The following is a 129,297-nucleotide window of genomic DNA, read 5'->3' as shown; positions in this document are numbered from 1 at the left end:
TTATGTGCATCTTTCTGTTAAAATTAACATACTTGAGTTTTCTCTCAGAAAACTTGTCAAAATAAGTACATACTGTATTTTGAGATGAAGTACGTTGACAAAGTATTGTTCCTTTCTCCCTCTCCATAACTAGAGATGGCATTAATACAATTTGAATTTGTAGTGTAAAACACACACTAGATTTTGGACACTTTGTACGAACGCCTTAACAAAGCATTGGGTTATTACCTGATGAGTGGTGGAAAATCAGATTTTAAAATAACCATAGGATACATTTTCTAATGCTTCCTGGCATTCCAAATGATAGACTTGGGGGTTATAAATCCTTCCCTTTTGTATCTATGTGGATTCTGCATTTGAATATGTTTCTATATTTTGTAAGATTACAGTTCACTCATGAGTGTGGTTGAATGTTGCTCTCTGGTATGAACTTCTGATGTTGTAGGTGGTAGATCGCTACAACCTTGTCAGTCAAATGTGATGAGAGTGTGAAAAAAAAATAGCTGCCATGCTAAAGGGCACTGTTAACCTCACAAAATCTGTTATGCATGTCGCTCACTGTTATATATAAATGGGATACATTGGGAACATTCTAAAGTAGGGGATGAAAAATTACAATTATTTTTCTGATAGGTGATAATGTCATAATGCTAAACACACTCATGATCTCTCTCTCTCTCTCTCTTTCATACACACACATATTCTCTTTCTCTCATGTGGTGGTACATTGGATCCAAGTGCATTCCTCTCTCTCTCTCTCTCTCTCTCTCTACCAATAACAAATGCTCACACGTGCATATTTACTAGTATATATATATGTATGATTGGGAAGTCCAAATTTGTCAATGTATCATCCAAAAATAGCATGCAACTATCGTAATCAAAACAACCAAGAGTCTTGCAATTCAGATATAGTACCATTGAGCGTGTTTGCACTCCATTGAGATATACTGCTTTTAAAATACAAAATTTGCGTCAATGGAAGCACTTCCTATTGAAATAGGAAGCAAGGGCTTCTGTACATTGAATTCCAAAAGAAGAAGAATTGCTTTGTATGGTAATACCCTAAATCGAAGCCCAAATTGCCTGATCCCCGAAGTAATTTAAAAAGAAAAGAAAAAAATATCTACAAATGAAATCTGGAAAGCAGTAAGGCAACAACCAATCTTCGTCAAGGATGAAGCAATCCTAGGCTTTGTTTTTCTGAGCTCTATTCTCCTCAATGAGCGGTTGGATTACGTGATGGATGAAACTGTAAAAATAGAGTAGGAGAGAGATTAGTGAGAGGCGATTGATTTTAACGGAGAAAGGGGGTTGTGGGCATATAGATAGCTAGGGCTTCGATGATGTGAGCAGTGTTTTGTCTAGAGTCAGTTTTATTTACCCCTCAATGGGAGAGAGAAACCAGGGCTTTGATCGATTGATTTCGATAGAAGCTTAACCCTAAATCAAAGCCCAAGCTATCTAATCCTTGAAGTAATATAGGAATAATAGAAGAAAAAAAAACCTGCAAACGAAATCAAGAAAGCACAAAATAGCAAGTTCTAGGCGACTTTCAACACAACAGAGATGGAGCTTCACAAATCTCGAGCTGTAGAGTCCATTCACTCCTGCTATGAGTAAGGATGTTAACAGATCAAATTCAATTGGATAGTGACATTATCATATTCATATCCAATTATATTCGGACGGATTCGGATAATATCTTATCCATTGACATCTTTACCGTTTTGTTGATGAGAGTTAGGGTTGATATTTGAGAGTTCAACAATTACCCTTTCTTCTACTCTTCGTTGATTTTCTTATGTTTTCCACATTTGATTTTATCTTGCCTTTATTTTAATAAATATGTGATTCCATGTATCACAATGAATAAAGCAATACATATAAACGAATAGAAATCTAGAAAAAGAGTCACATTATCTTAACTTATAAAATTATAAAAATAAAAACTCTTAATCGGATTGAGGAATACAAAGATATATTTCAAACATTTTATTACCATCGAATTGTTAAGGTTATGTCATTATTCAAGGGGAGGTCCTTGCAATTCGCTATGCTATGTTGGCTGCTCTAGAGTGGGGTTTTGAAAGCATCCTCATTGAGTCTGATAGTAGGGATGCTGTTATGTTTGTGGACGGCAGTTTACCCCCGATGGGGGAAGTAGAGGACCTGGTAGCTGATATTGTAAGGCTGATTCCCTCGTTCTCCTATGTTGTTTTTTCTTTTGTTCCAAGGGCTATGAATGTTGTCTCAGATGCCCTGGCTAGGAAGGCTCTGTCTCTTGGGTGTGTGACAGATTGGCTGGATTCCATTCGATGGCTTCATGACCTTTGTGTGAATGATGCCACTGGTTGTACACCTCCCCCCCTTCAGTAATATTCTCATTTACCAAAAAAAAAAGAAAAAAGAATTGTTAAGGTTACGTTTGATAAATGTCTAAACGGCGTTCAGAACCATTTTTCCGTTCTTTAAGAACATGAATTTATGTTTGGCTTGACGGTTCATTTTTCTTGTCTTTTAGAACGGACCGGAGGAAACTTTCATGTAAAGAATGTTCTTTACAGACCAGACAGGACGGCCTGTAAAGAACAAGAACGAAAAGTTATCGCGATCAATCGTCAAAACCCGTGAGCAAGCTTGCGATAGATCTTGGGAAGAGAAGTAGCAAGCGACGAAGGTAAACCAGGTCGATCTCATCTCTCTCACTCTCTATCCCTGTCTCTCGCGCTTCCTCTCTCTGTCTCTCTACCTCTCACTCTCTCTCTCTCTCTCTCTCTCTCTCTCTCTCTCTCTCTCTCTCTCAATCGTTGTTGGGATAAAGATCTGACTAGATCTGAATTTTTTTTCTCCCATGTGTCTTAGGAATTGGAGCAACATCCCTGAAATTTGAAGGTTTCTGCCAAGCTCCGTACAACCCTCTGCTCCATCAGCTTTCCTCTCTAGCACGACCCCCTCTGCAACTGAACTTGACTACAACGAAGGTGACTCTCTCTCTCTCAAGTAGAATCTCTAAACCCTGAGATTTCAGGGAGTTTAGGGTTTCTTCCACGGAAAAGAAAAAGAAATCCAAAACGTGCGATCTTTCTTTATTTCTCTCTGGAAAAGAAAAGAAATCCCTAAAAGAAATAGCCCGTCCCCTACGTTCTTTCTTTATTTCTGCCTGAAAACCCTTGCCTGAAATTTCCAAAAAAAAACTCTGTTGAAACTGGAAAATCCAAAACCCAAGAAAAGAAACGAAGAAGAAAACCTAGCCAAACTTTCTGATTCTATCTCTCTTTCTCTGTGCATAAAAAATAGAAGATCGCAGGGTTGCAGGGGAACCCTAAAAACCCAAAAAATACCATATGACTCCTTGCAATGTCATACGATTTCTTGCAATTGTTTTTCTAACTTGAACTTATGGGATTTGATTTTGCAGGAAAAACTAGAGAGAAAGTTGGATCAGCAATGAACCAAGGTTAGTTCATACCTGCAATCTCCGAAAGTGAGTCAATTTTGGTGTTTGCCTTTGTGCACTTTTTTCTTATCTTCTTTCATGTTGCTTGGTTTCCATTCAAACTTCATAGTTAAAATAATATCTATTGATTTCTGGTCTTAAGCCTGAGGTTAATCTTTCATATATTACAAGTTCAAACAACTGCTCTGTTACTTGAAATATTCAGTTGCAGGCCTATTGGACCAACTAGAGTTATAGGAAACATAATATTTTTAGGTTTGAAAAAGTCACCAGGGTGGGACTATACTGTTGTTGAAGTCTCTGTCCAGTTTACTTAATCTTTGAGAAGTTACAGCTCTTGTTTCAGCCTTCTAGTTCACCATCAGTTATCCTTTTTAATTTCTGAAAGTGTTTACTCATAAATACAACCTCGGGTTTGTGTTTGGTAAATTCAGAATAATCCAATTTCTGGAAACTACATTAAATTTATGGATTCTGTTAAACTTCTCAGTCTTCCTCATTCCACCCAATTGATCCAGGTTACTACTGTGGTTTCAGAACTTCATTGTGATTCTAGATTCCATCAATAGTTAGATTCAATGATCTTTGTTCAGTGTTGTGATGGAGTCATGCAGTTGTATAATCCCTTATTTTGACATAACTGTGGTGCATCTCTGTCATTTGTTACATGCATATAAGAGCTTCATTGAACTGGATTTAGTTTTGTGTTTATTGTCTTCTGTATATCATCTTTGTGTTTATAAGTCGCTAACTGTAGTGTTGAGCTGTTGCATGTGAAAACCTCCGATGCCCGGTTCGCCCACGGATGAGCCTGCAAAAACCAAGCGATGAGCACAAGAGAGCCGGTGTGGCTCCGGCCTAGGACTCTCTGATGCTCAAGTCAGGTCTCCAATGCAACAGCGTAACAGCTAGTAAAAAGCCAGATGATCAATGGTGCTCCATACCTGGGTATTTATAGAGTGAGGAGGAGATGAGGCGGTTGTGAGAATCCTAGTATGGTAGGAGTCCTTCTTTCGGAAGGTTCTCTCGCGTAGAGCGGAGTGGTGAGCTATTTTCTGGATCGGACTCTTATTAAGGTAAGAGTCCATGTAGAGTGCGATTCCATGTTGCGCTGGGATCGTGGCTCGATCCCTATCCCATGATTCTCGGGATGCGCTGACGTGGCCCGGAGATCCCCGGTGGGGTGCTATGGCAGCTTCGGTGGAGGAGGGCTTAGCCTTCGAGGTCGGCCCAGGGGGTTGGCAGAGGAGGTCGGAAAGGGAGGTCAGCCCTAGAGGTTGGTCTCGGCCGCAAGCTCGGCCAGGAGTCTATGGCTGACCTGTATGAGCTCGGCCTCAGCCACCGGCTAGCTCACTCGAGTCTGGCTCTGTCAGGTGAATTATCGAAGATGGGGTTGGCCCGGTCTCCTGCTTGGCCCAACTCGGTTCTCGGACTGAGGTCGGGTCGGCCATGTGGCAGCCTCTGATAGGAGGGGTGTTTTATGCCTCATCAACTATCAATAGCAAACAAGAAGTACAAACACCAAAATACATTACAACATCATAAAGCCAAGCGGATAAATATTGAGTACAAGCTTCTAAAGTATCTCCTTCTTTCTTACTCTATAGGCAACAAAAGTTTCGACAAGCTTCAAATAAATTCCCCACCAATTTCCCTTAACAGAAACATCTTAAAACAAACACCTAAGCTCAAAATCAAAATAATCCACACTGAAACATTACTCTGTTTTCCACTCTAATCATTCCCTCTCCGGCTCCACCAAAAAAAACCAACCAATGTAGGAACTAAAACCAAGAAACGATATATAAGCCTGATCGGGACCAATAACAAACTAGAATCTACAGAAATTCTCCAGATCCGACTGGACTGGAGGCGAAAACTTACTCGAAAAGATTATTGTGTAGATATTTACCAGAGTTTTCGAGAGCTCAAAGTTGGGGTGAAGGATTAGATCTGTGCCAAGATTGTAAATTTGTAGGATCCGTATGATCCTTTCGATCGGTCTGTACAGAAAGAAAAACAGAGTTTAGGGCTTCCACTCCCTTCATTGCGAATGCGGAGACAGAGAGAGAATTTGCATAAGGGCAAAAGATTGTTATCTGGTTGCGTAGCTCCTACACAAGCGCAGGAACCAATGATAGCACGGGCAGGGGCATCAACTGCATAAGTGAAAAATCTATAACCACTTGGTTCTCCAATGTGCTGAGAGAGGTTCCAATTTCATTTGGTCGGTTCATTTCAATTTTATCTTGTCACCACCGAACTGAGATAATATCGAACCGTAATGGGGGTGTTTGGCAACCATTCGGGAGAATGGATGTTTTGTTCTTCCGTGCTGCAGGAACATAAGAACAGGTATTAACCGTTTGGCAAAACCGCTCAGTTATTTTGTTCTCGTAACTTAGAAAAATGCAAATGAGCTTAAAAGAACAGGTTTGGAGAAACACATATATATGGAGGTGTTTTGTTGTTCTCAGACCAAGTTTTAAAAAACTTGGGCCCTATAAAAACATAAAAAAAAAGGGTTTCTCTTTTCTCGCCTAAGAATCTTTCATAGCTAAGGATGTCAACGGATATTCAAATTCGTATTCGATCCGCGTTCTTATCCGTTTAGGAGAATCCAAATTCGTCCGAAAAGTAATCGGATATGAATATAATAATCCTCTTATCCGATCGATTCTACCTGAAGCATTTAATCCCCTCATGTTCCAAGTGCTCTACCAATTTGAGCTAAAGACCCATCAAGTAGTATTCAATCAGTGGAGACAAAAAGGTATTTCTCCCTATTGAAGGAATACAATCAAGGAAAAACAACAGCAAGTAAACTCATTTCCACCTTTAACACACTTTCCCCACCCGCCAAACATCACACAACAGGTCTGTAATTCATGACTGAACTTTGTACTACCTCAATCTCAATGAAGACCAATGGAAATGGGGAAGATAAATAGGAGGAAGGGAACCTCATGTTGTTCTGTCATTATACCCACAGTGGTACACCAACCCTTCCCCTCCTAAATTCAGGCATCCTTGCAGCCATGGCTTGAGAGTGGTACACCAGTGGTACACCAAACCTCATCCATTCTGGGCAGTTTATTAACTCAGTGAAAAAAACACACACTAGACCAGAGGTTTACTGACATCCCTTACAAGCAAAACCACATACCTAACCTCCCAATCACCAAAAAAATTGCATAGCAATGCCACAAATAAACGTCGGACTATTATTAGATTATACAGTCCTGGGATACTAATAACATTACTCATCTAGTGGCAAGCATTAAAATGGTATTGCAATTATGTTAGCTCATGATGAGGCATAAACACCCCTCCTATCAGAGGCTGCCACATGGCCGACCCGACCTCAGTCCGAGAATCGAGTTGGGCCGAGCAGGAGACCGGGCCGACCCCATCTCCGATAATTCACCTGACAGAGCCAGACTCGAGCGAGCTAGCCGGTGGCTGAGGCCGAGCTCATACAGGTCAGCCATAGACTCCTGGCCGAGCTTGCGGCCGAGACCAACCTCTCGAGCCGACCTCCCATGCCTACCTCCTCTGCCGACCCCCTGGGCCGACCTCCGAGGTCGAGCCCTCCTCCACCGAAGCTGCCATAGCACCCCACCGGGGATCTCCGGGCCACATCAGTGCATCCCGAGAATCACGGGATAGGGATCGAGCCACGATCCCAGCGCAACACGGAATCGCACTCTACATGGACTCTTACCTTAATAAGAGTTCGACCCTGAAAATAGCTCACCACTCCGCTCTACGTGAGAGAACCTTCCGAAAGAAGGACTCCTACCATACTAGGATTCTCACAACCGCCTCATCTCCTCCTCACTCTATAAATACCCAGGTATGGAGCACCATTGATCATCTGGCTTTTTACTAGCTGTTACGCTGTTGCATTGCAGACCTAACTTGAGCATCGGAGAGTCCTAGGCCGGAGCCACACCGGCTCTCTTGTGCTCATCGCTTGGTTTTTGCAGGCTCATCCGTGGGCGAACCGGGCATCAGAGGTTTTCACACACAACAGATTTGGTACCGTCTATGGGAACGACATCAGCAAGCATCGTCGTTTCTACCAACTTCAAGAGCAATAATAATGGTGTACACGAGATCAGGGCAGCATGGCTCAACTTCTCGCACGGATGAGCCACAACCCATTGGGCAGACGAGGCGATCACCTCCCCCCGAAGCCTCTCAGTAGGGGATAAACAGAAGACCCCCTCGGGCATGGGGTGCGCAGCCCATCACGGGCACCATTCCCCCACCAGAGGGTGGGAATGGGGGAGGTGTGCTAACCACGGCCGCGGTTGGCCGGGTACAGGCCGAGCCAAGCTTGGACGGGATGGGCCTACCAGCGCTGCCACCCTTGCCGGAGAGTTTGGACCCCAAAGCCCCGACAAATAATCGATAGGATATGGACTTGCAGTTGCAGATGCTCCACACCAACAAGATGCTGTGCACCTTCATGAACCAGATGGCCTGAGGTGGGCTGATGGGCTAACCACTGGCCGCGCCCCCTCCAGCTCCGGTCCGCGTAGAGAGGAACTTACAGTAAAATGGTGGCCGGCATAGGGCCAAGCCTAGCCGTGCCGCGTCCTCACACCCGTCTCGTCAGAAGACTCCACCTCCGTGCCCTAGTAGAGGTGCTCGGCGGGATGAGCAAGAGCATTGCCAAAGCCCACGAACAGGGTAGGAAATTGAACCAGCCGGCTCGGTAGCGAGGAGGTCGGTATTTTCTGGATGGCTTGGAGAGGACGAACAGCCTAGAAGATTTCGAGAACAAGGGAAAGAACAGAATGAATGATGCGTTGCGAAACAAGGAGAAGGATCTCGTCATAACCCCCGGCGTCAAAGCTCGCCTGCCCGAGAAGAACAGCAGGGGAGCCCCCGTGAGTTCAACTTCCAGGAGGAAAGAAGAACAAGAAAGGATGGTGAGGACCGAGCTGACCAGAATGGCTGACCACAACGGAACGGCCGACCCTACCGACCAAGGGCCGAGGAGCCGGTTGGCCAAACACCTGAAACCGAGCTGAAGAGGCGGCTACGAGACTTGGGCGGAGCAAGTGGAGGGGTTGAAGAAACAAGCGACCCCGGACGCCTACTCGTTGGTCGGGCGTCACCCATATCCTCCTGAGATCATGAATGCATCGCTACCAAATGGGTTCAAACCTCCCCCGTTCAACCGATATGACGGGACGATCGACCCAACAGATCACATCAACTACTTCAATGCGATGATGACCATGTATGGGGGAACCGAGATTGTTTCTTGTCGAGCCTTCCCCGCATCCCTCAAGGGCGCGACGACCTCATGGTTGTCCTGGTTGCCGCCGAACTCCATAAAGAGCTTCGCTCAACTTTGTCGAGCATTCGTCATGCGCTTCCAGAGTAGTATGAAACACAAGAAGACAACGGTCAACCTCCTCAGCATGAAGCAAAGGCCTGACGAGTCGATCCGAGCATTCGTCTCCCGCTTCAATAAGGAATCCTTAGATATCAAGGATTTGGATGAGGCCACGGCCCATACGGCTATGAGAAATGGATTGGCCAACATGGACCTCATCAAGGACTTGGCCCGGAAGCCGACCAGAAACCTGGCCGAGCTCTTAGAGAGATGCAATGAATTTGCAAATATGGCCGAGGTCCTTCAGGCCCGGAAGGGAAACGAAGGCCGGCCCGATAAGAAAAGGCCGACAACAGAAGATCGTAGGGAAGACAAACGGCCTAGGACTGATCACCGAGCTAACAGGTCAGACCGAGCTCGGAGCCCCGACTATACTCCACTGAATACCTCGCGCAAGGAGATCTTGATGCAAATACAGGACGGGGGGTACATCCGTCGACCCCGACAGATGCAAGCGGGGTCATCTCGGAATCCCAACAAATATTGTCAGTTCCACAAAGACATTAGTCACGACACCGAGGATTGCTACCAGCTGAAAAGAGAAATCGAAGAGCTGATAAAAGCGGGCCATTTGAAGCGATATGTCAAAGGAGGCTGAGAAGATCGTGGCGGTCGGCGGCCCGAAGAGCGGGATCAAAGAAGAGCCGAGCCTAGGCCTGACAATAGGTGAGTCAAACGAGAGGAAGATAAAGTCCGAACTGAGAAGAAAGAGGACGGGTCCCGGCCGAGCAGTGATAAGAGAGCCCCCATATACACTATCCTCGGAGGGCCCGAACAAGAGACTACTCGAAAGGCTAAGGCAAACGCACTGTTCATTGGAGTTGCCGAGATGCCCACCAAGAAACTCAAGCCAGCGTCGACGATCTCCTTCACCGAGGCCGACCTCGAAGGTATAAGTTTACCTCATGATGATGCTTTAGTGGTGCAGGTAGAAATTGCGAACAGACCCGTCCACCGTGTATTGGTCGATACCGGCGCATTCGTGGACCTTATGTCACTAGAAGCATACCGACAATTTGGCTTCGGCGACGAAGTGCTCAAGCCAGAAGGCACCTCACTTCACGGGTTCTCGGGAGCTGCCGCGACCATCAAAGGCTCAATCGACCTGCTGGTCACGATTGGGCAAGCTCCATGCCAGGCGACGATTCAAGTTAAATTCATGGTGGTACGGTTGGTAGTGGCTTTCAACGCCATACTCGACCGTCCTTCATTAACCGCTCTCCAAGCCATCATCTCCCCAATACACTTGAAGATGAAGTTCCCCACCGAGAACGATGTCGACGAGGTCCGCGGCGACCAAAAGAAGGCGCGGGAGTGTTATGCTACTTTTGTCAAGCAAAACAAAGGTAATGTCCGAGGACTGACAATGTGCGTCGAGCACCTCCCCGAGGATCAGCGGGATGAGCTTATCGAGAGGAGAGGACGACCCGTGGAAGACCTGATCCCATTTCATCTCAGCAAAGATGACCCAGCAAAGGTGGTCCAGCTCGGATCATTACTGAATGAAGATCAAAGGAATCAGCTCGGAGCCTTCTTAAAGGCAAACACCGATGTCTTTGCCTGGTCGGCCGCCTACATGACGGGCATACCCAGGCATATAGCCGAACACCGGCTCCACGTGGACCCGGGTCAAAAACCAATTTGGCAGAAGAGAAGGAACTACGCACTTGATCAACAAACCGCGATCAAAGAAGAGGTAGAGAAGCTTTGTCGCTCAGTGTTCATCCGAGAAAAAAAATTCCCGACTTGGTTGGCTAACGTCGTCATGGTCCCTAAACCGAACGGGAAGTGGAGAATGTGTGTCGATTACACTGACCTCAACAAGGCTTGTCCAAAAGATGAGTACCCGCTACCTTGAATCGACCTCTTGATCGACGCCACGGCAGTTTCATGGACGCGTATTCCGGCTACAATCAAATCATGATGCATGAGGAGAACGAGTTATACACGGCATTCTGAACTGACCAAGAAAATTTTGTTACAAGGTCATGTTGTTTGGATTGAAAAACGCCGGAGCGACATACCAGCACCTCGTGAACTATATATTCTGAGGGCAGATCGGAAGAAACATGGAAGTCTAGGTGGATGACATGTTGGTGAAAAGTTTGAAGGCCGAACACCACTTGGCCGACCTGGAAGAAGCCTTTGGCGTATTGAGTAAGAACCAAATGAAGCTGAACCCTGCCAAGTGTGCATTCGGCGTGACCTCGGGAAAGTTCCTCGGCTTCATGGTCTCTGTCAGAGGCATCAAAGCCAATCCGACAAAAATCAGGGACATCCAAGAGATGAGCCCTCCAAGGATGATCCGAGAAGTACAGAGGCTAAACGGACGAGTGGCGGCGTTGGCACGATTCATGTCGAGATTGAGCGACAAGTGCCTACCGTTCTTTAAGGCCGTTAAGAATATCCGGAACCCAAAGGACTTTATATGGTCGGACGAATGCCAGGAAGCTTTTGAAGAGCTGAAGAAATATTTGGAGAACCCGCCTCTTCTCAGTCGACCCGAGCCAAAAGAGGACCTTCAAGTTTATTTGGCCGCTACCCCTGTAGCGGTCAGCGCGGTGTTGATTAGGGAAGAAAGTCAAACTCAAAGACCCATATATTACATCAGCCACGTTCTTGTCGATGCCGAGACAAGATATTCCGGGTTTGAGAAAGTAGCATTCGCTCTTGTTATGGCCGCAAGGAAACTAAGGCCGTACTTCCAAGCTCATCCGATCGCAGTACTGACCGACCAGCCACTCAAGAAGATATTGCACAAATCCGACGTCTCGGGACGGCTGATCACCTGGGCGGTGGAGCTGAGTGAATACGATATAAGCTATCGTCCGAGGACGGCGATAAAAGGACAAGCCCTTGCCGACTTCATCGCCGAATGCACAGGGCCCGACCTTGAGGTCGGAGAAGAAAAGACAGTAGAAGAGGTCGGGGCTACGGCCGACCCGACTTGGACCATGAATGTCGACGGCTCAAGCAACTCCGGAGGAAGCGGGGCCGGCCTAATACTGATCAGCCCTGAAGGGTTTATGATCCAATATGCCTTGAGGTTCAAGTTTCCCGCCTCGAATAACGAGGCTGAATATGAAGCCCTCCTAGCTGGACTTCAAGTCAGCAAAGCAATGGGCATAAAACGGTTGAAGGTGCGAGGAGACTCCCAACTCGTGGTCAACCAGGTCAATGGAGACTATGAGGCAAAAGACGAAAGGATGATAGCTTACCTGAGCCGAGCCCGAGATCTAATCGCCGAACTCGAGCACTTTGAGATGACTCGAATACCAAGAAAAGAGAATGCCGCGGCTGACTCCTTGTCCAGGTTGGCCGAGGCCGATCTCCAATATCTGAACCGATCAGTATACATAGAAACCTTGGAGAAGCCCTCCTTACAAGAAGAAAGCGTAAAGCACATTGAAGAGGACGGGCCGACCTGGTTGGACCCCATTGTCAACTACTTAGAGAATAATCTGCTCCCGGAGAACCGAGACGAAGCAAGAAAGGTCAAGATCCGAGTGGCCAAGTACACCATGATCGACGGAGTGCTCTACAAAAGAGCGATCTCGGCCCCTCTTCTCCGATGCCTTGGACCGAAAGGAGCCGAGTATGCCTTGGCCGAGGTGCATGAGGGAATATGCGGGAGTCACATGGGTGGCCGAGCTCTTGCATACAAGATACTTCGGCAAGGATTCTATTGGCCAAGAATGCAAGAAAAGGCCATGAGGTATGTGAAGACGTGCGAGAAGTGTCAACTGTTCGCACCAATCCCAAGCCGACCAGCAACAAAGTTGACCTCAATGCTGAGCCCAATCCCATTCGCTATGTGGGGAATGGACATTCTCGGAGACTTCACCCCGGCATCGGGAAACAGAAAGTACGTGGTAGTGGCGATCGATTACTTCACCAAATGGGTCGAGGCTGAGCCCCTTGCAACCATCACCGAGAAGAACATGGAGAAATTCTTCCGAGATAAGGTCATCTACCGATTCGGGGTACCGAAAGTGCTCATCACAGATAATGGCACGCAATTCAATAACCCGGCCTTCCGAGAGTTCTATGAACACTTCTACATTGACTTCCGACCCGTCTTAGTAGCTCATCCGCAAGCAAATGGACAAGTAGAAGTGTCCAACCGAACATTACTCGCCGGCATTAAGAGAACGTTAGATGAGGCCAAAGGGAGATGGGTGGAAGAACTCCCAAGTGTCCTATGGGCATATCGGACGACAGTAAGAACTCCAACTGGGGAGAGTCCTTTTCGCCTCGCTTATGGGACCGAAGCCCTCGCCCCGGTTGAAATTATGGCCTCATCGTACAGAGTGCTCAACTTCGATGAGAGGACCTATGAAGATGGACTGAGAGCTAACCTTGACTTCCTCGATGAAGTTCGAGAAAATGCCCTACTCCGAAACGCGGTATACCAACAGAGGACGGCAAAGTACTATGACTGAAGAGTAAAAGAGCGGCACTTCCGTCAAGGGGATCTTGTTCTCAGAAAACTCAGCACATCCCAGCCGAGGCAACAAGGAAAGTTAGCACCAAATTGGGAAGGCCCGTACATAGTCTCGAAGCAAATTTACCCTGGCACATATCGCTTGCAGACTCCGGGGGGCAAGAAGGTACCGAGACCTTGGAACTCGGAAAATTTGAAGAAGTTTTTTCAATAACAGAGCATGCTTGTATTCGGCTTCAGCTCTGACATTTGATTCAATAAAGTCTTTCTCCGCCCACTTAACGTATTTGCAAGCTCCTAAATCAAGGTCGTAAGACCGGTCCTCATAGACCTGGCCAACCTCAAAGACCGACCCTCATAGGTCGACAGCCAAGTCGTAAGACCGGTCCTCATAGACCTAGCCGACCTTGAAGACCGACACTCATAGGTCGGCAGCCGAGTCATAAGATCGGTCCTCATAGACCTGGCCGACCTCAAAGACCGACCCTCATAGGTCGGCAGCCAAGTCGTAAGACCGGTCCTCATAGACCTGGCCGACCTCGAAGACCGACACTCATAGGTCGGCAGTCGAGTCGTAAGATCGGTCCTCATAGACCTGGCCGACCTCAAAGACCGACCCTCATAGGTCGGCAGCCAAGTCGTAAGACCGGTCCTCATAGACCTAGCCGACCTCGAAGACCGACCCTCATAGGTCGGCAATCAAGTCGTAAGACCAATCCTCATAGACCTGGCCGACCTCGAAGACCGACCATCATAGGTCGACAGCAAGGTCATAAGACCGGTTCTCATAGACCTGGCCGACCTCTCAAGAGAAAACTCCCCCTTTGGCAGAGCCTAACAAAGTTCAAAACTAAGCTAAGGCATTACGCTCGGCCAGGAAGGCTGCTCGGCCACGCGTCCGCTTATAAGATAGCATGTCCAATCAGATCGAAGGGAACGGCGAATTAACCAACCAAAGCGAGGATCACATTGACCTCATGCATGGCATGGCCGAGCCGCCGACCACGTGAAGCATGGGTAAAAAAGAGACAAGTTCCTAAGCTCGGCTAGTGGAACGACTCGGCAGTTCGGCCACAAATATAACAGTGCACACAAGGAAAAGAAGGTTAAGAGCGCTGAGCTAAAACACTTGGACAAATTCTGGCAAAAATAGATTTTTTTCATTCATTATAAGCCGACTGATCGGCATGGTTACAAGATGGGCAGTTCGGCCCCCAAAAAAAAAAAAAAAAAAATTACATCTCGATCTCCTCGGCGTTGGACTTGGAGGCGACCTCGGTGGTGTCCACGACAGTAGGCTCAGCAGGAGGGTCTTTTGGTCCAGCGTCAAGAGGGGAGACGTCAGCCTGAGTAGGTTCCTCAAGGGGCAGAGCCTGGGTGACCTCGGCTCCCTCCTCATCTCCCAACTCCCCAGCAAAGGTAGTTGCGTCATCATCAAAACGGGAGAGATCGAGATCAGGGTACGCCGCCTTGATCTCGGCCAAAAGCTAAGCTTGGCCTGCCACGAAACCTTCGGCGTAGGGAGGCTTCTTGATCTCATGGCACACATCAGCGTACTCCTCCGATTGGAGATAGTCGCTGACCATCTCGTCCCGAGCCGTGGCCAGATCTTCCTTGGCCTTCTCCCTCACCTCGGCAAGCTGAGCCTATAGAGCCCGGACCTTCTCTCTCTGCCTGATCACCTCGGCCTGAGAGCTCTCCGCTTCGGCCTCGGTGGCAGTGAGCTTCTCTTGGGTCTCTCGACGCCTCTGAACGGCATCCTGGGCGTCCTGATAGGCCTTCTTGCACTGGACGCCCAAGGAATGGTTCTCGGTCAGTAGCCGCTCAAAGCGAAGCATGGTCTCCACTACCTTGGCGAAGCCCTACAAAAAAGCATGAGAACAAAAGTCAAGACAGACTACATAGATCATATCTAATCATAAGAGCCGACCAGGAAACTTACCATGTTGAAATCCTGAAACAGAGTGGAGAGGAGCTCGGGGTCAGACAGCGCCTCAAGCTTCTCCTTATCGGTTGGAAGCCGACCTGCATCCAGCCATTCTTTGGCATGTGCGGCCGATGTCAATGCCGAGTCCCCTAGGAAGAGGCGTCAGGTCGGCCTCACAGGAACGTTGCTGGCCGAGGCCCTCCCTAAGACGTATCGAGAGATGTTGGTGGGTGAAGCCACGGGCGGAAGACCACCACTCGTCAGATTGACCGAGAGCTTCTGACGCTTGATGTCTTTCGGCGGGCTCCTCTCGCCTTTTTGGCCTTTCCCCTTCCTCGGAGACCCCGCTAGGCCCGTACTCTTCTCGGCCTCAAGGCCGACCACAGCGTCTGACTGGCCCGGCATCACGGCCTTGCCCTTGGGGGCCTTGGAGGACTCGCCCTGGGACTTCTTCTCTGCATTCTTCTTCCTTCGATCCGCGAGGGTCTCGACCCTTAGCCGAGCTGTATCCATAGGGGGAATGTGGCCAACCACTACAAGAGAAACCGAGAACGTCAAAAATAAGTCGAAAAAGAAAAGAAGACTAAGTAAAGGGGTCAGCTCGGACAACAGAGACGGGCTCGGCTCAGGCTCCTACCAGGGGTCATATGCCACCTCTAAAGAAACCCCTCGTCCTGAAGCTGGAGGACATCGAAGGGCGGACGCTGGGCGATCAGATCGAGCGAGGTCATCTCGTTCTCGGTCAGGGTAGTACCCTATTGACATAGTTCAAGTTCATCTCCTTCCACTCGGTTCGGAGAGGGCTGTTGGGAATGGAAGCGAAGAAAAAATGAGGCTTCCAATACTTATTGAAGGTCGACGTGCCGACCAAAAATTTGTGGCTGACCAGAGCCGCACTCTTCCCAGATCAGCAGTAGAAATAGTACCACCCCTTCTCGGGAGACTTCTTCAAGAAGAAGAGCTGAGAGAAAAGCGCCACGCTTGCACCTCGGCCCATCTTGCAGAATAAGGCGTAGAAGCCGTACACGGCCAACCAAGAGTTTGGCACCAGCTGACCAGGAGACAGGTGGAAGTGGTCCAAGATCTGGTCCACCAGGCAGAGGACGGGGAGCCTGAACGCGTACTTGAAGGGCGTCTAGTACAAAGCCACCTCGCCGGGCCTGATGAAGCAGGCCATCTCCCCGGGGTTAGGAGCTCGGAGCTGAATGTCCTTGGGGATGGCATAGGTCGTCCTCAGATAGTCAAGGTCGACATCCGTGATCGTGCTCGGAACGGTGCCGACACTACCTTCCTCGAGCTCGGGGGCGTCAGCGGACGAGCTGACCGAGCCAACCCCCACCTCGGATGAATCTCCCTCACTTGATTCCTCATTGGATGAGGATGACCCAGAGTTCTCAGCTCGGTCTGCGGCGATTGGGTGGGCCGCGTGGTCAAACTCCATGAGTAACGGAGGCTTGGCCACCTCGGCCTAACGAAGCTCCACTACATCGGGCTCATCCGAGGTTGAGCCCAACAAGTCTATAGTGGGAGAACGAGCGGGGAGCTCTCGGCTCGGACTCGCGCCCTCTGCCGCCCCGGTGAACAGCTTGCCCATAGGAATACTACCAACTGACATACTGGGCGGAGAAGACTTACTGGTTGAAGAAGAGCTAAGGATGAGCTGAGCGCAAACGAACAAAGGCCGAGCTGATCACGAACCAGTAAACACCGAGTACTACAGAGCTAAAGAATCCAAGCTTGTCGAGAAGTCAATAACTTAAAGCAGTAAGGAATGAATAGTTAGGAGTCGCCTATTTATAATCCTTGGGTTTTACTGATCCAACGGCCGACCAGAGCTCAGCATAGTTCAACGGCCCAGATCAAAGGACGTTTCAAATTCCCAAGCCTGCCATAATGACTCTACTGACGTGGCACTGACATCCAACCGTCAGACCGTGCAACGTCAAATCCGTAGCAAAAATAAGCTCGGCTCGACCGCAATAATCTTCCAGACAAGCGGACCAGGAAACTTCACTCATCAGTGCCGAGTCGACCCCTGATGAGTGGGGGGGCCTGTGATGAGGCATAAAACACCCCTCCTATCAGAGGCTGCCACATGGCCGACCTGACCTCAGTCCGAGAACCGAGTTGGGCCGAGCAGGAGACCAGGCCGACCCCATCTCTGATAATTCACCTGACAGAGCCAGACTCGAGCGAGCTAGCCGGTGGCTGAGGTCGAGCTCATACAAGTCAGCCATAGACTCCTGGCCGAGCTTACGGCCGAGACCAACCTCTTGGGCCGACCTCCCTTGCCGACCTCCTCTGCCGACCCCCTGGGCCGACCTCCGAGGCCGAGCCCTCCTCCACCGAAGCTGCCATAGCACCCCACCGGGGATCTCCGGGCCATGTCAGCGCATCCCGAGAATCACGGGTTAGGGATCGAGCCACGATCCCAGCGCAACACGGAATCGCACTCTACATGGACTCTTACCTTAATAAGAGTCCGACCCCAAAAATAGCTCACCACTCTGCTCTACGCAAGAGAACCTTCCAAAAGAAGGACTCCTACCATACTAGGATTCTCCCAACTGCCTCATCTCCTCCTCACTCTATAAATACCCAGGTATGGAGCACCATTGATCATCTGGCTTTTTACTAGCTGTTACGTTGTTGCATTGGAGACCTGACTTAAGCATCGGAGAGTCCTAGGCCAGAGCCACACCGGCTCTCTTGTGCTCATCGCTTGGTTTTTGCAGGTTCATCCATGGGCGAACCGGGCATCGGAGGTTTTCACACGCAATAATAGTTATAATATATTTTTTTCATGAAGCAATGGGACATGCTATCAACATACCTGTTAGTCTAACTAGTTGCCATCTCCATGGCTTAAAAAGAAAAGGAACTTCAGAATGACTTTAGAACAATAGGCCAAACAATTCAAACCAAGTTTTGGATATCAGTGACACTACTCTGAAACTCATAAACACATATAATTACCACTAAGAAGCCCCTAGTTTTTCCAATAGCAGAGGTTTATGATTTTCTGAAGTGGAGTGCAAAATCATTCTTGAGAGTCATACAGATTTTCACGGCCTAGTCAAATTATTGCTTCAACCTATAAGGTTAAGCAATTAAAGGTAACCTGTAGACCTTATATTCATGGCAAAAAGCATAGAAGTTTAATATACCAATATTTTCTCCATTGGTCAATAGCCAATTCAATATCCATTTAGTCAAGTAACCCCAGATCTTTTTACCAAAAAGCCTTTCATCAGATCTTAAATTGAATTGCAATTGATGTTGTGACTTCCTTAGCATAATTTCCTGGTGAAATTGATCCAATATTATTATTATTTGCATTCTAGGGTAATCTAGGTTGAATTATTATTTGACTAGCTGTCTAGATAGCAGTTAACGATGTTTAGCATTCTTATAACACAATGAGTATTATTTTACGGTGAACATCTAAACTATGTTTTGTCTCACATGTCTAGCAAATACCCATTAGGAGTGATAACGAGATTAGCAACTTGGAGCTGGATAAGGATAGAACACATGATCATTATTTTCTGTGAATTCCATATCCAAATAGAATAAAGTGTAACTATCAACTAGGGAGATAGAAGAGAATTGTACAACAGAGCAACACCAGGTGTAGGGTTTATTTGGACACCTACAGTCTGAGGCTAATTGATTTTCTCAGCAATATACACTTAGCAAAAAGCAGCGGGGTACACCCCTATCAGTACAAAATCCCACTAGCGTTCCCCTCTCAACATACTCCACCAAAACCAAAGTAAACTAATACCAGTTCGTTTCCTCCAACAATAAGAAGAAATAGCACCGCAATTCTATTGAATTAGGGGGCAAAAGAACAACACTGAACCTCATGAAATGGTCAAATACGACGTATTGAATCTTTAAATTCAAAAGAATGAACAATTTCTATTTATCGATTTGTCTCAAGCTTTAAAATCGTTGTTAATATCCAATAGGAGAACTGCAACGCTTTTCCACATCATTTTCAGGAAAAAAAAAATATTATAATTATTAATAGCAAGCAAGAAGTACAAACACCAAAATACATTACAACATCATAAAACCAAGCGGATAAACATTGAGTATAAGCTTCTAAAGTATCTCATTCTTTCTTACTCTACAGGCAACAAAAGTTTCGACAAGCTTCAAACAAATTCCCCAGCAATCTCCCTTAATAGATACATCTTAAAACAAGCACCTAAGTTCAAAATCAAAATAATCCACACCGAAACATTACTCTGTTTTCCACTCTAATAATTCCCTCTCCGGCTCCACAAAAAAAAACCAACCAATATAGGAACTAAAATGAAGTCACGATATATAAGCCTGATCGGGACCAATAACAAACTAGAATCTGCAGAAATTCTCCAGATCTAACTAGACTGGAGGCAAAAACTTACTCGAAAGGATTATTGTGTAGATATTTACTAGAGTTTTCAAAAGCTCAGGGGTGAATGATTAGATCTGTGCTAAGATTGTCAATTCATAGGATCTGTATGATCCTTTCGATCGGTCTGGACATAAACAAAAACAGAGTTTAGGGCTTCCACTCCCTTCATTGTGAATGCAGAGACACAAAGAGAATTTGCATAAGGGCAAAAGATTGCTATCTGGTTGCGTAGCTCATACACAAGCATAGGAACCAATGATAGCACGGGTAGGGGCATCAACTATATAATTGAAAAATCGGTAACCACTTGGTTCTCCCATGTGCTGAGAGGTTCAAATTTCTTTTAGTCGGTTCATTTCGATTTTATCATGTCACTGCCGAACTGGGATAATATCGGACCGTAATGGGGGTGTTTGGCAACCATTCGAGAGAACGGATGTTTTGTTCTTCCGTGTTGTAGGAACATACGAATGGGTATAACCGTTTGGCAAAACCGCTCCGTTATTTTGTTCTCGTAACTCAGAAAAATGCAAATGAGCTAAAAGAACAGGTTTGGAGAAACACATATATATGGAGGTGTTTTGTTGTTCTCAGACCAAGTTTTAAAAAACTTTGGCCAGATAAAAACATAATAAAAAAGGGTTTCTCTTTTCTTGCCTGAGAATCTTTCATAGCTAAGGATGTCAACGGATATTCAAATTCGTATTCGGTCCGCGTTCGTATCCGTTTAGGAGAATCCAAATCCGTCCGAAAAGTAATCGGATACGAATATAATAATCCCCTTATCCGATCTATCTTCAAGTAATCATTTTTTTTTGCCCCCTAATTCAATAAAATTGTGGTGCTATTTCTTCTTATTGTTGGAGGAAACGAACTGGTATTAGTTTACTTTGGTTCTGGTGGAGTATGTTGAGAGGGGAACGCTAGTGAGATTTTGTACTGATAGGGGTGTACCCCGCTGCTTTTTGCTAATTATATATTGCTGAGAAAATCAGTTAGCCTTAGACTGTAGGTGTCCAAAGAAACCCTACACCTGGTGTTGCTCTGCTGTACAATTCTCTTCTGTCTCCCTGGTTAACAGTTACGCTTTATTCTATTTGGATATGGAATTCACAGGAAATAATGATCATGTGTTCTGTCCTTATCTAGCTCCAAGTTGCTAATCTCGTTATCACTAATGGGTATTTGCTAGACATGTGAGTCAAAACATAGTTTAGATGCTCACCGTAAAATAATACTCATTGTGTTATAGGAATGCTAAGCATCGTTAACTGCTGTCTAGAGAGCTAGTCAAATAATAATTCGACCTAGATTACCCTAGAATGCAAATAATAATAGTGTTGAATCAATTTCACCAGGAAATTATGTTGAGGAACTAACATCAATTGCAATTCAATTTAAGATCTGATAAAAGGCTTTTTGGTAAATAGATCTAGGGTTACTTGAATAAATGGATATTGAATTGGCTATTAACCAGTGGAGAAAATATTGGTATGTTAAACTTCTATGCTTTTTGCCATGAATATAAGGTCTACAGGTTACCTTTAAATGCTTAACCTTATATGTTGAAGCAATGATTTGACTAGGCCGTGAAAATCTGTATGACTCTCAAGAATGATTTTGTACTCCACTTTAGAAAATCATAAACCTCTGCTATTAGAAAAACTAGAGGCTTCTTAGTGGTCATTATGTGTGTTTGTGCATGAGTTTAAGAGCAGTGTCTCTGATATCCAAAACTTGGTTTGAATTGTTTGGCCTGTTGTTCCACTAAAGTCATTCTGAAGTTCCTTTTCTTTTTAAGCCATGGAGATGGCAACTAGTTAGACTAACAGGTATGTTGATAGCATGTCCCATTGCTTCAGGATCTGCGCTCCATTGAAGAGCATTTTTATTTTCTCTTTGGTCATAACTGAACATACCATAATGCAAAGGAGAGAAGAAGTTGTTCTGTGTCATCTGAGAGGTCTAGGGTATCTCCTTTCTCTTGCAGTTCCGATCGTATTAGATGGTCTTCATCCAAAAGCCCTTTGGAACCTGTGGACAATGCAAGAGAATGGGAAGAAGTAAGTCATTCAGCATTGGAAAAATATATGAACTATGTAGAGGATGTAAAAGAATGGGAAGAAGCTGATGTCCTGTATGTATGGAACATCCTCACAATGTGGTACTTCTGTTATGTTCCTCCCATTACAAAAGTTGTCACCCATATGTGTGTGATACAAGCTACTGCCACTCAAATTTCCTTGACCAGTTCTGCAAAGCATTTTCGAAGGCCCCATCAACAACAACACAAGACCTAAGCCCTGTTCTGATGAGTTCGGAAGCAATACCCATTAGAAGAAGAATGAGAGGAAACAAAAAACATCTACAACCACTACCCCATACCTATATTGCATATGAAATGTTGGGAACTAGTTCATTCCATCTATAGAAAGAGTGAAGATGAAAAACAAAACCCATATAAGAACAACTAATTAACTACAAGTCAAAATATTCAAGGAAAAACATATTGAAGACCGACTCTAAACTTCTAAATATCCAAATAGATTATAGCTTAGAAATATTGAAACAAATACTATTCCACGTTCATATCAATACAAAGTCAGTGAAAAACGGCTTAACAATGTATGCAGAAGGAATTAAATGATGAAAAATGCCCACTTACCCACCCAACTAGGTGGTAATAACCACTCAAAATATGGAGAAAGCCAGACAGGGATATGCTGATGACCTCGCCCGTGTGGTCTTGAAGGGAGTTGGTCCGTTAAGATGTGGTTGAGGGCCTGTTTGGTATAATTTCATGTAGTGATATGAGGGTTTTTTATTATTTAGAATGATTTGACATTGAAAAAGGATCTTAGAGTGTCTGGGGTTTAGCCGGGAGGGTCTCTTAGTGCCTTCTTTTTCCTTCTCATTTGGAGTTATTTCACAAGGGCTTTCCTTGGCAAGGAAGAATGGGAGATTTTGTCCCATCGGATCTAGATAATCTAATTTTTTAAGCAATAGAAAGAAAGTAACTACTGGAGTGGGAGAGTCAGAGTCGAAAAGAGGATTCCTTGCTTCTTTCTCTCATTTAAAACGATTCATGAGACTTTCATCTCTGTTGGATCATATAGGCTACCTAAGAGGGGGTGAATTTGATAATGCGGAATCGTATCCCGATTTCCAATTTTTTTTTTTTTGTCCATCTCAAAACTCCAATCAAATGTTAGTAAACAAACCTTAGTCAAATGGAGGAGATAGAGAAAAAGATAAAGTGCACACACCAACTCTATAGTGGTTCGACACGACCTCAATACCATCTTATGTCCACTCTTGAAGCCCCCGACTTGTAATTTACTAAACTACTTCCTTTATCAAAGTAGAAGAAACACCCTTAGCAATGATCATCCTGTGACCAACCCAATCTTGAAGCCCCCGGCTCGTAATTTACTAAACCACTTTCTTTATCAAGGTAGGAGAAACACCCTTAACAATGATCATTCTGTGACCAACCAATGATAATTTTCCAGGATCTATGAACCTTCACAATGACCACCTTTTGATCAAACCATACTCTCCTTGCCAGGTAGGAGAAACACCTCATAATGATCACTACTGTGATCAAACCACACTCACTAAAAAGTGATAAACAAATTGCTTACCAGCCAAAAACAAATTACCTATTTCATAGGCAGATATACAAGATGAAGCTCAATCGATCCCCTTGCTCAAAGGTTTCTTTCACAAGCTCATATGATTTGTAGTTTAAGCTTAGATTGTTTGTGGTTCAAGTTTTAGATCAGCAGAGTTTCCCCACAATTTTGCCCAAAAAGTTTCTATTAAAACTCAGCTTTACCCTATTTATAGAGGAGGATTCCAACTGTCAAAATACGAGCCATTATGCTCTCTAACAGACTAATTTTTCAAACACCGATCAACCACTGAACAGAGCTAGTCAGCCGTTATCATGTAGACTAAATTTGAACACCTCTCGGACTCCATCGGTTGATGTCAATTTCAGTCATTTTCTAGGAGACTTGGCAAGTAAACATGAGGTTTTTGCATTTTATTTACATGTTTATAAGATTTCTTTTGGTATCTAGATTGTTGTGTGAGGAAGTTCAAGAATTTGCTTCTTTTATGCATGGTCGACTTCTGTGGGATTCTTCTGAGGGTCTTCTAATTTGTCCACTGTAGACTAAATTATTTATCATGAAAGGAAGTGTCAAGCTGTCTATTAAATGTCTATGGAACATTGGAAATCTCTTATCACCTTGCAAATTGACAAAGATGTAAGGATTGTAAGGTTATACGCGGAGAGAGCTTAACTACCTAATATAAACTGGTGGTCTTGGATATGTACCTTGGTACGAGGAAACGTAAGAAGACGAAATAGGTTTATCTTAAGATAAGATGGGGCCGACTACAAGGAGCTCTCCTAGATTCATTTATCGATAAAGTGGTCCTACAAGGAAGGTGGGATTTTGAGGAAGATACCAATGAGATGTGGATTGATATGACCACTTATATCAAGAAGGTTGCTAAGGAAGTCCTAAGGATTTCAAAGGGGATGCATCTGGGCCCTAGAGAGACATGGTGGTGGGATGACAAGGCTAAGTAGCCATTAAGACTAAGAAAGATTGTTTTAAGACCTGGCAAAGGACTAACAAGGCAGAGGATAAAGTGAGATATTATGCAGCCAGAAAAGAAGCTCAGAAGATTGTGGGGAAAGCAAGAGCGAAGAAATATGATGACCTTTATGAAAATCTTAATACAAAGGAAGGGGAAAATGCGATCTATCAGATAGTGAAAATAAGAGAAAGAAAAAGCAGAGATTTTGACCATGTTAGATGCATGAAGAGCAAGGATGATAGAGTACTAGTACGGGATACAGACATTTTGGAGAGATGGGGTGAATATTTTTACAATCTTTTAAATGGAGCTACCTTGGCCTACGAGAGATGAAGGTAGGCAAAAGACTGGGATTGGATGAGATCCAATTGAAGTGTGGGAGAGCTTAGGAGTATGGGGGGTATCTTGGCTAACCAAGCTGTTTAATAGGATTTTGAGCACAAAGAAAATGCTGAATGAGTTGAGGAGAAACACTGTAATTCCAATTTATAAGAACAAAGGTGATATCCAGAATTGTAATTACTATAGAGGCATTAAACTAATGAGTCATACCATGAAACTTTGGGAGAAAATCATTGAAGCCCACTTAAGAAGAGAAACTAATATATCGAAGAACCAATTTGATTTTATGCTAGGGTGATCCACGATAGATGCTATTTATCTTCTAAGGAGACTTGTGGCAAAATTTTAGAGCTTTCAAAAGGAATCTTTATATGGTCTTTATCGACCTAGAAAAGGCCTATGATAGAGTTCCTAAAGAGTTCATTTGGCATGTCCTAGAGAAGAGAAGGAGCTCAAGTAACTATATGGATATAATTAAGGACATGTATGAGGGTATGGTGATAAATGTCAAAGCTGCAAAGGGACAAAGTAGTGAATTCCCAATTACAATTGGGTTACACCAAGGATCAGCTCTAAGCCCCTACTTGTTTGCACTCATCATGGATGATTTAACTAGACACATTCAAGATGAGGTCCCTTGGTGTATGTTATTCGCTGATGATATTCGTTTTGATAGATGAGACAGTAGAAGGGATTAACGCGAAGCTGGAGTTATGGAGATCATGTTTGGAATCAAGAGGTTTTAAGTTAAGCAGAACAAAGACAGAATATATGATGTGTAACTTCAGTCAAACTAGGAGAAGTGATGAAGTGGTGAAACTTGAGAAGCGAGAGATACCACAAAGTGAATGCTTTAGATACCTAGGGTCGACTATTAACAAAGAGAGTGATATAGAGAATGATATTTCCCATAGAATTAAAGTAGGATGGATGAAGTAGAGAGGTGCTTCTGGAGTATTATGTGACAAACGCATGCCTATTAAGCTTAAGGGGAAATTTACAAGACAGTAATAAGACCAACAATGACATATGGGGCAGAATGTTGGGTAGTTTAGAAGAGTAATATAGATAAGATGAGTGTAGCGGAGATAAGGATGTTGAGGAGGATGTGCGTCAAGATCAGGAGAGATAGTGTAAGGAATGCTTGTATTAGAACCGAATTGGGAGTTGCACCAATCCAGGACAAGCTCTGTGAGAGCCGCTTGAGGTGGTTTGGTCATGTCCAACGGAGACCCATGGAGGCACCAGTAAGAAAGAGTGATCAGATTCAGCTTGGACGAACTAAAAGAGGTAGGGGCAGATCTAAAATGATTATTGGAGAAGTGGTAAGAAAGGATATGCATATGATAGGGCTTGATCCTAGTATGACCGCATATAGAGTTGTTTGGAGGACAAGGACCCGTGTAAACGACCCCTTGTAAGGGGATGTTCCTGGGATGCTGCTTTGACTACTGGTTAGATTTTTTCCTTCAGTAATTTTTTTTCCCCTTTTACTCCTTTTTACCTTTTACTTTTTTCTATTTCTCTTATTTCCTTTTCTGTTATGGCCTCTTTGGATCCATGTAGCCGATCCCATTTAGTTGGGATAAGGTTATGGTTGTTGTTGCTTGTTTGGATTCTTTCAAATTGAATGCCCTACCAAATATTTATGACTTTGTGGAATTTTTGGGCAGGAAATGAAGCTTGGAATGAATGCAATACACCATCTATAACCTGGGGTGTAGTTGCCCTTGCTCACAACACGGGGATATTTCCTGATGCTCTTCTTCTTCACATAATTGCCATATCACAGTCCATAGATCTTCAAGATGGCCAGCACAATGTTTGTAAAGTTTTCCTCCACACAAAGGACTTAGTGTGATCTAGGATATGAAGGAATTCGAAGGGTGGGGAGAGAATCAGGGGAGGTTAGATGGAATGAGTATGCTTACCTATTGTTGGGGAAGAAGTAGATGAACCTATGGTTGGGGAAGATGTGGGTACTTTGTTCTGTGGTAAGGAATATGCCATTGGGGATGGTATTTCATAATTTCATGTTGAAATGAAGGGGTGGTGAAGTTAAGTAAAGTAGAGGAGTTTGAGCTTTTCCTGGCTTTGGAGAGATGTACAAAGCAGTGTGCAGAGATGGGAAGAGGCCACAAGAAGACAATGGCAGACTAATTACCATGATGGCTAATAGAAGATATGATTCTCATCGAACCCTAGGCATTACAAGGGATGGGTAAAAGTTTAACAGGAGAGAGGATGTAAGATGCCCGAAGGTGTTTGACGGAGTTGGCAGAGAAGGGAGGGATAGAGGTTAGAATCTTATAAAGTTTACCTATTGTTTAACGGAGTTGACATAGTTCAAAATCTTGCTGAAATTTCTTCGGCCAGACCGAGACAAGATGCTATGTCGAAATGAAAAAATGCAATATTTTGGAAATTTCGGTCTAAAAAAATGCACCGTTTCGTTGAAATTTCGGTTATTTTAGTCATTTTGTTTCAGTATTTTGGTCATTTCAGCATTTTACACCCCGAAATGGCGAAGCAAAACTCATAGAAAATATACAATATTTCGACGAAATTTTGGAAACACGGAAATTTTGGTCTGGCCGAAATGGTCTTCTGAGACGAGATTTAATGTGTGGAAGGCATTGTAGATGTTACTTGAATGGATCATTGACTGGAGGTTTAACTTACACTTCGATTGCATGAAAACTTTCAATTGCTTGAACTATTGATTTCTAGGAGGAAATTCTTTGGATTCTCAACTATCCCTCTAGTGATTCTAGAATTTGGTTGGTCTTTGTGTTTTCTCACCACACTTCGTGCTACTTGGTTTCATAGTTGTCAAGGCGGATCTCTAGGGGCCTAGGAGACTTGTCCCCTTAGTGCAGGGTGCCTTGCACTGGTTTAACTGGTATAGGACTAGGGTCCGACTCTTATTTATGCAAAATATCATTTAAGTAATACTTAAGCTATTATTCATAAATCAGCCAATACCCCCTATTTGAATCCAATAAAAATAGTTAAAAAATAAAATTTCAAAAGAGTAAAAAGTCAACCTCTAAGTTCAAGAACAAAAGCTGGATTTTTGGCGGTAGATGAAATTTTGAATTTTCTAATGTTGGGATTTTTCTCAACTCTAAAAATTCCATAAATCTTAATGTGGTAAAGCTTTGCTAAAAACCCAAAGTGCGGTAAAATATTCATATGTTTTGTGTTCTACCTAATACAAAGAGTCTCATTTTAAAATAAAATCATTTGATCAGTCAAACTTCTTAGAGAACAAGAACATTTCTCTAAATTCAGAGCAGTTTAATTACTTATTGATAAGATCATATTTCTAAGAACAACATAAACCAAATTTATGTTTTGATTGTTTCAAACTTCCAATAGCTTGCTTCTTCAATTCTACTCTCTTCTGTTCTATTTTGATTTTTGATGACTTTACGTGGCTTAATATTGATTTTTGATTACCTGATGTGACTTAGAGTTGATTTTTTATGACTGGATGTTGCTTAATGTTGATTTTTTATAACTTGATGTGGCTTAATGTTGTTTCTTTATGATATAAGGTATATATTGTAGCATACTAAATAATGTTAGAAAATAGGAGAAATAAAAAATAACACTTGGGCGCCTTGGTCGCCTAGGCGGACGCCTTATCATCTAAGCGTTTAGGCACCTCTCTACCGCTTTTGGTCGCCTTGCCTCCCTGACAACTATGCTTGGATTACTAATCTGTCATCTGGGTTAGAATGATCTAATTTCCTGCTAAGAAAGAAATTTCTTATTTTATGTTTGAAATGTAGATTTATTATCTGGGTTACCTATACTTAACTAGTTTATAATATTGTTAGAGTTGATGTCTCGCTTGTCATCTTGATTAAATTCAATGCTGACTTTATGTTTTCTTTTAGTTCTTTAAAGTTTTAATGTACTATAAGATATTAGTTTTCACAATTTTTGGTTGTGGTGGCTTGCATTTATGTAATTATTTGGGTCAATATGATGGTAATGGCATTTCTGTAATTATTGGTAACAGTTTTAAGAACTAGTTCTAGAATAGGTTTTGCCAAATGCCATTTTTTTTTACTTTGTTGAAACTAGTTCTGGAACAGGTCAGGTTTACTAAGTGCTAATCTAGAGCTAAAGAATACAGTTCAAGAACATAAACGGAAAAAGATAATTCTGCCAAAAGAACACAGTTCCAGAACAGAAACATTACCAAATGGGTCCTTAGAATATCTTCAAGATGTCTTCCAGTTTTGGCTCACGTTGCTTGAATATTATGGATGGCTTAACTTGATCTGTAAGTTGTGATCCACCACTCCATGACAGAAGTCTTTTGAGCAGCTTGATATGTGATGCTCTTGGGTCAATATGATGGTAATGGCATTTTTGTAATTATTGGTAACAGTTTTAAGAATTAGTTATGGAATAGGTCTTGCCCAATGCCATTTTTTTTCGCTTTGTTGAAACTAGTTCTGGAACAAGTCAGGTTTACTAAGCGCTAATCTAGAGCTAAAGAATACAGTTCAAGAACATAAACGGAAAAAGATAATTCTACCAAAAGAACACAGTTCCAAAACAGAAACATTACCAAACGGGTCCTTAGAATATCTTCAAGATGTCTTCAAGTTTTGGCTCAAGTTGCTTGAATATTATGGATGGCTTAACTTGATCTGTAAGTTGTGATCCACCTCTCCATGACAAAAGTCTTTTGAGCAACTTGATATGTCCAATTTGATGCTCTTGGCTCAAGAACATATTTCTTCAATGCTTCCAACCTGGTTACACATTATATCCTTTGGAAGAACAAATCGTTTTTTCACACACAAATAGATTGTAAGTACCAAAACATATAAACCATTAAATTCATGGATTGTTCACTCAACAACCCCTTTCCTCAACAATCTCTATGGTTGTCACGGCATCTAGGAGACCTAAGGTGTTTGGGGATGCCTGGATGCAAGGAGACCAAGTGCCTGGACACTAAGGTGTCACTTTGACGACTCTGTTAATATTGCACGGCTCCTAAGTGATAAAAAAAGAAGACGAGTTCTTTTTTTTTTTAGGGAAAATTATTTGTACACTCCATGTACTATTGCCCAATTGCTTAATACACCAACATTTTCAAAGAATTACTTGACACCCCCTGAAACAGTGAAACCTGATGGTGTTATCTGCTATTAGTGGTTGAATTGAAAAGTCCATTTTACCCTTATGAGTTATTCAACTGAAACTTATGAAGTTAAATGACCAACATACCCTCCTCCTCCTCCAACCACACTTCCTGCTGCAACCCATCCCTACCCCCTGAACTTCACACCACCTCCACTGCCATCCTCCTCTCCACCCCCTACCCCTACCATCCCTGCCGCCCTCCTCTCCACCCCTGCTCCTGACTGATAAGTATCTGCAATAAAGAGGACGAAGAAGAATCACAGATTCACATGGCTACGTCTCTGAATACTGAATTAAATAAACCTGAATTGTTAAATTTGTTAGGCGGCTCTTCAGTATTTCTAAATCTTTTTTTTTGGTTGGGTAATGGGTAATTCTCAGTATTTCTAAATCAATCTGTAAGAAAAAAGGGAAGATTAGAATGGAAGTAGGTAGAGCTCCCAAACAAAATATCAAGATAAAAGCAAAGAAACGACTGAATAGTACTAAATCCCCACCCACCCATAATTTCAAGATGAGAATCCAAGAAGGAAGGAAGGATGAAACAAGGAGTAATGGATGAAAGAATCGAAGATAATGATCTTGCCCCCACAGTACCATAACTAGACCAGACCAGAGATAATGAATAGAAAACAAGATCCGATTAAACCGGTTAAATGCCTGCCCCAGATCCCAATGGTTCTGTAAATGCTGAGATATTACGGAAACCTTACATCCACCACACCAATCAGATCCCTGCTCTTATATCTATTCTGCTCACCAATCTCTGGCTCTTTGATTGACCAAGGTTTTCTGCACATTCGCATTTGGGTTTTTTGAATTTGGTTCTAAAGTCAACTCAAAGTACTCAACCACTGTTCAAATACCATCGGAATCGGGCTAAAGCTGAAAAATAAGAACTTTTTGGTAGGGTTTCCCAAACTTTAGAATGAAATGCATAAAAGGATCGAAGTATGAGATAACTAAATTTTTGGGGTAGGAGTTGGTTGCAACAAGAAGTTGGTCATTTAACTTTATAATACTAGAAGAGGTAAGTTGGTCAATTAACTTTATAATATTCAATTGAATAACTCTAAAGGGTATTTTGGATATTTATGATTTTTTTAACCCCACTAAATGATGACTGAGTAATGAACAGGGGCCAGTTGTAAGAAATCTTAAAATGCAAGGAGTGTTCAAATAATTGTTTGAAAAGTTGTGGTGATCAAGCAATCGGGCCATAATACATGGGCAGTATAACTAATTTTCCCTGTTTTTTTAATTACCTTCCTCGAGTATAAGTCCGAATCCATTTGATCGTAGGAAGCACAATTCTTAGCCCAGAGGATGTCCCAGATTATTGTTCATTCGTGATTTACAATCTTTGGCTCTGGAACTAAATAATTTCCTTGTATCCGTGAAGAACTTCTAGATTATTAAGGGAGGAAGCTTGATTGAAATGAGTTAGACAAATCACTTTGAATAATCCACCATCCAATCAGGTTAGTATTTTAATTTTTATTCTGTTCTTGTGCATACCTTTCTTGCTGAAATTTCAATGTTTCCATTGTTTCGATCTGTGATTTCAAATTTGATTTCATATTTGGTACGTAAAAAGTATTCAAAACAACACCCCTAGGGTTTCAAAATTTGATTTTTGTGTTGATTTCTAGAGTCCTACTTCCAGTTGGATTTCTAGTTCGCTATTTTTTATATCCTGTTTCAGATTAGTATCTGTTGTGTGCATCTCGAATTCTTGTACCCGTTTCTAAGTATGTCCCGCACTGGCATTTTTTTTGGTGGCGACCTGAATGGGAATTTTTATGAGGTCTGTGATGGTATGACCCGACTTGGAGAAGTATTTATATGTTCTATCTTTTTGTTGTGTAAGCAAGCCAAAGAAGTGAAATTTGGGGATTTTTGTGAGTTAGGGTTTTCTGGGTAGTGTTCTTGCGTGAGTTTTGGTGTTCTTGAGAGATTGCCATTGTACTTCTCTTCCATTACATAGTGAATCATCTTCAGCTTCGCCTGTGGATGTAGCACATCATATTGGTGTGTTAACCACGTTAAATCTCTGTCATCTTAGCTCTGTTTTTGTTTTTTTCATGTGTCTTGGTGTGTGCGTTAATAGTATCCTTATCTTATTGCTGAAATATGTTGCTGTTTTAATACAGTTTTGATTGCTGTTTGAGCTCATAAGATATGCTATCAATTGTCAATTCTGGAATTCTGTTTTAAAGAATCCTATCCCTAATATAATTATAACTCCAGATCTATAACTCCAGATCAGATTATTGGATTACCCGTATTTTGAGGACTTATTCTTGGCCATACTTTTAACCTTTGACAAGAATTCTAAGTCCATTAGAGTTTCCGATTCTTAGTTATATTTCTCTTGAAATCTGGTTTCTAAATCTGTCACTGCGATTCTGGTTTCGTTGGATTTTTGAATCTAGTAACCTTAGGCTTCTAGAAACCCATTAGAGATCTGTGGTGCTCTTTGGCCTCTTCTCTTGATAAACACTTCTCATGGGTCTCTCTCATATTTCTTTTAACAGATTAGAATTTTTTTTTAACACTTCTTAAAATATCCTTTGGATAATATTGGTTGGTGAGTTGGAGTAACTTCAGATTTTGAATGATGGTGTTCCTACATTTTCCCATTAACCAGTAGATTCATTAAGAGAGCGGCAAACCTATTGTATGATGTAGCTGCAGAAGGTAGTGACCTACTCAATAAAAAACAGAAGCAACATGAACAAGGATTCTTGGTCTCTTGAAGCTTCAATTTCCTTGACCAAGTAGTACTCTTTGTGGCTCTAAGAGGTATTGAAGTTTTGAAGGAATCACCTACCTAGAAATAATTGAAAGATTGGAAGAAGTTGCAACTCCTAGATACTGATTTGTCATTATTAGACATTTAAGAAACCTAATTGGCAATTGGAAGGAGTTGCAATTCCTAGATACTGATTTGTCATTATTAGACATTTAAGCCCCACCTAATTGACTAGGAATATTATGGGGATTTAACAGTAGCAATACAATTTTTGTAATTTACTTTTATGTATTAACCTGGAAATTAAATTTGTCAAACATCCGTCGAGATATGGCTTTGCGGATATAGCATATTGAAAAATTAACTATATTGTTGGTGCTGATTTGGTGAAAGTGCAAGGATACATAGGATTTCAGAGATTTGTAGACGTGAATTGCATTTCTTGTTCTAGGATATATTGTTTAGTCTTCAGGTATCTAAACTATGATTTTGTTTCTGCTCTAGGAGATATTTATCTCTTATGACTTATCACAATCATCTAGAATGCTGTTTTGGATCTCAATTTTGGTGCTTCCTGCCTGATATTATGGACTTTTTTGAAGAGTTGAATGATATACATGATGGTTTAGTTTCATATCTGCTTCAGAGTTCAGACATTCTGTTATTCATTTTGTTTCCCCTTGAACCCAGAATCTTTGTAAACCCCTTGTGGATTTTACCTGTCAAACTAATAGCTTGTTTGTTCTTTTGTTTAGGTACATTTCATACTTTCAGTTACATATTGGTTTGTGCCTATTGTAAATACAAGGTCTGAAGCATTGGAATCTCCATAAATAAGATAATAATGGCTAGATCATTATCTAGTTTACTCCTGAAGGGTGTTGCGGGCCTTCCAGCTGCCCATTCCTTGAGGACAACGGTAAGATAGGCACTTTTCAGTGCTTGTACCTTTTGCTTCCTGAGTCTATAAGATTTGTTTAAAGATGCTGAATATGACCTTGTTGAAACAATCTACCAAGAATCAGGTTCCAAAATCCAGACACAAAAATCTGTCTTCTTTCTCCTGTCTTCTGTAGCACCGAAAGTTCAGGAAAAACTGTATGATGAAAAAGAAAAAAAAATCAATAAAGCTTACTGCATGAACAAGAGGCTCAACTTATAATCGGAACAGAGTAATGTGAAACATGTCAAAATGCTAAACCCTCTTTGCAAACTTTCAGTTTGGGGTTCCAAACATAGAGTAAAAGGCTTGCTTATCTGAAGACACGAAGAACTACCTCTGAATCCAAATGGATAGCAATCTCAAGGAAGTAGCTGATGAGCTAAACTTTGTGCATATAATTCTTATGATTGATTTTGATCCTTTATAGGAACCCCTAGAGTATTCTGGTGATGGGCTTATGCTTGTTAGTTCTGATTGCTGGGAGGAGATAGTCACTGTCATTTGATAGAAATAGATGATGAAGTAAGATGCAATCCTAAGAAAATGTGGAGATATCAATTCAAGGAACTTCAAATGGAGAGAGGATTTATGTAAGTTGGAACTTTTAATAGAAAGCTAGAAAACAATTGGGGAGGATATGAGAGGTTGCGTACTTACGGTATGAGCTTTATATGGAGAATGAATACATACTCTTGGAGGGTAATTGATACAGATTCATCATCGAAATGAGCTTGTTTTATTAGGAATAAGTCTAGGGTTGGGTTATATTGATGCAGATTTATCACCAAACTAGGTTTCTTTGCTTAGGAATAAGTCTAGGGTTGGGTTATATACATGTTGGGCCTTTGATCCCATAGGTTTTCAATGTAATAGGTCACTTTTATGGACCTAAAATATGGGTAATTAGGTTGAATACGGGATTAGCTTTTATATTTAGTTTATTTTCATGTTTTAGTGTTTTAAATTGAACCTGTCCAAAACTGGTTTGAACCAGTGGTTCAGTTTAAGTGACTTGAGTCACCTTTCTTTTAATTAGTTTTAAAGTATATTACACCTCTCCACAATTTTGAGAGAGGTTGTGATTTGTAATTAGAATTGGCTAGGAGCTTTTTAGACTCCTAGGCTGATTAGGATAGCAGGCCTTTTGGCCGTTATAAATAATAAAATTGTGGGGACTCTCTTCAAACCTCACTTTTGAAAAATTATTTTAAGCTGCTGTTGCAACTTGTCTTCTCTATTGGAGTTTTGTCTTGTGTTTGATCAAGGCTGGTGCATGGTTCGAGAACTCGACTCAACTCGGCAAGATCTCGGCGAGATCTTGGTTTTTTTGAGAAACCGAGTCAAGTTCCAATACGATATTAAAAAAGTACACTATTTTGGCGAGATCTCGAATCTTGGGTCGACCCAGAACTCGACCCATCTACTTCTTGTTTTACTTACCTAACTCGACAGAACTCGACATATCTCGGTCGAGTTCTGTCCAAAGCTCCCAACACTACTCTCTTCTTCCCCATTTGAAGCTCCGTCTTCATTTTACCTGTGGATTCAAGACTTTACCTTCAGGAGCGGTGATTCAGCTGCACGTTTGAAGGATTCAATTACACATCTTCAAGATTCATCACAAATTTGAAGCATTTTTCAAAGATAAACTATTTTTCCCCAAATTTATTTTTTTCAACACATAAGTTTGACAACCAAAGCACTGGGTCTGGTTTTGGGCCCATATTCCCAGTCCCAAACCAGCCATTCATGCCTCAATATGACAGTAGCAGTGGATCTCACGCCTCATGGCAATCGTCTCTTCCATACCCTAGGATAGGGGACTTGGCATATGTTGATGACAACACTTATATGAGTGCTGTGGCAAACTATGTGCAAAACTACAACAATACTATGACATGGGAATTCTTTGTGGATCGTGTTGGGACTGAATACATTAACATATCACATTTTATGTGATATTTGTTTAAAGATTGATGTATTATACACTTTAAGTCTCTAACATTTCTAATGCTTATTTAAGTTGTTTTACATTAATTGAATGTTTTGATTGCTTTCTATTACTAAATTATGTGTAGAGTAGGTTATTTTAGTACGTCGTCGTCTACCAACCTATGGTCCGAAGTGAAACTCATATTTGGACTTTGTTTTTGCAAAATCTGATAGTGCCATTGTGTTTAATTGCCTAAAATAGGTTGAATACCAAGTTTCAGATCCAAACTAGGTCTAAAACCCATCGAGTTGAGGCTTCGAGTTGAAAAAAAAAAATAATGCACCAACTTGGCAAGATCTCGACTTGACTCGGTTTTCCCAAATGTTGAGTTGGTATCGTTTTAGTACCTTGGGCTGGTGGGATTGGTGGTTGATCCAATTGACACCTTGCTGTGTGAAGCCCGAGAGGTTCCTTTGAAGGTCTCCTTTAAGTTCGGATTTTTTTAATTCAAGTTTTCATCTTCAAACAAGCTGCTGCCAAGGGAACTCTGCAACAACAGTGAGTTGAATCATCCCCACCCCAACCTTTCTTCTTCTAATCCTCTAATCCACCAAACCCTAGCATCCCTTCCATCTCTAAACCGTTTTCCTATAACCCAAATTCTGTCCAAATCTATTCAACCATCAGAACCCCTCTAAATTTGGATCGAATTCTCCCCCTCACCCTAAGGGAAACTCGATTCAAGCCCCAACCCTAGTTGACCACTTTAAACCTTAGATTCCCTCATCTTCTTCTTTTCAAAAACCCAAAACCCAAAACCTAAGCTGTTGCCAATTCATTCCGGCACACTTCCAACCATTAAAACTTAACGTAACCTTCACTGATAGACTCTCCTACACCCACTTGACCTAACCCTACCATCAAACCCAAGGTCCCATCAAACCCTTACCCTAATTTCACAATCTTCATCTATTTTGACCTAGCCGAATTACCTAGTTCATAGCAGATCCTGGTTATTGGCTTCTAGTTGGTCTCCTACCAATCTAGAACTATATTATATATACATGTTGGGCCTTTGATTCCATGGTTTTCAATGTAATAGGTCATTTTTGTGGACCTAAAGTATGGGTAATAGGGTTGCATACGGGATTAGCTATTTTAGTTCCATACATAATTTTATTTTCATGTTTTTGTGCTTTAAATTGAACCGGTCCAAAGCTGGTTTGAACCAGTGGTTCAATTTAAGTGAATTAAATAGATTCCTTTTTAAATTGTTTTAGTAGTCATGTGACAACTTAAGTTGTCACATAGTATCTCCCTCTCTACGGTTTTGAAAGAGGAGGTAGTCTTGTAAATAGAATCGGCGAGGGGGTTTCTACTCGACTACTCCTAGGCTGAATAGGATTTTGGGCTTTTTGACCCTTATAAATAAAGGAAAATCTTGGGGGCTCTTTAACCTCACAATCATAGTTGTCAAGGCGTCGCCTAGGCGTCCAAGCGCCTTGGTCGACTTGGACGCCTTGGTCGCCTATTTGGTGTCTCCTTGATTTTTTACCCTCTCCAAACGCCTTGGGTTGTCTAGACCCTTGACAACTATCTTCACAATTTTGAAAATCTTTCTCCAAGGCTGCTGCTGCTGTGTTACGTATTATTTAATTATTTTATTTGTAATATGTTACATTACATTACTATAGTTATTTAGGGAGGTTATTGGAGTTTTACGTGAGGAGTGGGAGATGTGGGAGAAGTTTTAGGGGTTAGTAACTACTTGTTTGGCTTTGCCTATTTAATCAACTAATATGAAATGGAAGATAGAAAATTGAATTCCCTAATTTATCTCTTAGAGATGAGGTAGGCTTCCTCACCCAAGCCAAACGCCCTTGCTTTGTCCGTAAAGCACACACTCTCTCTCTCTCTTTTTGAATTTAATTTTTAGATTATCTTTGCACGTGACAAATGACATCAGAGCCAGGTTTGAGAAAAAGGGTCGAGAAATTGGAAGATGCTGTGCATTCACTTCACGTTGGGCAACAACAAAGGGAAGCTTACCCAAATCATGGAAAAGCTCACTGAGTTGTTTGCCAGAATTGGATTGAGTACGTCAACCAACGACCTTGCAATAGAAGCATCTTCAAGCAAGGTAAGGAGACTGAAGGAAGAAAAGATAGCAAATGGTGTACCCGGCACAGCCAACAAAGAAGATGAAGAAGAAGAAAATGAAGATGACGAAGAAGATGAAGAAAAAGAAGAAGATATCCTTCAAGGAGATTCCATTCTCTACAACAAGATTGGATCACCATGAGATTATCATTCTAACTTTAGTAATTGGGATATTCCATATTAAGATATGGATCCAGGTGGAATTATTATTTCCTTAATTTCTTTGTCCTTGAGGACAAGAACACTTTTTTTTTTTTGGTAACAGGACAAGAACACTGTCAAGGGAGAAGGAATGTTAGGAATTATTTAATTATTTTATTTGTAATATGTTACTTATATTACTATAGTTATTTAGGGAGGTTATTGGAGTTGTACATGAGGAGTGGGAGATGTGGGTGAAGTTTTAGGAGTTAGTAACTACTTGTTTGGCTTTGCCTGTTAATAGGCTAATATGAAATGGAAGATATAAAATTGAGTTCCCTAATTTATCTCTTAGAGATGAGGTAGGCTTCCTCACCCAAGCCAGATACCCTTGCTTCGTCTGTAAAGCATATTCTCTCTCTCTCTCTCTCTCTTCCTCTTTCTCTCCTTTTTTGTAATTTAATTTTTAGATAAAAAATTAAATAACATGCTGCAACTTGTCTTTCTCTTGTGTTTGATCAAGGCTGACAGAATCAGTGTTTGATCCAATTGACACCTTACGGTAGGAAGCCCGGGTGGTTAGATTTGGTTACTTGTTTTTCTCCATTGCTGTTACATTCAGGTTCTGGTTTCTAGGAGTATTCTACATCAACGTGGAAATTCTGTTCAAGTTTGTTCTTCAATAACCAAGTAAGTTGAACCTGAACCAAATCCTGACCACTCTCTTCTTCTCCTCTACACCACCCATAACCTGCCCAGCATAACCTAACCATCAGAACACTGCCAAACCTTGACCGAGTGTCCTTCCTGCCCTTTGGATGGCTCGATCCAACTCTGGTCCTAATCTGTCCACTCTAATCCTAGAATCCCCACTCATCTCTCTTTCAAAACCTAACCCTAACTCAACCAACCTTGCTGCCGATTTTTTCAGCAGCCTTAGACTGGTTATTTGTTAACGAGACCTTCACTAGAAGACTCCCCTACATCAACTTAGGTTAACCCTTACTCTAAATTTGACCTTTTCCGTTAGTTTAACCCTAACTGAATTACCCTTTGAAGAACAGATCCTGGTTATGGCTTCGAGGTTGATTATTTTCAATTTAGGACTACATTAGTAATCCAAGGTTTCCATAAAGGAATAAGATCACTGGTATTCAGTGATTATTGCAAATACTTCTGGAATGTTGCTTGATGTATAGTCTGGTTAAAAATATACGCAGATTGACTGCATGACACAGGTGGAAGTGTGGTGTGCTAGATTTCGTTCTAGTGTTGACGAAGCCTTGTATCCACAAGGTAAATGAAACCCTAGTTCTAGTGAGGAAGAAGAGAAAAATACGAAGCTTTTGATTGAAAATGAAAGTTAACCTTACAAAAGTCCCAAAGCGACCTTATATAGGTACTAGGTAGGTCAGCTTATAAGGGCGGGTAAAAACAAGAAACTTGGAAAAAACGCTAAATTGTGCACTAAACTTTGCGGGCCCCGAAAACCCCTAAAACGGATGAGTTGGGTGAATCCACCAATGGATCCTCAACGATAGTTTTTGTGTCAAAAAACGCTTGTATAGCAGTGGCTGCCATTTCTGAATTGGGGTTACGGCTCTTGTAAATCCACATGAATCAAAAGTTATAGTCCCGGCCATGACATTGGAAAATTAGTATTTTTGGCCGGACCATGTGGTGGAGGGCCGGTTAGGGAAGGGAGGGAAACTGGCCGGACCGCGTGGTGGAGGGCCAGTTAGGGAAGGGAGGGAAACTTGAGAGGGATCTTAGAGTTGCAGGGGCGGGGTAGGGAGAGAAATCTCTTCAACACACATTGGGCAACCTAATTCAATTTTCTATTTCATTCATTGCTCATCTTGTTGGGTATGCGCAAGTATTTACAGAGAAAGTCAAACACTCCTAGTCAGATTCAAACTGAAATAACTTGATCTCCTACATATCCTACCCAAATCAACATAATAAATTAAAAGACAAGAAATAGATAAACTAACTACTTCCACCCCGGGTTGAACCGGTTCTTGGTTTGGGCCTCCAAAGTGGGTCTTGTTTGTCTAATCAGGCTAGAGCAACTGCATCAATTCTCCTTCTTTAAAAAGAACTCGACTTTGTCTAATTTGGAAAAGGACCAAGGAGGCCGTTTGAGGCAACACGCTGGAGTAGGAAAGAATCCTGCTACTTTCTTGAGTTTAATGTCTGGGAGATCTTTAGCGGGAAGAAACTTCATGGTTTTGTTGCTGTGCTTGAAAGAGTAGGTATTCGCATACCATAATGTTGTGCCTTCATATTGAACAACCATGCTGACATGACAAGAACATAACAAGGGTGTTGATGGGGATAGGCCCCAGGGTGGTTTGAACTCATGACCTCTTATTAGTGTCACTTACGTTGACTTTACCTTGTTCACACTCTGCCTCTAAATCAGCTTTCTCAAAACTGAGGTGCTCTTCTGTGACACAAGTTATAAAAGAATCCTTATCAATATAAGCCACCAAACGGTTGGGACACTGAGCACTGATATGTCTGTATCCTTTGCACGTAAATTATTGAATGGCAGTCTTTGGCATCACAGGAGGTTTGTCAGATCCATGCTGAGGTGGAGAACATGGTCGGCTAGGTCATGAAGATGCCTTTTCGGAATCTCACCGATGTTGAGATTATGACCGGTTAGGCCGTGAAGATGCCATAGATGAACCAGTAGCCTGTGGTTTGCTGAATGACTTCTCTTGGGGATAAAATTGCTGCTGACTGGAACCCCTAGGAAAAGTATCTGTAAAAGTCCTTTGAGTGCATGGCCGCTTCAGACTTTCTTCTACCTAATATGCACCTGTACAACATCCTCCATTGTAGGCAGTCGACTAGATGCGAGTGTACTACTGATCTGAGCGTGCAAACCATTGCAGAACTGTAGCTGATATTGCTCTTTTGGAGGGTTATTGAGAGACCTGCTATTCTAGATCTTTGTAGGCTGTTGGTTCCCAGATTTGGTTTAGATAGCAATTATACACTGACCATATGCTGAAGTGAAACCTCTGTGTTTCACCATCAAAATATTCTAAACACTAACCTGTTGCTTGTTTTCTATGCCCCATATTTGTAGACACGATAAAACAGATTAGGAAATAGAAAAATGAAAGGATAAGACCCTAAAAATGCCTGGATATGTTATTCACCAGGAATGGGCTACTTTGACACTTGTCTTATTTATGTCCAAAACACACCTGAACTGACCCTACTACTAACCTACATGACCAGACATCTTTAAAATTAAAGTAAAATTACAAATAAATCCCCATTAATCAAAAGGCAGTTTTATGATTCCTCATCCAGTAATAAGATGGTTACATGAAAAATCATGCTCAATTGGGATTGAAAGATGAAGATGCTCCCAAATCAATGGCTCATAATAATAATAAAAAAAAATAGCATTGGACTATTCAGATTATTTTAAGCAATGCGTATATTAGTTTGTATATATATCAAGGATTGATGGGTAAGTCTTAAGTGTATTATACTACTAAAAGTATTAGATGTCTTTAGTAGGCGTGGCCAACATTTAAAGTATCGGTATCACGTATCGTATATCGGTGGGGTGATTTTAAGAGATGTATCATATAGTATTCTATCGGAGATATGTATCGCACGCTATAGATACGCATAGAATTACACTTTTGGAGCAAAAAACAATATAAATAAGCAATCTTGCAGTTTGTTTTCTTGATTCAACCGAAAGTGGAGTTTGTTTCCTTGATTTGATTCATTTTTCAGCAAGGATTCAAAGCTCCAAGCATAAAATTTGAAAGTAGAGGTCATATCAATTTTGTGGTGAAAACTTGTCCGTCCAAGTGTTGTTGGTGCTTTCTGGGTTCTAGAATCATGATTTTGAAGTCATATGTGGCTTTTAATGTGCGTATCACAATGTATTGCATTGTATCATGCCATATTGGCCGATACGATGCTATATGTACTGATGCTTTAATTTTTTTCAACCCCTAAATTAGTCATATCGAGAGTATCAGTACGTATCGAGCGTATCGTATTGTATCGGTCGATACAATGCGATACTGATCGACATAGTTGTCACGGCGGCATGGCGCTCCAAGGCGGTTGAGGCCTGTCTAAGCGCTTAGGCGGTAAAGCGGCCGCCTAAGCGGAGCTTAAGCGGTAAAGGCGGTCTAGTCACTCTAGTGTTAGTTTTCCCCCTCCCCCCCGCCAAAACACTCAATACATATCATATCTTATATCAATAAAAATAAAATTTAAGCCACTACAAACTACAGAGTACAGAGAAGAAGAAGAAGGTAAGAACTAAGAACTAAGAAGCAGAATTGATTAATTGAAGCATCAAAGAGAGAGAAGCAGCAGGCTGTAGCAGACTAGCAGGCGTTAAAATAGAAAAAAAATAACAGAGAAGCAGGTTGTAACAATGTAGTTAACATTAAAAAAAAAAAACAGAGAGAGAGAAGCAACAGGCTGTAGCAGACTGGCAGGCTTCAAAATAAAATAAAAAAACAGAGAAGCAGGGCCTGTAACATGCGTTAACATAAAAAGTAAAAAAAAAAAACAAGAGAGAAGCAGCAGGCATTTTAAAAAAAAAGAACAGCAGGCAAAACACTCAAACAGAGAAGAAGAGTAGGGAACTAGGGGCTTACCTTGCCAGAAGAGTCACGTTTCAGTTGGCGGAAGTGGAACCGGAAGAGTAGAGATGCTGTGTTGGGGGAAGCAGTAGCAGCCAGCGGTCGTTAAAATTGAAAAAAAAAACAAAAAAGGAAAAACAGAGTTACAGAGATTAGAGAAGTAGAAGAAGAAGAAGATTAGGGGAGTAGAGACTAGAGACTTACTGGAACTAGAAGAGAAGATGAGTCGAGTCTTTGTTGCTGCTTGCCGGAACTGGAGGTCCGGAGGAGATGAAGACTCGAGTTGATGTTGCCGCTTGCCGGAACTGGAGGAGATGAAGACTCGAAGAGTTACAGGAAATGAAGACTCGAAGAGTTGCAGGAGACGAAGAGTTGAAGGAGACGAAGGCTTTAGAGTAAATTTAGGTTTTCACTTTTTCGTTTATACTTTTAGATAGATTTTTAACTTTTAAGTATTTAACATTTAAAAACTAAATAAGCCCATGTAGCAGCGTACATTAGACTCTTTATACACAAACCAATAAAAAGCAAGCAAAAAGAATAAAAAAACAGAACATGAAAAAATAAAAATAAAATAACCAGAGTCATGGATGGCGGTCGCTCAGCCCATATGGTGCACCAAGGCGTCGCTTTGACCGCCTTGGCGACACCTATATGGTCAGAGCGACCGCCATCCTTGACTCATGGAAAGCGTAGCACTGCCTAGCCCATAAAATACCGCCAGGACGCCTAAGCGCCGCCTAGGCGACGCCTTGACAACTATGTTTCATTCAGCTGTATAAAGTTGGGCATGCAAGATATCTATGCACCAACTTGAGGGGGAGTGTTAATGGATGACCCAGTAACCTATGACCCAGACCCAGACCCAGATACATTAGATAGTCTAGGCTCATTATGCACATGTTGATTATGTTAGGATTTATTTCTAGATTGTAATGATCTATGATTATAAGTAAAGAGGTGGCCTCTGTCTATTTGATTAGCCAAAATCATTTTTTTTTCTCGTCTCTCTCAACTTTTACATGGATGAAATATTCCCTTAATGGATTCTCTAGTGAAAAATGTAAAGATTCCCCCCTTTTTTCTCAAGGATTTGAGACTCGGGACGAGGGACGAAGGAAAAAAATTATGGGTTTTAAAACCCTTCTGCAAGTCAAGTGTATCGGATCCGATTGCCCGATTCGAATGGGTCATCCGACCCAGTTACCGATTCATAAAACCAGGACAGGATCGGTCTAATCTCGGGATCAGCCTCGGCCGATACCGATCCGATCCAATCCGTCCGATATCGGCTGATCCAATCTGAGATAACGAACCATGATTGGAAGTGAGAATGAGGGGATGTAGGAAGGAATCTCATGATTCAGAGACGGGCGGAAATGTGTAGTGTCCTGGAGGTGTCTTCTGTATTCAGAAAGTGGCTTTTCAAATAGCAGGAGAAGCAGTCGAGAATAATTTGATTGAACTTATACATAAGAAGTTGAGCATAATCTGATTGAACTTATACATAAGGAGTCGAGATTTTGTGATTGAACTATAGATTCAATCTTTAATTTTTATTAAATCTAATAAGGTCTGAATAAGTTGAGAGTTCATACGAGTACTCTCGCTGGACACTCAGACTGGAGCTAAGGGTGTTAGTTTTAAATAATATTCACACTTTCCACTTGTTTCAATTTTTTTAGTTAATGCTTAATGTTCTATCTGTGGAGGTGAATTTTTATCCTTGGACTGATTGTAGTTTGTACAAATAGGTTGCAGGATCTTTCTACCATCATGTCATGACCTATTCTACTAATGTGACTGATGATCCTGATACCCATGAGGATTTCAGACCCACCAGCAAGCTTGTTGGATCTGACCTTTCTAAAGAGGCCATTGTTGAGCAGGTATATGTTTGCTATCTGCTAGAGCAGTTTCTTTATGATATATCTCAATTGACCATGGTTAACTTTATATTGCTCCTCTAGGGTAGCTTCTTTAATCCTATGTTCCTCATTTATAGATTGTGGTTACTTTTTGGTGTGTAGGATGTCAAGGAAAATCCTGTGATGATTTATATGAAAGGTGTTCCTGATATGCCTCAATGTGGATTTAGTTCACTAGCAGTTAGAGTACTGAAAGCATACAGTAAGTATTACAATTGTGTCCATCATTTTAGTTTTGACCATTAGGCTCATTAATTGAAATTCATATTCTTTGGGTCCCATATGTAATAATGCTTTTTTAATGTACCTTATAGTGAGTATTGAAAAGTTTTACATTTTCCTAATTTCCCAATTTTTGTTCTCATTATTTCAAAAGTAGCTGCATTAAAATTTTCTAAAATGTCCATAATACTCTAGTGGCAATTACCAAAAATATTAAAAAATTTGGCATAGATTTACCAATCTTTCTCAGCACATTTTTCTCCTAACTAATTCCATTAAAAAGTACCCATTATGTCTCTTTATATGATTTTGATATTGGATCTCGTGAAGAGATGGTGTGTAACTTTAGTAACAATAGGACTGAAAGGGAGGTGGTGAAAATTGACGATAAGGAGATATAGAAAAGTGAAAGTTTTAGGTGCCTAGGTTCAATTATAAATGAGAAGGAGAAATAGAGAATGATGTTTGCATATAAATAGAAGGACAAAGTTTTCCTCCACCCATAGAGGACAATTCACCCACCATCCTAGGGTTCACAAACCCCTCCTAAGATTTTAGCATGTTCCAAAATACCCTCCCGATACTCATTCCCGCTCTCTCCTGCCCCTCGGTGAATGGGATCGGTTGGAGGGAAACTTGGTCCTAATTAGAATAGGGTGGATAAAGTAGAGGGGTGCATCTGGAGTATTGTGTGATCAGTAAAAAAAACAACGTCCCAGTGCATAAGGCTCCCGCTATTGCAGGGTCTGGAGGGGCAAATGTACGCAGCCTTACCCTATGCTTCGCAAGAGAGGATTTTTCTAAGTTTTGAACCTGCAAGGCTGCAACCATCAGGTTGCGAAGGAAAATTTTATAGGATAATTATACAACCAGAAATGATGTACGAAGTTGAATGTTGCGAAACGATGGAACAACATATAAACATGCTATTTTGCAGCTGAAATAGCATGTTCTTCGCCGATGATATCGTTTTGGTAGATGAGACAAAAGCAGGGAACACTAAGTTAGAGTTGTGGAGATCGACCTTGGAAATAAGAGGCTTTAAGATTAGTAGATCAAAGACAGAGTATATGATGTGTATTAGTCACACTATGTGGGATGATGACATGGTGAAAATTGAGGAGAGAGAGATACCGCCAAGTGACTATTTCAGATATCTGGGGTCTATCATACACAAAGAAGGTGAGATAGATGATGTTGTTTTTCAAAGAATTAAAATGGGAAGGATGAAACAGAGAGGTGCGACTGGAGAACTGTGTGACCGACACATTCCCCTAAAGCTTAAAGGAAAGTTCTGCAGGACTGTTGTCCGACCTGCTATGATGTATGGGGTGGAATGGTAGGTAGTTAAGAAATGCTATATAACAAAGCTTTGTGTTGTAGAGATGAGGATGTTAAGATGGATGCGGCAAAACTAGGAAGGATAAAGTGAGGAACAAACATATTAGAGCTGATGTGGGAGTTGCCCAGATCAGCGACAAGCTCCGAGAATGTCATTGGAGGTGATTTGGCCATGTGCAATGGAGGCCTGGGGACGCTCCAGTAAGGAGAAGTGATCTGGTTCCAATTGAAGGAGCTAAAAGAGCTAGGGGCAGGCCTAAAATGACAATAAGTGAGGTTGTGAAGAATGACATGCATAGTTTGGGTCTTGTGCCAAGTATGACCTCAGATAGAGACTATTGGAGGGCAAGGATCCACGTTGTCAACGCCATGTAGCTGAGATTCTCCTGATTTCCTGGGCTATACTCTCTCCTCTTACTTTCATCGGTCCTTTTTCGTTTTTTATTTCTCACTTTTCTTATCTCATTTCTTATTTCTCACTTTTCTTATCTCATTTCTTCATTTTAATTCTTCATTCCTCTTACTTTCCTTAACCTTTGTGTGGATCTCTGTTTTACTTAATTTGTTCTGAATGGATCCATGTAGCCCGACCCCATTTAGTTGGGTGGGATAAGGCTGAGTTTGTTGTTGTTGTGTTGTGTTTTGCAGCTGAAATGAGGATGTTGAGAATTGAGATGGATGAGTGGTAAAACTAGAAAGAATAAAATAAGGAATAAACAAAATAGAGCTAATTTAGGTGTAGCTAGGTGGCATGGAATTGTGCAACTGAGGCCTTTGAATGCTCCAGTACGGAGGGGTGATTTGATTCATATTGAAGGAGCTAAAAGAGCTAGGGGTTGGTAATGTAAGGCTAGGTATAGATTCCCAATCCCAATAAGGAACTGCGACAACTCCAACCCCAGGTCTGATATCAGTGTAACAATAACCCCCAAATCATAACTTAAACCCAAAAGGTAGCCAATTGGCTGGGACAGAATTGGGTTTAACTGCAGCAAATAAGTGATAAACAAAACACCAGTAACCAGACAATAACTAGGGCATAAACATCAACCCAAACCAAGCCCAAATAGCCAGTACTCAATCACCGCTATCAGACTGAAACATGGACAGAATAGCAGTTATCTGAGACCTGGAAAGTTAGGTTAAAAGTGGAGAATTCTAATAACTCACAAACCAAAATTTGGAATGGCCTCAAAATTTGGTCGCAGGGAACACCTGGGGTGCTGGTTGTGTTCAAAATTTGGCTCAATTCTGATGGCTTGTTGCTTAGATCTGAGGTGGTCTCGAAAATAGAAACTAGTTTTCAAAATAGAAACTTAATGGAGAAATCCCAACCCAGCCAGCAGATGGTTCTCTGCACAGGATCGAGTGGTCCTCCTTGGAGGGGAATGATAACCCCAAAGTTGCAGCAACAGAGCCCTCTTGGTTGCCGAGTGAGATATGGCAAGAACAAATTCTGAGAAGAAACGCTCAGATTTGGAACTACAGGCTTGAGTCTGGTTCTCTGATCAGCAGCAATATCAGCACAGGTAGGGGGCTTAAGGAGACAAGGAATCAATTAAAACCTCACGGATAGGTCTCAGTCAGCCTTGGTGAGTTGCAGAAATAAACAGAGAAACAAAATAGAAAGTAGGAGGAAAAAGAAAGGTCGAGTGGAAGAGGGTGGAGGATAGGGATATGTGGCTACTCAGCCTGAGCATCTCACCCTCTTTGACTCTCTCAGTCACAGCCTCTCTCAGGACAATAGGGATGCAAAAGAAAACTTTCATTCATCATAAAATCATGGGGAGACCCCTTGGGTCTATTACAATATATAAGACTTACCTTCTCAAAATAAAACAAACTTGTTCCCTAATTAACTGCTTAGTTGTTGCTAGACAACCATTACATGAGAATATTGACTTACTAAAAATAAAGAAATAACTTGCTTCCTAAGTAAATCTAACTTGTTGCTAAGCAACTAATACAATAGGTAAAGTACTGATTTAGAAGGAACCAAAAATAGAAACAAAACTTGCTGCTGAAGACAAAAAATAGAAACTATATTGACTACCTAAATCCTCCCTTCAATTTCTTGCTTTGATCTGCATCAGTAGGCCTAAAATGACTAGGAGAAGTGGTGAGGAAAGACATGTATAGCTTAGGGCTAGTAAAAAGTAAGGCTTTGAATAGAGCTGATAGGAGAAAAAGGATCCATGTAGCGGACCCCCTGTAGTTGTATGGCTGAGTTTAGTTGAGTTATTTTTTCAAGAAATGAAATGTTCAGGTTAACAATATTGAGTTAGTGATGCAGATAAATCACAGTGGCCCCATTTTTTTTGGAAATAAGCTTTGGGTTGGGGTACAAATATGGTAAGCCTTTGTTCCAATGCGTTTTCTTTGTAATAGGCAACTTTAATGGGCTTCAAATATGGGTAGGAGGTAGGAATACAGGATTTATTTTATCAGTTAGTCTTGATAGAATCCTATTCTTTTTTTTTTAATTATTATTGAAGTGTTTAGTTAGGCTGGAATAGGTCTCTGCTAGTCCAGACTTGTTTAAGTTGTTTCTTTCTTATTTTATGTAGAGTTTTAGTGACTACCTGCATAGCGAGCTATTGGCTGGAGGAGTTTTAGGCCTAGTTTGACTTTTGTCTTGAACTTTTTATTTAAGCATATGCAAGGGCTTAGTAACGAAGATGAAGCTTTGGCTCAGTTGTCTGTGGCTTTCAAATTTTCTTTTATGGATTTAAGTGTGAATGCTATGGATTCAGAAGGGGTGTTGGTGGATTCCTAACCCAAAGGTCAGGTGGATTCCTGATCGTTTCTTTCCCCTTTTATTCTTTCTATTATCTGCATCAGATTCAGGTCAGTTCTAAACTCTATTACTTGCAATTTTCTATTTCAGTTAGAATATTTCTGGTTTCAGTTTTATGTTTATTTCTAGTTTTGTTTCAGCATATGTTCTTCATCTAATCCTGCTTTGTTTGCTGATCTGAATCCCTGTTTCAGTTCTAATTACAATTCTTCTTTAAAATCTGATCTTTCAATCAAAGTTTGAAATCATTCTTCAAGTAGGATTTTTCAAATTCTCACTTTTGGGCTTATCCAAATTCTGTTTCTATTTACTGTTAGGGTCTCAGTCTGCTATCTAATTATTAGATCAGGTCTACAATACTGCAATTCTGAGTGCCTGAAATTGCTGCATATCGAATTCTGGCTTCCTGTCAGAATTTCAATTTCTTATTTCAGCAAGGATTCGTCCATACTTTGTAATTTGACCGTTGGATTATTCTACAATTTACTGAGATATTCTCATTTATAAACAGTCCACTTGACCAGAAAGTTGGCCAGGTCAGACTTGCTGATCATCTCATATTAACAGCCTCTGATTGTTGGTCGTCCGTTTTAAAGTCTTAAAGTATTGCCTCTTCGTTGTCGATGCTGGTTATTGCGACTTCTTCAATTTTATCCTCAAATTCAGGCTTTGCTTCTTTGATTGGTTTTTTCTCATCTTCATATGGGGTGCAAATTCGAGCTCAGCCTGTACTTTAGAAGGGAAGTCAGTTTTCTTATTAAGCCTCCAATAGGAGGTTTTTTTTTTTTTTTCTTATATGCCCCCTTTTGAACTAGAGCATCAAGTCTATTAACTGGTTGCCTAAACCATGTTTACTGGATAATAAGTTCGGGTACGACAAAAAAAGGGGTATGGATACGTACTGGTATTAAACGGACTAGACGGTAAAGTTTTAAAAATTCGGCTCAAGAAAGCGTGTATAGCAATGATACGATACATGTTTAATACGTGTACGGATTTTCTCTATAAAAACCCTGGAGCAAAAATACATGAATATATTCTCTATGAAACAGACATGTACACCACCTGATAAACAAAATAATAGTATGTAGACGATGATTTTTTAAAAAAGAAGCCTCACAATTGAAATAAACACAATATAATAAATGAGTACTTAATCCCCTATTACATCCCATAAGATTATCATTTTACACATTAAAGTATCAATGACATCGTCTCATCAAGCATAAAAAGTAACATATGTTGTGTAATAGAACCATAAAATCCCACAAAATATTATTTATAACAAGAAAATGAATATATCATCCATCATATAACCCATGAAATCCACAAAATATATTAAACATCATATCCGGTGGTGCTTGTCTTTGAACCATATGTGAAAGGAGTATTGATGATATTTTGCAGTTTACTTAGAGTGCCACTATAGACTATAGTGTTAATTATCAGAGTCAATAGCAGATCCAATCCCAAGTTCGCTATCAGACCATCCCGCATCGTCTTCCATTCTTGCACCCTCCTTATTTTCAACTCAAAGTCCACAATCATCTTCATTGACTGGAATCTCAACAAGTTTATCTAACTTAATTGATTCCTTATCAAACGTCTCAAATTCTTGTGATTTGGTTTCCATTAGGGAATTTATCCTTACAGAAACCAAATCTCTAACATGTCAAGAGAGTGTTTGTTTCTTTTCTTGGTCTGCTTTGCTTCAAAAACATTTCAATTTCTCTCAAATGAATTAGGAACTACAAGGCTGACAAAAAATTCAAAAAACAAAAATTTTGAATTAAGATAATAGAACTTTCATGCATAAACCACCATATATCTACAAATATAAACGAATAAAAAAATAATAGAGAATAAATTCATTATCAAGTTTCTAAAAATTAAAGAAAAACGAAATAAGAATGTAACATAGAATAACAATAAATTTATCAAACTTTTGTACTTAACGTGAATGACAATCAATTGTTGCCAATTTGAGTTCATGAAATAGCTTGTCATCCTTCTCATAATAATCTTTGAATTCCCTACCAAATTGTTTCTTGTCATTTGGAGGAACTGTGGTCTTTATGATAGATCATTTTGCTTTTTGCACACCACTCTGGTTGTATGAAATCTTTCCCTCATACATAAAAGAAGGATTAAGAAAAGCAACACCCACATGCATATGATATAATATGTTTGCCTCTTTTCTACCATCAAGCAAGTACAATAACCTCCTGTAATTGTTGAGTATTGGTTGCACCGATCTATGATAGTATTCTTTGCCCTTTCCATTACCTCATACAAAAATGGATTTGTAGTTCCTTCACCATCTACTAAGTGAAGGATTATGACAAGAGGCTCTAAAATTGACAATATATCCCTCCCATTCAACCAAAACATCGTACTCTGAATTATTTGAGTGACCATAACATATTTGTCACGGCGTCATGGTGATCCAAGTCGGTGGAGGGGTGTCTAATCGATATATCGACACGTCGCCTGCCATGGCGATCATGTCGACCATGACAGAATTGTAATTAAATCCAAAGTTGAATGGCAAACTAGTAGATAAATCAAGATTTATAAGAGCAATGTCAGAATTGTAATTAATCTGAAGTTGTAAAGGAGTGGCAGAACTGTAATTTAATGGAGTTAAAGAGAAAACTCAATGGGTTAAACAGAATAGCAATAGAGAATATAAGGGGTTTTATATAAATAATAGAAATTGTCCTTACTTGCAATTTTAAAGACTTAATGTCTTTTTCAACCTTGCAATAACACGATAGAAAGAGAGGCAGAGAGGCGGTGAACTGGAGTAGTTCCAGCAGAGGAAACTCCTTATGAAAACGATTCTCCCTGCAATTTCTGGAACAAAATCGTAGCACCAAGGTCTGCCGATCCCAACGAGAAATAGCCCCAAAATTCTACTGGCAACCGAATGGTGAGATCTAAAATAAGATCTGGCGGATGTCTTAGTTGCAGGTTATTAAACCAAGGCTAAAATAGGAGATTTAGGGAAGCAGGGAGTGGGTCTAAGGTTGGGGAAGAAACAAAAAATTAAAGAAGAAGAAATCGAAGAGGGAAAGAGAGGCAGGAAGAAGAAATCGAAGAGGGAAAGAGAGACAGGACGCCATGGCGGGGCCATGGCGACGTCATGACAACTATGGACCATAACACCCAATTCAGACCTGCAATGCTTGTTGCTCTTCCACGTTGATGATGTCACCATCATTCTGAGCATATCCTCAACATCAAGAATAGACTAAAGCATAAAAAATTAGAAGCAAATCTAGTCTTGCAAGCAGGGTTTTAAGTATCCTTCCGTATCCGTCAATACTAACTAATATGTTTCTTATTTTTAGGGTACTGCTACGATATCTAAAAAAGTTGGTATTAGTACATGTAATTGAATGCATTTGTCTCGTCGTACTTTGTTGTCCTTTTTATACATGATATATTTTACATATTATTTATTTATAGTGTTTTATGCTTCAAAACTTTATTTTGCATATAGCCTAAGCATTTCCATATGTTTCTTGACCATTTCCACATGTATCTAGCATATCTTGCATCTCTCCTATACGATACGATACGATAAAAATCTCCCTTCCAATGCAATACCTAATACCGATACTTTAAACCTTGCTTGCAAGTTTTCTCAACTCTTTGTTCTCTGTGCTTTCCCTCATTAAAGCTAAAACTATACAATGCGGTCCATGCTTATACATAAAGTTAACAATAAACTTTGCATATTTTAATACCTCTCTTATCCATGAGATTTGTGCATCAATATCTTTCAAAAGTAATTGCACTCCATGGGAAGATCCTATGGATATGAGGATATATCTTCATAATCAAAGAAATTGCAACCCCATAATTGGAAACATTGTCTGAAATAAGTTGAACAACCATCTCTAGCCTAATTTCCTTTATCACAGGCTCAAGTATATCCTTAAGAAATAATTCTGTCTTAGAGACATCAAAACACTTGAGGAATTGAGAAAAATATCCCCCATGAGTGAGTAAGAAACAACATTAATAAATGCACGATCTTTTATATCGTCCACATATCGAACATTATAGTGCATCCTAAAACAGAGCATGACTCCATAATTGAAGAAATATATGCTTCAACATTCTTCCTTGCCCTTTGCACCAATTTGGTCCTCAATGTAGAATAATTAGGGATAGAATAACTTGGACCATAACAAATAGTAGACCACATCATTTGAATGAAACTAGGAATCTGAATAACATTTAAGACAATGTTATTCAAGATAAAAAATTCAGCCAAGTCATCAACTCCATCTTTATTTATCTGTTTAAACATTTCATCTGCAGATGGTTGTTGGAGACTTGAAGAATGACCCACAGGTCTTCCATTGCCTTAGGGGCTAAGTAAAGAACCAACATGGCATGCAGTTGAACTTTCCCTCGTCCCTCGTCATAACTTTCTTATTATCTTTATTTAGTGCACGAAGTGCCTTGGCTTGCACATCATCAGGCACATTGGAACACATTCTAACATCATTTCCTTTCTTACAAGCCAAATGATATTTCACTCTTGAAATACTGGCAACATATTCCTTATTATAAAAATTGCATTTAAAATGCTCCTTTAAATCATCGACATTCTTCCTTAGTTAATCTCTTTGTCCAACCACTTTTGCCTAGTGCCCTAATAAATAAACAAATATATAAGAAAATGAAAATTCAATAATACCAAACAACCATAAATTAAAGGACCAAAACAATAGAATACAGAATAGAAACACCATATGGAAGTAGTGTGAATTGGTGGAGTTTAATTCAGTCCACATATCAGAATTAGTTGCAACTTTGAATAGTTTATAACCAAAGCACTCTTTCTTACGAAAAACATTACAGGACTTAATTCATTTCTGATAACACATATTTTACACTTTTAAGACCATTGCAAACAGAATCCTACTCTGGAACTAGCAACAAGTATTCAAATAGATGTTCTCTTTCCCCCATCCCCTCTCCCCCCTTTTTTTTGTCAGCACAAAACTGGTTCTGAATTCTGGTTCACAAGCAGCAGAGTTGAAAATGAAGAAAGATGCTGAATTAATAGCTTGTGAACCAAAAATCCAGCACCTTTGGGTTATCAAGCTATTCTGTTATGAAGAAAGTTTGTTTCAATACTCCAAAATGCTGAAGTAAAAAAAAGTTACAGTAAGGTTCCCAATTAAAAACATCTATCATTTAAAGGTTTCTCTATAAGACACAAGAGGCCTTCCATTATCTTCTTATTCCCTTCACTTTTATATTCGCACCATCTCTCTCTCTCTCTCTCTCCCTCTGATTGGGTGATAATCCAAACATGGGAGGGCTACATCAGGGTAATTGACTAACTTCTCATTATAATTTGTATTGATTAAAAGAATTACTCAATTAAAGTTTGTATGTAATGGACAGTATAAGACGCTTCATCGCTTCTTTTCTGTTTTGTCTTCCCTAAGGGGTTTACAACTTTGACTATTACTAAGGTAACTATTTTAACTGTATTTCAATCTTACAAATCAGATACATTTATGTTAATTCCAATAATCTGTACGAGGGCCATGTACGGGTCCAAGGCTGACCAGTTATTACAGCAAAAACTCCATAGCTAAGCCCATGGAAGGCATTAATGCACTATTCAGCATGCCATGTTGTATATACCATGTGGGTTATCAGGCTATACTTAGGTAGATACAGAGTCACCAGGGAAGGGGGAGAGAGAAGAGGAAGGGGGCTCGCCGCTGCAGTCCTTCTTGAGAGACTTGGAAAGAATTCGGGCATTGGACGGAGACTCGCTGCTGCAAATCTTTGCTTTAGATGCTGCAACTCGAGCTTGGACCTTGGACAAAGATTTGACACTGAAACTCTTCGTAATATGAGTGATTAGTGGTTAGTATTAGTGTTGAGTGATATAGGGTTCCAAAATAAAAAAACTGAGGAAGAAGAAAATGAAGGGTGTGAAGGTAGGGCTAAAATCTCAATCAAGAATGTTAGGGGTTTTCTTTGTTTTTTGGGTTTTATTCCTTACAGAAATCCCAATTTACGGTGTATAATATGTTTGTATGCGTATCATATGCGTTTAATACTTGTACATATAAAAGTCATGTTATTTACCATATGTACTTTTGTTTGTAAAAATATGTATTTTAGATCTATACGTACACATGCGTATAATTCACATACTTACTATGTCTTAAACATCCTAGTTTTTTTATACTAGCCATGTCAAGGTTCCTTGAATCATTGCTGGCCATAACTCTGATACCATAGGTTCTAGAAACCTAAAGGATTAGGTTCAGAAACTCAGTTGAAAACCAGAATCTCAGTGAAGAGAAAAGACCAGATTTAGGAGATATCTAATATGTGGCAATCAACGACTCAAATGGGAATAAAATTCTAGTTGAAGGTCATTTTAATGGTCCAGAATAACTCATCAAAAGATGAGTCTGATCCAATGTATGATCTGGAGTTATAGCGGCATCCTATGAGGAAATGAGGAATAGATGTCCCTTATAACTTAAACTCTATCTTAATAAGTTAGAATAAGTGTCTCACATAATTAAAGCCCTATCCAAAGTAGGAGGAGTTCTATTCAAGAAAGACCCTATCCTATCTTTGACAACCAAGGAAATAATATATACTTTATGAAATAAAATAATTTAAACTAACCTAATATAGTAAAACCCATATTCCTACTTCCTACACAGTTGTCACGACGTCTGGTGACCTAAGGCGTTGGGGGAGCCTGGACGTAAGGCAACTGGACGCCAAGGCTTCGGTGACTCCAAGGCATCACAAACGCCATGACAACTATTCTCCTACCCATAATTTAGGCCTATAAAGTAGCCAATTACAAAGAAAACCCATTGCACTAAAGGCCCAACACACATATATATAAAACCCAACCAAAGCTTATTTTTACTAAAATAAGCTAACGTCTGTGATTTATCTGCATCATCCAGCAGATCCTCCGATGATCTGCATCACTTGCTTTGCAAGAATGTTGGCTATGTCATTTTCCAACCTCAACTTCCATTGGAAAGTGATACTCTCTCAAGAAGCAACTTGAGTGACGAAGTGAATCTGATGGGATAACCGCCAAGGCCAACAAGCCTTTTCCTCCATCCAATGACTGTAGCAGAGTCATCTGTGTCATTCCTCCTCTCACTAAGACTACAGATGTTAATTATACTCTAGCAAAGGCAATCCTTTCTTTCATCCTAAAATGCTTTACACATGATGCAACTAGACAAGTCCTTGAAACTACCCAACTGTGGGTTTTTGCGTTAGTAAAGATAGGTCTAACTTATCATGAGAAAGAGGTGTTGTTGCCTTCTTTAAGATTGCTAACTTATCACGAGAGATTTTATTAAAAAAATGCAAATATCATTAAGTTGTAAACTTCCTACAAGGACATGATAGCAGAAGTTATAATGTGGATAATTCTGTCAAAGCTTTTGTATGCAATGCAATTATCCTACTCCGTAGCATTTATTGGCTTCTACGTGTTACGTCAGCAATCTTATATACAATCTTCAACTATATAAGGTCTGGTCATCATATTCCAATGTCTCCCCTACTCCATTGAGTTAATATCTTCCCCCTCCCCCCCCAAATTTTACTTGGAGTCTATATTGACGGAAATTTACTTGTGACGGATGTTGCCTGCAGATGTTCCTTTCAGTTCTAGAAACATTATGGAAGACCCTGAACTGAAGACTGCTGTAAAAGCCTTCAGGTAAGTGCTTATTTTTCTGCTTAAAGCCATGAACATCATTTTTACCGTTTAGTCATTTTTACCGTTTAGAGCAATCTTATGTTCTGACTTAGGTCTTTCAAGACCACCTACTCTGTGAAAACTAGTTGTAGTCTTACTTCTAGCATTGTTATCAAGTTACATAAGATCTCCAAAAAGCTTAATGGATCTGTGATACAAAATGCCTGTGAGCTTATTCTTCAACATGAATGTTCTTAGAGAAGCTGGTTAGACCTTAATTTTGTCTCCCTGAATCCAGTTACTATGTTTCAAGAACACTTCCTAAGTTCTGTTATAATGAGTATGTGGTTAGCATTTAGGGTTTACTTAGCACTGACAGATTGACATTGTTTGTTTATGTTTGGTTTGTTACCGAAAATTATATTGGAATCAATAATATATTTGTTTGTGGTTTGTATCATTATCAAGCACAAGTACCTACATTCCATTAGATGATTCTAATCTTCCTACCAACAGATTTTCTTTTTGGCCTGAATGTAGTTGTTTTTTATTTTTAGAGAATAGCAATCTCCTAAGATTGTTCTTTGATTGGAGAGTCCTGAGTCATGATCAAACTGTCAATGATGTAAATTATAGATCCTGGGGTTGATCGTGAAATTATGTCAAGCATAGCTGTGGGCAGATTCTGACTGATGAGTGGGAAAAAAAAAAGGGAGGGGGGGGGGGGTTAGGTACACTGTTTTAACTGGTAGTTGCTAGAAAGGGGCTGGGTTTTGTGATGTATAGAGTACCTTAGGACTGAAAACCATAGTTATCAAGGCGTCGCCTAGGCGGGCGCCCTGCCACCTTGTTGGTGTTTCCTTGATTTTGGACACTCTCCAATCCCAGTGTCGCCTTTCCACCTTGATAATTATGCTGAAAACTCTTTTTATAGATAACATCCTGTGCTGATTGTTAGCAAAACTTTACCTTTACACACCAAATACTATCCCAAAATGCAACCAAACATCTGTGTCATGGCTTGACCAAATTTTTTTTGCACTCTGAATCATATGTTCCCCTAACCCTGCAATTTCTGGATCTTTTGTGCAGCAACTGGCCCACATTCCCACAGATATTCATTAAAGGAGAATTTGTTGGAGGATCTGATATTATTCTCAATATGCATCAGGTGAATGCTAGTTATGGTTTTGGTAGGCTGTTTACACCTTTAAGGGTTGTGTGTTAACTCCAATTTCTGCCATGTGTAGACTGGGGAACTGAAGGAAAAGATCAAGGATATTGCTGCCAACCAGGAAAGCAAGGAATAGATGCTGCTTTTGCATCTAAGATAAAGAATGGTAGATACCTATACTGGGTGAGTTTTTTGGGAGGGCAATAGCTCTGCGCCACGCATATAGAAGCTTCTTCAATTATGGGAAAGTTTCAGCAATAAATTCAATGTGGTAGAAGGATATAGAGTACTTCCCATTGATTGTGTTGTTTCTCAACTTGCAACTATGTGATAAAAGGATAGATAATATATATTTTTTTTTGGTGTGCATCTTTGTCAATCAGACCTCACCATCCAACTCTCAAAGCTGAAACCAATGCAAATGAGCAAGGCTTTGATATTCTTTGGAATTTTCTTCAGTCAGTGACCGTATTAGTGGTTATTGGCATCATGGTTTCTCTAACCACTTTTTTTTTTTTGGTTTTGTTGGGGGGTTGGGGGTGGGGTTTGGTTTGTGTTGGGCCTGGGGCTGGGGGACTAGAAGAATCAAGAATATAAGGCTATGTTTGGTTGTCAAGAAATGAAAAGAAATTAAATCTATAATATCCTCTTTGCAAGTGTAGAAATGAATCGATTCAATGCAAAATTAATCACAAAATGAAAATGAAAACAATTGTTTTGCTTTGGCTACCGTATGAACACGATGACACGCTGGTTGGTTAAGGCTACCTATCTTGGTTAATTGGAATGTAATAAAGAGAAACGAGAGTAAATGGGTAAGGTTCAGAAAGGTAGAGAGAATTATGGAGGAAGAGAGAAAATAGGATTCTCTGGTTAATTGAGGAAGCTAACCTCGTTACTCTTCTTAGTTTGTAAGAATACTTGTGAACAACTGCTTTCCCAGTTGGTCGTTGTCTTGCCAGTTGAGTGCATGTCCCCCAAGATTGACTCTCTTATTTCACATTTGTGCCATTAGGGATTCCCTCCTAGTGGTTAGAAATCTCTTATAGTTGGTAGTTAAAAGTTCCATTGGGCAGCTAGATAGGATAGACCCCCCAAAAAAATAAAAAATCTTATGCTTACAAATAATTACAAGTAGAAAGCCATATAAGTTGCCATAACCTCAACCAATGTTCATCACTAGTAGTACAATTGCCAATACAAATTCTAATATAACTCTCAATCATACATGTGAAATAACTTCTAAATAACTACATCAAATACCACTTAAATATGGGATTGATATGTGATTTGTGTGATTACACTTTCATAAAAAAAATTACCACTTAAATAACTACACTAGTTAACCACTCAAATAACTACACAAATGGTTACTTGAGGTACCTTACAACTTGCAAACCCAACCCTCATACAAATACAACACCTGTACACGTAACATTCCTACACCCTTAAAAGGGGGTCTTCTCCTCAAGACCCAAATCAGGAATTGTTTCATGATAATTTCAGAATTGTCAACATCCTCTTCATCTGTATAATCTCCTTTAATTAAAAATAATTTCTTACAACAGTGGCCATACACAAACCATTCATTGCAATTATAGCGCAACTCTTTCGTATGTCTCTCTTGTATCTCCGTTAAAGTGAGTCGACAAACTAGGGAATTGAATTTGATTAATTGGTTCTATGTTAGGTGAAATGCTCGTTCTCTTAAGTGAGTTATTGCAGGACTCGTACAATCGAATCAATCCAATAGCTGTTGAAAGTGTAGTGAGTTGGCCAACTAGAACATCGGCTATGATATTATCATTAAATCCATTGACAAAGCAACTGACTTGGCAATTAGGGAAAATATACCCCATTTTAGATTATTATTATTATTTTTTTTGTTTCAAATCTTGCTTGATAGTTGCGGATAGTGCTGGTTTGTTGAAGTTTCACCAACTCGTCAAAGAAATCTTGGTATTGAATTGGACCGAACTTGTTGCGTAAACCCTCGCAAAAATTCTACCGAGTTTTGTTCCCAACATCCTACTTGTAGATGTGGTATCAAAGTTGGGCATCACCTTCTCTATGGAATGACACTAATGCCACTCTCTCTTCCTCAACCATTTGATGGAACTCGAAGAGTCACTCCACTCAACACATCTATATAATCTTTATTTCGTGAGCTTGGATTTCGTCTTCCTGGTCCACTTATTCTGTGATGTGACAACATTGGTGCTACATAATTGTCTGTGAATCTGACATTCCATGCACGTACCGAACATGTGAAAATTGATTTTCAATTAGTTTGTGATCGTGTTGCCAAGCGCCAGTTATCAGCGCAATTTATTTCCACATCTGACCGGTTCGTTGATATCCTTACAAAGGCTTTATCTACAACTCAGTTCTAGTTCTTACATGACAATTTGTAGATTTGATGCCTCGATTTTTCTACTTGAGGGGTATATATATTGACCGTATATAGAGTTCCATATCTATGGAAACTCTATATGCGGTATCCTTCTTAACATTACTTTGTACTCATCTCTTTATATTCTCTCTCCTTCTATTCTTGAATGTAAGCCGACTAGGGCAAGCTCTTGTATATATTCATTTATTCTCAACATTAATACAATCAAGGAATTTCAAGAGAACTTGTGTTCTATCATACCCTAATTTAGCACTCGGAGGCCTTATTTTCAACATAATACCTGATCACTTTATACTGTAACAATATCATGCTTACTTAGTAAAATGATTCTCATTTCATATACATCTATTATTTAGAGGAACCGTATAAGTACTGAATTCCCATAATATCGTCGCTATGGAGATCTCTTTTTGTAACCCCAGGTGATATGCTAGGGTACATGATAGCTTCTTGAACTGAGGAGTGCCCAAGCCCTAGAAGGTGTCCAATTTCATGCACAGCAACTGATTCTAAGTCCATCATATTTTGTCCTGGATTAGTACTCCAATTCTCATCAGCATCATAATGGAACCTTCCATCAGTTGGTGCAAAGGCATGCGCTAGGGTCGACCCTTGTCCATCAAATGCATAGCCATCTCCATGGTCTCCGCGATGGAATCCAATTTCTATGTCAGCAGTGGTACCTTCTGCTACTTCTTTGAATGTAAAATGGCTTACTTGTGCCCATCTTGCGAAAGCTTTTGAGCAGACAGACTGCAAGTCCTGAACTGCACTTATTTGGGCACTAGAATGGAATCGGTAGGTGAGATTGCGCTTGGAATCTGGCCATTTTTCCATATTTGAAAAGAAGGAAAAATGGGTGACTATGTGGAGAGTATTGGAGCCATCATGGTGTCTCTTCTTCCCTGATCGCATTGAACTCGTTCCATTGATGATGTCTGGAACACCACATCTTGGCACCATCAGTTGCTTCACTGTCTGTGAATCTAAGGTCCCTGTGACCTTCAGATTGTAATTGAGCTGATAGGTCTTTACCGCGGCCTCTAATTGGTCATCGAACTCGTCGTCATTGGCATGGGTGAGGCTGTTGTTTAATTGAGGATAACTCAGGTAACCAAATTTCTTGAGATACTGTTTGAGCTCATAAATTCCTTTCACCATCTGCCCCTTATGACATCCTTCCAAAGGCTGGAGGGACTTGAAAGGTTGCTTAACTAGTCTGGATAGAACCATTTGAGGCAAAATGAAGAGAAAAAAGAGGATAAAAAAGCCCAAAAAGAGAGAAAATTTGGGGAAAATATTCATCTTTCTAAGCTAAGGTTTTCAAGAAAAAACAAGTGTTGGTATTTTAAGGTGACAATGAAGCTCTTATTGGTGTTGTGGTGGCATGCATTCTCCTCCCACAAGTATTTATAAGCATCCTACCTAGGTTAAATTGCCCGTTTGAGGGAGCACGCATCAAGAAAGTTTCAATATATCGTGTCTTGCATGTTGAAGAGGTTCTTACGAAATTGAGACTTTGAATGTGAAATTAAGACTTCTACCAACAAAAAAAATAAAAAGAATGTGAAATTAAGACCTTTGGTAATATTAATATCAAATGTCTATAAATTGTAAACTTAGCTAGTAGTATGAAATGAAAATATTCTTTACCAAAAAAAATGAAATGAAAATATTCTTGTAACTTTATAAACTTAAATTTATTTTTTTATAGGAGAAAAGTTCTTTGTGAGGGTGTATCGCCCAAAGAGGGGCGAAATGATCAGCCCACACCTTCATGAAAAATAGAAATCCCATCTCCCATGATGCCAATGTGTTTGCTCTCATTAGCCCCTAAACGTGCAAAAGCCACACTCCCTACAAAGAAGGTTCACACTTTTTTATATTAATCACTTCCCTTTATTTTTGTACTGCATCCTTATTCCTTTATCACATGGACCCATCCATCATTATCGTCTACGGTTCCCTGATTGGTGCGGTTTCCTAGTTCCTCTCATAAGAGGGGGGTGGGACCCACCCAGGGGCACCTGACCGAACACTCTACTCGGATGGGGTCCCCCCTCCTCTTGTGAGAGGCACTAGGGAACCGCACCGGTCAGGGAACCACATAGGAAAAAACATTCATGGACCCACTTGTTTAGACTTTTGGTCTAAACGTACTATTTGGTAAGTCTCTCTCTCTCTCTCATATTTTCTACCGTACTATTTGGTAAGAGCCTACGTCAAATCCTCTTGACCACTGGGTCATTTGTTGACCCCGGCTAGCCATCATGGTCGTCCATGATACAAGAAGCACAAAGTGGTCATTGGGCCTTACTCTATTGCATTTCAAGTCTTCGTCTTATCACTCATGTAGGCAAAACTAAGTTCCAGGGATAAAACCATGGCTCCCTAAGGAAACCAATTATAAACCAATTAGGGTATTGCACGCCCTGGGTTATCCCATGGTGTCCCATGGGTGCCCCATTTTAATTTTAGGGTTTTCCATGGTTGCCTATGGGAACCCTGGTGCATCCTGTTAGGGTATCTCCTTCCCTATTGTGTCCCATGCAATTTTTGAACACAATAGGGATAGAGAAAATCATCTCTAATCCATCACATGCCAAGAGGGATCCATCCCATACTCGAATGCGCAACAGAAATAAATCGATTCGAGTTTCTTTCGTATCCCATAAATATTAAATAATTAAAAAACTGAAGGAATCAATCAAGAATTGCTAACCTAGTGAGCCTCAAGTGTTGCTCCTCCAATAGACAATGGTTCTTCCTCCAAGAAGCACTCCAAGCAAACAGATCTGAACCTCCAATGGCGCTACCAAGGTCTGGGTTTCTAAAACCCTAGCTCTCAAAACTAGAGAGCAAGAAGAAGAAAGCACAAGAGGGAGAGAGGGAGAGCCAAAACCGTGGGTGGGGGTGGCTGTGAAATTCGTGGAGGCCTTGTCTCCCTCCTGCTTTTTGGGTTCTATTTATAGATGGGTTTTCAAAACCCTGATGGAAAAAATCCCAGTGAGAGTCTGACACTCTCTCTCCTGATTGGCTCTATCTGTTTCTCTCGATTTTATCTGTTTATCTCAGATTGGCTTTATCTGTTTATCTCAGAGTCCTTTGCTTGGTGAAGAAGCAGAATCTAATAGGGAAAGTATTAATTAATCACTTTATTTAATATCTATGGATAATTACAATTAGCACCATATCCATTAATTAAATAAAGAACCAATTAAAATAGCAAATTCCAACTAACTCCCTATATGATAACAATTTATCATATACAACCCCCCCACTAATCAACACAATCATTATGGAATCTAGGGCATGTACACAAGTACTGCCAAACCCCATTCCATAGTACATGTCCAGATAAGAGCGTCTGTGCATCTGATTGGGTCCCGCAATATTCGATAAAACACTTTGTTCAAAATAATCATATATAATCTATTATTTTATGTAAAAAATGATTTTTGCAAAACCATTTCCAAAACGGCATTGAATCCAGATTCCGATCCGACCATACACAGACAGTCTCAATCTTGGTGTTCCCCAATCGGCAAGTGATGACCATGTTGGATAACTCCTTCACTCACAAAGCATTCATGCATTCCCAGAGCACCGGCTTTGACTCGCTTGAGTCTCAGTCATTGATGAACCAAAGAATGCGATCACACTTTGCAGTGACAGGGTTCCCTCAAGCATAGGGTGTCGGTGACACATGTCTATCCCTTCCTACATCTGACAATAATACATGAGGGAATCGACAAAGTAGATTCTTCGTCAATGCACACATCAAACATGTAAGCACTCGCATTCGTACCCTGACATCACATGTCTAGGCATACCCAATGCGACGACCATATGATAAGGGTGCCCAGCCCAAACCCTAGTCGTGACTACCATTTTAAGTAAAACTTACGGACACATAATGTTCAAAAAGTTTATATCGCATGTGACAATATTAAACTAAAATGTATAAAAGTTCAATACAAAGGTGAACCGGGTTGAATAGAACCGAACCGGGTTTGATAGACATACACTTGTCCAACAATCTCCTACTTGTACATCAAAGCCAATTCCCCATACATTTTAAACCCATGCCCTCCATGTGTTTCTCAAACACACCTGGAGACAAACCCTTTGTCATGTCATCAGACACATTTTCAGTTGTGTCCACTTTGGAGATACTCACGTTGCCCTGCTGGATAATCTCTCTGATGAGGTGATACTTCCGCTGCACGTGCTTGTTCCTCTGATGAGCCCTAGGCTCCTTAGCTTGCGCAATGGCCCCTCTGTTGTCACATATCAGGGGAATGGGGCCCTTGACAAGATCAGGGACAACTCCAGAAACGTTAGGAATTTCCTAACCCAAACACCTTATTAGCCGCATCACATGATGCAAGGTGTTCTTAAAAATTGGGATCGATTGTAGATTTCTATTTTGTACTCCTTTATACAATGGCACTTCCACTCATTAAACTAGTAATGACTCACAATACCTACTGCATAGCAAATGTCTGGCCTTGTACACAACATAGCGTACATAAGACTCCCTACTGCAAAGGCATAGGGAATCCTCTTCATCTATTCAATGTCCGTCTGAGACTGAGGACATTGAGATCTGGAAAGACTGACTCCATGTCGGAAAGGAACACTTCCCCGTTTGGAGTTCTCCATGCTAAATCTGGTCAGAACTTTGTCTATATAGGTAGCCTGTGACAAGGCTAGCATCCTTTTCTGGCGATCTCTCACGAGATTGATCCCAAGGATATAGCTAGCTTCACCAAGGTCTTTCATCAAAAACATTGTGGATAACCACTGTTTCACTAATGAAAGGAATCCTACATCGTTACCCATCAGCAATATGTCATCTACATACTGCACTCCCACTGATCTTCTTGTAAACGTATGGTTCATCCATGTTTTGATTAAAACCAAATGATTTGATTGATTGATCAGACCTGATGTTCCTGCTCCTGGAAGACTGCTTCAGTCCATAAATGGACCTCCGCAATTTGTACACTTTTCTTTCTTCCTCTAAGGAAGAGAACCCCTCTGGCTGTTCCATGTAGATTTTCTTTTGCAGGAACCCATTCAGAAATGCAGTCTGCACATCCATCTGCCAGATCTCATAATCAAAGTATGCAGCGATAGCCAATAAAATCCTGATGGATTTCATCATCGCCACTGGTGAAAGGGTTTCCTCATAGTCTACACCCTCTTTCTAGGTATAGCCCTTTGCCACCAGTCTCGCTTTGAATCTTTCGACCTTTCCATCTGCGCCCTTCTTCCTCTTGAAGATCCATTTGCATCCAATCGGCTTAACGCCAAGTGGTGGATCGACTAGAGTCCAGACCTTGTTAGAATGCATCGAATCGATTTCAGAGCGCATTGCCTCCAGCCACCTAGTGGCATCAACATCCTTTATAGCCTCAGAGTATGTCATCGGATCATCATCCGATTCAACCGATACCATGTGGAACTCTTCCACTGTTTCCTCTTCGGTTAGAAGAGTAAGCCTAGTGGGTGGTCTAATAGTCCTCCCACTGCGTCGAGGTTCTTCAGGTGTTGGTATTTCAGCGGGTATGTCAATTGGTCTCACTTCTGGAAGTGACGTTTCTGAGCTATCTGATAGCTCTTTAATGACTACTGATTCGGACCTCTGGGTCATCATTTCTTCCTCCAGAAATGTGACGTGTTTACTTACAATGACCTTTTGGTCAACCGGGTCATAGAAATAACAGCCTATCGTGCCTTTGGGGTAGCCTAAGAAATAGCATCTTGAAGTCCTGGATTCCAACTTGCCTGTCTGTTGCTTTCGCACATGTGCTATGCAACCCCATACCCTAAGGTGTTGAATACTAGGCTTGCGTCCTTTCCCCAACTCAAAGAGTGTCTTGGCTACAGACTTGGATGGAACCCTATTCAAGATATAAATTGCCGTCTCTAAAGCGTACCCCCAGAAAGAGAGAGGCAGCTCACTATAAGTGAGCATCGTCCGGACCATCTCCAATAGGGTCCGGTTGCGTCGTTCGGATACACCATTTTGTTGTGGTGTGCCTGGATTAGTTAGTTGACTAACTATCCCCTGTGATATGAGATATTCTTTAAATTCATCCGATAGATACTCCCCTCCACGATCTGATTGTAAGGACTTGATGCGTTTATCGAGCTGTCTTTCGACCTCGGCTTGGAATTCTTTGAATTTATCAAAAGCTTCCGATTTCCTACGCATCAAGTATATGTAACCATATCTAGAGTAATCATCGGTGAATGTGATAAAGTACTCATACCCATACCTTGCTTGTATGTTCATGGGCCCACACACATCAGTGTGTATAAACTCTAACAGATCTGTGGCTCTAGCACCTTTATTGCTAAAGGGTTTCTTGGTCATTTTGCACCGAAGGCATGACTCACATGTGGGGAATGGTTCCACCCTCAGACTCTCTAAGGGACCATCCCTCACCAATTTACTGATTCGGTCCAAGTTAATGTGACCTAATCTTAGATGCCACAGGTATGTTGAGTTCACTAAAGTTGCTTTCCATTTCAAATCAACATTTGAAACAACTTTTGTTCTAGGTAGTTGATGGTGTAGGGAGTCGCCATTTAGATCAGGGTCTAGGACCCACAAATGGTGCCCATCCTTCAGAGAAGGGCACTAAATTAACTCCAATGACTCAATGGATGATCTACTCCAGATCTCTGGGTAAGTGTCAAGTTATAGGCTAGGAAGGTGTTAGGCATCTAGCAACCGCCCGGCCGACGGCCAGTCTTCCTAGACCAAACTCTATTGTATACTGCTGTGTTATACGTATTATGCACCTAATTAAACTATTTTTTTTTTGTGTTTGATTATCTTTGTTGAAATTTATGGACCTAATTAAGCTAATTAAAATTAATGTTTTAATCCTAATTATTACCCCTAAGTTAGGTGATTATGTCCATTATGCGCCCTAATTAATCTAGTTGATTTATTTTACCTAAGTTAGAAAATCTAACTCGATGATAAAAAAAACATGGTCAATTGTGCAAATTTATTAAGATCCTAGGGCACTGGTAATATCATGGATAAGTTTGATAAATAAAATGGCTTAAGGATCAAAATGACCAAAAATATGAAAATGCCCCTAGAAGGCAAAATGCATGAAAGACTCATGAAAAAGGAAAATTATGCTTAAGACATGCTTATGAAAGTTAAAACATGCAAATAAAGTGATAGAAACCTTTCTAGGACCCTAAACATGATTGGCAGCAAAATGACCAAAATACCCCTAAGGGCAAAATGGTAAAAATGCTAGAACAAGAACTTTTAAGTCATTTCAGGCATTTGATATGTCATTAAACATCTTGAAATTACTAAACATGTTGAGTAAGACTATTGAATGGCACAATGGGCTTACATTTGGTAAATTACCAAAATGCCCCCGAGGGCAAGAATGATTTTTTGTGCATGGTTATGATTCATGGTGGACATGTATGCATATGAAAACATTATAAAACAACTTGATACAGAATTTAATGCTTAGGAATATATATTTTTTGTTGTTTTTTTTTCTGATTTTCTTGGATTTTCACAACAAATAAAAAAATGACATCTACGTCCGAAAAAGGGGTAGGGAACACCTACGAAAATGATCAAACATTCATGTCAGAGACTAATGATCCCTTAAAATCAATCCTTGTGAAAGATGTATCCTATAATTTTTTTTTTGTGAATTTTTATGCATTTATACTATTTTTTATATTTTTGAAATGCTAAAATGAAAGGAAAATTATTAAAATTACAAAATCCCAATCAAAGATCCGAATTCAGCCAAACCAAAGCCCACACCCACTAATGAAAACATGATATTTAACATGGTCATAATAATTTGGTCCACATACCCACCCACATGTTCAGATTTTACATAATCCGAAATCCTTCACAGGGGTAAAAAATGTCACAAAAACCATGATTTGGAGCTTGAGAAAACTAATGAATATCAAACATAGTGGTAAACATCATCCATGAAATTTTCAGAATTTTATCACTGTTTTGTTATTTTTGAAGATTTTTTAACTGAAAACAGCCTCTTTTAACTAAAGAAAATCAAAAGAAATACATAAAAAATAAATAAAAATATATAAAAACTACCCTTGAAGCGTGGAAGTGTCTGGCCTCAGTTTAAATATCCTTTGACTGCCGAAATTATCTCTGGAAAGCACCGAAAGCCACTCCAAGTGTGGTTACCCCGAATGGCAAGAGTGGTGAATAAGGGGTATTTGAGGAATTTTATATGTCTATGGGAGCATGATCTGGTGATGTCTCTGACATTCATAGACAGAGGGGAGAACGAGCTTCATAATGATAATTTTTTCATGAATTGTCTCTGTCTTTAAACCCTCCAAATGACCTGCTATTTACAGGAAAAAATCTGTTCGAGGAAATGACTGAATGAGCCTTGGGGTATTGATGGCAGGGAACCAAAGGCTGATGGGCTGGCTGGGCTTGCGTGTGCCTAGGCCAGTGCAGCCTTATCTTGGGTCAGGCAAGTGGGCATGGGGCCATGTGTGGCTCACCCTAAATGGTGGGGGTTTGTCCCCTGCCGACAGTTCAGCTGGGCTGGGTCAGACTGGGTTGACCCGGTTCGGGTCAACTCAGTTTGCCCCACTTTTTTTTTTTAATAAATTTATATATAAACCATTTAAAGATTCCATTTTAAAGGTCCACGTTCAAATGCTAATATCTCCAAAACCGAATGGTCGATTTGGACGCGCTACATATCACCACGAAGCTTTCAACACGTACTTTCCATCCGTGTGGTAGATATGGCCGGATTTTGCCTAAAAGTGGCACGGATATCGAGGAAAGCACATAAATGATGTTTCACACCGATCAAGGTCCAAATGATACCGGAATTATATGAAATTTTACATGTAAGCACAATATGACCAAATAAAGTTATCCAAATGCTTTTAGGTCACATCGGGTGGCTCGGGTACCAAGAACTATGCCAGGGGCAAAACAGTCATTTTTATAAAAGTTATTCGATTTGGCCGAAACTTTCTGTGAAAGCTTAATATGACCAAATGAGGTCATCCAAAGTGTTTCAGGCTAAATCGGGTGGTCTAGATATCGGGAAACATACCAGGGGCAAAACAGTTATTTTCACAAAAGTTACCCGATTTGGCCAAAACTTTACGTGAAAGCTTAATATGACCAAATGAGGCCATCCAAAGTATTTTGAACTAAATCGGGTAGTCAAGATACCGAGAACCGTGCCAGGGGTAAAACGGTCATTTTTATAAAAGGTGTTGGATTTGGATGAAACTTCAAATGTGGACTTAAAATGGTTAAATATAGCTATGTTAGGGGTTTAGGCTCTATTTGGGCCAGTTTGGTTACAAAAAGTGGGGTAGGGGTAAATTGGTAATCTTCTACCATTTGGTCACCACGCAAGCCAGTCGAGCTATGATCATCATTGCTGAATCACACTTCCAAGCTGTCAAAATTCAGTGTCTACAGAATGCCCCCCTTTGACTGAGGGCTCGCAGTGTACGAAAGTCAAAGTAATGACTCAAATTTGAAACCATCGGTAAAGTACGGTGTACAATGAAATACGATAAAATTACAGCTGTGTAGAAGGAAATTCGATGAAATCAAGGTAATTTATCATACGATTAGCTATAACGAAAATAGGTAAAGCTTACAGTGCATTGTGACTGACATAGTCTGACGGGGCTCTCCATCGGCCGACAGACGACATACACAAGATGGTATACCTGCAAGAGATACATGGATGCAATAGACTAATAACACTATGACAAACAACAATGACAGTGGATGTTGGTTTGATGGTTTCCAATAGTAATACAAAACAGTGACTCACTAGGGGGAGAAATACACTTATTTGGAGAAAAATGCGTGCAGCTAGTATCGGCACTCCTTGGCAGATTAGACTAGAAGACAACACAAAGGCACTCAATTGGCAAATTCGATGTTGGGTGAAAATGCACTCTATCGGCAAATTCAATGTCGGACGAATAAATGCACTCTATTGGCAAATTCGAAGTTGGGTGAAAATGCACTCTATCGGCAAATTCGATGTTGAATGAAAATGCACTCTATCGGCAAATTCGAAATCGGATGAAAATGCACTCTATCAGCAAATTCGATGTTGGGTGAAAATGCACTCTATCGGCAAATTCGATGTTGGATGAAGATACACTCTATCGGCAAATTCGATGTCGAGTGAAAATGCATTCTATCGGCAAATTCGATGTCGGGTGAAAATGCACTCTATCGGCAAATTCGATGCTGGATGAAGATGCACTCTATTGACAAATTCGATGTTGGATGAAGATGCACTCTATCGGCAAATTCGATGCTGGATGAAGATGCACTTTATCGACAAATTCAATGTTGGGTGAAAATGACTCTATCGGCAAATTTGATGTCGGGTGAAAATGCACTCTATCGGCAAATTCGATGTTGGATGAAGATGCACTCTATTGGCAAAATCGATGTTGGGTGAAAATGCACTCTATCGGCAAATTCGATGTCGGGTGAAAATGCACTCTATCGTCAAATTTGACATTGAGTGAAAATGCACTCTATCGACAAATTCGATGTTGGATGAAAATGCACTCTATCGGTAAATTCGAATTTATGAGTCTGACTTGCATGGTCTCAATGCTATTAATTGAAGGAGCTTGTGAACTTTGGTGATTTGTTCCCTGCAAAACAAAAGCATGCAATTCGTAACATATATTCATGCGCACAATCCTAACGCTATGTTCATGCAAAAGAGAGAGTCCAAGTTCAGATGAAGAGAGTGGTGACGGTGATGATGGATTGTAGCAATGGTTTTTGGATGGTTTGATTGTATGGTGAGTTGGTGGTGATCTTCGGATGGCTGAGATTGATGGGTTTTTTTTCTTCTAATGGATTGGTAAATGTGTTTCATCATCTGTATGAACACCTTCCCAAAGCATAGACCACCCTTTCTTGATGGCCCCTGGTCTTCTGTGTTGACATGACATGTTCATTGATGCATGTTACCTTGTATCTGTGCTTGTGACTCTTGAAGTCAAATCTTCTCTTGCCTCTAGACTTGGCTTGACCTCTGAGTCAGCTATTAAAGAATCATCCAATGATAGCTTGCCGGTTGAATTTGTATCAGTGGACTACCTTTTAATCCAAGAGAGAGAGAGAGAATCTCTTTTTCTTTTCTCTTCTTCCTTTTTTTTTTCCCTCTTGTTTTACTTGGACTCTACAGTGTATCATGTTAGACTACAAATAAATGACAAAGTCTTCAATAGTGTAATCATGCCACTGGATCCGGATAACAATAGAAGATTACAAGGTGGGATGTTCCGGTTGAGATAAAAGACTTATCTTAGCCAGAGGTGATGATGAAGTTGATGGCCAGGTTGGCAGATTTCATGGAGAATGATTGGAGAATAACGAGTTTATTAGTGAGATTAGGAAGTGCACAGTGGATGACCATTAAGATGAGAAAAGGATTTGGAAATCTGACAGCTTAAGATCAGAAGAGATTCGATCTTTGGGAATGGAAAAAAGCAGGATGACATAGATGATATGAGTGATGAGTCTCTTTTTTTATGATTTTTTATTTTGTTATTTTTTGACCGAGCTTGTTGTCTTTTTTTTTTTTTCAAGCTGCCTACGTATCCTCCCTTTGAGGAATCAGGTCAAACCGTAGTTCCATCCTGATGATGGTAAGAAAATGAGGTTTGATGGAAAGATGTGATGGGTGGTGTGACCGAGTCGGGAATCAGGTCAAACGTAGTTTGTGCTTTTATGGTGTCAAAGCCTTGATAATTAAGTTCCATCGTAGTCGGGTGAGCTAAGAGCCATCCACGAAGATCTCACCGTGTTTAGCCTAGGAGGACTTATTAGGTTGTAATGGGGTTTAGGACATGGGTTCTAAAAGATGGTAAAGGCTCAAATATGCCCTTAGGATCCAAACAGAATTAAGTAATTTTCGCCTCAAAAGGTTAATTGATAGCTTAGCAGTTCCACCCTCAGAGGTTTGGCAATTCTTCCTCTCAAAGGTTTGACTAAGAGATTTTACAATTTTGTTCTCCAAAAGTTAGACCGAGAAATTTGACAATTTTGCCCTCGGTTACTTGTAAGAATTTTTCTCAACCTTGCTCAGACTAATGCATTCCCTTGACTTTTTTATTTTTTCTTCATGTTTTTTTTTTTGAAATTTTTTTTGGATTTTCATCACTGTTTTTTTTTTTAACTCATTTTTTTTCTTTGTCCCTAGCTTGGGTTCTTGAATCTTCTCTGGAATAGGATTTTCTTTTCACCATCTAAATCTCAGGGATTCTCCTTTTCCTTTTATTGCTCCCGCCAACATCAAATTTTGATATGAAAATGTTTCCAATCAGACCCTGGGAGCGGTTAGGACTAAATATATCAAGGGTACTTTGGTGATGGGTTAGAGGGTAAGCTAAAATAGGTTTTCCAAACGAGTAGGCTGAGGCCCAAAGTGGTAACTAGTGGATTCCAATGTTTCACCATTTATTTGGGATAGCTAGCGGTCTCCCTTAACAGGTTCAATGAAGCGAAATCTTCTTCTAAGCTTCGTGCTCATTTGAAGGGGATCAGATGTTTGGAAAGCTCAAGAACTTTTATTGTCAAGACTTCGACATCATTTTTTTTCTTTTCATTTTTATCATCACGAAGATCATCTTCAACATTGAGTGAAAGCAAAGAGTAAAGAAGAATGTTTATGTAGAAAAGAGGTAATTTAATGATAACTGATGGAATAAGCACATCGAGAGGCATTTACAGAAGGAGACTCGACAAAAGGAGAATCTAAAGACCTAAGGGACTCATATTCGGACCGGTAACGTCTTCAGTGTGCATTCTCCGTCTCCGTGCAGTAGTGTCATAGTGCCATTTGCCATCTCGAAATGTGCAGTAACCAAAAGGTGCCCTTCTAGCCGAAGTTGGGAGCCTAGAATCATTTAAAGTCAGCCAGCAAGACTATTCTCATCAATTTAATGACCGTTGTTTAACGCCTTCGGGCGATTCTACTTCCCTCACTTTGGATGTGTCGGGAGGGGATTGGTCATCACATTCGGCTGTTGCTGGTTGGGATGGAGCTCAAATGCTCCAGCTTCCAAAAGGTCTTGTATCTTGTGTCGAAGGATCAGACAGTCATCAGTAGAGTGCCCATGCTGTGTGTGGTAGACACAATACTTTTCAGGTTTATACTAGCATGGTGGAGGCTGAGGGACAAATCGAGGCTCTACTGCTACAATCAAACTTGCATTGAGTAGCTTGCTGAAGACGTGACTTAATGGCATTCCAAGATCTGTGAATTCTCTCGGTGGCTTCTGTGGTAGAGCCGCCCTCTGTGCATAAGTGGTGGGAGGTGGAGCTGATGACAGAGACATGACTGGAGTAGGAAGCACAAGGTTCACCTCGGGGGCTCTCTTTGGGGAGTTCTTCTTTCCCCCACTTAAACTAGGGGCATAACGATCCATCTCTAACAGTGACCCATGGGATAATTCATCATCAATTTGTTGCCCAACTATTATCAATGAGTTGAATGAAGTCAACGGCTATGGAAACAGATACTTCTTGAGGTGGGGTTGCGATCCTCTGATGACCATTGCCACTTGTTCTCGCTCAGTGGGGCGATTTGCCATCAGTGATGCTTTGTCGCTGAAGTGTATCAAGTAAGCTGTGAAGGTCTCATTGGGCTCTTGCTTTGTTGTCTCGAGATCCCGACGAGTCAGCTCAACATCAGTGTTATAAGAGTACTGGTGGTTGAACGCTTTGATCATATCATTCCAGGTACGAGTCTGAGACGGGTCAAGGTTCATAAGCCATTGGAGAGCTGCATCCTTGAGACTCAGCTGGAAGGCCTGTCCCATTTTCTCAGGAGTAAGCTTGTCTATCCTCATCTGCCCAATATATGCTCTGAGATGGGCTCTAGGATCTCATTTTCCAGTGAATTTCTCACCATTGTATTTGAAATTCAAAGGAAGCATCGCTTCAGGAAAGAAACATATTCCTTCCGCATAAAAAATTTGATCCTCGATGCCCTTTACATTCTTGAAAGCTAACTCGAGCTTCTCCAACTTCTCACGCATAAGCTTCTCCCTCTTTGTCTCAGGGGGTTCTTCCGGATTTTGGTGTTGCTTGAACACCACATCTTCCTCCTCATCCAACATCATGTGTCGGATGCTCCCTGGGATATGAGGAACACTCTGCTCATACTCTGGTTGTCTACTAGCTTGAAACTGTGATTGAAACATTGCTGACAAATTGGCCACTGCCTCTTGCAATTTGTTCATCTGCTCTTGCAAAGACTCTTCTTCGACAAGGGGATTTCCGGTTGAGCTCATGGTGAACGAAATACCTTGACTAACTGGTGGTGATGATATTCTGACAAGACGGTCGTCCCTCTGGGCCCACAGAGGTTAATTCTACTATCGGGAAATGGTGCCTTACAACTGAGAAACACACCTTGATCAGGTTCGACTTGAGGTGAGATGACTCAATGACAGTATAGAAGGGATGTTAAGGGATGGACTCACTCCTTTGATAGAACACAAAGCAAGAATCATGCACAAAACAAAATGACCAAACCATACAAGGGTGGCTTAGGTAAGAACAAACCCTATTTCCAATTCTACGTTGAAACAATGATCGAGAACCATGTAATGGATGAACTTGATCTGTCCCTAACATCGAGATAGAGACGTGGTACCTTTACTAGGTTGAAATGTACGTCACACCGGATCGATTGTGTAGGCATCACCCTACGGTACTGACCACGCGGTGTGGATACATAAGTCAACGCTGATGTAGTTACCAACACTCAAATCTTAACGTTCAAGATGGGCCATGTTTGTCCGTTGGTGGGCGAAGACTGAAACGGGTAGAACTGGTTAATGGGGAGTTCTAACCCAAGTCTCAAACAATTTTACATTTGTGGCATTCCTAATGATTCAGATCTATATCCACTACATGATGCATGCAAAGGGTAGGCTGATAGGCCAGAACAGGCCACCCTTGACAGAACCAATATATCTATCGCTTGTATAAGCGAGTTATGGGTGCGTGGTTCCTTTGATAAACCAGGGGAGTAGATCAGTCGATCTCAGAATGGTCAAACTAGTGCCTTTTTTGAATATCGAATATACCCCACAACACACTAGTGACCACCCTCGCCAGTGATTCTAAACCCGTAAAGTATAGTATCAAGGGGTGTGACTTAGCCGCGGATTACCCATGACTACACATGGGTTCCAATGACTAAACCACGTGGTTAAAGTGATTCCATGCCATGAGTGTGTGCATGAGTGTAGTGCAGAAAGTGGCCATCAGTTGAACTCAGAATATCCGTAAGGAACATCGTCGTTGCCTAATTTCACTTCGAACACTCTTATGTAGGAAGTGGGTATCATCTGATCTCAGAGTACTTAGTATGATATGTCTCACCTCCCTGGGGGTAGAGACACAACAGGGAGTACCCTCGTCGTTTGATTTCACTTCAAACATGATGCATAATGTAATCATTACAATTATGATATATATACAAACAAATATGTATAACATAACAAGTATACAACAAAGAGTACGGTCAATCAGAAGTTTGACGATCCCCAATGGAGTCGCCACTTTAGGCGCAACGGACGAGGAATGATCCACGACCTCTTTTTGGCGTGGTGCACCCGAGTGTGGGAGCGGCGCGGGAATTATAGTTGATGGTGTAGGGAGTCGCCACCTAGATCAGGGTTTAGGACCCACAAATGGTGCCCATCCTTCAGAAAACGACGCTAAATTAACTCCAATGACTCAATGGATGGTCTGCTCCAGATCTCTGGGTAAGTGTCAAGTTACGGGTTGGGAAGGTGTTAGGCATCCAGCAACTGCCCGGTCGACGGCCGGCCTTCCTAGACCAAACTCTATTGTATACTGTTGTGTTATACGTATTATGCACCTAATTAAACTATTTTTTTGTGTGTTTTGATTATCTTTGTTGAAATTTATGGACCTAATTAGGCTAATTAAAATTAATGTTTTAATCCTAATTACTACCCCTAAGTTAGGTGATTATGTACATTATGCGCCCTAATTAATCTAGTTGATTTATTTTACCTAAGTTAGAAAATCTAACTCTATAGTCAAAAAAACATGGTCAATTGTGCAAATTTATTAAGATCCTAGGGCAATGGTAATATCATGGATAAGTTACATAAACAAAATGGCTTAAGGATCAAAATGACCAAAATTATGAAAATGCCCCTAGAAGGCAAAATGCATGAAAGACTCATGAAAAAGAAAAATTATGCTCAAGACATTCTTATGAAAGTTAAGACATGCAAACAAAGTGATAGAAACCTTTCCAGGACCCTAAACATGATTTGGTCGCAAAATGACCAAAATACCCCTAAGGGCAAAATGGTAAAAATGTTAAAACAAGAACTTTTAAGTCATTTCAGGCATTTGATATGTCATTAAACATCCTGAAATCACTAAACATGTTGAGTAAGACTACTGAATGGCACAATGGGCTTGCATTTGGTAAATTACCAAAATGCCCCCGAGGGCAAGAATGACTTTTTGTGCATGGTTATGATTCATGGTGGGCATGTATGCATATGAAAACATTATAAAACAACTTGATACAGAATTTAATGCTTAGGAATATATATTTTTTGTTGTTTTTTTTCTAATTTTCTTAGATTTTCACAACAAATAGAAAAATGACATCTACATCCCTAAAAGGGGTAGGGAACACCTATGAAAATGATCAAACATTCATGTCAGTGACTAATGATCCCTTAAAATCAATCCTTGTGAAAGATGTATCCTATAATTTTTTTTTGTGAATTTTTATGCATTTATACTATTTTTTATATTTTTGAAATGCTAAAATGAAAGGAAAATAAGTAAAATTACAAAATCCCAATCAAAGATCCGAATTCAGCCAAACCAAAGCCCACACCAACTAATGAAAACATCATATTTAACATGGTCATAATAATTTAGTCCAAATACCCACCCACATATTCAGATTTTACATAATCCGAAATCCTTCACAAGGGAAAAAATGTCACAAAAACCATGATTTGGAGCTTGAGAAAATTAAGGAATATCAAACATAGTGGTAAACATCATCCCTAAAATTTTCAGAATTTTATCACTGTTTTGTTATTTTTGAAGATTTTTTAACTGAAAACAGCCTCTTTTAACTAAAGAAAATCAAAAGAAATACATAAAAAATAAATAAAAAACAAAAAGTGGTGAACAAGGGGTATTTGAGAAATTTTATATGTCTATGGGAGCATGATCTGGAGATGTCTCTGACATGGATGGACAGAGGGGAGATCGATCTTCACAATGATAATTTTGTCATGAATTTTATCTGTCTTTAAACCTTCCAAATGGCCTTTTATTTATAGGAAAAAATCTGTTCGAGGAAATGACTGAATGAGCCCTGGGGTATTGATGGCAGGGAACCAAAGGCTGATGGGCTGGCTGGGCTTGCGTGTGCCTAGGCCTGCTGGGCAGCCTAGGCCGGTGCAGCCTTATCTTGGGTCAGGCAAGTGGGCATGGGGCCATGTGTGGCTCACCCTAAATGGTGGAGGTTTGTCCCCTGCCGACAGTTCAGCTGGGCTGGGTCAGACTGGGTTGACCCGGTTCGGGTCAACTAAGTTTGCCCCACTTTTTTTTTTTTTTTTTTTTTTTAATTTTATATAAACCATTTAAAGATTCCATTTTAAAGGTCCACGTTCAAATGCTAATATCTCCAAAACCGAATGGCCGATTTGGACGCGCCACATATCACCGCGAAGCTCTCAACACGTAGCTTCCATCCGTGTGGTAGATATGGCCGGATTTTGCCTAAAAGTGGCACATATATCGAGGAAAGCACATAAATGGTGTTTCACAACGATCAAGGTCCAAATGATACCGGAATTATATGAAATTTTGCATGTAAGCACAATATGACCAAATAAAGTTATCCAAATGGTTTCAGGTCACATCGGGTGGCTCGGGTACCAAGAACCATGCCAGGGGCAAAACGGTCATTTTTATAAAAGTTATCCGATTTGGCCCAAACTTTCTGTGAAAGCTTAATATGACCAAATGAGGTCATCCAAAGTGTTTCGGACTAAATCGGGTGGTCTAGATACCGAAAAACATACCAGGGGCAAAACGGTTATTTTCACAAAAGTTACCCGATTTGGCCGAAACTTTACGTGAAAGCTTAATATGACCAAATGAGGTCATCCAAAGTATTTCAGACTAAATCGGGTGGTCTAGATACTGAGAACCGTGCCAGGGGCAAAATGGTCATTTTTATAAAAGGTGATGAATTTGGATGAAACTTCAAATGTGGACTTAAAATGGTTAAATATGGCTATGTTAGGGGTTTAGGCTCTATTTGGGCCAGTTTGGTTACAAAAAGTGGGGTAGGGGTAAATTGGTAATCTTCTACCATTTGGTCACCAGGCAAGCCAATCGAGCTTTGATCATCATCGCCGAGTCACACTTCCAAGCTGCCAAAATTCAGTGTCTATAGTAGTGTGGACTAAGCTGTCCGCCTCATGGGCTTCCAATATTTTCGGCCACCTGGGTGTCATGTCCAGATCCTGTCGGCTGACATACACCCAAGTCATGTACTTACCTATTGCATTAGTTAGAATCATGGAATCATGAAAGATGGCCCACTGTCGTAGTGCCCTCTCACTATCCATACCCTAACATTCTAGATAGAGGTAAATATAGATAAATGTGTGACAGAGGTCCTGGCAATGTCCTGTCGGCTTATGCAGGGTCATGTCATACACTTTCTACATTTATCTTCAATAGGAGACCATGGACATGTCTACCAATTAAGACTAGTCCATATCATACATGTATTATGAATAAAGAGGGATTAATCAACTCTCACATATCATGGACAGATTTAAACAATCATAATTAATTAACATTAATTAAAAGTGATTATGAGATGGCGGCATTTTTATTAGAAGTAATTAAATAACCCTCCCAATAAAAATAAACTAATAACTTGGGTGCATCAATTATGCCCTGGATGCCACACCTAGATCATCTCCTCCGCCCGATCACGTCTTTAAAGTAGGTGATTTGCATCTCCATAAGCTTTGAGCGCCACATTTGGATCACCATCAACATGCCCTGGGAGTCCTAGCTCCTCTAAAATTACAATGGAAATCTAGGAAAAATTCTATACACTTTTCTTTCCATAATAAAGAAACTTCGCATGGAGAAACCAACCCACCATTTGGGCTGCCCATGGGATGGAGTACATTTGTTTATAAAAAAGATAGGGGGAGAGAGAGAAAGAGAGAGAAGCATCACATCCACCCATAACCCCAGTATCACATACATAAACAATCCATCCATTTTATTAGAATGCCATTCCCATAATCACATCTTAACATAATTTCATGCATGGGCATTAAAGCAAGTAAACCAATAAAAATTAACACGGATCTCTTCAATCCTTGAACCACCACATCACATGTGATAACATGTATCCAAGCCTATAAAATTAAAATCACTATTTTAATTGCAAGTGGGTGGAGGGAGGGATCCCTTCACCCATCTTCTTCCTCCAAAAACAAAACAAACATTTAAAATTCTATTTTGAAAAAATAACCCTTTTTTTTTTTTTTATTAAAAAACTAGAGGGGATTCAAGGGGAGGCGTATGCAGCCTGCATGCACCCCCTGCGCAGCCTATGGGCCCAAAGCCCACGGGCAGCAGCCTAAGGCCGCAGCCGACAGGCTTGCTGCCCGTAGGCAGCAGCCCATATGTGGGCTGCGCACATAGGCAGGAACAAGGGGGAGGGCGTGCATAGAGTCTTGGCAGCGTGCGCTCCCCCCCACATACAATCATGATTAAAAATTAATTAAAAAAAATAATAATAATTAATCACATCCTACATGGATACATGTTTCAATAATTGGAAATAATAAAATAGTTACCAAATCCATCATCACATGGGTAAGTTGTTACACTAACAACCTTGTAACTACCCATGTACACATGGGAAAGTTGTTACAACAATCATATTTTAACCACCCATGTGCCAACTTGCATCCCACTCATGACAATCATATTAACCATTAATTATTCAATATTCATAGGTGGGAAAGGTGGCTCTGATACCACACTATATGCAAAACTACGGTCCATGGATAAAACCATGGCTCCCTAGGGAAACCAATTATAAACTAATTAGGGTATTGCATGCCCTGGGTTATCCCATGGTATCCCATGGGTGCCCCATTTTAATTTTAGGATTTCCCATGGTTGCCCATGGGAACCTTGGTGCATCCCTGTTAGGGTTTCTCTTTCCCTATTATGTCCCATGCAATTTTTGAACACAATAGGGACAGAGAAAATCATCTCTAATCCATCACATGACAAGAGGGATCCATCCCATACTCGAATGCGCAGCGAAAATAAATTGATTCGAGTTTCTTTCGCATTCCATAAATATTAAATAATTAAAAAACTGAAGGAATCAATCAAGAATTGCTAACCTGGTGAGCCTCAAGTGTTGCTCCTCCAATAGACAGTGGTTCTTCCTCCAAGAAGCACTCCAAGCAAACAGATCTGAACCTCCAATGGCGCTACCAAGGTTCTCCAAGCCAATCCGAATATATCTCCAACCAGATCTGGGTTTCTAAAACCCTAGCTCTCAAAACTAGAGAGCAAGAAGAAGAAAGCACAAAAGAGAGAGAGGGAAAGCCAAAACCGTGGGAGGGGGTGGCTGTGAAATTCGTGGAAGCCTTGCCTCCTTCCTGCGTTTTGGGTTCTATTTATAGATTGGTTTCCAAAACCCTGATGGGAAAAATCCCTGTGAGAGTTTGACACTCTCGCTCCTGATTGGTTCTATCTGTTTGTCTCAGATTGGCTTTATCTGTTTACCTTAGAGTCCTTTGCTTGGTGAAGAAGCGGAATCTAATAGGGAAAGTATTAATTAATCACTTTATTTAATATCTATGGATAATTATAATTAGCACCATATCCATTAATTAAATAAAGAACCAATTAAAATAGCAAATTCCAAATAACTCCCTATATGATAACAATTTATCATATACATCCCCCTGCTAATCAACACCATCATTATGAAATCTAGGGCATGTACACAAGTACTGCCAAACCCCATTCCATAGTACATGTCCATATAAGAGCGTTTATGCATCTAATCGGGTCCCGCAAAATTCGATAAAACACTTTGTTCAAAATAATCATATATAATATATTATTTTATGTAAAAAATGAGTTTTGCACAACCATTTCCAAAATGGCACTAGATTCAGATTCCGATCCGACCATACACAGACAGTCTCAATCTTGGTGTTCCCTAATCGGGCAGTGATGACCATGTTGTATAACTCCTTCACTCACAAAGCGTTAATGCATTCCTAGAGCACCGGCTTTGACTCGCTTGAGTCTCAGTCATTGATGAACCAAAGAATGCGATCACACTTTGCAGTGACAGGGTTCCCTTAGGCATAGGGTGTCGGTGACACATGTCTATCCCTTCCTAAATCTGGTAGTAATACATGAGGGAATCGACAAAGTAGATTCTTCGCCAATGCACACATCAAACATATGAGCACTCGCATTCGTACCCTGACATCACATGTCTAGGCATACCCAATGCGACGACCATATGATAAGGGTGCCCAGCCCAAACCCTAGTCGTGACTACCATTTTAAGTAAAACTTACGGACACATAATGCTCAAAAAGTTTATATCGTATGTGACAATATTAAACTAAAATGTATAAAAGTTCAATACAAAGGTGAACGGGGTTGAACCGGACTGAACCGGGTTTGATGGACACACACTTGTCCAACAACTCATTCATCATGGAATTGTAACCTTACGATGAAGGGCCATCAGGAAAATGATGTAATAATTGAATAAATTTTTAAACGATATTATATTGCAGTTTTTTTTTGGAAATATTGAATTGCTTTTCCTTGTCACTATTTTATCCATTGGCCTAAACTCACAGTCAAGCTACTAAAACTCATTGTATGACAGGGAAACGAATGCACAATCAATATAATTCTCCGATGTTGTTTTCTGTTGGAAACTTCCATCTTTAAGTACTTGTAGACACTATGGTTCCCAGCGCATTCAGTGAAGGTCGGCCTAATATGACTTTTACGACGGACACGACCTTCATCACCACGAAATTGACCCTGATAGTGGGCTTCCCTATATCTGGGTATTAAGCACGTCACCAAATTGTCAAATGCAAGGATGTGTGGATCCATACTATTAATATGATGAAATGTCTATAAATTGTAAACATAGGTACGTAGTAATTAATATGAAATTTCAAGAGGGTTCTCTCTCTCGTTTTTCTATACGTTATTCTAAAGTGCTATTCAGTAAAAACGAACTTCAAACCCTCTCGACCACTGGGTCATTTGTTGAACCCTGCTGGCCATGGGCATCCATGATACTTCCTTAGAATACTTCCTACTTTAAATATATGATAGTAAAAGCCACATACATATCTAAGCTTTGTTTCTAGGAGATCACATCAAGAAACATCACGAAAAAGGTTCACTGGTCTTTTTTGTTGGAGAGTTCATAAAGAAACGTCACATGAATTAGAAACATACCTTAGAAGTACGTAATTTCTAAATTACAAACATAGCATTGTTTTCTTGTGTCAAAGAAGCACTGTTTCTACGGGATTTCATAAAGAAATATCTCCTCTGTTAATATATCTTTAATAGATCATATTAATGGAGGAAGAGTTGTTTGTAAAAGTATAAGAATACCTAGTAGAAGAATCAATGAAACTGAGTCTTGTGAAAACTTATGTGCGAAATCTCCTAGAAACAGAGCTGAAATTTTGCCCCTAATATTTTGTTATGAAATCCCATAGAAACAAGCTTCTTTGAGGACAAGCAACCAAAGCTATGTTTGTAATTCAGAAATTATGTATTTCTAAAATATGTTTTTAATTCATGTGACGTTTCTTTATAAAATCACTACCAAAAAAGACCAATGAACCTTTTTCGTGATGTCTCTTGATGTGATCTCCTAGAAATAGAGCTTAGAGATGTATGTGGCTTTTACTACATGTATTTAAAAAAGGAAGTATTCTACTCACTTCTACATTTCCTATGTGGACTACTCTAATTCATTTGAAGTCTTTCGTCTTGCCAGTCATGCATCAAGTTCTATAGTTATTTATCACAAAAATAGGAAATTACTGTCTCTTTGATTTAGGGCAGTGATTTTTCTCTCATGTTTGTTGCCTCAGATTGCGTTGTCTTAGGGTGTTGGGCAACTGGGTGTTCTTAGTTTCTTCAGCCCGTGATGCCAACTCTGGGAGGAGTTGTTTGTAAATCTGCTGGTTGTGTCTGTATATTCCTTCCCTCCTTTTGACAATAAAGTGATATTATCTATAAAACAAAGAAAAACTCATGCCACTTTTGTTAGCCTTTTTTCATGCCATATGGAATTTTAGTTCACACTCAAAACATTGTGAACATGAAATTTGACTTTGCCATGTGTTTGAATAAAATAAAGCTGATTGAGAAGAATAAAAAATTAAAAAAGAGCTAATATTACTTTTGTTAAACTGGGCCTAAGCCCAACCATAATATGTCTCTAACACAATGTTAGAAAGTAGTCCCAATCCTAATTTGTTTTGCTAATGAAGCACTACAATGAATCCACAATTAGCAAATTTTCTAAAATCAAGTGCTTAGGAAGAAGATGTTCATTTAAACTCACGGGCAAGAGATCTCTACTTTGTCGCATGGTCTCTGCACAAGTGTTTGGGCCAATGGGGGAGCACGCTTGGGTATCTACCCAGGGGGCAGAGGCATCATTTCATGGTGCCCTGTGAGAGGGCGTACGAAACACCACCAAGTAGAGATCTTTTTTCCTAAACTCAATTACCAATTGTCTAATAACTCATAAGCAGGGTGTTAATCACATTAAAATATTAAAAAAAAAAATCCCATGCAGCTAATTGATTCCATTGATATAGTAGCCGCCTCAGCTATATTTTCAATTAATATTAGAATACAGTTCTACATTATATTAACACATTATTTTAGCATATGACATTAGTACTTGATTATATCCCCATGCTAAGAACAAGGCTGGTTTATTATTATGTAACGTGTTTCGGTTAAGCTAAAATTTTGATTTGAAAAGGTAGAGATGAATCTATCCAAAAAATTCTTGAAAACCTTAAATAATTTCAATATGAAATTTAAGTTTAACATTTAAAATGATATACCAATATTGTTATGTTTTTCATTTCATGTATATAAATTGAAACATATGAATCAACCAAAAAAAATATAAGAAAGTATATTTGAAGTATTTATATAAATAGAATTGGGATTATATATATATATATATACAAAGATTTGAGATAGAAATAAATAAGGAAAGGCCTGCAATTTTGAGAGACAATTATCATGCATAGAAATATTTGTAAGGATCTCAGTTCATGGATTAACAAATGAGTCATATATTGAAACAAACATATGAAAGTATTTAAACTTTGCTTCAAGTACCATGACTTGTAGTGATCCAAATTGAAGAAGCAAAGCCAAGAAGGGAACACCTTTGATGACCCCAAAGTTGAAAATGATTAAAGATCAAGAAGTGAAGAAGAAAATGTTCAAGTGCACTTAGCCTAGGATAGGACACTTGCACTGCATACAATTACATAGCATTTTTGCATTCATCCTAAACATAGATAGACCTTAGGAGATTCTAAAAGACCCCCCATGTTGACCTAATTAAGTGGAAATTGGTTAGTAGAAAAGCCAGCAAAACAGGCCCTTAGAATTACAAGGCTATGAAAATTATCACCAACCGGTCGACCGGATAAGTCTTAGTCTAACTTCTCAAGAATTAGCCGGCATTGTCCAAATGAGAAGACGATCGACCAGATGGGTCCAGTCGATATGGTGGTTGACTAGTATGCATCCGGATGACTAGCGTGCCCTCCAACAACAATATTCTTCAGACGGTTACTTTAACCAATCGACCGGATGACTAAAAATCTGCCTGTTAGAGTTTTCCTTTAATCGAGTTTTTAGGCCATTAATTTAACCTATATAAATAGGTAATCACTATTCAAGATTGTGAGGACCAACTACTACACAATCAAGATAAGTTAATTTTGAGCATTCAACTCACATTCATGCAAACTCATTGAGATCAAGCATACAACTTCAAGCTATTCAAGTAATCTCCACAAGCATTGATTAGCCTCCACTCTCTCTCCAAGTCATAAGTGTTCAAGGAGATTTAAAGTGCATTCATTCCATAGCATTTGCACTCACCAAAAGGAGTTTGTGTCACACTCCTTGTTAGGTAACAAATTTTAATTTTCTTTAGTTGAATTGTTGCTTTGCTCTTGAGTTAGTAAACTCTAGAGCATTGTTTATCGATATCAATGACTCTTGTATGTGGAGTAGTACTCCATCTGGCAAGTTTAGTGTTCGATATGCTTGGGAGGAAATCAAGTTGAGACACCCCAAGGTCCCTTAGTCTTCCCTCCTTTGTAGCATTCATCGTTAGCCCTGACATGCCACGTTTGGGTGGCATTTGTTGAATGGGAAGCTTCCCACTAACCATCTTCAGTTCCAAAGGCCACCTTGCCTCATCTTGACCAATATAGCCGTTACCATTCTAGTAACGCGCTGTATTGGGAATCTCCAGTTTCCATATGTGCATATATCTCCATACAATATCCACCACATGCGATAATAGAAATCTTCTATCATTATCGTATGTGAAATATATCAACTTCCTTTATTATCACATGTGTACGTATCTTCCATAGAATTCTAACCCTAATGGGTTTCCTTGTACAATATACATATCACTCTTGTAACCGTTTATCAATGGAATACAAATCCTATTGCAATATCACAACATGATAATTAGAGCCGCATAAGTTCACACGAGCGCCTTTTTTTTTTTTTTTTTCTTTCTTTCTCTTCTCTTCTCCCCTGATCGTTCCTTGTTCTCTACATCTCTTCAGCCATGCCGGACGATGGCACCCTTGAAGAAACATCCTTTGGCAGTACTCAACCGGTATTTCCCCTACAACCATCGGCATGCCCTCTCTGCACCATGCGCACCATTATATCTCTGTGAAACTGACATCCAAAAATTATCTCTTCTGGCGCACCCAGCTTGAACCATTCCTTGATGGCCAAGGATTGTTTGGCTATGTAGATGGATCTCACCCTTGTCCAACGGACTCTGATGGTGCCCTTCAATGGTGCCGCCAGGACTCCTTGATGCGCAGTCTCCTCATTGCCTCACTTTCTGAAGAAGTGTTTCCACAAGTTCTAGGCAACTGCACAAGTAAGGATATTTGGGACTCCCTCCACACCGCCTACTCCTCTCCCTCTAGGAGTAGGCTTATGTCCCTGACGATGGCTATGCAGGATCTCCAACAGCAAGCTGATGAATCTGTCTTGACCTTTCTCAGTCGTGCCAAGTCAATCTCTGAAGAGTTGAGTGTGGCTGGGCAGCCCCCTCGACCCAGTGCATTCAACATGCACGTTTTTTGAGGCCTGAAGATGGAGTTTTCTAATATTGTTTCTTCGCTTCTCACACGCACTACGCCCATCACATATGATGACTTACACTCTATGTTATTGAGTCACGAGTTTCTCCAAGGGTCCAGACTCACTAAGCTCTCCATCACTGACTCTACAAAGTCTACATCTTCTCCGTCTGCCAACAATTTTCAACGTACTTCACCCACCCAGGACTGCCGTTCCAACCGTGGGGGTGGGTCCCAAAACCGTGGCCATGGGGGTCGTGGGCGCTTCAGCCTTGGTGGCACAAGGTCTTATGGCAATCGGCAATGGTGTCACTGGTGTAACCGTGACACACACAACACGGCCCAATGCTTTTCTAAACCTAGAAACCCTAACCAACAATCCTACCGTCCCCAACCCCCTTTCCAGTACCAACCACCCTCTAACCCTTCCGCCAATTACATGCAATACCCAACCTCTTCCCAACCACCATTACTTCCTACTCCATCCTACCCACCCACGTCCCATCTCACTTGGTACCTGGATACTGGAGCAACTCACCATGTGACACCAGACCTACAATCACTATCTGCATATGACCCATATACAGGTTCAAACACTTTACAGGTTGGCAATGGTAAGGGCATTCCTATTTCGCATGTTATATAGTTTTGGATCTATCTCTTCTCCTTCTTCTAATCGTCAATTACTTTTATCTGATGTTCTACATGTTCCTTCCATCACTAAACCGTTACTTTCTGTTCATCGTTTTACTAAAGATAATGATGTTTATTTTGAGTTTCACCTGTCTTGTTTCTTTTTGAAGGATCGGAGAACCAAGTCCACCATACTGTCAGGTCCAAGTAGTGGAGGTCTCTACACCGTGCCTCCACCCTTGTCTTTTTCTCCTTTTGCATTCATCACCACACGCACATCACTTGATGGCTGGCATTGTCGTCTTGGGCACCCTCACTCTCAATTACTACGTCGTCTTGTTCGTGAATTTAATTTACCATGTCACTCTACCAGGCTGAGTTTGTTGTGTTCCGCTTGTCAGCTTGGAAAATGTTGTAGTAAAAAATCTCATGAAAAAGATCTTTCATGCAATTGGTTTGCATGTCAGATCTGAGGCAGTGCAAGGCAGCCCCCAGGTGTTCTGGGCTGTCCTTGACCAGATGCACATCCAAAACACAGAGATCCAAAGGAGAGGACAAAGAACCAGCAGCGGCAGCATGTATGGGTATGGTTTTTATACCTGAAACTGGCCTTGGTATGCTGCTGGATCAAGGCTAAATGGCCTGCCCAGGTGTTCTTCCTCCTTCCTCTTCTTCTCCTTCCTTTCTTCTTTCCTTTCCTTCTCTTTTTCTCTCTTTTCTCTCTTCTCTTCCTTCCCACGATTTGAACAGTTTAAGGTTCTAATTTTAGGCTGGGGTCCTTCTATTTATAGGCCAGCCATGACTAGGGCCTGTTTGGCAGCCTGGCCTCACCCAAAGAATTCATTTTTATAACTGATTCTAGGCCATTCTGGCCACTCCGGTGGAGTCCACAGGGGTCCAACAGTAATTTATGGTTTCCAAGACTCCGATCAACCTCTGGAGGGTGTCCATGGCCAGTATGGGTGGTCCCCACATCATTATAGATTAAAATAATCAGTGTTACCACTCTGGGCAATTCACTGGGTGATAGGTGTATTGCCCAGTGCATCACCCAGAGAATACAGCAAAGGTGGAAACTCACTGTGCTTGCACAGGGGCTTGGCCCAGGGCTTAGGCCTTGTACCTATACCTTACCCAGGGTCCAATACACATCTTTTCAGGTGTGGGCCCCACATTTATGGAGAGGAGAGAGAATACCTGGAGTCCAAGCTGTACATTATACAATGTGCAGTACAGTGGCATGGAGCTGCAATCCACCTCCTTGCAGGTATGTAGGAGGTCATTCCCATTGGATCAGCTACTGGTGTGATGCTCCACAAAGTGCTTGGAGGATTGGCCAAGGGTTCCTATCCTTCATTCAAATTCCCAGCCAGTCAGGGGTAGGTTTGACATTGTACCCTTCAATCCATCTAAAAATACATTTTGTTTGAGGACAAACAAAGTTCGAGAAGGTTACAAACAGACAAACCCATCTTTTTTTCCAAAAAAAAAAAAATCATAATCTTTCCATTCCATTTTATGCCTACTTAATAGTCTTACAAATAGTAGTAATTACCAATATAACTTGCCTCCATCTCATTTTACGGATTTTAGGAATGAAATAGTGGACATCAATTTAAATCTTTACATGCTCTGAAAGAAGCAAATTATATAATTAGATATTTAACTTCCACCCATTTTTCCTCAAAACAATGATCACATTAATAGGGAAATGTCTTGGGAGCCTAGGGTAAGCCATCTGGAGGACCAAGGCCTCATCAAGGAAAATTTCCAAAAAAAAAAAACAAAAAACAAAAAAGTGCAATTAGGGGTTCTATTGATTAGACAATCAACCTTGGGTTCCTCCAAGCTTTATTCTTTATCTTATATATATGTTTGTTTCAATATACGACTCCTTTGTTAATCCATGAATTGAGATCCTTATAGCTATGGCCAGTGGTTACAGTTTTACTTCATCCATAACTCTGCATGGCAATGATGCTCATCACACCCTCTATAACCGAACGATTAGCATGGATACTAATCAATCTCCGATTATGGGTAGTGGTTACAAAACTGAAGTTCCGCATGGCAGTGAAGAAATACAGTCATTTGGTGAAGAATGGAAAGAAAAGAAAGGTGGCAAACATCCCAGTGAAGCATATGTGCCAATCCAGTTTGTCAAGCCCGACGCTCCGCCTACAGTGACTTTACCAAGTGTGAAGAATATGTTGAGGGGAAGGTATTCGTACATGGGAGATTCTCCCATCAACTCCATCAAATAGGTGGGCTAGGGGTTTTTATTACATTTTAGATTGGCATAAATGTCAATCTGACTCCATTTAATGCAAGTTGTGTACGTACAGGGCCGTGCATGAAAACTTTTTCCATATGTTTAATATATCTTCTTGTTTTGTTAGCTAGACTTCCAGCTTCGTTTCTAAAGATATTAACGCTTGTGTCCATTCCTTAGCCTGGAAGGTCTCATCTATGACATGTAAGATAGGGCCATATTCCACTCCTTGGTTTCTAAACCTAGATGTTTTTGAAATCTTGTGTAACACATGTCTTCTATCTGAAAGAGTTTCATTTTACAAAAATAAAAAATTAAAAATTGAGATTCTTACAAATATTTCTGTGCATGATAATTGACTCTTAAAATGGAAAGTCTTTCCTTATCTAAATCTATCTTAAATTTTTGTATCTATATATAATCCCTATTCTGCTACTTCAAATATCCTTTATAATATTTTTTTTTTGGTTGATTCATTTGTTTCAATGTATATACATGAAAAATGTAACAATATTGGCTATATCATTTTAAATGTTAAACTTAAATTTTATATTGAAATTATTTAAGGTTTTCAACAATTTTTTGGATAGATTCATCTCTACCTTTTCCAACAAAAGTTTTAGCTTAACCGAAACATATTACATAATAATATACCAACCCTGTGCTTAGCATGGGGATGTAATTAATGAAGTACTAGTGTCATATGCTAAAATAGTGTGTTAATATAATGTAGAATTGTATCTAATATTAAGTGAAAATATAATTGAGGCTACAATATCAATGGAATCAATTAGTTGTATGGGATTTTTGATTTTTTAAAAATATTTTAATGTGATTAACACACTGCTTATGAGTTATTAGACAATTGATTATTGGGCTTAGGGAAAAAGATCTCTACTTGGTGGTGTTTCCTACGCCCTCTCACAGGACACCATGAAATGACGCCTCTGCCCCCTAGGTAGATACTCAGGCGTGCTCCTCCATTGGCCCAGACACTCATGTAGAGACCATGCAACCAAGTAGAGATCTCTTGCCCATGAGTTTAAATGAACATCTACTACCTAAGCACATGGCTCTAGAAATTTTGCTAATTTTGGATTTGTTGCAGTGCTTCATTAGCAAACAAAGTAGGATTGGGACTTGTTTCTAACATTGTGTTAGGGACATATTATGGCTGGGCTTGGCCCGGCTTAACAAAAGCAGTATTAGCTCCTTTTTAAATTTTTTATTCTTCTCAATCATCTTTTTGTTATTCAAACACATGGCAGAGTCAAATTGTAATTAAAACATTACTGAGGCATGTGAGAACTTGATGATAAGTACATGTTCACAAGGTTTTGAGTGCGAGCTTGAGATAGAATTCCTCATGGCATGAAAAAAGGCTAACAAAAGTGGCATGAGTTTTTTTCTTCCTCTTTATTTTTCTCTTTTTTTTTTATTTTTTTATTTTTTTTTACAGATAATATCACTTTACTGCCAAAAGGACGAAAAAGGAGGGATGGAATATACAGACACAGCCAGGTTTACAAACAACTCCTCCCAGAGTTGGCATCACAGGCTGAAGAAACAAAGAACACCTAGTTGCCTGTCACCCTAAGACAATGCAATTTGAGGCAACAAACATGGGAGAAAAATTATTGCCCTAAATTCAAGAGACTGTAAGTTCCTATTTCCGTGATGAATAATTATAGAACTTCAAGCATGACTGGCAAGACGAAAGACTTCAAATGAATCGGAGTGGTCCACATAGGAAATGTAGAGGCAAGTAGAATACTTCCTTTTTTTAAATATATGATAGTAAAAGCCACATACATGTCTAAGCTCTGTTTCTAGGAGATCACATCAAGATACATCACAAAAAAGGTTCACTGGTTTTTTTTTGTTGGAGATTTCATAAAGAAATGTCACATGAATTATAAACATAACTTAGAAGTACGTAATTTCTGAATTACATGTTGTGATTTGAATCACTAATCAAACATATGACGATCCCATACGGATTTAGAACACAATGAATAAACAATGGATAAAGCCATACCTTTTTGGTTGATAGCTGAAGTCGATCCCCATGCTTTTAGAGCTTCCCAATAGCCTTCCACAGCCTTTCTCTTGAATCTTCCGTGAGCAGGAAAATAGTAAAATGACAAGTGACGGCTGTGGGGACCTTGGGTTGAATATATAATATTCAACCAGACCCTGACACACTCCCACAATGTGTTACGTCAAAAATACCCCTGACTTAAAACCTGGAGTGGCTAACTTATTCATGGGCCCAATAATCAATGTGCATTAATGTAGCCCAAAACCCAACATTACAAACGTAGCTTTGTTTGCTTGTCCTCAAAGAAGCTATGTTTCTACGGGAGTAGGTGGCGTGTCCAATAAGGAAGCATGTAAAGAGCAAGTAATCAACTTCACCGAAGCCGACATGGAAAACATTAGTTGGCTGCATGATGATGTTGTGGTAATACAAGCTTTGATATCAAACCGACCCGTTCATCGGATCTTGATTGACACAGGTGCATCTGTCGATATGATGTCATATGATGTTTTTCATCAATTCGGGTTCGGAGATGATAGCCTGAAGCCTAACATAACGAATTTATATGGTTTTTCTGGCTCATTAGCGACAATCTAAGGAACCATTGAAATGACGCTAACTGTCGGAGATCACCCTTGTGAGAAGACTGTCAAGGTCAATTTCATGGTGGCGAAGGTTGTGTCCTCCTTCAAAGTCAAATTAGGCCGACCTTCACTAAATGTGCTAGGAGCGATAGTGTCTACAAAGCCCTTAAAGATGGAAGTTTCCAACAGAGAACGACATCGGAGAATTATATTGATTGTGCATTAGTTTCCCTGTCATAAAATGAGTTTTAGTAGCTTGTGGCGCATGACTACTAAGCTCTAATATCTAACAATTAACAATTATTCATAAGATGCTCCATCATATTAGCAATCGTCTTAACAACATTTCTATTTGGAAATATTTGTACATATTCGAATAGAGCTGATTGGGGGCCAAGGATCCACGTAGCTGACCCCATTTAGTTGGGATAAGGCTGAGTTGTTGTTGTATTCTCATGCGTCTTATGTGAATAAAATCTAGGTAATGTTTACAAACAGGAACATCTTCAACAGTTCTTGCAATAGGAGTTTCCTTTGCTAAACCCAAACAAGAAAGCATATGCAGCTAGTAGATACATATCTATGACCAGTTTTCATTTTCTGGCCCTACAAAAAAATGTTGGATACTGAAACGCATGGGCACCCTATCAAACACTGATGAAGTAAGCTAGGCTAAAGTAACAAAAACTAGCAAACCTATGAGAAACCAGAATCGTAAGTGAACCAGAAAACTATGAATATGGCAGAAACTAAATGTAATTAGAAATTGCAAACCATTAATCTGATGGGGCTGAAACTTACATATATTAAAGGTCCTAATGGGGTGAGTATGTGGTAAAAATATCAAAGCAAGTTGATGGTTAGATTAAGGGAAACACACAACAACAAATACAACTCAGCCTTATCCCAATTAAGAGAAACACACATAGACAGAAAATAGAAAGTAAAGGAAACTAACATAGCTCTCAATCTATCAGTGCAATGGTGCTAAAATTTGGTTCGATTGGAGTAGAAGGGGAAGGGAATCACATATGCAAAATCCAGCCTAATTTGATAGTTAAATTCTCTGAAATCATAGGCAGAAGTTTCAGACTTAGAAAAGGAAACTCCTATTGCAAGAACTGTAACAGTATGTTAATCAAGGAAGATGAGAGAAACTATAAGAACAACAATAGAGGATTAGATAAAACACTAAAGAGTTTTGGGCCAATGCATAAAATAGTGACTAGGAAAAGTAATATAATATTCCACAAAAGAAAAAAACAATATAATATCATTTAATAAATTATTTGATAATTACATCATTTCCTGAAGACCCCACATCCTAATTCCAAGATGAATGAGTGGCAAGACGAAGATTTGAAATGCAACAGAGTAAGGTCCAATGACCACTTTGTGCTTCTTGTATCATGGACGACCATGGCTAGCCGGGGTCAACAAATCACCCAGTGGTCAACAGGTTTTGGCGTGGGTTCTTACCAAATAGTACGTTAGAAAACATGAGAGAGAGAGACTTATGGATTGGCATAGATTGATTAAAACCAAAAGTCTGAACAAGTGTGTCCGTGTCACTGTACAAAAATAAAGGGAAGTGATTAATATAAAAAGTGTCAGCCTTCTTTGTGGGGAGCGTGGCCTTTACCCGACATTTCATATTAATAGTACCCAAGGTCTTAATTTCACATTTAAAGTCTCAATTTCGTAAGAACCTCTTCAACATGGAAGACACGATATATTGAATCTTTCTTGATGCGTGCTCCCTCAAACGGGCAATTTGACCTAGGTAGGATGCTAATAAATACTTGTGGGAGGAGAATGCATGCCACCACAACACCAATAAGAGCTTCATTGTCACCTTACAATACCAACAAATTTTTTTTTCTTGAAAAACCTTAGCTTAGAAAGATGAACATTTTCCCTAAATTTTCTTTCTTTTTGGGCTTTTTTATCCTCATTTTTCCCTTCATTTTGCCTCAAATGGTTCTATCCAGACCAGGTAAGCAACCTTTCAAGTCCCTCCAGCCTTTGGAAGGATATCATAAGGGGCAGATGGTGAAAGGGATTTATGAGCTCAAACAGTATCTCAAGAAATTTGTTACCTGAGTTATCCTCAATTAAACAACAGCCTCACCCATGTCAATGACGACGAGTTCGATGACCAATTAGAGGCCGCGGTAAAGACCTATCAGATCAATTACAATCTGAAGGTCACAGGGACCTTAGATTCACAAACGGTGAAGCAACTGATGGTGCCAAGATGTGGTGTTCCAGACATCATCAATGGAACGAGTTCAATGCGATCAGGGATGAAGAGACACCATGATGGGCTCCAATACACTCCACACAGTCTCCCATTTTTGTTTCTTTTCAAATATGGAAAAATGGCCAGATTCCAAGCGCAATCTCACCTACCGATTCCATTCCAGTGCCCAAATAAGTGCAGTTCAGGACTTGGAGTCTGTCTGCTCAAAAGCTTTCGCAAGATGGGCATAAGCCATTTTACATTCAAAGAAGTAGCTGAAGGTACCACTGCTGACATAGACATTGGATTCCATCGCGGAGACCATGGAGATGGCTATGCATTTGATGGACAAGGGTCGACCCTAGCGCATGCCTTTGCACCAACTGATGGAAGGTTCCATTATGATGCTGATGAGAATTGGAGTACTAATCCAGGACAAAATATGATGGACTTAGAATCAGTTGCTGTGCATGAAATTGGACACCTTCTAGGGCTTGGGCACTCCTCAGTTCAAGAAGCTATCATGTACCCTAGCATATCACCTGGGGTTACAAAAAGAGATCTCCATAGCGACGATATTATGGGAATTCAGTACTTATACAGTTCCTCTAAATAATAGATGTATATGAAATGAGAATCATTTTACTAAGTAAGCATGATATTGTTACAGTATAAAGTGATCAGGTATTATGTTGAAAATAAGGCCTCCGAGTGCTAAATTAGGGTATGATAGAACACAAGTTCTCTTGAAATTCCTTGATTGTATTAATGTTGAGAATAAATGAATATATACAAGAGCTTGCCCTAGTCGGCTTACATTCAAGAATAGAAGGAGAGAGAATATAAAGAGATGAGTACAAAGTAATGTTAAGAAGGATACCGCATATAGAGTTTCCATAGATATGGAACTCTATATACGGTCAATATATATACCCCTCAAGTAGAAAAATCGAGGCATCAAATCTACAAATTGTCATGTAAGAACTAGAACTGAGTTGTAGATAAAGCCTTTGTAAGGATATCAACGAACCGGTCAGATGTGGAAATAAATTGCGCTGATAACTGGCGCTTGGCAACGCGATCACAAACTAATTGAAAATCAATTTTCACATGTTCGGTACGTGCATGGAATGTCAGATTCACAGACAATTATGTAGCACCAATGTTGTCACATCACAGAATAAGTGGACCAGGAAGACGAAATCCAAGCTCACGAAATAAAGATTATATATAGCCAAATGAGTTCGCTAGAAGCATCTGCCAGGGCCGCGTATTAGGACTCAATAGAGGAACGGGCCACCATTTTTTGTTTTCTTGAATTCTAGGATATCAGATTAGGACTGAGAAAGATATCATAACGACTTATGGATTTCCTGTCATCACCATTACCTGCCATGAGGATGTTCGTCCCCAAGGTGGTCAGTGGGGTATAGTTGGGGCTTCAGTCCCTTTCCTGGTGTCGATCCGACCTTTGCTTCTTTTCCCCGTCCTTCTTTTCTTTTTTGTCACTCGATCTCTTCTTCTTCGACCCTTTGTTATCGATTGTCTTCCGGGCTTTGATGATATCTAACATGTTGGCATACCAATAGCACCGATCCAGAAGTTCAATCATTGTTTGCCAGCTTTAGGGCTAGAGACTGGACCAACTCCCTGTTGGTGACGCCATTGTGTAGGACATTGAAGGCCATCCCGTCGTCTAGGTCTTTTACCTCTAGGGATTCACTGTTGAAGCGGGTGTTATAGTCCCGAATTGGTTCATCCGCCCTTTGCTTTACAACCAGAAGATTCGTTGTTATCTTCTTTTGCTTCACACTACTTTGGTAGCCAGTCACGAACGTGCGAGCAAGCTCTGAAAAGCTCGTTATCAAATTTGACTTTTTAGCTTCGAAAACCATAGGGCTGCCACCCCATTGAGCGAGGTCGGGAAGGCTCGACATTATATGACTTCTAAGCCCCCATAGACAGTCATCATCGCGTTGAAATAATTAATGTGGTCGTTTGGGTGGGATTTCCCATCGTATGCTTCAAAGCTTGGGGGTTGAAGTTCTTCGGAAGTTTCGCCCTCATTATTTCGACTGTGAATGGATGTAGTCCGGGCTGGGAGAAGTTCTCAGACACGGTTCCCTTCTCTAGAGCCTTCAGCTTCTAGTCAATCTCCCTGAGCTTACGATCAACCTCATTTTCGACGGGTCGGCTCAGGCCTGCTCCCGCTGTTAGGCTATTTTGGTTTTCAAGACCATTATCTCGTCGACTGTTGTCTCGATCTGTCCTTGAGTTCTTGACTCGGGTTTCCTACAAGCGAGACCTCAGGGTGCTTTCCTGCCTCATTTGGCTGGCATCGGTCCGCAAACAATCCATTTTCCACATAGTTACGGATCATTTCGGGATAATTGTTGGGTCAACACGGGCCCTAGTAGGTAAGTCACCCGTTCGGACCACTCTTGCAAGGGTGGGATTCTCTGAGTAGGTTGGGGCGATCCTGCTCGGCTCCAGGTTTCTCTAGCAGCTTGTTCGGTCTTTCGAACAACGTGCTTGAATTCTCAGGCACGAGTTGGCAGTATCGGAGGTAGTGGAGGAAGGGTTGGAACCAGTGTTGCTGTAGGCGCGAGAATCGGTGCAGGAGCTGGCATTCTCAGGGGCTGTATTTATCTTAGGTTATCCTTGAATAAAGCGCCCTACTGCAGTAGCTGTAGCTGTTGTTGCAGGTCATTGATCTATCTGACTGTGGCCAGAGCGCTCAGATCGAGAGTTATTGGTTATGTGATCGGGAGAGGTGGTGGTGGCGGCAGTGTTCCTCCATTAGGTTGTGCACCTATTGCAGGTGTGCTTGGTTTGGATGCTGCAGTTCCTGCAGCGGCTACCACGTGTCATGAAGCTTGGCGCTGCGGGAGAGCACCTCCATGGGCTGCTCGGGTAGTCCGGCGAGGTGCCCGGTTGTCTTCTTACTGAGGAGCGTCAGAGATGATTGTGGGAACAACGTCTTGTCCTTCAGCCTTTGAGAGTTCTCGTGGGTATTCTAGAGTCATTCCCACAAACGGCACCAATCTGTTGCGCTAAGAACTGGTGGTCAACCTCGGGTCGGTATTCACCTCCACGGATCGGTCCTGCACAATAAACTGTTAGTACAAGAGTGACCACGCTGAGCCGGCGTTGGACACTCCGATGCTTAAGTCAGCGCTCTTAGCAACAGATAATAAAAAATTAATTTAGATAATCAACGGTATAGTTTACCTAGGTATTTTTAGGCACTGTGGGTTTAGAGTCCTGGCGGTGATGGAGTGTCATAATGGGGGAGGAGTCCCAGGTGTGATTCAAGGCTGCATGGAGCCTTAGTCGGATATATGGATAAGATTCCTTGCGTGTTACGCCGCCGTGGGAGTATCCATGGTGCATCATTTTCGGAGCTGTTAGGCGCCATTCCTGGGATACACGGGGATGGTTAATGAAGTCAACTGTACATATGCTCGGGTTGGTTTGTACTTAATATATTTTGTGTCGTCCTTTATGATCAGGTCGTATCAACCTTGTTGGAGCGGGCTCGCCTTTCAGCCCAGTAGTATAGGCCCATTTTTAGAGATCTATCGACTCAGGGTTCAGTTTATATAGATACCCAACCGGACTGATTCTTGTGATTGGACTCGATTACGATGGTCAGTTTGGCATGCCACATGTCCACCTTTGATTGGCTTGTCGATTTATGACTCATCAGCGATATATCACATACTTTCTGAAAACAAAGGATGGTCATTGGTTGGGAAGATCCTCATAGAAATGTGCTCATGAGACAGATACAATAATTTGTTAGTGGCGACGAAAGCGATGGGATTCTCATGTAATCACAAAATTTTATGAGCATGCAAGGATCTCAATAGACACATTAATGTACTAATCTCAAGGGGAGAGCAAAGTCATCTAGAACACATTTTACCTCAAAACAATGATCACATTAATAGGGAAATGTCTTGGGACCCTAGGATAAGCCATCAAGAGGACCCCACATTTGATTAGGCCTCATCAATGAAAATTTCCAAAAACAAAAACAAAAAAGTGCAATTAGGGGTTGTATTGACTAGAAAATCGACCTTGGGTTCCTTCCAAGCTTTATTCTTTATCTTATACATATGTTTATTTCAATATATGACTCCTTTGTTAATCCATGAATTGAGATCCTTACAGCTATGGCCAGTGGTTACAGTTTTACTTCATCCATAACTCTGCCTGGCATTGATGCTCATCACACCCTCTATAACTGAACGATTAGCATGGTTATGGTCAGCTGCTACGAGACTGAAGTTCCGCATGGTAGTGAAGAAGTACAATCATTCGGTGAAGAATGGAAAGAAAAAAAAGGTGGCAAACATCCCAGTGAAGCATATGTGACAATCCAGTTTGTCAAGTCCGATGCTCCAATGCCCACAGTGGCTTTACCAAGTGTGAAGAATATGTTTAGGAGAAGGTATTCGTACACGGGAGATTCTCCCATCAACTCCATCAAATAGGTGGGCTAGGGGTTTTTATGTCATTTTAGATTGGCATAAATGCCAATCTGACTGTATTTAATGCAAGTTGTATACATACAGGGCCGTGCATGAAAATTTTTGCCATATGTTTAATATATCTTCTTGTTTTGTTAGCTAGACTTCCAGCTTTGTTTCTAGAGATATTAACACTTGTGTCCATTCCTTAGCATGGAAGGTCTCGTCTATGACATATAAGATAGGGCCATATTCCACTCCTTGGTTTCTAAACCTAGATGTTTTTGAAACCTTGTGTAACACTTGTCTTCTATCTGAAAGAGTTTCTTTTTACCAAAAAAAAAAATTGAGATTCTTACAAATATTTCTATGCATGATAATTGACTCTTAAAGTTAAAAGTCTTTCCTTATCGAAATCTATCTCAAATCTTTGTATCTATATATAATCCCTATTAAGTTTACATTAATAGTTCAAATATTCTTTCTTATATTTTTTTTTGGTTGATTCATTTGTTTCAATGTATATACATGAAAAACGTAACAATATTGGCTATATCATTTTAATTGTTAAACGTAAATTTCATATTGAAATTATTTAAGGTGTTCAAGAATTTCTTGGATAGATTCATCTCAACCTTTTCCAATCAAAATTTCAGCTTAACCGAAACACATTACATAATAATATACCAGCCTTGTGCTTAGCATGGGGATGTAATTAATCAAGTACTAGTGTCGTATGCTAAAATAATGTGTTAATATAATGTAGAATTGTATTCTAATATTAATTGAAATTATAATTGATGCTACTGTATCAATGGAATCAATTAGTTGTATGGGATTTTTTAAAAAAATATTTTAATGTGATTAACACCCTGCTTATGAGTTATTAGACAATTGGTAATTGAGTTTAGGGAAAAAGATCTCTCCTTGGTGGTGTTTCTGTAGGCCAAACTACGGTCCAGGGATAAAACCACGGTTCCCTAGAGAAACCAATTATAAACGAATTAGGGTATTGCACACCCTGGGTTAGCCCATGGTATCCCATGGGCACCCCATTTTAATTTTTTTAGGATTTCCCATGGTTGCCCATGGGAACCCTGGTGTAACCCTGTTAGGGTTTCTCCTTCCCTCATGTGTCCCACGCAATTATAGAGCACATTAGGGACAGAGAAACAACATCTCTAATCCATCACATGGCAAGAGGGATCTATCCCATACTTGAATGTGCAGTGGAAATAAATCGATTCGAGTTTCTTTCGCATCCCATAAATATTAATAATTAATAATTGAAGGAATTAAACAAGAATTGCTAACCTGATGAGCCTCAAGTGTTGCTCCTCCAAGGGACAATGGTTCTTCCTCTAGTGAGCGCTCCAAGTAAACAGATCTGAACCTCCAATGGTGCTACCAAGGTTCTTCAAGCCAATCCCAGATGCTCTCAAATTCTTCAGCACAGATCTAGGGTTTCATAAACCCTAACTCTCAAACACAGATGAGAGAAACTAGAAGAAGAAGAAGAGATCTTAAAGAGGGAGAGAGAGACCAAAACGCAGAAGAGGGGGCCAGGAAAAAATGTGGAGCACTGCCCCCTCTGCATTTTTTGGTCCCCTTTATATAATGCCACGGTTTAATTAAAAACCCTGAATGGATAAGATTTAATCCCTTTGAGAGTCTGACTCTCTCTCTCTTTGTTTGACAGTTATGTTTAAACTCAAAGTGTTTCTAAAAGGAAAAGAAGCAGAATCTAATAGGGAAAGTATTAATTAATTACGTTATTTAATATTTATGGATAATTATAATTAGCACCATATCCATTAATTAAATAAAGAATCAATTAAAATAGTAAATTCCAAATAACTCCCTATATGATAATTAATTATCATATACAGCCCCCCCCCACTAATCAACACCATCATTATGGAATCTAGGACATGTACACATGTACTGCCAAACCCCATTCCATAGTACATGTCCATATAAGAGTGTCTGTGCATCTGATCGGGTCCCGCAAAACTCGATAAAACACTTTGTTCAAATAATCATAAATAATCAATTATTTTATGTAAAATAGATTTTTCCAAAACCATTTCGAAAACGGCACTGGATCCAGATTCTGATCCGACTATACACAGACAATCTCTATCTTGGTGTTCCCCAATCGGGCAGTGGTGACCATGTTGGATAACTCCTTCACTCATAAAGTGATCACGCATTCCCAGAACATCGGCTTTGACTCTCTTGAGTCTCAGTCATTGATGAACCAAAGAATGTGATCACACTTAGCAGTGACAGGGTTCCCTCAGGCACAGGGTGTCGGTGACACATGTCTATCCCTTCCTACATCTGGCAGTAATACATGAGGGAATCGACAAAGTAGATTCTTCACCAATACACACATCAACATGTGAGTACCCGCATTCGTACCCTGACATCACATGTCTAGGTATACCCAATGCGACGACCATATGATAAGGGTGCCCAACCCAAACCCTAGTCATGACTACCATTTTAAGTAAAACTTACGGACACATAATGCTCAAAAAGTTTATATAGCATGAAGTTTATTTCGCATGTGACAATATCAAATTAAAATGTATAAATGTTTAATACAAAGGTGAACCTGGTTGAACCGGACCAAACCGGGTTTGATGGACACACACTTGTCCAACAATCTCCCACTTGTACATCAAAGCCAATTCCCCATACATTTTAAACACATGCCCTCCATGTGTTTCTCAAACACTCCTGGTGACAAAGCCTTTGTCATGGCATCAGACACATTTTCAGTTGTGTCCACTTTGGAGATACTCACGTCGCCCTGCTGGATAATCTCTCTTATGAGGTGATACTTCCGTTGCACGTGCTTGTTCCTCTGATGAGCCCTAGGCTCCTTAGCTTGTGCAATGGCCCCTCTGTTGTCACATAACAGGGGAATGGGGCCATTGACAAGGTCAGGGACTACCTCCAAATCTGATAGGAATTTCCTCAGCCAAACACCTTCCTTTGCTGTATCACAAGCTGCAAGGCATTCTGCTTCGGTAGTAGAATTGGCTGTAGACTTTTATTTCACACTCTGCCACACAATTGGCACCTCCACCCATTAGATATACCATCCCGGACGTGGATTTTCTGTCATCCTTGTCAGTTTAGAAATCCAAATTTGTGTATCCCAATACTGACAACTGATCAGATTCAAAAACCAAAAAATATTCCTTAGTCCTTCTCAGGTACTTAAGGATATTATTGACAACACTCCAATGCTCGCTTTCAGGGTTAGATTGATAACGACTTACCATACCTGCTGCATAGCAAATGTTTGGCCTCGTACACAACATAGCGTACATAAGACTCCCTACTGCTGAGGCATAGGGAATCCTCTTCATCTCTTCAATGTCTGTCTGAGACTGAGGACATTGAGATCTGGAAAAGACTGACTCCATGTCTTAAGGGAACACTTCCCCTCTTGGAGTTCTCCATGCTGAATTTGGTAAGGACTTTGTCTATATAGGTAGCCTGTGACAAGCCTAGCATCCTTTTCTGGCGATCTCTTACGAGTTTGATCCCAAGGATATAGCTAGCTTCACCAAGGTCTTTCATCGAAAATGTTGTGGATAACCACTGCTTTACTGATGAAAGAAAACCTACATCGTTATCAATCAGTAATATGTCATCTACATATAAAACAAGAAAACATACTGCCCTCCCACTGATCTTCTTGTAAACGCATGGTTCATCCATGTTTTGATCAAAATCAAACGATTTGATTGATTGATCAAACCTAATGTTCCAGCTCCTGGAAGCCTGCTTCAGCCCATAAATGGACCTCTACAATTTGCACACCTTTCTTTCTTCCTCTAAGGAAGAGAACCCCTCTGGCTGTTCCATGTAGATTTCCTCTTGAAGGAATCCATTCAGAAATGCAGTCTGCACATCAATCTGCCAGATTTCATAATCAAAGTGTGCAGCTATAGCCAATAAAATCCTGATGGATTTCATCATCATCACTAGTGAAAAGGTTTCCTCATAGTCTATACCCTCTTTCTGGGTATAGCCCTTTGCCACCAGTCTCTCTTTGAATCTTTCGACCTTTCCATCTGTGCCCTTCTTCCTCTTGAAGATCCATTTACATCCAATTGTCTTGACGCCAAGTGGTGGATCAACTAGAGTCCAGACCTTGTTGGAATGCATCGAATCGATTTCAGAGCGCATTGCCTCCAGCCACCTAGTGACATCAACATCCTTTAGAGCCTCAGATTATGTCATCGGATCATCGTCCGATTCAACCGATACCATGTGGAACTTTTCCACAGTTTTCTCTTCGGTTAGAAGAGTAAGCCTGGTGGATGGTCTAATAGTCCTCCCACCACGTCGAGGTTCTTTAGGTGTTGGTATTTCAGCGGGTATGCCAATTGGTCTCACTTCAGGAAGTGACATTTCTGAGCTATCTGATAGCTCTTTAATGACTGCTGGTTCGGACCTCTGGGTCATCATTTCTTCCTCCAGAAATGTGACGTGGTTACTTACAATGACCTTTGGTCAACTAGATCATAGAAATAATAGCCTATCGTGCCTTTGGGGTAGCCTATGAAATGGCATCTTGAAGTCTTGGATTCTAACTTGTCTGTCTGTTGCTTTCGCACATGTACTATGCAACCCCATACCCTAAGGTGTTGAATACTGGGCTTACGCCCTTTCCACAACTCAAAGGATGTTTTGGCTACAGACTTGGATGGAACCCTATTCAAGATGTAAATTGCCGTTTCTAAAGCATACCCCTAGAAGAGAGAGGCAGCTCACTATAAGTGAGCATCGTCCGGACCATATCTAATAGGGTCCGATTGCGTCGTTCGGAAACACCATTTTTTTGTGGTGTGCCTGGATTAGTTAGCTGACTAACTATTCCTTGTGATATGAGATATTCTTTAAATTCATCCGATAGATACTCCCCTCCATGATCTGATCGTTGGGACTTGACACGTTTATCGAGCTATCGTTCGACCTCGGCTTGGAATTATTTAAATTTATCAAAGGCCTTCGATTTCCTACGCATCAAGTATATGTATCCATATCTAGAGTAATCATCGGTGAATGCAATAAAGTACTCATACCCATACCTTGCTTGTATGTTTATGGGTCCACACACGTCAATGTGTATCAACTCCAACAGATCTGTGGCTCTAGCACCTTTATTGCTAAAGGGTTTCTTGGTCATTTTGCCCTGAAGGCATGACTCACAGCTGGGGAATGGTTCCACCCTCAGACTCTCTAAGGGCCCATCCCTCACCAATCTACTGATTCGGTCCAAATTAATGTGACCTAATCTTAGATGCCACAGGTATGTTGAGTTCACTGGAGCTGCTTTCCGTTTCAAATCAACATTTGAAACAACATTCATTCTAATAGGGAAATCTAGAAAATACAAACCACTTTGCATATAACCAGATGCCACAAAGGAATTATTAAAACAAATGATCAACTTAGAATTAAAGGAAAAACTATATCCGTTCAAAATAAGTTTTGAAACTGAAATTATCTTCCTCTTGAAAGAGGGTACATAATAGCAATCCTTTAAAACTAAACTAGCAGAACTAAAATTTAAAATAAAAGTTCCCACAGCCATCGCCATGGTCTCAGCTCCAGTGCCCATCCGAAGATGCACCTCATTTCTTTCCAGATTCCTTGTCTCCTTTAACCCCTGCAAATCATTGCAAATGTGAACAGTGGAACCACTATCCACCAACCAACAATTGGTCAATTCAAAAGACAAATTAGACTCATAAAGAATGTGAACATCACATGTACCTTCTTTAGCAGCCTCTGTTTCATCCGGCTTCTTGTCTTTCACAATAGCAAGGTAAGCACGACAATTTTTTTTCCAGTGACCCTCCTTCTTGCAATAGAAGCCCTTGCCTTTGCCTTTATTGCTAAATTTCCCACCCTTGGGTTTCAGGGTCTTACCCTTACATCTATTTTTCTTCTTCTTCCCACTTGAAGAAGGCTTTACCTCAATTACATTGACCTCAGCCTTGTCCTTTTTCAAGGATGCTTCAGCCTCTACCAGTGCGTTAGTAAGCTCGGTGAGCTCCATCTCCTTATCGGACATCTTGTTGGACATCTTAAAGGGTGCATAGGCAGAAGTGAGTGACGCTAAGATCACATCGGTCTTGTATCACAGGCTGAAATCAGTCCCCATGGATTCTAGTTTTTCAAACAGATTGATCATTTTCATTACATGATCCATCACTAGAGTCCCCTGGGACATCTTGGTGTTGTGGATTTGACTCACCACATCAGAATGGGCGTATGACAACTGCTTGTTGAACAATTCAGAAAGCTTATCCATCTTACCCCCAGCAATGCATATATCTTTAACCGAGTCCAGAACTGACTTTTCCAACAATCCTAGGATATAAAGTGACGCCTTGGAATCCCTCATGAGGAACTCCTGCATCTCTTCATTTGCCTCAAAATCATTTGGGTCGGGTTGAGGAGGAACTTGTTCATCAAGAACTGTGTATAGTCCTTCAGCAGTCAGGAGCAATTTAATGCTCCGGTACCAATCGACATAGTTTGTACCATTAAGTTTCTATTCGCTAATGAGTGTCAAAAGGTTGGAATTAACGGCAGCCATCGTATAATAATCTACACATGTACAAGTAAAAATCACATGCTAATTAACAACCATTGAAATTAAAATTGAGCATACACACATCAATGGTCTTTCACGATTTGGGTTTCCCTCATAACCCAAAAGATGAATTGCATACCTACAACCCTTGTATGCATTACTTACCCTGTCGGTAGTCATTATACACACCGTGGTAGTATGGACTAAGCTGTTCGCCTCATGGGCTTCCAATATTTTTGACCACCTGGGTGACATGTCCAGATCCTGTCGGCTGACATACACCCAAGTCATGTACTTACCTATTGCATTAGTTAGAAATATGGAATCATGAAAGATGGTCCACTGTCGCAGTGCCCTCTCACTATCCATACCCTAACCTATCTAGATAGAGGTAAATATACATAACCATGAGACAGTGGTCCTGGCAATGTCCTGTCGGCTTATGCAGGGCATATCACACAATCTCTACATTTATCTTGAATAGGAGGCCATGGACATGTCTACTGATTAAGACTAGTCCATATCATTCATGTATTATGATTAAAGAGGGATTAAGCAACTCTCACATACATATTATGGATGGAATAAAATAACATAATTAATCAACATTAATTAAAAAATGATTATGGGATGGCGGCATTTTTATCAGAAGCAATTAAAGAACCCTCACAATAAAAATAAAACTAATAACTATGGGTGCATTTATCATGCCATGGATGTCACGCCTCGATCATCTCCTCCGCCAGATCACGTCTTCAAAGTAGGTGACTTGCATCTCCATAAGCTTTGAGCGCCACATGTGGATCACCATCAACATGCCCTGGGAGTCCTAACTCTTCTAAAATTACGATGAAAACCTAGGAAAAATTCTATACATTTTCCTTTCCATAATAATAAAGAAACCCACCCCGCATGGAGAAACTAACCCACCATTTGGGCTGCCCATGGGGTGGAGTACATTTGTTTATAAAAAAGATAGGGGGAGAGAGAGAAAGTGAGAAAAGCATCATGTCCACCCATAATCCCATGTATCACATACATAAATAATCCATCCATTTATTAGAATGTCATTCCCATAATCACATCATAATATAATTTCATGCATGGGCATTAAAGCAAGTAAACAAATAAAAATCATATGGATTCCTTCAATCATTGAACCACCACATCACATGTGATAACATGTATCCAAGGCCATAAAATTAAAATCATAATTTGAAGGAATAAAAATTCTGTTTTGAAAAATCTGTTTTTTTATTTTATTTTATGTTAAATTGGAGGGAAAACAAGGGGGGTGCATGCAGCCCACATCCGCAGGCTGCAGGCACTCCCTGCGCAGCCTATAGGCACAAGGCCCACGGACAGCAGCCCAAGGGTGCAGGCCGCAGCCTGCAAGCTTGATGCCCGCAGGCAGCAGCCCATGTATAGGCCACACACATGGGCAAGAACAAGGGGGAGGGCGTGCACAAAGGCTTGGCAGTGTGCGCTCTCCCCCCCCCCCCCCCACACATAAAACATGATTAAAAATTTAAATTAATAAAATTAATAATCACTCCCTAATTGGATACATGCTTCAATAATTGGAATAATCAAAACAAACCAAATCCATCATCACATGGGTAGGTTGTTACACTAACAATCTTGTAACTACCCAGGTGCACATGGGAAGGTTGTTACAACAACCATAATTTAACCACTCATGTGCAACTTGCATCCTACTCATGATAATCATATTAATCCATTAATTATCTAATATTCATAGGTGGAAAAGGTGGCTCTGATACCAAACTGTAGGCCAAACTATGATCCAGGGATAAAACCACGGTTCCCTAGGGAAACCAATTATAAACCAATTAAGGTATTGCACACCCTGGGTTAGCCCATGGTGTCCCATGGGTGCCCCATTGTAATTTTTTTAGGGTTTCCCATGGTTGCCCATGGGAACCTTGGTGCAACCCTGTTAGGGTTTCTCCTTTCCTCATGTGTCCCACGCAATTATAGGGCACATTAGGGACAGAGAAACAACATCTCTAATCCATCACATGGCAAGAGGGATCCATCCCATACTCGAATGCGCAGCGGAAATAAATCAATTCAAGTTTCTTTCACATCCCATAAATATTAATAATTGATAATTGAAGGAATTAAACAAGAATTGCTAACCTGGTGAGCCTCAAGTGTTGCTCCTCTAATAGATAATGGTTCTTCCTCCAGTGAACGCTCCAAGTAAATAGATCTGAACCTCCAATGGTGCTACCAAGGTTCTTCAAGCCAATCCCAGATGCTCTCAAATTCTTCAGCACAGATCTAGGGTTTCACAAACCCTAACTCTTAAACATAGATGAGAGAAACTAGAAGAAGAATAAGAGATCTTAAAGAGGGAGAGAGAGACCAAAACACAGAAGAGGGGGCCAGGCAAAAACGTGGAGCACTGCCCCCTCTGCATTTTTTGGTCCCCTTTATATAATGCCAGGGTTTAATTAAAAACCCTGAATGGATAAGATTTAATCCCTTTGAGAGTCTGACTCTCACTTTCTTTGTTTGGCAGTTCTGTTTAAACTCAAAGTGCTTCTAAAAGGGAAAGAAGCAGAATCTAATAGGGAAAGTATTAATTAATTACTTTATTTAATATTTATGGATAATTACAATTAGCACCATATCCATCAATTAAATAAAGAACCAATTAAAATAGCAAATTCCAAATAACTCCCTATATGATAATAAATTATCATATACCCCCCAACTAATCAACACCATCATTATGGAATCTAGGGCACTGCCAAATCCCATTCCATAGTACATGTCCATATAAGAGTGTCTGTGCATCTGATCGGGTCCCGCAAAACTCGATAAAACACTTTGTTCAAATAATCATAAATAATCTATTATTTTATGTAAAATAGATTTTTACAAAACCATTTTCAAAACGGCACTGGATCCAGATTTTGATCCGACCATACACAGACAATCTCTATCTTGGTGTTCCCCAATCGGGCAGTGGTGACCATGTTGGATAACTCCTTCACTCACAAAGTGATCATGCATTCCCAGAACACCGACTTTGACTCAGTTGAGTCTCAGTCATTGGTGAACCAAAGAATGCGATCACACTTAGCAGTGACAGGGTTCCCTCAGGCACAGGGTGTCGGTGACACATGTCTATCCCTTCCTACATCTGGCAGTAATACATGAGGGAATCGACAAAGTAGATTCTTCGCTAATACACACATCAACATGTGAGTACCCGCATTCGTACCCTAACATCACATGTCTAGGTATACCCAATGCGATGACCATCTGATAAGGGTGCGCAACCCAAACCCTAGTCCTGACTACCATTTTAAGTAAAACTTACGGACACATAATGCTCAAAAAGTTTATATCGCATGTGACAATATCAAACTAAAATGTATAAATGTTCAATACAAAGGTCAACCGGGTTGAACCGGACCGAACCGGGTTTGATGGACACACACTTGTCTAACAGTTTCCTATGCCGTCTCACAGGGCACCATGAAATGATGCCTCTGCCCCTTGGGTTGACACCCAGGCGTGCTCCACAATTGGCCTAGACACTTGTGTAGAGACCATGCAACCAAGTAGAGATCTTTTGCCCGTGAGTTTAAATGAACATCTACTACCTTAGCACTTGGTTCTACAAAATTTGCTAATTGTGGATTTGTTCCAGTGCTTCATTAGCAAACAAAGTAGGATTGGGACTTCTTTCTAACATGGTGTTAGGGACATATTATGGCTGGGCTTAGGCCCGGCTTAACAAAAGCAGTTTAGCTTTTTTTTAATTTTTTATTCTTCTCAATCAGCTTTTTGTTATTCAGACACATGGCAGAGTCAAATTGTAATTAAAACATTACTAAGGCACGTGAGCACTTGATGATAAGTACATGTTCACAAGGTTTTGAGTGCGAGCTAGAATTCCATATGGCAAGAAAAAAGGCAGTTTTTTTTTTTTTTATAGATAATATCACTTTATTTCCAAAAGGAAGAAAAAAGAGGGAAGGAATATATAGACACAGCCAGCAGGTTTACAAACAACTCCTCCCAGAGTTGGCATCACAGGCTGAAGAAACAAAGAACACCCAGTTGCTTGACACCCTAAGACAACGCAATTTGAGGCAACAAACATTGGGAGAAAAATCATTGCCCTAAATCCAAGAGACGGTAATTTCCTATATCCGTGATGAATATTATAGAACTTCATGCATGACTAGCAAGACAAAAGACTTCAAATGAATCAGAGTAGTCCACATAGAAAATGTAGAGGCGGACAAAAGACTTCAAATGAATCGGAGTAGTCCACATAGAAAATGTAGAGGTGAGTAGAATACTTCCTTTTTTAAATATATGATAGTAAAAGCCACATACATCTCTAAGCTCTGTTTCTAGTTTCTAGTAGATCACATCAAGATACATCACGAAAAAAGTTAACTGGTCTTTTTGTGTTGGAGATTTCATAAAGAAACGTCACATGAATTATAAACTTACCTTAGGAGTATGTAATTTCTGAATTACAAACATAGCTTTGTTTACTTGTCCTCTAAGAAGCTCTGTTTCTACGGGAGTAGCCGAGGTGTCCAATAAGGAAGCACGGAAAGAGCAAGTAATCAGCTTCACCAAAGCCAACATGGAAAACATTAGTTGGCTAGCTGCATGATGATGTCGTGGTAATACAAGCCTTCATATCAAACCGTCCCGTTCATCGGACGTTGATTGACAATGGAGCATCAATCGATATGATGTCATAGGATGTTTTTCGTCAATTTGGGTTCGGAGATGACAGCTTGAAGCCTAACAGAACGAACTCATATGGATTTTCTGGCTCATTAGCGACAATCTAAGGAACCATTGAAATGACGCTAACTGTTGGAGATCACCCCTATGAGAAGACTGTCAAGGTCAATTTCATGGTGGTGAAGGTTGTGTCTGCCTTCAAAGTCATATTAGGCCGACCTTCACTAAATGCGCTGAGAATGATAGTATCTACCAAGCACTTAATGATGGAAGTTTCCAACAGAGAATGACATCGGAAAATTATATTGATTGTGCATTTGTTTCCGTGTCATAAAATGAGTTTTAGTAGCTTCACGGTGAGTTTGGGCCAATGCATAAAATAGTGACTAGGAAAAGCAATATAATATTTCCACAAAAAAAAAGCAATATAATTTTATTTTATATATTATGGTTATTACATTTTTCCTGATGGCCCCACATCGTAAGGCTACAATTCCATGATGAATGAGTGGCAAGACGAAGATTTGAAATGCAACAGAGTATCTACCACAAAAAAAAGGGAAAATTATACTACCACCCCATGAGGTTTGTAATAAATATAGAGCGACCCCTGTGTTTCTAAATTATATAGCCACACCCCCTAAGTGGACGGTGTTAAATAATACATTTTAAATACCAACTTTGCCCTCTTCTTCCCCAAATTTGAAGTTACCTCTATCGCTGACCTTCAACTCCATCGCTGACCTGCAACTCCACCACACAAGTATTCATTTATGCATCTATGTCTTCTCCCTCATCTCTTCTCCCTCTATTCTTTCGCAGATTTTTTTTTCTCTCTCGGGTTTTTTCCCTTGCTCTCATTCATTCGCTATTAACGCTAAAAAATCTGCAAACCCAAACTTTGAATCTCGACCTAACATGGTCTTCGTCGTGTTCTCCGCAAAGATTGCAGCGAGAATTGCAACATCAGACCTTTCTTGCAATGGAACAGAAACCCAGAATCCCAAGCACATGCCACTGTCTTCCTCGCCGAGTTCTATGGTCGTGTTGGGCTCATGAATCTCATTAATGCCGGACCTGAACACCTCCGTCCTGGTAACTACCCCCTGCGGCGGCTTGAATTTGTTTCCCTAAGGAGAAGAAATCTGAAAACCTTTCTGAATTCGATCTCACAATTTCAATGATAGAAAGCCTGATCTGCACCTCGGAAATGAAGAAACCCGTAGATGGGTTCTCTGTTTCTGCCTCATCTTCTTCTAATGGAACTCTGTTTCAGAGGAGGCTCGAATTTCATCCCGCTTGGAAGTCTTTCACTAGTTTTAGTAAAGGCAGTGAGATTTCCATATCGAGACTTCGAATCCCAGCTCGGATTCTCAGAGATCCGCCTCCCTAAAGGCTGTTGCGTTGGCTTCGGTGGGGAAGAAATCAGAGGGCGGTGATTTTTTTGAAATTGGGTTGGATCCAGAGCTTATTTCTGGAACTACGCTTCGAAGAATCGTGAGTTTGTTCTATTGGTTTTTTTCGTTAATTTGATTCTGTTAAAAATTTGGGTTTTGGGATTCACTGTCATCGAAACCGATAAAGTGAATTTCCATTTGTCACCGTTTATTGAACGTGTTTCAAGTACTGCAATAAGTTCGGCTTATCTACGTTGATCCCTTGTATTTGTTGTGGGTTTTCTCGTACGAATACTATCGTCGGTCTTGGCTTGTTTGCCTCGTTGTAATTCTAGTTTTTCTACTTTACTCATTAGTTGTGTTTCCCTGATCATCAAATTTGGTAGAAGCTCAATTCGCTTTCGTTGTGTTCCGGTTCTCTTTGAGTAGGAATTAATAGAATATTTTGCAGGGTGCTGGGTTGGAAAATATGGGGAATACTTGTTTTCTGAATTCAGTATTGCAATGCCTCACATATACAGAGCCCTTTGCCGCATATTTGCAGAGTGGGAAGCTTCAGTCTTTATGTGAGTCTCTCTCTCTCTCTCTCTCTCTACATAGTATCGACAGGAAAGATGAGTTCTTCCTTCTGTCTAATTTGTCAAATTCTTCTGCTGGAATTTATAAGATATCTTCTGCTGGAATTTATAAGATGTTGTAGATGTAAATGTCCATAAAGCTTGCAGCTCTGTCAATCCGCCCGTTGAAGCGGTTCAGAAAGGTGCTCCGGTGGTTCAAATCTCCTTTGAAGCGGCGGAAGTAACAGGGCAGGGGAAGGGGGTGGGAAGGGATGGTAAGCTCAAACCCCTACTAGGGGTATATTAGTTATTTTAAGTCATGAATTACCAACACCGTACCACTTAACGGGAATGATATAACAAAGTGGGGCTGACTCTAACAACTAACCAAACCTCAAGGGGTGTGGCTGAAAAGAATATTTTCAGATTTCATACTACTAGTTAAGTTTACAATTTATAGACATTTGATATTAATATTACCGAAGGTCTTAATTTCACATTCTTTTTATTTTTTTTGTCGGTAGAAGTCTTAATTTCACATTCAAAGTCTCAATTTCGTAAGAACCTCTTCAACATGCAAGACACGATATATTGAAACTTTCTTGATGCATTCTTCCTCAAACGGGCAATTTGACCTAGGTAGGATGCTTATAAATACTTGTGGGAGGAGAATGCATGCCCCCACAACACCAATAAGAGCTTCATTGTCACCTTACAATACCAACAATTGTTTTTTTTCTTGAAAAACCCTGGCTTACAAAGATGAATATCTTCCCTAAATTTTCTCTCTTTTTGGGCTTTTTTATCCTCCTTTTTCACTTCATTTTGCCTCAACTGGTTCTATCCAGACCAGTTAAGCAACCTTTCAAGTCCCTCCAGCCTTTGGAAGGATGTCATAAGGGGCAGATGGTGAAAGGGCTTTATGAGCTCAAACAGTATCTCAAGAAATTTGGTTACCTGAGTTATCCTCAATTAAACAACAGCCTCACCCATGCCAATGACGACGAGCTCGATGACCAATTGGAGGCCGCGGTAAAGACCTATCAGCTCAATTACAATCTGAAGGTCACAGGGACCTTAGATTCACAAACAGTGAAGCAACTGATGGTGCCAAGATGTGGTGTTCCAGACATCATCAATGGAACGAGTTCAATGCGATCAGGGAAGAAGAGACACCATGATGGCTCAAATACTCTCCACACAGTCTCCCATTTTTCTTTCTTTTCAAATATGGAAAAATGGCCAGATTCCAAGCGCAATCTCACATACCGATTCCATTCCAGTGCTCAAATAAGTGTAGTTCAGGACTTGCAGTCTGTCTGCTCAAAAGCTTTCGCAAGATGGGCACAAGTAAGCCATTTTACATTCAAAGAAGTAGCAGAAGGTACCACTGCTGACATAGAAATTGGATTCCATCGCGGAGACCATGGAGATGGCTATGCATTTGATGGACAAGGGTCGACTCTAGCTCATGCCTTTGCACCAACTGATGGAAGGTTCCATTATGATGCTGATGAGAATTGGAGTACTAATCCAGGACAAAATATGATGGACTTAGAATCAGTTGCTGTGCATGAAATTGGACACCTTCTAGGCCTTGGGCACTCCTCAGTTCAAGAAGCTATCATGTACTCTAGCATATCATCTGAGGTTACAAAAAGAGATCTCCATAGCGACGATGCTATGGGAATTCAGTACTTATACGGTTCCTCTAAATAAAAGATGTATGTGAAATGAGAATCATTTTACTAAGTAACCATGATGTTTTTACAGTATAAAGTGACTAGGTACCATGTTGAAAATAAGACCGATGAGTGCTAAATAAGGGTATGATAGAACACAAGTTCGCTTGAAATTCCTTGATTGTATTAATGCTGAGAATTATTGAATATACACAAGAGCTTGCCCTAGTCAGCTTACATTCAAGAATAGAAGGAGAGAGAATATAAAGAGATGAGTAGAAAGTAATGTTGAGAAGGATACCGCATATAGAGTTTCCATAGATATGAAATTCTATATACGGTCAATACACCCCCTCAAGTAGAAAAATCGAGACATCCAATCTTCAAATTGTCACGTAAGAACTGGAACCGAGATAAAGCCTTAGTAAGGATATCAACGAGCCGATCAGATATGGAAATAAATTGCGTTGATAACTGGCGCTTGACAACTCGATCACGAACAAAGTAAAAATCAATTTCAACAAGTTTGGTGCGTGCATGAAATGCCAGATTCACAGACAATTATGTAGCGCCAAAGTTGTCACATCACAGAATAAGTGGACCACGTAGACGAAATCCAAGCCCACGAAATAAAGATTATATATAGCCAAATGAGTTCGCTAGAAGCATCTGCCAGGGCCGCGTATTTGGAGTCAATAGAGGAACAGTCCACCATTTATTGTTTTCTTGAATTCTAGGATATCAAGTTAGGACCGAGAAAGATATCATAACTACTTATGGATTTCCTGTCATCACCATTACATGCCATGTCGTCCTCAAGGTGGTCAGTGGGGTATAGTCTGGGCTTCGGTCCCTTTCCTGGTGTCGATCCGACCTCTGCTTCTTTTCCCTGTCCTTATTTTCTTCTTTGTCACTTGATCTCTTCTTCTCTGACCCCATGTTATCGATTGTCTTCCAGGCTTTCATGATATCTATCATGTTGGCGTACTGATAGCACCAATCCAGTAGTTCAATCATTGTTGGTCGGCTCCAGGGCTAGAGATCGGACCAACTCGCTGTTGGTAATGCCATTGTGTAGGGCGTTGAAGGCCATCCCGTCGTCCAGGTCTTTTACCTCCAGGGATTCACTGTTGAAGCGGGTGATATAGTCCCCAATTGGTTCATTTGCCCTTTGCTTTACAGCCAGTAGATTCATCATTGTCTTCTTTTGCTTCACACTACTTTGGAAGTGGACCACTAACGCGCGAGCAAGCTCTGAAAAGCTCTGTATCGAATTTGACTTTTTAGCTTCAAAAACCACAAGGCTGCCACCCCTTTGAGTGAGGTCGAGAAGGCTCGACATTTGACGACTTCTAACCCTCCGTAGACATTCATCATCATGTTAAAATAATTAATGTGATCGTTTGGGTCGGATTTCCCATCGTATGCTTCAAAGCTTGGGGGTTGAAGTTCTTCAGAAGCTTCGCCCTCATTATTTCGACTGTGAACGGATGTTATCTGGGCTGGAAGAAGTCCTCAGACACGGTTCCCTTCTCTAGGGCCTTCAAATTCTTGTCAATCTCCCTAAGCTTACGATCAAGCTCATTTTCGACGGGTCGGCTCGGGCTTGCTCCCGGGGTTTGTCCATTTTGGTTTTCACGACCATTATCTCGTCGACTATTTTCTCGGTCCGTGTTTCTCGAGTTCTCGGCTCGGGTTTCCTACAAGCAAGACCTTAGGGTGCTTTCCTGCCTCATTTGGCTGGCATCGATCCACGAACAATCCGTTTGCTGTACAGTTACAGATCGTTCCGGGATTATTATTGGGTCAACACGGGCCCTGGTGGGTAAGTCACCCATTCGGACCACTCTTGCTAGGGGTGGGATTCTCCGAGCAGGTTGGGGCGATCCTGCTTGGCTCCAGGTTTCTTGGGCGGCTAGTTCGGTCCACCGAACAACGTGCCCAACTTCTCAAGCAATAGTTGGTAGTATCGGAGGTGGTAGAGGAAGGGTTGGAGCCAATGCTGCTGTAGGCACGAGAATCGGTGCAAGAGCCGACATTCTTAGGGGTTGTATCTGCCTCAGGTTGTCCCTAAATAAAGCCCTGTTGTAGTAGCTATTGTTGCAGGTCGTTGATCTGTCCGACTGTGGCTAGAGTGCTTAGATCGAGAGTTATTGGATGTGTGATCGAGAGAGGCGGTGGTGACAGCAGTGTTCCTCCATTAGGTTGTGCACCTATTGTAGGTGTGCTTGGTTTGGATGCTGCAGTTGCTGCAAGGGCTACCAAGTGTCGTGAAGCTTGGCGCTGCGGGCGAGCACGTCCATGGGCTGCTCGGGTATTCCGACGAGGTGCCAGGTTGTCTTCTTCTTGAGGAGCGTCAAAGATGATTGTGGGAACGTCTTGTCCTTCAGCCATTGAGAGTTCTCGTGGATATTCTAGAGTCATTCCCACAAACGGCACCAATCTGTTGCGCTAAGAACTGGTTGCAACCTCGGGTCGGTATTCACCTCCTCGGGTCGGTCCTGCACATAAACTGTTAGTACAAGAATGACCGCGCTGAACCGGCGTTGGACACTCCGATGCTTAAGTCAGCGCTCTTAGCAAAAGATAATAAAAAATTAATTTAGATATTCAACGGTATAGTTTACCTAGGTATTTTTAGGCGCTGTGGGTTTAGAGTCCTGGCAGTGATGGAGTGTCATAACGGGGGAGGAGTCCCAAGTGTGATTCAAGGCTGCATGGAGCCATAGCCGGATATATGGATAAGATTCCTTGCATGTTACGCCTCCGTGGGAGGATCCATGGTGTGTCATTTTCGGAGCTATTAGGCGCCATTCCCGGGATACGCGGGGATGGTTAATGAAGTCAACTTTACATATGCTCGGTTCGGTCTGCACTTAATATATTTTGTGCCGTCCTGTATGATCGGGTAGTATCAACCTTGTTGGAGCGGGCTCGCCTTTCAGCCCAGTATTATGGGCCTACTTTTAGAGATCTATCGACTCAGGGTTCAGTTTGTAGTGATACCCAACCAGACCGACTCTTGTGATCGGACTCGGTTGCGATGGTCAATTTGGCATGCCACATGTCCACCTTTGATTGGCTTGTTGATTTATGACTCATCAGCGATATATCACATACTTTCTAAAAACAAAGGATGGTCATTGGGTTGGAAAGATCATCATAGAAATGTGTTCATGAGACAGATACAATAATTTGTTAGTGGTGACGAAAGCGATGGGATTCTCATGTAATCACAAAATTTTATGAGCATGCAAGGATCTCAATAGACACATTAATGTACTAATCTCAAAGGGAGAGCAAGGTCACCTAGAACACTCAAATGGTGTGTTCTTCCAAAGGAATGCAACACTTGAAGATCTCCCAAGCTTGCTTCACCTCCAATGGCCAATGGTGCTTGAGGAAGAAGAAGACTCTCTTTTTCTCTCTCTAAGCTCTCTTACAATTTTGTGCAAATTGTTCTAATGATTTTTTCTCTATCATCATCAAATATCCTTGGCCTTAGGTCTCTTTATATATATAGAGACCTAATTGAGGAGGTGGCAAACCTACGGTCCAAATCTAACCATAAGATTATCCTAAATTACACATAAGGACAAAACTTATCCAAAATTATAGTAAAGGACGATCCTACCGGGGCGTAACTTGAAAAACCTCTTGCGGTAGGTAATTTTATTATATTTTCTCCCCACACTACTAATACCTATAATGGGCCATTGCAACCATGGAATAAATGTCACCGCCACAATTCTGATCCATTATAATTTATCACGAGAGTATGGAGGACTTTGATTGGCCATAAAACTCTTTGAAAACTCTTTTCTAAAATACATTTCATTTAATATTAATAAAATAAAATACTCTTTGCAAACACTTTACAAAATACCAAGGCCTTGGATTTGGCACAATCAAATCCGTTCACTATCTTTTTGGTGTTCTCCCTTTACAGGCAGTGGAAACTTTATTGAGCATCACATCCATAACTATTTACATTGTGCACACCGAGCGGCTGATAGATAGTCAGTCCTTTCGGTAGACATCAACCATTGACACCCCAAAAATGTACAGAACATAAATAAAATGGCAAGTGTCTCTCAAGTACAGAGAAAATAACTACCGGAGATTCCCGTTGCAACTACAACTTGACAGTGAATAATTCGAGAATCCCGGTGGATCATGTTCAACACGAAATGTGCCTATATTTACATTTTGGTCCAATCACTATTATACGAATGTAAAATATAGCAACTATAGAACAGATTGCCCAAATCTATCCGTAGTTGTGAACAAAACAGTTTGAATTGGGCAGATGCAATATACAATTGTGACAAGCACATAATTAAATACAACTAAATTAATTAATTTAATCAAATTAAATTGGGTTTGATGGACACACAAACGTTACATCCAACAATCTCCCACTTGTACATTAAACCCAATGTCCAACAAGTTTTATCCCCATGTTCTCAACATGTCTATTAAATACTACTGGAGTTAGCCCCTTGGTTAAGGGGTCAGACAAATTATCTACAGAATCAACTTTGGCAATCGATATGTCCCCTCTTTATATTATCTCTCGAATGAGATGATATTTGTGCTCCATGTGGTTGTTCTTCTGATTTGCTTTTGGTTCCTTAGCTTGAGTAATGGCTCCTTTGTTATCACATAACAAAGTCATGGGGTCTTTAACGAGGTCAGGTACTACCTCCATGTCGGCGAGAAATTTTCTAAGCCATACCCCTTCCATAGCTGCTTCACAAGCTGCTAAGTATTCAGCCTCAGTTGTGGAATCCGCCGTTGACTTCTGCTTTGCACTCTTCCATATGACAACCCCTCCTCCTAGCACAAATATCATGCCAGATGTCGATTTTCAGTCATCTTTATCTGACTAGAAATCTGAGTCTATGTACCTTACTACTGATAAGTTATCTGCACTATAAACAAGGAAATAATCCTTTGTTCTTCTCAAGTACTTCATGATGCACTTAACAGCTATCCAATGTTCCTGTCCAAGGTTTGATTGGAATCGACTAACCATACCAACTGCATGACAAATATCTGGTCTGGTATATAGCATTGCATACATGAGGCTTCCAACAGCCGAAGCATATGGAACCCCTTTCATAGTTTCTCTGTCCTCAGGGGTCTGTGGGCATTGTGACTTAGAAAGTGCTATGCCATGTCTAAAGGGAATGTTTCCTCTTTTAGAATCTTTCATTCTAAACCTCCAGAACTTTGTTTGTGTAATTAGCTTGGGACAGACCTAAAATTTTACGTTTCCTGTCTCTGACTATCTTGATGCCTAGTATATACGTGGCATCACCCAGGTCTTTCATAGAGAAGTTGGTGGAAAGCCATTTCTTAACAGAAGTGAGCATTCCAACATCATTCCCAATGAGAAGTATGTCATCTACATACAGGACAAGGAAACAGATTGAACTCCCACTGAATTTCTTGTAGACACATGGCTCATAAGCGTTCTGATCAAAACCAAACTCTTTGATCGTTTGATCAAACTTGATGTTCCAGCTTCTAGATGCTTGTTTAAGTCCATAGATTGACTTCAACAATTTGCACACTTTGTTCTCTTCCCCATGGGAAATGAACGCCTCTGGCTGAAGCATGTAAATGTCCTCATCAAGACGTCCATTCAGCAAGGCTGTCTAGACATCCATCTGCCAGATCTCATAATCAAAGTGCGCCGCTATGGCAAGTAAAATCCGAATGGATTTTAACATTGCAGCTGGCGAGAAGGTCTCCTCATAGTCTATGCCTTCTCTTTGGGTATAACCCTTGGCTACCAGCCTTGCCTTATATCTCTCCACGCTTCCATCGGTGCCTTTCTTCTTCTTGTAGATCCATTTGCATCCTATAGGATTAATGCCTTCAGGTGGATCCACTAGTGTCCAAACGCCATTGGAGTACATGGAGTCCATTTCGGATTTCATAGCATCTAACCATCTAGTTGCATCCGCAGCTCCTATAGCCTCTTGGTAGGTGCAGGGATCCATATCCAAAGTATCGGTGACCACGTAGAACTCTTCTACTTTGTTTGATTCCTCGCTAAAGAAAACCAAACGGTCAGGAGCCTTGATTGTTCTCCCACTGCGCCTAGGCTCTATAGGATTCATCACCGGTGGTGAAGTTTCAACGGGTGGTGGTGTAGGGACCATCTGAGTATCCATGATATCTAACTCTTGAATTACAATTGGCTCAATTCTAGGTGCAATGGTCATCCTCGAGAAACATGGCGTCACCTTTTTCTCTGTTGGGTTATAAAAATAGTAACCCACAGTGCCTTTGGGGTAGCCTAGGAAATGGCATCTATCAGTCCTGGGTTCAAGCTTGTCTGCATGCTGTCATTTCACATGTGAAACACAACCCCATACCTTAAAGTGTCATAGACTAGGCTTGCACCCTGTCTACAACTCATATGGTGTCTTGGGCACAGACTTGCTTAGAACCCTGTTTAGAATGTATATAGCCGTTTCCAATGCATACCCCCAAAATGACAAGTGCAGCTGAGAATAGGTGAGCATGGATCGAACTATATCTAACAGAGCTCTGTTTCTACACTCTGACACACCGTTTGTTGTGGTGTGCCTGGTGCCGTCAGCTGTGATAAGATCCCCTTATCTCGTAAGTGGTCCAAGAATTTGTCGGATAAGTATTCACCTCCTCGATCGGATCTGAGGAATTTAATATGCCTATCTAATTAGTTCTCAACCTCGGCTTGGATCTCTTTGAACTTTTCAAAAGTTTCCGATTTACGATGCATTAGATAAACATAGCCATAAAGTGAATAGTCATCGGTGAAAGTGACGAAGTACTGATATCCCTGCCTAGCAATGATGTTCAATGGTCCACAAACATCTGAGTGGATTAAATCTGACGTTCCGTTGGCTCTTCCTCCTTTCTTAGGAAAGGGTAACTTGACCATTTTACCTTGTAGACATGATTCACAGGTTGGAAATGGCAGAACCTCTAGACTTTCAAGAGGTCCATCCTTTAACTAACCTATTTATCCTGTCTATCCCTATGTGGCCTAGTGTAAGATGCCATAAATATGTTTGATTATCTGGAGAATACTTTCTTTTCATTACATTAACATTCATGCTGGAATCACCGGATTCATTTAAGACAGAATTGAGAAAGTAAAGGCCATTCAATTTAAAACCAGAGGCAATAAACTTGCCCTGAAGAGTAATGATCATATCATTATCAAATGAAACCTTCTAACCATCATCAATAAGTCTTGGAACCGAAATCAAATCCCTACTAAATCTAGGTAATAACAATTATTAAGTTTCAAATAACCAGCATTACTAAAATAAATGAAAAAAGTTCCTACAGCTACTACTTCAACTTCATCTCCAGTTCCAACTTTGAGGGTGATCTCATTCCTTCTTGTCCTTCTGCTCTCCCGAAACCCCTGTAACTTATTGCAAATGTGTGCGGTGGACCCAGAGTCCACACACCTCACGTTAGTTGGTCCAACCAACATAAGAGATTCAGAAACAACAAAAGATTCAAAAATACCTATCTCTGGCTTGTCCTTCTTCAAGGAAGCTAGGTACTCTTGGCAGTTTCTCTTCCAGTGTCCAGTCTTGCCACAATGGAAACACTTTCCTTTGTTAGCTATAGCCTTTTTCTTCTACACTCCTCCCTCTTTCACACCGATTGACTTGCCTTTCTTGCTTTTCTTAGTCCTCTTCTTTTTCTTGTTCTTTGAACCCTGAGAACTCTTCTCAGTAACAAGAGAAATAACCTTATTTTTCTTAAGTGTACTTTCTACTTCTATAAGCATGTTAGTAAGCTCAGAGACGTTGTTAACCACTACTTTATTCATGTGGAAGTTCATGATAAAGGAGCTATAGGCGTCAGGAAGTGAGGCAAAGATAATCTCTATCTTGAAGTCCAACTCAAATAGAGTACCCTTATTCTCCAATCCAGAGAAGAGCTTGGTAAGCTTCATCATATGATCCTTGATTGTGATACTGTCATGCATCTTTGTAGAGAATAGCGCTGAAGAGATTTGTTGGCGTGCAAGACGATCTTGCTTGCCAAAAGTCTACTCTAAGTGTTCCATCACATGCTTGGCCGATTCCAGGTCATCACATGAGGTCTGGAGTTTCTTATTAATGGAGCTAAGAAAATAGGCGGTGGCCAGAGCGTCATTCTCTTTGAAGGTCTCCCAAGCTACATAGTCGTCACCTTCAGTGGTGTGGGGTAAGGGAGGTCCATCAGTAGAAATGACATGGTGGATCTTCTCTGCCTTCAGAACGAGTATAAGCTTTTGCTTCCACTCGGGGTAATTAGTCCCAGTTAGTCTATTTTCATTAAGTAGGGAATTGAGGGCGTTGTTGTTGGTCATATTGATGGCAGTTAGGGTCTACAAATAACGTACAAGCAATTAATTAGCAACCATACCATCAAAATACTTAAGGAAACATGCATCACATTCCAATGGTAACTCACAAAATCAACATCTTTTTCAGTCAAAAAATGTGAATTGGAGTCTTCTAAGCCTTTAATATGCATAGCTTAGCCTTCCGGGTTGACCTCCAATATACTTTGGCCACCTGAGTGATAGCTTAGCCTTTCGGAGTTCACTGCACACTCAAGTCAAGTAGGTACCTATCTCCTCAAAATAATTCATGGCTCTTAGGTAATGCTGACACTTAGGCTATACCTATTTACTATGATTGTTTCTATCACGCCGGAGATGGGAGGATGCTACTTATCCACTGATCACTAAGGTTAGCCTTTCGGAGTTCCCAAAGTGGTCTATGGATAGTCCATTCTCTCATCGCGATAAAAGGCCACAGGATTCTAACCATTAAAGATTCCCGCACTATTACTTGCTTTACTTAGTTAAGGGCAATAATGTAATTTTAACATTACTACACATTAACCATGTTACTCCTAACCATCATACATCACATGCATCTAGTAACACGTATAAGCAAATATTACCCTATGTACTAACATGTAGCAAACCATATAAAGTAAATAAAGTAAGCAATAATATGGTATGGTTATGGGATTCTCGAAGGTCTTCAACTCCTTCAAACTTGAGAAGCTCCCACTCGAAACTTTGTCTTCCTTGAAGTCATGTTCCTCTTCTTTCATCTCAAAGATCATCTCATGTCTTCAAGCGGTTACATCCATTGGACTTTAAAATTAAATTACATCTCATGAATTTAAAATAAAGATTAAAATTTTACAACCATTCAGAAAACCTTGGGAAACCAACCCTCTAATTATAGGACTGCCCAAGGGGGATACAACCATTTAGAATGGAGTAAGAAGAGAGGGGGGAAATTAAGAAGTGACATAAATATAAAATAACCATCACATACTTAATCCCATGACCATTCCATACTACAAAACAAATGGTTAAATCAATTGCTCAAAATCAAAGTGCTAGTACCATATGAATCTCATAATCCCACTTTTAACTCTTTAAAAATGATTCAAGTATCAACTTTAATACCCAACACTTGGATATGCAATCTATACATGATAGGTAGGCATATGCTCAAGAAAGCATTGCATTCTCTATATTATCTCATAATAAAATACAATGAGGGCAAAATTGTAATTTCACACATACTTGTTTAATTACACAATTTCAAGAACTATTCTGAAATTTCTTTAATTAAACGATGTTAGAATGAAAATGCATTTCGGTTCTCATAAAACTCGATGTCCAATCAATTCTCAATTAATTACTCCAAGTGGAACCTTAAATTAAAAAATAAAATTTGCATATATTTCAGTCAAAACATTTTTTTATTTTATTTACAATTCGGATCGACCCATGGCCCGATCCACATGGACCGGCCCATGGGTCAAAACCATGTGGGTCGGCCCTTGGTTCGGCCCAAGGCCGAATCGTGTGGGTCCCATGGGTCCAACCCATGTATTAATAAAGTGGGTCCCATGGGTCAATTTGCAATTAAATAGAATCCTATTTTAATTTGGACTTTCTTAATCAAGTTAGGATTCCTATTTAAAATCAATTTCCATTCATGAGAGAAAATAGTTAGAGTTTGATTCCAAATAGGAAATCAGAATCCCACTCCTTTTAAATTCTCATTATATTGTGAGCAACTTAATTAGATTTAGATTCCTATCCAAAATAGAAAATTAATTCAAATACAAGTTTCCTAATCTAATTAGGCAATCTTGCTCACAAATCCAACTTTCCTAATCTAATTAGAAAACTTTGCTAAAAGTCCTATTGTGTTCAAAACACAATTAAAGCATCTTCAAGCAATCTCCATTAAAATAGCTTCAACTAGAACTCCATTAATGGAGCTTACATGATGGAATTTGACATGAAGAAGATGAACTTTTTAAATCTACATCATATGCACACATAAAAAATTTCAAAAGTCATCATCTTCCCCAGCCCCCCCTCCCATGGACCCTTTTTTTTTTTTTTGGAGATGCAAGGGCGGTGCCCACGCGGCGCATGGCAGCAGGCCGCTGCTTGCACGCGCTTTGGCCGCAGCCTACAACCGTACATCACGCAGGGCTACGCCAGCTCATGACCGCCCGCCCCACACCTGTTGACATGCAAGCTGGCCAGCAGGCGTGGCTGGCAGGCCGTGCTTGCTTGCCGCGGTTGTCGGCCGGTGGTTCTGGCTGGTGTGGCCTCTTCTCCTTCGTTTCATATATTGTCAACTTCGAATTTTGTGTACAATACTCAAAATTCAAAAAAACTCAAAACACAATAATGGAGGAAGAAGAAGAAGAAGAAGATTGCAAGTTGATTTTGATATGTGTTTAATGAAGAACCTACGCTCTGATGCCAATTTTTAGTGGCGGCGGAAGCAATGGGATTCTCATGTAATCACAAAATTTTACGAGTATCCAAGGATCTCAATAAACACATTAGTGTACTAACCTCAAAAGGAGAGCAATGTCACCTAGAACACTCAAATGGTGTGTTCCTCTAAAGGAATGCAACACTTGAAGTGGATCTCCCAAGCTTACTTCACCTCCAATGGCCAATAGTGCTGGAGAAAGAAGAAGACTCTCTTTTTCTCTCTCTAAGCTCTCTCACAATTTTGTGCAAATTGTTCTAATGATTTTTTCTCTATCATCATCAAATATCCTTGGCCTTAGGTCCCTTTATATATATAGAGACCTAATTGAGGAGGTGGCAAACCTACGGTCCAGATCTAACCAAGTGGTGTGATCCTAAAGGGTAGCTCATAAGATTATCCTAAATTGCACATAAGGATAAAACTTATCCAAAATCACAGTAAAGGACGATCCTACCAGGGCGTAACCTGAAAAACCCCTTGCGGTTGGTAATTTTATTATACTTTCTCCACACACTACTAACACCTATAATGGGCCATTGCAACCATGGAATAAATGTCACCGCCACAATTCCGGTCCATTATAATTTTTCACGAGAGTATGGAGGACTTTGATTGGCCATAAAACTCTTTGAAAACTCTCCTCCAAAAGACATTTAATTTAATATTAATAAAATAAAATACTCTTTGCAAACACTTTACAAAATACCAAGGCCTTGGATTTGGCACAATCAAATCCGTTCACTCTCCTTTTGGTGTTCTCCCTTTACGAGCAATGAAAACTTTATTGAGCATCACATCCATAACTATTTATATTGTGCATACCGAGCGGCCGATATATAGTCAGTCCTTTCGGTAGACATCAACCATTGACACACCACAAATGTATAGAACATAAATAAAATGTTAAGTGTCTCTCAAATACAGAGAAAATAATTATCGAAGATTCTCGTTGCAAGTACAACTTGACGATGAATAATTTGGGAATCCCCGTGGATCATGTTCAACACGAAATGTGCCTGTATTTACATTTTGGTCCAATCACTATTGTACGAATGTAAAATATAACAACCATAGAACAGATTGCCCAAATCTATCCATAGTTGTGAACAAAACGGTTTGAATTGGGCAGATGCAATATACAATTATGACAAGCACATAATTAAATAAAACTAAATTAATTAATTTAATCAAATTAAATTGGGTTTGATGGACACACAAATGTTACATCCAATAATATGAAGGGGGGGTTTGAGTTGAGACATCGCTAGCAGACAAGGAGTAGAGCTGCTAGTAAGCCCACCCAATAAGCATCTCGACATTGGAGAGCAACAAGCCCCTCAGTGGTTCTGCAGAGATCCAGGTTCAATAAGATTGGGGGAGATAGAGCTGGCAGTGAGGTTCGCACCATTCCCTGCTGCACTATCTTCGTCAGCTCGGTGGTGGAGGTGGTGATGCACGTGCTGCTACTCGAGATGGTGGTTGTGGTAATATTCTGAGTTTCTATTTCTTAAGGCATCCCATGTTCAGAGGCCAATATTGCTGGGCAGTTCGAACTTATTCTAGTAGCTATCAAGCTTGTCTCAAGAGGTTCAGGCCATTTCGGAAAACTAAGATTTCATGCGGGTTACAGAAGATGGAATCTAGAGGAACAAAAAAAGTGTTAACATGTAATATGAAGTTACGCTTTGTACCCTTCAGTCCAACTAAAAATACATTTTGTTTGAGTACAAACAAAGTTCGGTTACAATGTCTGTTTGTAACCTTCTTGGTTACAAACAGACACACCCATCATTTTTTACCAAAAAAAAAAAAACGAAGAAAAAGTCTCAATCTTTCCATTCCATTTTGTGCTTACTTAATAGGCTTACAGATGCAGGCCCGTTCAGCATTGCCACATCAGCCATCGAAATTTGGTTTCTAAAGTGTGTACACAATCGACCACTTTTCTATTATTTTGAGGAAGATAATGTTTAGGATATATTGTTACGTTCCTATTTTGTAGGAAATAACTTTGAGGATGATATTTCCTATTTAATAGCAAAGGAGATTGAGGAAGATCAGCCAAACCAATATTTTAAGTTCTTTCCTATTTAATTGGCTTTAATTTTGGAATATCTTTTAAGCCAAGAAATCCACAACTATGGGAGAGATTTTGAAGAAAGGAGAGAGAGAGAGAATGTGTGTGTTTTGATGAAGAGTAATGGCCAGCCTTTCTTAATTTAGTTATATTAATTTTAGTATTTCTTAATTATTAAGATTTCTAGCTTTAATTAAGATTTACTTTGATATTTAATTTTCTTTTGATGTAATTTGCAATTAATCTTAAATGTAGGATTTAGCAGTCTTAGAGATTAGAATTAGGTTTATTTTCTCTTTAAATATGTAAGAGCTATGCTCATTCAGTAGTGAAGAATGGATTAATGAAAGTTTACTCCATTGAGTATTTTAGAACCTTGAAGTGTTCTCCCTCGTAACCCTGAAAAGTTACGTTGCTTCCTTGAGTTGTAATTTTCCCATGTCCTTGAAGAGTCACATTAAACCCATTGCGATGTCTTTCTCTTTGTGTTCGTGTGTTTGACTCTCCCGATCCGTGTTTTTCAACCAGACTGCATTATTTGGTATCAGAGCTTTGGAGGAGAGAGAGAAGTTGTGATGACGCCCAGGCATAGAGGTGGTCGTACAAGTCCTGTGGAGGACATCAATACAAGTGAAGTTCATACGACAATGGATGATGTTGCAGACGAACGAATCATTGTTCAGGTTGATTTTAGTAAACCCCCAATTTTCGATGAGTACCAGGATGAGTACATCAATGAACACGGTGGTTTCAAAATTCTTGAACCAGATTTTGTTACGAAAGCACAACAAGATTTCTACCCGTATCATGACGAGGTAGCCGCACTCAACTCATATTACCTAGAAATGCACAATCAAGTGATCCGATGCATTAGCACTAATAGTGCGTATGTTGACCCGTTTTTGAAGGTGATGACATTGCCATTTGAATGCCAATTTCTTCAAGTCGTAAAAAATGGAAATAGACCAAATTTGGTTTCATCTTCAGAGGAAGTTTTGTTCGACAAATTTGATGTGAGAAAATGGAATCACATTTGTGTTCCAATTTTGTTCGTACCTGAGATGTGCAAGTATCTTTGTAAGATCAACAAGACCAAGGTTCATTTTGAATTGTTTCCGTTAGATCCTGGTGGATGACAAACACCATTGATTGGAGCAAGAGTTTGAGGACGAACTCTTTTTCAACCTGGAGGGAATGATGCAGGTCCGTTCAACATTGCCACATCAGCCATCGAAATTTGGTTTCTAAAGTGTGAACACAATCGACCACTTTCCTATTATTTTGAGGAAGAGAATGTTTAGGATATATTGTTACATTCCTATTTTGTTGAAAATAACTTTGAAGAGGATATTTCCTATTTAATAGCAAAGGAGATTGAGCTAGGAAGATCAGCCCAACCAATATTTTAAGTCCTTTCCTATTTAATTGGCTTTAATTTTGGAATATCTTTTAAGCCAAGGAATCCACAACTATGGGAGACGATTTTGAAGAAAGGAGAGAGAGAGAGAGACAGAGAGAGAGAGAGTGTGTGTGTGTGTGTGTGTGTGTGTTTTGATGAAGAGTAATGGCCAGCCTTTCTTAATTTAGTTTTATTAATTTTAGTATTTCTTAATTATTAAGATTTCTAGCTTTAATTAAGATTTACTTTGATATTTAATTTTCTTTTGATGTAATTTGCAATTATTCTTAAACATAGGATTTAGCAATCTTAGAGATTAGAATTAGGTTTATTTTCTCTTTAAATATGTAAGAGCTATGCTCATTCAGTAGTGAAGAATTGATTAATGAAAGTTTACTCCATTGAATATTTTAGAACCTTGAAGTGTTCTCCCCCGTAATCCTGGAAAGTTACGTTGCATCCTTGAAGAGTTACAATTTTCCCGTGTCCTTGAAGAGTCACGTTAAACCCATTGCGATGACTTTCTCCTTGTGTTCGTGTGTTTGACTGTCCCGATCCGTGTCTTCCAACCAGGCTGCATTACTTACAAATAGTAGTAATTACCAATATAACTTGCCTCCATATCATTTTACGGATTTTGGGAATGAAATAGTGGACATCAATTTAAATCTTTACATGCTCTAAAAGAAGCAAACTATACAATTAGATATTTAACTTCCACCCATTTTACCTCAAAACAATGATCACATTAATAGGGAAATGTCCTAGGACCCTAGGGTAAGCCATCAGGAGGACCCCACATTTGATTAGGCCACATCAAGGAAAATTTCCAAAAACAAAAACAAAAAAGTGCAATTAGGGGTTGTATTGATTAGACAATCGACCTTGGGTTCCTTCCAAGCTTTATTCTTTATCTTATACATATGTTTGTTTCAATATACGACTCCTTTGTTAATCCATGAATTGAGATCCTTACAGCTATGGCCAGCGGTTACAGTTTTACTTCATCCATAACTCTGCATGGCAATGATGCTCATCACAACCTCTATAACCGAACGATTAGCATGGTTATGGGCAGCGGTTACAAGACTGAAGTTCCACATGATAGTGAAGAAGTACAATCATTCGGTGAAGAATGGAAAGAAAAAAAAAGGTGGCAAACATCCCAATAA

At 40.4% G+C, this 129,297-nt stretch overlaps 6 protein-coding genes across 6 annotated transcripts; 3 read left to right on the top strand and 3 right to left on the bottom strand.

Annotated features, from left to right (window-relative positions):
* The first annotated feature begins 33,275 nt into the window (after positions 1–33,275).
* Positions 33,276–57,695, top strand: LOC122670436 (monothiol glutaredoxin-S15, mitochondrial-like). Its single transcript, XM_043867311.1, has 6 exons — positions 33,276–33,454; positions 44,104–44,238; positions 44,380–44,479; positions 56,324–56,390; positions 57,462–57,540; positions 57,620–57,695. The coding sequence occupies exons 1-6, from the start codon at positions 33,380–33,382 to the stop codon at positions 57,677–57,679; spliced, it is 516 nt and encodes a 171-aa protein (XP_043723246.1). The 5' UTR covers positions 33,276–33,379; the 3' UTR covers positions 57,680–57,695.
* A 2,609-nt stretch (positions 57,696–60,304) lies between these two features.
* On the bottom strand, positions 60,305–61,214 carry LOC122670435 (metalloendoproteinase 3-MMP-like). Its single transcript, XM_043867310.1, has one exon. The coding sequence runs from the start codon at positions 61,187–61,189 to the stop codon at positions 60,305–60,307; it is 885 nt and encodes a 294-aa protein (XP_043723245.1). The 5' UTR covers positions 61,190–61,214.
* Positions 61,215–89,112: 27,898 nt separating this feature from the next.
* On the top strand, positions 89,113–94,939 carry LOC122672196 (metalloendoproteinase 1-like). Its single transcript, XM_043869692.1, is given in 5 exon segments — positions 89,113–89,405; positions 94,073–94,173; positions 94,176–94,404; positions 94,406–94,569; positions 94,572–94,939. Coding segments are annotated over 5 exon segments (1,155 nt in total).
* Positions 94,940–112,891: 17,952 nt separating this feature from the next.
* Positions 112,892–113,848, top strand: LOC122672195 (metalloendoproteinase 3-MMP-like). Its single transcript, XM_043869691.1, has one exon. The coding sequence runs from the start codon at positions 112,892–112,894 to the stop codon at positions 113,846–113,848; it is 957 nt and encodes a 318-aa protein (XP_043725626.1).
* A 7,617-nt stretch (positions 113,849–121,465) lies between these two features.
* On the bottom strand, positions 121,466–121,819 carry LOC122672194. Its single transcript, XM_043869690.1, has one exon. The coding sequence runs from the start codon at positions 121,817–121,819 to the stop codon at positions 121,466–121,468; it is 354 nt and encodes a 117-aa protein (XP_043725625.1).
* Positions 121,820–121,882: 63 nt separating this feature from the next.
* LOC122672193 lies at positions 121,883–126,553 on the bottom strand. Its single transcript, XM_043869689.1, has 2 exons — positions 126,518–126,553; positions 121,883–122,203 (listed from the first exon to the last, which is right to left on the bottom strand). The coding sequence occupies exons 1-2, from the start codon at positions 126,551–126,553 to the stop codon at positions 121,883–121,885; spliced, it is 357 nt and encodes a 118-aa protein (XP_043725624.1).
* Positions 126,554–129,297: the final 2,744 nt, after the last annotated feature.

Source organism: Telopea speciosissima, chromosome 8, assembly GCF_018873765.1.
Source record: "Telopea speciosissima isolate NSW1024214 ecotype Mountain lineage chromosome 8, Tspe_v1, whole genome shotgun sequence".
Classification (NCBI taxonomy): Eukaryota; Viridiplantae; Streptophyta; class Magnoliopsida; order Proteales; family Proteaceae; genus Telopea; species Telopea speciosissima.
This window is presented reverse-complemented; position numbering and strand designations above follow the sequence as displayed.

Coding starts and splice junctions, on each gene's coding strand:
- LOC122670436 (XM_043867311.1), top strand. CDS start 33,380: ATGGCTAGATCATTATCTAGTTTACTCCTGAAGGGTGTTGCGGGCCTT. Junction 44,239..44,379: donor AAGAGGCCATTGTTGAGCAG/GTATATGTTTGC, acceptor TTTGGTGTGTAG/GATGTCAAGGAAAATCCTGT. Junction 57,541..57,619: donor TTATTCTCAATATGCATCAG/GTGAATGCTAGT, acceptor TGCCATGTGTAG/ACTGGGGAACTGAAGGAAAA.
- LOC122670435 (XM_043867310.1), bottom strand. CDS start 61,189: ATGGTTCTATCCAGACTAGTTAAGCAACCTTTCAAGTCCCTCCAGCCT.
- LOC122672195 (XM_043869691.1), top strand. CDS start 112,892: ATGAATATCTTCCCTAAATTTTCTCTCTTTTTGGGCTTTTTTATCCTC.
- LOC122672194 (XM_043869690.1), bottom strand. CDS start 121,819: ATGCATGACAGTATCACAATCAAGGATCATATGATGAAGCTTACCAAG.
- LOC122672193 (XM_043869689.1), bottom strand. CDS start 126,553: ATGGCTGATGTGGCAATGCTGAACGGGCCTGCATCT. Junction 122,204..126,517: donor TGCTGAACGGGCCTGCATCT/GTAAGCCTATTA, acceptor CGTTATTTGTAG/ACCCTAACTGCCATCAATAT.